Here is a 121,896-nt window from a genome sequence, read left to right as displayed (position 1 = left end):
TGCATTTAAATAAATTTGTATGTGTGCACATGCATGCTGCATGTGTGTTTGTGTGTGCATACGCAGTGTGTGTGTATTTGTGTGTTGTGTGTGTGCGCGCGCGCGCGCATGCGTGTGTGTTTGTGTGTGCATGCACATGTATTTGTGCATGCATGCATGCGTGTCTTGCTGAGCGTGGAGCTGGTTGACTCAGCATGGCAGATCCTTCTGTCACTCAGCACCCACCGAGGCCAGGGTCTCCGGCTCACACCACCCTGCCTTACTTTATGTGGGTGCTGGAACTAAGCAAGTGCTTCACCCTCTGAGCCATCTCCCCAGCCCCCCTACATTGGCATTTATTTTTTCCTTCCTTTCTCTTTTGGTTTTGATTGTTTGATACAAGATGTAGCTATGTAGCCGTGGCCTGTAATCAAGCAACTAATTTTGTTTGCTCGTTATGTGTGTGTGCGTGTGATCACCAGTGTGTCACGACATGCACGTGGAGGTCAGAGGGCAACTTACAGGAGTTGATTTCTCTCCTCTACCAGGTACATCCTGGGGACTGGCTGCGAGGAGGCTGGCTTGGCGAGCCATCTCCACCTTCTTGTCGTGGCCTGTGACCCAGGCTGGCCGCCACCTTGTGGTTCCCCTGCCTTAATTACAGGTGTGTGTCACCACACCGGCTGAGAGAGTGCGGACTGAAGCCGTGCGCTGCAGAATAACAACTTCACTGGATGTTCTTTTTTTGTTGTTGTTTTGGTTTGGTTTTTCGACTTAGCCTTGGCTGTCCTGGACTCGCTTTGTAGACCAGGCTGGCTTTGAACTCACAGAGATCCGCCTGCCTCTGCCTCCCGAGTGCTGGGATTAAAGGCGTGCGCCACCACGCCCGGATCACTGGATGTTCTTATCTGGCCCTCCAGACCCTGTGTACTGGCTCTGAAACCCCCCCAACCCCCGCACGCCCGTGTGTGTGTGTGTGTGTGTGTGTGTGTGTGTGTGTGTGTGTGTATGTGTGTGTGTGTGTGTGTGGATGTATGTGTGTATGTGTGTATGTGTGTGTGTGTGTGTGTGTGTGTGTGTGTATGTGTGTGTGTGTGTGTGTGTGGATGTATGTGTGTATGTGTGTATGTGTGTGTGTGTGTATGTGTGTGTGTGTGTGTATGTGTGTGTATGTGTGTGTATGTGTGTGTGTGTGTGTGTGTGTGTGTGTGTGTCTCCTGAATCACCCAGCTTCCCTTTTCCAGGCTGCAGTTGTGTGCTGGGGGTGGCCCTGGTGGGAGGCTGGAGGGCAGGAAGAGAAAAATGTAGGGGCGTTTGTTCTCAGTCTGCCACACCCAGGTTGGCAGTCTCTTGGGAGCCTCCTAGGGAGGAGGGCAGCCCTTTCAGTGGCCAGCTTCAGGGCACCTACCCATCTTGGTTACTCCTTCACCCTGCCCGTGCCTCTGCAGGCCTGGCAAGTCCTAACCGCTCTTGGATCACTCTGGGCACGTGCGGCTGCTTTATGCCGGTGTCAGCCGGCGCCGCTCTGTAGCGTGTTCCCAGGACAGGAAGGCATGGAAAAGGCGTTTCTTTGCATCGGTAGGCGGCGGGAGCCCAGATTCCCACGCTCGGACTCCAGGCTTGGCTTTCACTGGGATTGAGATGGGCCCTGGATGGGGAACTCCAGAGTCAGGCCTTGTGGAGGAAGGTCTGCAGTAGACGCCATCTGGCTGGGGACTCACTGGAGGTGGTGGGGGAGGGGCTGTGTACTCTATGACCAAATCCCAGGCCTTGGTCTCTCTTATCTCCTATGTTACTGGAACCACAGCTCGTGGCCCCGTCTTCTGGCTGCACCGTGTAGGCGATCACCCAATGTCTGGAATAAATAGATACCTCATTGAAGATGCTTTCTCAGCTCCTGGCTTTCACTGAGCGTGCTTTCCCGTGTGTGGTAAGGGCAGGAGCGAAAGTGCCCTGAACAAGGGAGTGTGAAAGTTCCTGGGGATCCCGAGCACCCTCCCCTGTGGCTGAGAGGCTCCCTGCCGTGGGTGGGGTGCTGGGCCAGGGAGCTGATGGCATGGGGAAGGCATTCTCTGGGAACTCAGTAGGCCTGGACTGGCACCCCACCCATGGGGGTGACCCATCTGGTGGCTGCCACATTGAGTCAGCCCTGGCTGGGTCCCGCCCCATTCCTGGTTTCACCCATCCAGGTCCCAGCCCTCCTGGCTCCTCCCCACTCCTGACCCTGCTGTCACATTGAAAGTAAGGGACAGAAGAGACCCTTAAAAGTGTTAAGCCGGGGCGGGGCCTGGTGGCGCACACCTTTCATCCCAGCACTCAGGAGGCAGAGGCAGGCGGATCGCTGTGAGTTCAAGGCCAGCCTGGTCCTTTGCAAAGTGAGTCCAGGACACTCAGTGCTACACAGAGAAACCCTGTCTCACCAAAACAAAACAAACAAAAAACCAAAAAACAACAAAAACAACGACCCTGTTTGTCATCCGTCTGTTCCCAACCATGACACATGAGTGGGTGGTGGTGGAGTGCTCTTCACCTTTCCAGTTGCAGTAAGAGGGGCTGTGAGGTTCAAGCCAGGCTAGGGTGACACCTGAGGTGGTGACATGAGCCTGTTTACCAGGAGGACCTTGGATTCCAGAGGGTTCTAGACTTTTGTTTGGTGGTGGTGGTTGTTGTTGTTGTTGTTGTTGTTATTATTATTATTATTATTATTATTATTATTATTATTATTATTATTATTGGTTTTTGGAGACAGAGTTTCTCTGTGTAACAGCTCTAGCTGTCCTGGACTCACTTTGTAGACCAGGCTGGCCTCAAACTCACAGCGATCCACCTGCCTCTGCCTCTCAAGTGCTGGGACTTTTTACAACAGCACACGACAGAGCTAGGTCAGGTCTCCAGGGGTTGAGGGGGGATACTGGGGCAGGAAACTTGGGCTCCAGGCTGCCCCCTCTAGCCCACTGTCCTCCCTGGCCTCAGCTCAGCCTGAATGGGCGGCATGGGACGGTCGGGGCGGAGGGCTGCCCGCAGGGGCCGCCTGTGGGCACTTTGCTGTGATTTCTGAACATGTTCACTCTTTGGCTCGAGCTCGACGCTCACATTATCCGAAATTAAAAAGAGGAAAAGAGAATGTAAGTGTGAGATTAACGGCCTTCGTAGCATAGGCCTGTAGTCCCGGCAGCTCCGGAGCTCACTCAACAACCGGGTGGAGGGTTAGCCTTGGCAACACAACTGAGACCCTGTCTCACAGGTGCTAGGGTGGAACACGGTGGTTGAGTGTTTCCTTAGCAGGCATGAGGCTCTGATCCTCAGTACGAACACCTGGCTTCTGGGAATCCTATTTGGCACGCTTGGCAGCATCGTCCAGCCCTCTGCCTGCTTTCCCTTGGGAGATAGGACCATCGGGTGCTGGGAGGCACCCAGTCACTGAGGATGGTCCCTGGGCTAGGCTGGCCTGCTGAGTTGGGGACAGACAGTGGCAACCTCTTTCCTGAGACTTGTTCTATCTGTATTTTAAGCAGGGGCTCATGTGGCCCAGGTCCTCCTGTCTCCACTCTCCCCATTAAAAGCCTGGATAACGAAGCTGGGTGTGGTGGCGCCCCGCCTTTAATCCCAGCACTCAGGAGGCAGAAGCAGGAGGATCGCTGTGAGTTCGAGGCCAGCTTGGTCTACAAAGTGAGTCCAGGACAGCCAAGGCTACACAGAGAGACCTTGCCTGGATAAAGACCTACCATCAGCTCTAAGAGTCTTGGTAAAAATTCTTTTTTTTCTCCCCCCTTGCCTGCCCCCCCCACCCCCGCACAGTTGTTTGTTTGTTTATTTTCTCGAGACAGGGTTTCTCTGTAGACCAGGCTGGCCTCGAACTCACAAAGATCCACCTGCCTCATGCTGGGGTTAAAGGTGTGTGTGTGGGGGGGTGGGGCGCCCTGCCGTGCCCTGCCCCAATTCTTTGTTCCTTTAAGTTTATTTATTTATTCAGTTTACATCCAGAAGCAAAGCAGCCCCCTCCCTCCTCTCTTCCTGCTCCCACCCTCTTTCTCCTTTCCCCCTCCCCTTCTTTTCACAAAAGGGGAGCCTTCCCCCTCCCTGGTCGGTGCAGGTCAGCAGCTGTCCCGCGGCTGGCGGCTGCCTCCACCCCTCCTGGGTCTCTTCCTGCTTCTGTCTCCAGTCCCCTCCTTCTTTTCTCCCAGGGACAAACGCACCCACTCCCGCCCCTCAGGAAATTCGGTGGTGGAGCAGGGAGCAAACGTGACCGAAGAGGGGTGGCAGGGCGGGCGCAACACTAGGAAGCAGACGCCCAGCCTGCGCTGTACAAAACAGAAAGTAGGCAACTTGGCCATGAGTTTGAGGGCTGTACTTGTGAGCAAGGATCCCGGGCGCCGCCCCAGCCTGTCATTTCTAGAGGGCCCCGCTACGGGAACTTGTTTCCGTGGGTGCTGGGGTGCTCTTTTAACTAGAGGAGGTAATGTCCTCCACTATTATTTATTGTAAAGGAAAGACAGAAGGAGCCAAGAGAAATTGGAGATAAATTCCTCCTGGAGAGGGAGCGGCTGAACTGATTCGGAAGTTGGATCTCTTTGTACACAGGAATGCGGGGCGAGAGAAACACACACACACACACACACACACACACACACACACACACACACACACACACACACACACCCCACCCCGCCCACCCCACTGCTTCAGTTCCCCTCCAAGACCAAGCACTTTCTATTGTGCAATGAAAAGGCTTTTCATGTGGAGAGAAATGAATCCTGATTTGCAACGCTAAGGGCTCCAGCGGCGCGTCCAGGCGCAAGACGGTTCTCAGCTGGGCGCGGTTGCCGCAGGGCGACCGTGGCCAAGTTCCCAGTGTGCTCTGTCACGCGTGGGCCGCAGGACAGGCGATCTGGGGATCTCCGAGAGTGGAGAGCCCCGAAGCGCAGCGCGGAGCGGGTGGCCAGCCGTCTAGGGAGCGCGTTAGAGCCCGGGGGTCCTGCGTTGGCGCGCCGTGCGCGTTTGGGGGTTCAGGCGCGCACGCGCGGGGTGTAGTGGAGGCTGAGCCCGGGACGCGGGTGCACGTGGGAGCCGTGGCGGGGGCGGGCCGGGGTGTGGCCTCCCCGCCTCCCGGGCGGGATTTGCATGTGTGTGGCGGCCCCAGACTTCCTGCTCCTTCCCGGCTGCAGGTACGCGCGGGCCCGGCCGGGCTGGGGGGCTGCGAGCGCGCAGAGACGCGGGCACCTCCAGACCCGGGCCACGCCGCGCTTCCTTGCACTCCGGTAGCCACTGGCCCGCCCTGGCCGCCCTGATTGTTCGGGTCGCCCGACTGCGAGGTGGCACACTGCTCCCCTCTCCGCCCAGTGTGCCTCAGTACTTTGCACCAAGCCTGGCAGCTCGCTCCTGGGCGACTTTGCTGCCTCGAGCCCAGGAGGGCCAAAGCAATGAACGAAATGTCCAGCTTTCTTCACATAGGGGACATTGTGTCCCTGTACGCCGAGGGCTCCGTCAATGGCTTTATCAGCACTTTGGGGTAAGTGAGCCTAGGGCAAAGAAGGGGGGCATCCGGCCGCAATACCAGATGCTTGTCTCCCGATGCCCAGATCCCTGCCCCTCGATGGAGGGTTTGGGCACCCCGGTCTCCAGAAGCGAGGAGATTCTGGCCTCCTTCCCTTAGAGAAAGGAAGTGCGCTGTTTGCTCAGGTAGTAGTAGGGCGCTCTGGGGAGTCCCAGGCGGCGTCTGGGCCCGCGAAGCCCGCCACTTCTGGCGCACTCCTTTTCTTTGCGCATGGCGGAGGGGTTTGGACTTGTGCTAGTGGTCCCGGGGTAGCGCAGGTGGCAGGGGCCTGAGTTAAAGAGGGCCTGAGTGTGCTTGGCTAGGATTGGGGGGGTGGGGTGCTAGGGTTGGTTCAGCTTGGAGCCAGGCACTCACCTTTAACGCCCCATCTTGAATATTTGTGAGGGGTAGCATCATCCCGCTCTCCTTGTACCCCATCCCCGCTTTAGTAGGGGTGTTTTCTTTACCCTCCCCGTTCAGGCAGCCCAGGTCTTGGCCAGCTGCCCCCCCCTTTCCCCCGCCTCTCCCCGTCAATTTCCTGTGCAGCTACTCTGGCGCCCCTGGGTCCCTGGTCCCAGGTTTTTTAGAGCACTTTACAAACATTAATTAATTCTGGCTGCCACCCCCCAGGGTCTGGGCTGGATAAGCACGGAATCAATTCCATCCCATGATGGGGCCAGGCCTGTAGCTGGGAGAGAGAGGGTAGGGATCCCTGGATCTTTTTTGGAGAGCCCCTGGGCACCTTGCAGCTGGAGGGGGTGCAAGCCAGGCTCTGTCCTTTTGTCCCAGCAACACTCAGATGCCCAGAGGGTGGGTGACACCTCCCCGGGGGCTTTGGAAGTGTGTCTGGTCTTCTCAGTCTAAGGTTGGCCCTACACTGGCTCTGGATCCTGAGTCCCGCAGGTGGGAGGCTCTTGGGTCCCCTGCTCCCTCCTTACTTGACAGTTGGAATTCTGTGTGCTGTGGGGAGGAGGCTGGGATGGGAGTTCAGCATTCCTCTCGGCTCTCCCAACACACCTCCTGGGTCAGATGTAGATTCCTACACACACCTCCCCGTCAGATTTCCAGAGAGGAGGGGCAGAGCCACATCTGGGCGTCTTTGCAGGCCTGGCTCCGAGCAGTGCCAGGGCCTGTACAGAGCAGGCCCACAGTTGGCACTTCACATACTGTTGTGGGACGGGGTGGGGGTGGGGGGAGGGGAACACCAAAGGTGAGAGGTGCCCCTCCCCCCCAAGCTGTGCATAAATAGTTACTTCTTTTGTTCATGTAAGTGGTTCAGGACTGAGCAGCTTGAGGAGAAACAGAGCCAAGGGCAGGGTCTGAGGTCTCTTTCTCTGCCCCCAGGCAGTCTTCCTCTGCACTCTCTCCCTTTTTAAGAGTTATCCTACGCGTGTATGAATGTGTTGCGTGCACGTATGTCCGTGTACCATGCGGGTGGGTGTTCTTGGCTGTAGAGGCCAGAAGAGGGCATCGGATCCCCTGGGTGGGGCTGGGGGTACAGAAGGGTGTGAGCCACCTTGTGGGTGATGGGTGATAAACCTGCAAGAGAGGCCTTGCCTTCAGCCTCTGCCCCCCTGGCCCAGCGTACTTTCCTGCTCTCAGTCCTTCCTGCCCCAGGAGCTGCTACTTTTAGTCTCCCTGGACCTCAGGGGTGGCTCTCAGGGACATCTGAGGGCTCTTGACTCGCACCCCCCCAGCTGCCTCTTCCCATGCACTCCCTACCCCCCTCCCCCAGAAAAAGACTGAAAATGCCTTCCCAGTTGGCCCCGTGTGAAGGCCTGATCTGCGTTCACCTCACCTTTCCCATACACTCATATCCCAGAAGTTTCAGGAGCGTTTCCTGGAACCTCCCCCTCGTCTCTTTACCTTTGCTCCAGTGTGACTCCGGCCCGCCTGAGCAAACCTGTTCCACCCTGACCTACCCCAAAGTGGCTTCTTCTGAAAGAGCTGAGACCCCAGCTTCCAGGGCACAATTAACGCCCCCCACCCCACCCCGGGACATTTCAAACTGCTCTCTGGTTCGGACCAGGCTGTGTGGGCTCCCTGTAGGCCCAGCTAAGGCTGCAGATGACACTGGGGACACATGAAGAAGGGAGCCAGGCTTCCTGCTTCCCTGGGGCTCAGGGATGAGGAGGAAGGACCAGCAGTGGGCTGTCACCAGTCTCCACCTGCAGCATCTTTTAGGAACTCTGTACATCCTGTGGAGTCTGGTCTGTAATCCCAGCCCTGGGAAGGTGGTGGCAGGAGGATTCATTAAAAAAAAAACAGCCTCTGGTTGCCAGCCTTGGTGGCGCACGCCTTTAATTCCAGCACTCAGGAGGCAGAGGCAGGTGGGTCTCTGTGAGTTCGAGGCCAGCCTGGTCTACAAAGCAAGTCCAGGACAGCCAAGACGACACAGAGAAACCGTGTCTTGAATCCCTTCTGTCCCCCCAACACAAAAAAAGAGAGAAAAGACAGCTTCTGCTTTATAAGGAGTGGAAGGCTAGCCTGGGCTACAAAGAGCCTGTTTTCAAAAAACAAAAACAGCAGACAACAAAAAAGGTCAAATGTGGTAGACCCATAGGCTCTAAGAGACTGCGCGCTCAGTCTGGCTGACCCAGGATCTCCGTGCTTTTGCTTCGTCTTCTGAGGTGCTGAGAGTGTGGCTCTGGTCTCAGGCATGCTGATGGTGTGTTTGTCAGGCAGGCTCCCTCCGAGCTGTACCCTGTCTTCAACACTGCCGTTTAGTTACGTCCTCAGGGCCATAGCTTGGCTGGGAGAGGCCCTCTGCTCCTCTTCCTTAAGCCTGTCTGCCTCCATCCTTAATTCTGGCTCTGCAGCCTTTCCTGGGCCTATCTCTGCCCAGTGTCTGGTATTCATGGCCTGGTGGGCAGAAGGCTGGGCCAGCTGGGGACTGGGGGGGGGATGGGGGGGGCTCTGGTTGAGTAGTGGGTGGGTGCAGCAGCAGATTTGGGTTGTTTGGAGCCTGAGTGCCTGAGGAGACAGCCAATTAAAAACCTCTTGGGTAATTAGAGGTCCCGGGGAAAACTGTATATTAACTGGGATGGGAGGCTGGGAGGGGTCTGGGGAGTGGATCTGGCAGGCTCACACCTGTTCCTGGCAGGGAAGCGTGGCTGTGGCCGCAGCTGGCCTCGCGCCTCACCCAGGTGGAGGCAGCAGAGGCTGGAGCTGCTAATCTGGGAGGAAGGGGGCAGGGTGGGGGTAGGGGGGCAGGTTGGTGTGGCTCCAGGCCAGCAGCTAGGGCAAGCTGGCCACTGGAATGCAGGGTGGACCTGTCAGTCCCATCTGGTCCCCTGGAGATTTTTTAGTCCCCTGCAGTGTAGCTGCAGGCCCCCAGGGACTGAGTTGGGGGTGCAGGTGAATTAAATCTTGAAGAGGTATTTATTTGTGAGAGAGCACTTTTCTGGGAGGGGCGGGTGTCTCAGCACCTCTGGACCTGGGCCACCCCACCATGGGTTAGTCAGCACACAGGGACAAGAGGGCCCCTGCCTTCTCCTGTAGCAGTCTCTGTCCCTCCTCTGCCCTAACCTAACCTATCTTGGGAGGGTGGGGACTGGAGATTGAGACCCTGAGAAGTATGGGGGGGGTGTGGGGAGCCTTAGGTTCCCAGATGAGGATCCCTGGGCCAGGAACCTCACGCGCGTACTCTCTGGGCCCATAGCCGGGTGTCTCTACAACTCTGCCTTCTCAGACAACCCCCTGCCGCCATGCTGCGGTCAAACCCAGGCCTCTGCCAGGTGAATTGCATCTCCAGTGGACCCTGGGCATTCTCTCTTTCTCTTTTTAAAAGAGATTTAACACCACGTGTGGTGGCGCACACCTTTAGTCCCAGGAGTCAGGAGGCAGAGGTGGGCTGATCTTTGAGTTTGAGGCCAGCCTGGTCTATAGACCGAGGTACAGGGCAGCCAGGGCTGCATAGTGAGACCCTGTCTAGGGGGAAAAAAGACTTAATTATGAGTGTGTGGTGTGTGTGTATGTTTGTGGTGCATGTGAGTGCAGGTACATGTGGAGGCCAGAAGAGGGCGCTGGGTCCCCTGGTGCTGGAGTTTATGAGCTGCCCAACATGGGGTGCTGCAAACTGAACTTGGGTCCTTTGCAAGAACACTGCGTACGAACTGTCTTTCCAGCTTCTTCTGGCATGTTCTCTGAGGTGTTCCAGCTGTAGCTGGGGATGTCTTGGATGTAGGGCATCTTTTTTAAAAGTCTATTAGCTAAGGACTTGCCAAAACTAACAAATAACCCAGAAGGTCTGTCATCTGAGCTACGCAGGAGACTGAGACAGGAGGATTGCAAAGTCAAGATCTGTCTGGGCTACAGAGTGAGTTCAAGGGCAACCAAGGTGACTTAGTGATGCTCAAAAGTGAAAACAGTCCAGCAGTGCTGTCACATGCCTTTTAAATTAAAAAAAATTTTTTTGTTGTTGTTTTGTTTTTTAAGACAGGGCTTCTCTGTGTAGCCTTGGCTGTCCTAGACTCACTTTGTAAACCAGGCTGGCCTCAAACTCACAGAGATCTGCCTGCTTCTGCCTCCCAACATGCGCTACCATGCCTGGCCGGCACATGCCTTTAATACTAGCACTTGAGAGGGGAGACAGAGGCGGATCTCTGTGGTCCACTGAGTGAGTTCTAGGACACAGGGCTACACAGAGAAACCCTGCCTCATCTGAGAGAGGGGTGGGGGGACAGAGACGACAGACAGGGACACAGAGACAGACAGACAGACAGACAGACAGACAGAGAGACAGAGACAGCAAGAGCTGGCCATGCAGCTTGGTTGGTGGCAGAGTGCCTGCTGAGTGTGCAGCATCCTTGGTTCAGCTCCAAGGACTGCAGTGTGTGCGTGCCCCAGTCCCATTGCAGATACTCTGCTGACTTTTTTTTTAAAGACTCCTGAAATTACCTTTAGTTTTTAGCTATGTATTTATTGTTATTTCGAAGCCTTGACTGGATCTCATCGCTGAGGAACGTAGCACAGGCGAGAGCCTTCCTGGACTAGACTAGATGGTCTTTTGAGATAGCCTTGCTCTCTAGCCCTGGCCGACTGTAAAATTGTGGTGGTCTTCTTGCCTGGCCTCCCAAGTGTGGGGATCACAGATACCCACCATCTTGCCCAGTTTCCTTAGTGGGTACCCGGGCTTGGGTCCCTAAACAGGCTGTGAAGAAGGCTGTCCGCTTGGCCGTGTGCCAGGCTGTGAGGAAGGCTGTCCGCTTGGCCCGCTGTGTGCCAGGCTGTGAGAAAGCCTATCCACTTGGCCCACTGTGTGCCAGGTAATGTTTCTGCTCTGGTCTGTTGCATCCTGTACAGCTGACTTGGTAACTCGATGGGGCCCTTGGAGCCTTAAAGGAGACCTTGTAATTCCAGGAGGAGGGACGGTCCCTCCAAGCTCCCTGCATTTCCCAGGTGTATTTCAGACCCTCCCTGGCTTATGGTGCCGTCACTGGAAGGAGGTAGCACACTTGTGTTTTTTAGCCCAAGACAGTGGCTTAGCCTTAGCCAGTCCAGTGCTTGTAAACTCAGATTCTGAAAACCTTTTCTTCCTGATTAAAAACAAAAAACAAACAAACAAAACCCCAAACTTGTTCCCTGGAGAAAATGTAAGACAACCCAAACTAGACTTGCTTGCCCGGAATGGTGCTGTGGCTTCTGTGTGCCCTTCCCAGGCCACCAGCCTGTGAGCACACACAAGTGTTCACAGACAGACCAAGCCCAGGCCCCTGTTTGTATCCTGCCTTCTCCCAGGCTGACATGCAGCTGTGGAGACAGACCATCGCCTGGCCCTGTGACTCAATGCCTGCTCCCCTGGTACCTGCCCGCCACCGTCCCGGGCTGTCTATGAACCTGCAGATTTTGCTCTGAGCATCCCGGAGCTCCCATGTTGGGGACACCTGCTCTGGTGTCTGGATGGAGCATCAGAGGGAAGGCCTACTTTCAGCCTATTGGCCGGCTCCTAGCTTCATGCTGGGCTTTCTGTCTGGTGGTGGAGGAAAGACTGTGCCACAGAGGGTCTGACCCACTTTGTGTCACATGTTTATGAGTGCTGCGTGCCTGGTGGGGAGCAAAACTGCCTCCACCCTCTTGGTTGGGTGTGGTGGAGGTCCCATGCAGCAGCGCACGCACGAGAGGGATGTTCCCATGGGGTAGGTGACGAGAGGGGGGTGGCGTAGGGGGTCTGCAGAGCACAGAGCCAGCTCCAGCGTCAGCCTTACGACTCTGGGGGCTCAGGCTGGACCCAGCAACGTGGCCTTGAAGAAGTCTACTTTCGTCAGTTGCCCACACGGCTCTACCCTACATTCTTGACCCGTGTCCCCTCCCTGGCCCGGCCCAATGGGTGGTATCTTGGGTTTGGGGCTGGGGACACTTCAGCTTTCTGCTCTCAGCTTGGGGGCAGGTTTCTGGGTTTAGGTAATCTTGTACACACAGCTGGAGCCTCTGTGTTGATGTCCAGCCCTGTGTTGTGGACTACGCTGACCGGACAGCTGGGGCCCCTCCCCGGGAGTCGGGGCTGGGGATAGGGAGGGACGGAGGCCTGAGGGAGGGAGGGAAGAATCTCTTCTCCTTCATCTGTGGGGGCGGGGCGAGAGGGTGTGTGTGTGTGTGTGTGTGTGTGTGTGTGTGTGTGTGTGTCATCTCTGAGGTCCTGAGCGGCAGGCTGACTAGCCCAGTATCCAGCTGTCCATTGTTGGTAACTGAGCTTCCTAGCTCTCAGGAGCCTGAGGTCACAGAGCAGGGCTATAAATCAGAGGAGGCTGAAGGGCTTGTAGGAAAGGGCTTTGATGGGCAGAAGTGAGGTCGTCTGTTGGCCCCTGACTGGTGAAGGGGGTTGGTTTGGCTGCAACCCCTCCCCCCCCCCCCTTTACTGGGGCTTGTCCTTGAGGTGACGAGGGACTTGCCGTATGACCCCATTTGCACAGAGGCATTTTTAGCTGGCAAGTGGGCAGCACCGAGGGGCAGAGAACACAAATCTCGGCCCAGCTGCTGCAGGTGCTTATTTGATTAGCAAATCTCTTCCCTCGGCTCCTTCAGCCAGCTGGCCGTTGGGCCTTCCTCCAGCCTTTGCGGCAACCAGTGTCCTGGCGTCTATAGGAGACACTCGGTGATGCGGGACAGGAAAAAGGAGAATCAAACCAAATACATGTCGTGGTGATGACAGTGATGAGGCCACCTGTGGTCACAGATCTGTCACTCACAGACCCTGCTATTCCCTTGAGCCTCTCTCACCAGCAGCAGAGGACCGCCTGTGTTTCAGGAAAAGAGACCTATAGCGTGCTCGCCTGGCATGCCTGAAGCCCCGAATCTCATCCTGGGCACCCTATAAACAGGGTGTGGTGGCACACCTGCAGTCCTTGCACTCGCAAGCCAGAGGCAGGAAGATTATGAGTTCTAGGCCAGCCTCAGCTGCCTCGATTGTTTGTGGCCAGTCTGTGCTGCACGAGACCTCCGTTTCAACCAAGCAGACAGCCGAACCCGTCTCCATATGTGTTCAGCTCCAGCCCTCGGGAGGCAGAGGCAGGTGGATTTCTGTGAGTTCCAGGCCAGCCGTGGCTAGATGGTGAGACCATGTCTCAAAAGAAATATTCAAGCTTACGTGCTCCCACAGTGCTGGACCCTGCGGGCGGCACCCCACGTTCTCCGCCCATAGTCCAGTGGCTTCGGTGCGCCTGGGACCTCCGCTTTGGTTCATGGTCCCGCATCGTCGGAACCTGCTCCCTGTTTTACCACCATCTTTCTTTGGGGCTCCATGTCACCCAGTTTCCCAGAGCACCCCAAAGAGGACTGCGGCTTGGGGTGCATGTGCTGGGGTGCCCTCAGCCTTGGTTACTCTGCAAGTGCGGCATCTGTGCATTGCGTCTGAGTGATGGATGGAGGCCAGGAGGACTGAGGTGTGGGCAGCTGAGCTCTCCTGCCCCGTGGTCTCTGCTTCCTCCTTTGTTTTCCTCACCCCCCCCAACCCCCCCACCCCCACCTTGTCTCTCTTTTCCTTTGTCCTTATGGATGTGTCCTTCCTGCGCACACATCGCCTGATCCTGAGCCACAAACCCAGGCCTGCGGGGTGGGTGGGGGAGGGGGTTGGGGGAGGGGGAGGGGGTATGGAAGGGGGTCGGGGAGGGGGGAGCTCAGAGCTGGAACCGTGGCTGCTGGGCCATGTTCAGTCATCTTTGCTTCCCTGATTGGGCGTGGGGCTTACTGTCCCCCTTCTGTCCCCCTAAGCCACCAGCTGTGCTGCTGTTGAATTCTGTACGTCCCATAGATTGCCTGGCCCCTCGGTGCAGACAGGCATAGGTAAAGAAAGGGATGCTTGGCCGGGCGTGGTGGCGCACGCCTCTAATCCCAGCAGAGGCAGAGGCAGGTGGATTGCTGTGAGTTCGAGGCCAGCCTGGTCTACAAAGCAAGTCCAGGACAGCCAAGGTTAACACAGAGAAACCCTTTCTGGGAAAAAAAAAAAAACAACAACAAAAAAACAAAAAACAAAAAAAGATGCTTTTTTTGGCATGCGTGGGGCGGGATGGGATGGGACGGCCTTAGCCAATGAGTCTGGCTTCCTTTTCCAATGGTCAGGTCCTATCAGCAGGTGCAACCCTCGAGGTCTGGAGAGGTCTGCCCAGACCTGCCCCCACCTCTGTAACTTACCCTCCGGTCTCTGAGTGCCTATCGTTGGAGGCGGCCTTCTCTAGGGCCAGCGGCTATGGAGGGCTAGCCCAGTGCCCTGGGCTGAGGTCAGGAGACCTGGGCTGGGGACTGCCACCGCGCCTGCTCTTGTGTGCAGGATCCTGTATTGTTCTTTTCCTTCCAGGGTCCACTGCGGATGGGGAGGGCCCCTCGGGGGCGGCTGAGCTGCTGCTGTAGGCTGAGTCACTGCCCTACTTTATCTAAAGCCCTTCCTTCTCCTTATCTGCTCTGTCAGCGCCAACCCGCCCTGCCGCCTTTCCCATGGCTTCCACCTGCATCTCAAAGTCCACTCTCGACAAATGGACTGCACAGGTCCTGGGACGAAGCCTTCCTCTCTTAGGCCAAGGTGTTGGGGGGGGGCGTTGTCGACCCCTTGAGCACTTCATGGGGAGCCTTCATGGCTTTCTGGAGCAAGCTGTTTCCTCCTGTAGGGCCCTCCTGTCTTGTGCTGTCCGGCTCAGGCCTGTCTGTGCTTCCCAGCAGTTGGAAGGCTAGGCGCAGGAGTGGACACAGGGATCCTGTCCTCTGGGCATTTAGCAGAGAGGGCATAAGCTCACTGAGGCATTGCTGATGAATAAGAGCCTGGCTCTGTGTGTGTGGGGGGGGGGCGCGTGCGCACACATGTACACTGTTATATGTAGGACTAGCTGTGTGACCCTGGCCACCCTGGACGGTGCAAAGAAGAGAGTGAAACACAACTTAAAAGTGTATAAATGACAGAGCTCAGAAGCTGGGTGTGGCGGTGCACACCTGTAATCCCAGCACTCTGGAAAGTAGAGGCAGGAGGATCTCTCTGAGTTCAATCAAGGCCAGCTAAGGCTACACTGGGAAACTCTGTCTCCAAACAAACAAATAACAAACAAACAAACATTGCAGAGCTCAGCACTTCAGAAGGTGGATTTTTCGAGGTGACCTTAAGCAGGGTGCTGTCGGCTGCCAGCTGAGGGTGGAGTGAGTAGTCCAGCTTGGCTGTGGAGGGGAGGCAGGACTGGGTGAGGCTCTTTGAGCAAATGAGAAGAATTAACAATAAGGCCAGGGTGGAGGGCGAGACCCAGACGGAGGGACCCAAGAGGGCACGGAGGCTGCGGAGTCAGCTCGGGTACCGATGCCATGTGTGTTGCCTGTGGCTGGGGTATTCTCTCTCTCACACACAGCTGCCCACCTAGGAGGGGATGGGGTACCACGCCCAGGGATGCAGTACCACCGGGTGGGAGGAACAGGGGTGCCTTGGTGTGTCTCCACCCAGCCTGAGCAGCTGGCCCAGGTCCAGTGTTCTAGCTGGGGCAGGCTGGGGCGAGGCTGCGCTCACCTACCTTCGTGATGGTGGGTGGTTGTGGGTGGCTGGCAGTGGGGAGTTTCGCTTGTGCATGGGTGGGGTGTGTGGGACTGAGGCCCAGCAGGCGATCTGGGGGTACATAGGTGTCACCAAAACTTACCTGTCTGGTGTCTTCAGGCCCGTTTCTGGTCCCCAGTTTCCTGGCAGCCCCCCCTCCACCTCCTCAGGTCAGAGCGCAGCTTGGGGTGCTCAGGAAGAGTGGGAGCGGAGCTTGAGAGATGTGGGGGTACCCTGGAGCCTGTAGATACCGTTTAAACAGAAAGGGCAGTGGTTAAGAGTGTGTGGACTCGGTAGTTGCCACATATACACGGCGCCCCCCCCCACAGAGGCACCTGTTATTACTATTATTTATTTATTGTTTTTTTTTTTTTTTGTTTTGAAACACGGTTTCTCTGTGTAGCCCTGGCTGTCCTGGACGCACTCTGAAGATCAAGCTGGCGTCGAACTCACAGAGATCTGCTGCCTCTGCCACCCTGTTCGCTGGGATTAAAGGCGTGTGTCACTTCTTGGCATTTTTATTACTTTTTAACACTTATTTTTATGTATATGGTGTTTTGCACATGCATGTCCATGTAGTGCTTGCATGCCTGGTGACTGGAGGCCAGGAGAAGGCATTGTGTACCTCAGGACTAGAGTTACAGGTGGCTGGGGGCCACCATGTGGGTGCTGGGAATCAAATCTGGGTCTTCTGGAAGAGCAGCCACTGAGCTATCTCTCTAATAAATGAGTATTTGTTTATTTGTTTGTTTTTTTGAGACAGGGTTTCTCTGTGTAGCCCTGGCTGTCCTGGAATCTCTTTGTAGACCAGGCTGGCCTTGAACTCCCTCCTGAGCGCTGGGATTAAAGGCGTGTACTAAGGTGCTCAGCTTAAAAAAAAAAAAAAAAGAAAGAAAAAGAGGGTAGCAGGACGCCTCTAGGAGGTAATCTCTGGGAAACCCAGGGCTTCTTGCCCCGGGAGCAGCCCTGCAGGTTCCTAACTCTTTTTTATCTCCACACTGTTAGGGGCAGCTGCCCCACGGCTGCCATTGCCCTGTGCCCTTGCGGTACTGGGCTCCTTTTCTTCTTTGCCTGTGTGTGGCTCTGGCCCCTCTCTGAGGGGCTTCCGTGGTCTCCCTGCTCTGTGTGGATGTGGGATTCAGGGGACAGGGACAGAAAGACATCCCTAAATATAGACCAGGCTGACTTGTGCCGGCTGGCTAGGGCAGACGTGTGTGTGTGTGTGTGTGTGTGTGTGTGTGTGTGTGTGTGTGTGTGTGTGCGCGTGTGGGCGCGCGCCTGCAGGAGTGACCTGGACGGCCTCAGGGCACACTGGGCGGGGTCCTGGGTCAAGGTGGGTTTTACTGAGGAAGGGGACTCCAACCTTTCCCTTTCTCCCTTCCCAGAAGGCCTTGTATACTGGCCAAGAGGGTTCTAGCACCCTTGGCAGGGGCTTGTGTAGGTCCTGGTCAGTGTCTCTCCCCTCCCCCTGTCACAATGTCTGTATCCCTCCCTCCTGGCTTTGCTGAGAGCCGGCCAGCTGGTCTGATTCACAGATGTCGTACAGGAAATTCTATGCATTATTCAAGGCCTCCGCGGCTCCCAGGTTCTTGCGCACCTGGTCTGAGAGGCTGGGCCCTGACCTTTGCCGTCCTAAATGCAGACAAAGCCCACTGCTGTGGGACCACGGGGCGGGGCCAAGCACATCTTCCTGTCATTATTCGTCTCGGTGTGTGACTGGGCTTCTCGATGGGGCAGGGACCCTGGCTCTTCTGTTGTCTTCTCTCCACAGCTGGGGGAAGGACTTATTTCATCTACTCAGTATGCGTTCTGTGCGGCCTGCTCTGCAGGTCTGGGCGCAGAGGACGCAGAGGGCAAAGTACACACCCTCCTCCTTAGGGAGGCGCCATCCCACCCGAGGCAGCCAGCGCCAGGTTGGAGCCAGAACAAAGGAAGGCGAGGGCAGCCGCCACGAATCAGTGCACAGATTACATGTTTTTTAAAAAAATTTATAGGGTAGCCTCGGATCATGTAGCCCAGGCTGGCCTTGAGCTTACTGTGTAACCAGGGATGACCTTGAACTCCTGATCCTCCTGCTTCTGCATCCCAAGAAGTGGAGTTGCAAGTGTGCGCCACCAAACCTGGCTGCGGTGCACAGTTTCAAAAGGGTCTCAGGGTGATGGGTGCTTGGAGCTGAGATTTGCAGGAAGTGAGGGTGCCTGGAAGCAAAGGTTCCTAGGAGAGGAAGAGGCGGGGCGAAGGTTCCTAGGAGTTTTGAGGCACCTGTAGGAGGCTGTAGGGGCTGAACCAGAAGTGGGGCCTGGAGCAAGACAGAGACTGAGACACCGCTGCCCACCGAGGCCTCTCGCCACCTCCTCGTTCTAAGCAGAATACCGACCTGATTTGCTTTACTTTTTCTGTCCATTTGAGGTGCTGAGGCTGGGGCCCCGGCCCTCTGTGTGCTAAGCAGGTGCACCCCAAGCCTTGCCTTTCTCTTGTTTTGTAGGGAGCAGGCTGGCTGGGGCGGAGGCCGGGGAGGCAGTTCCTGTAGCTCAGTTGAAAGTGGAAGGCCTTGGACTGGGGCGGTGCCAGAAGTGAGAAAAGGCTAGATTCTGCTTTCTCTCATGGCCGTCTGTGGCAGGCTCTCACATAGTCCGGGCCGACCCGGAACTCAAGTCAGGTCTCGTCATAGAGCGTGGGCTAGCTGTACAGCTGACGCTGGCCAAAGAGAGGACTGCAGGCTTGTCATGGACTGGGATGGGGACCAAGTGGGGGCCACCTGTGGAAGAACAGGGTCCCAGCTGTGCTGACGTCCTTCTGAGGAACAGCCTCTGAGTTGAGAAGAGACATTCCTTGGGACAGGAGTGTCAGAGTTACCACCAGGGAGCTGTGAGTGTGGCCAGGGCACAGATGGAGAGGGAGAGAGTGCTGGAGGCCGGGAGGCCGAGGAGCCCCTGCCTGTCCCCGCTGGAGGCCGGGAGGCCAGGAGGCCGGGAGGCCAAGGAGCCCCTGCCTGTCCCCGCTGGAGGCCGGGAGGCCAGGAGGCCGGGAGGCCAAGGAGCCCCTGCCTGTCCCCGCTGGAGGCCGGGAGGCCAAGGAGCCTCTGCCTGTCCCTGCCTCCGTCCTCTGAAGCTCCCGGCTAGTACTGGGCAGCCTGGCTTCAAAGCCCAGCTCGTGACAGTAACCTTTCCAGGCTCCGGCTCCCCGCTTGTAAAATGGAAATGAGAGTAAAGTGGTTCTAGAAAATTAAATAGTGTGTGCAAACATCAGGCCGCTTTCCTGCTCCCCCAGGCCACCAGCAGGGGAGTCAGTCGACCAACACCATCTGCGTGGAGTTAGTGCCGGATGACACTGGCTGACACCTGCTGACACCGGCTGAGGGCTCCCCCCACCCCACTCTCCCCCACCCCCATCTCTAGGGGACCCTGTAATGGGGCTCATGTTTGGCAGCTGTTGCAGTCGCTCGTAGAACTAACTCAGCAGAACTGTTTACTGTGGCCGCTGGTCAGGAAGTGAGCACGCATGGTCAGTGGAGGAAACCCACTCCCAGGAGGTGCGTGTAGTTCTTTCACCTCCATATGTGCATTGTGTATGTGCAATGCACACACACACACACATCCACACACACACACATACATCCACACACACACACATACATCCACACACACATCCACACACACACACATACATCCACACACACATCCACACACATCCACATCCACACACACACACACACACACATACACACCCACACCCACACACACACATACACACCCACACCTACCTGCACACACATACACACCCACACACAAATCCACACACACATCCACACACCCACACCCACACACACACACATACTCACACATACATACACACACACACACACACACACACACACACGCGCGCGCGCGAGCGCACACACACACACACACGTAAACAAACAAACACGGCTACAGGGGTGACAAGATAGCTCAGAAGGTAATGGCCCCTGCTACCGAGCCTGGTGACGTGAGCTCCATCTTTGGGACCTACAAGGTAGAAGGAGAGAAACAGCCCTGGCAGGTTACCCTCTGGTTTCCGCACCTGTGCAAGCCAGGGCTGTGACCCCCACGTCAGAAAACAAACAAGAGCGCACTTCAGATCAGCCAGTGAGGAGGGGCTCATAAGGCGAGGTGCGGCGTAGGGTGAAGAAGATGCTGTGGCCGGCTGTGGGCCACACCAGCCTCCCGCCACCTGTGCGGTCACTAACAGTCCTTTTCTGTTGGCCCATTCACTGTGTGGCTGATGATATCACTGATTGGCCACCGTCATCCTCCAGACCCCCCTCCCTCACCAGGGACAGGCGAGGAAGCCAGGGCTACAGTTTCCATCTGGAACCCAAGACAGTTTCCCATATACACCCTTAGGGGCTTTCTGAAAGTCATCTCATTAACATAAATGCAGGTGGAGTGGGGGGGGGGATAGGAACGGCTCCCCCTCCCCCATTTCTGTGGTTCTGAAGTTTTGGTGGGGACTCGGGACAGAAGTCCAACATGACAATAAAGATGTCTTACTTTTGCCCCACTCACGAAGGTGTGCGGGTGAGGGGCGGGGCTCTTGCCGGAAGCTGGAATGAAGCTCCTGTGTTGGTTTTTTGAGTACCCTTAAGGACACAGGGCCGCAATGTGCAGATTCCATATGGAGCACACTGGGGGGCCAAATTGGAGGAGATGGAGTCCCAAGGGCTGAAGTAGGGGGGTAGCTGGGGTTGTGGGAACAGGAGAGATGCCCACGGGGCGGGGAAGTGTGCTGCGTGGAGAAGAGGGTGGAGAATGCAGGTGTGCCACCTGGTTTCCGTCAGCTTGAGACCAGCTCTGTGGGAAGACGGCATCTTAACTGAGAAGATGCTCCCAGCATTCTGGCCTTTAGGCAAGGCTGTGTGGCATTTTCTTGACTGGTGATTGTTCATAGACCGTCCAGTCGCCGTGAGTGCTGTCACCCCTGGACAGGCATACAACCCCTGGATTGCGTAAGAAGAAAGTTGACGCCTGGTGTGGTGGCACACGCCTGTAATCCTAGGCAGAGGCAGGCGGATCTCTGTGAGTTCGAGGCCAGCCTGGTCTACAGAGTGAGGCCAGGACAGCCAAGGCTACACAGAGAAACCCTGTCTTGTTGGGAGGCACGCAGAGGCAGGTGGATCTCTGTGAGTTCGAGGCTAGCCTGGTCTACAAAGTTCAGGACAGCCAAGGTTACACAAAGAAACCCTGTCTCAAAAGACAAAACCAAAAATAAATAAATAAACAAATAAATGCTAGGGCCCTGAGAAGTGGGGTCATTTAGGGAGTTGGTTGTGGTTTGTTAGTAGCTGTGGTAAAAGAATAAACCAAAGGAAAGAAATTAGATTATTAAATTCAGGGATTTCCCCAATTTCTCTCTCCCCTGTATCCTTGAATCTCTCATATCTAGTGTTAGGAAGTGAAACCGGGGGATAAAGGATGGAGAAAAAGAACTCCCAGGGTGGCTGGGTATATGAGTAGATGTCTGGATGCGTGGCTGGGGAGATACATGGATGCATGGCTAGGGAGGTGCATGGATGCATGGCTGGGAGGTGCATGGATGCATGGCTGGGGAGGTGCATGGAGGCGTGGCTGGGGAGGTGCATGGAGGCGTGGCTGGGGAGGTGCGTGGAGGCGTGGCTGGGGAGGTGCGTGGAGGCGTGGCTGGGGAGGTGCGTGGATGCACGGCCGGGGAGGTGCGTGGAGGCGTGGCTGGGGAGGTGCGTGGAGGCGTGGCTGGGGAGGTGCGTGGATGCACGGCCGGGGAGGTGCGTGGAGGCGTGGCTGGGGAGGTGCGTGGAGGCGTGGCTGGGGAGGTGCGTGGGGGCGTGGCTGGGGAGGTGCGTGGAGGCGTGGCTGGGGAGGTGCGGGGATGCGTGGCTAGGGAGGTGCGTGGAGGCGTGGCTGGGGAGGTGCGGGGATGCGTGGCTGGGGAGGTGCGTGGATGCGTGGCTGGGGAGGTGCGGGGATGCATGGCTGGGGAGGTGCGGGGATGCGTGGCTGGGGAGGTGCGTGGAGGCGTGGCTGGGGAGGTGCGTGGATGCGTGGCTGGGGAGGTGCGGGGATGCGTGGCTGGGGAGGTGCGGGGATGCATGGCTGGGGGGGTGCGGGGATGCGTGGCTGGGGAGGTGCGGGGATGCGTGGCTGGGGGGGTGCGGGGATGCGTGGCTGGGGAGGTGCGGGGATGCGTGGCTGGGGAGGTGCGGGGATGCGTGGCTGGGGAGGTGCGTGGATGCGTGGCTGGGGAGGTGCGGGGATGCATGGCTGGGGAGGTGCGGGGATGCATGGCTGGGGAGGTGCGGGGATGCATGGCTGGGGAGGTGCGTGGATGCGTGGCTGGGGAGGTGCGGGGATGCATGGCTGGGGAGGTGCGGGGATGCATGGCTGGGGGGGTGCGGGGATGCATGGCTGGGGAGGTGCTTGTAGAGATGATGGATTGGTTGATTCCTGGGTGGATGTACGTGCAGGTGACTACATGGATGGATGGGTAGGTGAGGATGGGCGCGAGGACTGATGCCTCCAGAGACGCAGGATTAAGTCCCCAGCAATGGCTGCAAGAGGACATTTCAGATCGTAGTGTGGGTCCTGGCTGAGTCCAGGAAGCATGAGCTTTATTATCCTGTCTGTCTGTCTCTCTGCCTGTCTGTCTGTCTGAAGTCTCTCATCAGATTTGCTTCTCATTGTCACTTTCTCTGTATCTTACTTGCCTCCAGCCCCGTCTCCATGCGCTAACCCTCCCTCCAGCCCTCTCTCCCTCTGTGGTTCCCACCTTCCATTGCATTTGATTCTTGTCTCCTTCTCTCTGTCCGTCCTGCCCAGGCAGCAGGGTCTCAGGAGTTAACTCTGCATGATGTGAGCTGCAGGTGGCCGAGCTTTAGAGATGATGTCTTTAAATGGCAGTACCAAGACAATGACCATGGCAGGTCCCACGTATGGTAGAAGTTCCAGGGATCGCCCTGGGTACCCCAGAGTTCCCTGCTCCAAGGAGTCTTCTCTCCCCTAACTGGCTGCTCTGTCCCCTAGGCTGGTGGATGACCGCTGTGTGGTGGAGCCTGCAGCTGGGGACCTGGACAACCCCCCGAAGAAGTTCCGAGGTAAGCCCTCCTCACCAGCTGCGAGCATCCTTCTCGGGCTACAGGGCCCTGGACCTGGGTCGGCCTGGGACCACCCTCTGCAGTCTGCGTGGACCTAGGCCATACTGCATTGTCTTGGCATGGCACGTTTCTGCTTTCCTTCCAAGCCACACCCCATTCCCTGGCACCTGGCACACCCACTTCTGGCCAGAGGCCCATGTTCCCCTGAGATCCCTGCTGCTCACAGCACTTTCTTTGTCTGGATCTCTCTCTCTCTCTCTCTCTCTCTCTCTCTCTCTCTCTCTCTCTCGTTCTTTTTTCTTTCTGGAATAAAGCCAGGAAAGATAATCACTCAGGCCTCAAGAAGCCCAAGGAGAGTCCTTCCCTCTGCCTCAGTCTCCCTATGTGTGAGGTGAAGAGACTGAACCTTTTAACTCTATAAATCTGTTTGCCTCTGGCTGTGTGTGTGGGCACGGCTATGTCCTGTGACCTGGTCAAGTGTTGCTGTCCTTGGTGGTGGGCTCCGTGGCCCTGGCAGAGGCAGGGCTGGATGCAGGGGTGGCCTGTCCGTTGTTGGGCCAAGCAGAGGATTACCTACGAGGGCCGAGGCTGACATGCACTAGACAGCTGGAGTCTGGGCGCGGTGGGACTGGGACGCCACCAGGTCTGCAGTGTGGTGGCGGCTGCTCTTTCGGGGGGGGGGGCAGGCAGGCGAGTGGGAGATGCCAGCAACCTAAATGCTGGGCAGGGGTGGGGCTAAGACAGGCCGACTGCATCCATGGCATCCGTGGCCGCTTGCTGCTGGGGGGTCCTGGCCTGCAGAGGGCCTCACATCAGCTCCTCTCCCTTCAAGCCTCCACCATGGACTGCTTGCTGAGTGGGAGGTTTGTCTGAGGGGATGCCGTAGGTTGAGGTGCGCCCTCAGCCGCTGTGTGGGAGTGACCTCAGGCCTGAGCCCTTCTCAGCACCATCAGCCTTCCTCTGCCCCCTCCTCTGGCTCTGTGGCCTCTCACCCCATTTCTACATTGCTCCACACCCCCTTTTCCATCCAACCCATAGTGACTAGCCACCCCTCACCCCTGCCCTGCTTGCTCCCACCTCACACTATACCTCACTCTTCTCAGTGTCAGTCAGCCGTCCTGCCTTTCCTGTGGTTCCCTGACTCCTTGGCCCCAGATCCATCGCTTGAGTCCGGCATGCTCTGTGTTCTGTGTAATCTGCTTCTTCTTTTTCTCTTGCGAACCCTGCGTGAGTTCAGACTTAACCGCGCAGCCAAGATGGTTTTGATCATCTGATGCCTCCAGCTCCCAAGTGCTGATATTTTCACTGCTGTGTGTGTGTACACATGTGCATGCGTGTGTGTGTGTGTGTGTGTGTGTGTGTGTGTGTGTTGGGGGTGGGTGGTCTGAGGACAGCTTCTTCCTGGTCTGGAGATGGAATGCCACTTTCCAGGCTGGCGAGTTGAGCTCTGTCACCTGCTCTCCAGGCCACCATTCCTGTTTGTCATATGTGTCCCTCACCAGAGGGCTGCCTCTGCTGGGGTAGGATGTTAGTCTGGCTTTTGTCTTTCTTGTTTTAGTGGCAACTCTCTGCCTCCTGGCTGTTTGGTTGGGGGTTGGGAGTTGGGGGGGGGGTGGGGGAAGGAAGGAAAAGAGGGAGAGGAAGGTGGGAGGGGGCAGAGGGAAGCAAAGGTCCCCTGGGACCCCTGGCTGCTTCCAGCTCAGGGAGGGGGTTGTGTGGACAGAGATGTGTTCAGTCAGCCTCATGGGGTGACAGGGAGGTGGGTGTGGAAGACGCAGATATGGCCTTGGCTTCCACTGGACAGTTTGAGGCCAATTTTTGACAACAAAAAAGCCACTTAGAAGAACAAATATTCCTTTGACTTCTTGCATTCTTCCCACGCCTTTGTGGTTTCCCAAGGCCTGGGTACAAGGACCCCTGGAGATCCTCGCGGCCTAAGTGGCTCAGCGAAGTGTGACAGGGCCCCGGCCCCGCCTCCTGGAGGCTTTGGGGTACCGGACTCCCTTCCAGGCTCCCCTTGGTCAGGAGCTGTTCTCTGCAGCTTTCCTTCCTGCCTGGCAGGTGCACGTTGGAACATTAGAACTTGGGATGTGACTCAGGACTCCAACATCTTCAGAGTGATTAAAGCTTAGGCGAGCGCCTCCCTCCCGCCTGAGGCCTGCCCTTCATTGTTTCCCATAGCACCTTGGGGCCCTAGTGGCAGACACTGTGAAGTTGTCAGGTTGCCTTCACACTTTGTTCTGGGATCCCCAGGCGTGTGCCCTCCCATATTGGGTTGAGCCCGGCCCATTGCCGAGGTTTCCACAGCCTACTGTCCGTGCCCTTTCAGCCGCCAGCCCCTCTGCCGCCTAGGTCCTCCAGGCTGCACCAGTTAAGGCCCTTGGGCCCTCCGCAGTCTGCTTTGGCTCCCTGTGAGCTGTTTCAGCTCCGTGTCCACCGTTTGCATCACCCCAAGCCTCAGCTTGTTTGGGGAATTTTTTCCAGACTTGGCAAGGCCCTGGGAGGCCCAGTCTGCTAGTGGTGCCCCACGCCAGCCCAGCCCCCTGATGGCTGCTCTTTGCTCTGGGTATTGATGCTGTGGCCTGGGCTTCCTCAGCCCTTTCCCTCCCTCCGTCCTCCCCCTCCCGTGAGGCCTGGGGACACCAGTATGAGAGGACTTGCTTCAGGGGCAGCTCGGGAAGGCCTGAGTGCATACCTTCAGGCTCATACACCTGGACTAGTGGGTCAGGTCAGCTTATTTGCTCAGACTTGTGGGGGGAGGAACATAAGGTGGCCTTCCTCTGCTTACATAGCGGGGTGCCCCTCCCCAGGACGCGACCCCTGCCCTTCCAGAGCGCTCTCCAGCCTCCTTGGAGCTGGTGGCTCGTGCAGTGGTAGTGAGCTTGCTTGGTATGCTGGGAGCCATGGCTCAATCCCCAGGATCGGAAAAACAAACAAACAAACAAACAAACATACTTTGAAGCCAGGTGAGGTGACCTATGTCTATAATTCTAATGGGCCATGGGTTCCACGAGCCTGTCATCCCAGCACTCTGAAGGCAGAAGTAGGCGGATCTCCGATTTCCATGTCTAAGTAGCAAATTCCAGACCAGCTGGAGCTACATAGTGAGACCCAGTCTCAAAAAACAAACAAACAAACAAACGAAACACAAACCAAAAAGGAGAGTGATCAAGGAAGACACTGGAAATTAGCTTCTAGCTGTCACATGGGCGAAAACACACACACGTGAAAACAGATACACCCAGACACCCAGACACACACACAGACACACAGACATACAGACACAGACACACACACAGACACAGAGACATACAGATACACACATACACACACAGACACACATAGACATACACACACAGAGACACACAGACATACAGACACAGACACATACACAGTCACAGAGACATACAGATACACACAGACACACACAGACACACATAGACACACACACACAGAGACACACAGACATACAGACACAGACACATACACAGTCACAGAGACATACAGATACACACAGACACACACAGACACACATAGACACACACACACAGAGACACACAGACATACAGACACAGACACATACACAGTCACAGAGACATACATATAGACATACACACAGACATACAAATACACACACACACACACACACACACACACACATAGACACACATACACAGACGCACAGATATACAGACATACACACAGATACACACAGACATATAGACACATACACAGACACACACAGACACACACACACACACACACACACACACACACACACACACTGCTTCTGTCATACAGGGCCCTGGTTTATAATGCTTGCTGCCAGTCTGGCCTAGGGACAGAGCCAGGGACACAGCGGGCAGTTTTGAGCTGTATTAGAAGGTGCCCTCTGTGCAGACCCCATTGTCTCCCGCCGCTGTCCTGTGAGATTTACCCCTGCCACGTGTGCCTGCAGCCTAATTGCCCTGTGGGACTCCACTGCAGATCCCCTCACTGTCTCGCCTGCTGATGGCTGCTGTGCTCAGTTCCCGTACATGTGCCCCTGGCTCGTGTGCGAGGGTTTCTCTGGCTCCCACGAAGGGATTTGCTGGCTGGGAAGAACGCTCTGCTATCTTGTGAAATGATCTGGACCTTTCCTCTTGGGGCGACCACCTTTGCAGCCCATGGAGTCAGTGCATGGGAGAGGAGCCGCTCACTGCTCACCGCTCACCGCTCACCGCTGGCCTGGACCTTGCAGTCTTCCACCCTCTGCTTCCCTGGTGCTGAGATCCTGTCTGGTTGCCTGGGGTGCCTCAGTTGCTGGGCTCTAGGCATGTGGTTTCTTCACCCCACCAGGAGAGGGCGCACTCCTGCAGCGTGGCTGTGTGGTGCTGTATGCTGTCCATTACAGGCAGCTTGTGGAAGTCAGGTTTCTGTTGACCCCTGGAAGCCTCCACACAGACCCATCTCCAGCACACCGTGCGCAGAGGCTACTTACTGGTGTGTGTGTGTGTGTAGTGGCTACGAGCCTAATCCTTACTGGGCTCTAATTTGTGTTTCAGATCTCTAGTGAGGTTGAGCATTTAAAAGTGTCTGTGTGTGCACGCATCTGGGGAGGCCAGAGGCCAGTACTGGGTGTTTTCCTTCCTCTCCTCCTTGGTTTTTTTTTTTTTTTTTTTTTTTTGAGACAGGGTTTCTCTGTGTAGCTGTGGCTGCCCTGGACTCGCTTTGTAGACCAGGCTGGCCTCGAACTCACAGTGATCCACTTGCCTCTGCTTCCTTGTTTTTTTTGAGACAGGGTTTCTCACTGGCTCTGGGGGGTGATCAGTTTGGCTAGTCTGGCTGGCCAGCACATCTCCAGGGCTCATGCCGTCTCCTCCTCCCCACAGCTGGCATTACAGGCATCTGCTGCTCCGTCCAATGGCCGGTGCTGAGGACTGAACTGGGTCCTCTCACGGTGTGGCAGCGCTTTCTCACTGAGCCATTCCCCAGAGGCCCACAGCTGGATAGCGCTTGCCTGGGTTCAATTCCTAAAAGTTCAGTCTCTATTTTATTATTAGTAGTATTGCCTTATTTACTTAATTTTTTTTGAGACAGTCTCACTGTGTACTCCTCCTGGCTTGCCTGGAACTTTTTACGTACACCAGGTTGGCTTTAACTCAAAGAGATCTACTGGGCATGGTGGCGCACACCTGTTACCCCAGCGCTCGGGGAAGCAGAGGCAGGTTGAGTTCCAGGCCAGCCTGGTTTACAAAGCGAGTCTGGGACAGCCAAGGGCTACAGAGAGGAACCCTGTCTCAAAAAACCAAAAAGACAAAACAAAATAAAACAAACTCACAGAGATCCATGGCCCTCTCTCTGTCTACAAAGTGCTGGATTTGGGGAGTATACCACAGCTAGATTTATTTCTGTCTGTAGGGTTTTTGTTTTTTGTTTGTTTTGGGGTCCGCCTGCGTGTCTGTGCAGTGCGTGTGTGCAGTCCCCATGGAGGCCAGAAGAGGGCGTTGGATCGTCTAGAACTGGAGTTACGGGCGGTCGTGAGCTGCCACGTGGGTGCTAAGGATAGAACTCAGGTCCTCTGCTAGAGCAGCCGGTGCGCTTAGCTGCTGAGCCTTCTCTCCAGCCTCTCTTTTCTTTCATTAATTTTTTGTTGTTGTTGTTGTTCCATTTCTTGGGAAATGGTGTGAATATTAGTGTTTGTAAAATTCCATAGTTTTAATTATTTAAAAGAAGTCACTTAGCTGGGCGGTGGTGGTGGTGGCGCACGCCTTTAATCCCAGCACTCGGGAGGCAGAGGCAGGCGGATCCCTGTGAGTTCAAGGCCAGCCTGGTCTACAAAGTGAGTCCAGGATGGCCAAGGCTACACAGAGAAACCTTGTCTCGAAACTAAAAAAAAAAAAAAGAAAAGAAAAGAAAAAGTCACTTATGTTTTAACTGTGGTAAAATATGCTTAACAACAATAGTTTTCCCTGGCTGGGGCTGGAGAGATGGCTTAGCAGTTAAGAGCTCCGGCTGCTCTTCCAGAGGATTTTGCTTTCCAGCACCCACATTGGGCTGCTCTCTCGGCCTGTAATTTCAGCTTCAGGAACCTGCACCTCTCCTAGCCTCTGTGGACACCTGCCCTCATGCACATATATCTACACACACCATTAAAGGTAAAACACATCTTTTAAAGAAGAAAAGATACACTCTGTGTGTGTGTTTGCACGTGTGCTGAGAGATCTAGGTTGGCTTTGAACTCCCGATCCTTCTGTTTTCACTTCCCAGGTTAGAGGCCCGAGCCGCCGCCAGGCCCCACTGTCTCTTCACCATACATCAAGCATTTAGTTCTGTGGCGTTTGCACGCCACTGCGCAGCCAGTGCCTTGTTAGGCAGCTGTCACCCTCCTCCCTGTTTTGCTTGTAGTGTCCATGACTCTGTCCAGTTGGGAACTTCAGTGTGTCCTTGTGTGTCCTGTGGCGCCTGGCGTGGTGTCCTCAAGGCACATCCATGTTGTGTGTGCGGTGAGGGTCAGGAAATCGATCTCTGCCTGTCTGCCTGTCTGTCTCTGTCTCAGTGTCTTTCTCTCTGTCTGTCTTTGTGTGTGTGTGTGTGTGTGTGTGTGTGTGTGTGCGCGCGCGCGCGCGCGCGCGCGCGCATGTGCGTCTGCATGTTTTGAGACAAGGCCTAGTTCTGTTTCCCTGGCTGGTCTTGAACTCATTGTGTAGCAATCCTCCTGCCTCAGCCTACCAACTGCTCATATCACAACCATGCATCACTGTGCACAGCTTCAGCATTTTCCTGCCTCCCTCCTTCCCTCCCTCCCTCCCTCCCTCCCTCCCTCCCTCCCTCCCTCAGAATGGTATGCTACAAGGAGCAGGCTGGGCAGTAACAGTGCTACCTGCAGCTTTTCCAAGGTGACTTGTTTGGAGGTACCCTCTGGGGTCCCATGAGCTGTTTTTCATCTTTTCATTTCTGCCCTTGAGACAGAATATTATTATATGTACAATGTATATTATTATGTGCACCTGCTCACCAGAAGAGGGCATCAGATCACAATGTAGATGGTTGTGAGCCACCATGTAGTTGCCGGGACTTGAACTCAGGACCTCTGGAAGAGCAGTCAGTGCTCTTAACCTCTGAGCCATCTCTCCAGCCCCAAGCAGAGGCTTTTATCCCGTTGTGAGATGCACTCAGGACACCAGCCCTGTAGTGGCACCTTCCAGTGACAGGAAGAGAACACCACGCTTTCACCCGCACTGCCACTTGGTCCCAATGCTCCGTCCCGTACCCTGCCTGCGCCTCAGCCTGAGCACCCCACTTCCTCAACCCCTGCCAGCTGCTTGTGCCTTTGAAGATCATGCTTTCCCACAGCTTCGCGCACCACGTGTCAGTAGCCTCTGTTTGGAGCCTGCTCAGGTGGATGAGAATTACCTTGTGTGGTGTGCGTCCCGCTCCATCTTGTGTGATGTGCTCCTGCTCCATCTTGTGTGATGTGCTCCCGCTCCATCTTGTGTGATATGCTCCCGCTCCTGTCCTCCTGACAGCGGCTACGCGCCATTGTAAACCTTCCATTTTTATCCTGTAAGCCCAAGATCCCCCAGCTACCCCTCTGTTTAAAGGATTTCTTTGCTTTATTTTGTACGCTTGAATGTGTTTCCCTGCACGTCTGTCTGTGCCCTGTGAGTGTGCCTGATACACATGAGACTCAGAAGAGGGAGTTGCATCCCCTGGAACAAGAGATTCGGATGGTTGTGAGCCACCGTGTGGATGCTGGAAATCAGCACCAGGTCCTCTGCAGGAGCAGCAGTGTTCTTAGCTCTTGAGCCTCTAGCTACCCACTTTAAAAATACTCATTCCAGCCAGGTGTGGAGGTGCACGCCTTTGATCCCAGCACTCAGGGAAGCAGAGGCAGGTGGATGGCTGTGAATTTGAAGCTAGTCTGGTCTACAAAGTGAGTCCAGGACAGCCAGGGGTACACACAGAGAGAGACCTTTTCTCAGGAAAAAAAAATAGTATTCATTCTAAGGCTGAGGAGATGGCTCAGTGGTTAATGGTGCTTGCTGCCTTTGCAGAGACCCAAGTTGAGTCTCCAACACCCATTGCCTGTAAACTCCATCATCAGAGCACTTGGTGCTCCAATTCTTGCCTTCCCAGGCACCCCCACATGTGGCACACACATATATATATATATAAATAAAATAAATACTTAAAAATGCTTATCCCAAACCCCAAGGGCTGAGGATGTGGCTCAGTGGTAGGGTGAGGCCCTGGGCTCCATCCCAGGACTGAGAGACACACATCCCAGGACTGAGAGACGCATCCCAAGACTGAGAGACGCATCCCAAGACTGAGAGACACACATCCCAGGACTGAGAGACACACATCCCAGGACTGAGAGACGCATCCCAAGACTGAGAGACGCATCCCAAGACTGAGAGACACACATCCCAGGACTGAGAGACACATCCCAGGACTGAGAGACACATCCCAAGACTGAGAGACACACATCCCAGGACTGAGAGACGCATCCCAGGACTGAGACACACATCCCAAGACTGAGAGACACACATCCCAGGACTGAGAGACACATCCCAAGACTGAGAGACACACATCCCAGGACTGAGAGACGCATCCCAGGACTGAGACACACATCCCAGGACTGAGAGACACACATCCCAGGACTGAGAGACGCATCCCAGGACTGAGAGACACATCCCAAGACTGAGAGACACACATCCCAGGACTGAGAGACACATCCCAGGACTGAGAGACACATCCCAAGACTGAGAGACACACATCCCAGGACTGAGAGACGCATCCCAAGACTGAGAGACGCATCCCAGGACTGAGAGACACATCCCAGGACTGAGAGACGCATCCCAGGACTGAGAGACGCATCCCAGGACTGAGAGACACATCCCAGGACTGAGAGACGCATCCCAGGACTGAGAGACGCATCCCAGGACTGAGAGACGCATCCCAGGACTGAGAGACACACATCCCAGGAGTGAGAGACACATCCCAGGACTGAGAGACGCATCCCAGGACTGAGAGACACATCCCAGGACTGAGAGACGCATCCCAGGACTGAGAGACACACATCCCAGGACTGAGAGACGCATCCCAGGACTGAGAGACACATCCCAGGACTGAGAGACGCATCCCAGGACTGAGAGACACACATCCCAGGACTGAGAGACATATCCCAGGACTGAGAGACACATCCCAGGACTGAGAGACACATCCCAGGACTGAGAGACGCATCCCAGGACTGAGAGACGCATCCCAGGACTGAGAGACACATCCCAGGACTGAGAGACGCATCCCAGGACTGAGAGACATATCCCAGGACTGAGAGACACATCCCAGGACTGAGAGACGCATCCCAGGACTGAGAGACACATCCCAGGACTGAGAGACACATCCCAGGACTGAGAGACGCATCCCAGGACTGAGAGACATATCCCAGGAGTGAGAGACACATCCCAGTTCTGGGTGTTTATGAACCTGCTGAGACCTGCAGTACCTGGAAGGCTTGAGGTTTATCACCTTGAGATGAGTGCGATGACCTCTGACCTCGGGTGTTTGTCAATCACCTTGGGATGACTGTGATGACCTCGGGTGTTTGTCAATCACCTTAGGATGACTGTCTCCCTTCAGCCCTGAAGTTTGTTGAGAAGGTTCTGGATCCCTCCTGGAGTTCTGACACGGCTGCCTTTGGGCAAAGCCCACTGCACAGTGAAAGACCCTGCTTATGTATCCTCAGAGGCAGAGTGTGGCCAGGGCCCCAGGGAGGGTCTTCAGGGGCATGAGGCTGGATCTGACAAGTTCTGGGAGTTTCCAGGCAGGAAGGTGCCTCACTTCCTGCTCCTCCTCTCTTGGATGTGAAGATGGTTTGTGCGCTCACAGGTTCTGACTCTGTAGTGACATGTAATGTTCCTTTCATGGTGGCCAGCCTTCAGAGTTGGGTAAGGGGCCGGGAGATGGAGCATCAGTCTTGCCGAGGACCAGAGTGGGGCAGCTCGCAACCATCTGTAACTCTGCTGTAGGGGACCTGACAGCCTCTTCTGGCCGCCTCTGACACTCACATGTGTGCCCTGACACATACACACACACACACACACACACACACACACACACACACACACACACACAATTTAATGGAAACTTTAGAAAAATGGGTTGACTAGAGGGTGAGAGCCTGGCAAACAGCAACCCTGACAACAGTGGACCTGGGGATGAGATGGCCTTAGCAGGAGAAGCAGAATTGCAGCTGCATCCTGAGGGCGAAGCAGAGCCCTCACATCTTTGTAGGGCCTCCCTCATGCTGGGGGTGTGATGTGGGCGTGGCACCCCCTTCTCTTTCCTGCAGGACACTTCTCCCCTCAACACCCCATAGGCTGACGGGAGATCTGATCTACTTTAGAGTCCCAGGGCCTGATAGCCAGCTCTGACCTCGAGAGGGACATGGCCTCAGGGAGAACTTGATACAGGAGAAACCTCCTGGTCCTCGTGACTTCCTGTCCCCTGCCCCCACCCCTCACTGCCCTCCAGGCTGGGACTCCTTCCGTGCTGAGATGGCCATGGTGCACAGGACTGCTTTCTCACACCTGCTAGTGTGCACAGCCCATCGGCCCTGGGGGCCGTTCTCCCCGCCCGTCCGTCAAACTTTAGGCTTTTCCACTGAGGCCTCCTTTGGTTAAATAGAAGTCAGGAAGCCATATTTTTGGACGTTGGGCTCACGAAAGTGACAGGTGTTTTGTTTCTTGGTCAAAATGAAAATTTCAGTAGCAGCATGCGTTTCTGGCCTGGAGTGAGGTCCTAGAGGCCAAGAACCTCTGGTAAACCTCCCTAGAGGGGAAAGATGCCTGCCTTCCCCCGCCCCCAAGTGACGCTTTCTCTCCTCACCCTGTTTTCTGAGACCCCACTGACTCAGCAGAATCCGGAGGCTCAGATTCCTTCTCAAGGTTTAATTTTATCCCAGCACTCGGGAGGCAGAGGCAGGCGGATCACTGTGAGTTTGAGGCCAGCCTGGTCTACAAAGCGAGTCTAGGACAGCCAAGGATACACAGAGAGACCCTGTCTCGGAAAAACAAAAAGAAAAAAAAAAAGATTTAATTTTATTTGCGTGTGTGTGTGTGTGTGTGTGTGTGTGTGCTCGCCCACATGTGTGCGCCTTTGCACGTGCACGGAGGCCAGAAAGTGGTGCTATCTGTCCTTTATCACTCCCTGCCCATTCCTTTGAGGCAGAGGCTCTCCCTGTACCCTTCTGTTTCCCCACCCCGCATGGCTGGGGTGACGGGCGTTGGCACGGATGCCCATTTGATACATGGGTGCTGGATCTGCATCTCATGGCTCCTAACTGCTCAGCAAGCGCTCACTCCTGAGTTCTTCGCTGCCCCCCCCCACCAGCCCCCACCAGCCCCCTAGCTGCAGTGTCTCTGCTGTTCCTTTAGCTGTTTCCTGTCCCACGTAGTGGGCAGGAGTCTGGGAGCGGCTGGGAGATTGGGGCTCAGCCCGGGAGCCCTGAGCTCCGAGCTCTGACTGGACCCCGGTCTCACCCCCGCCCCCGCGCCCCTCAGACTGCCTCTTCAAAGTGTGCCCCATGAACCGCTACTCGGCACAGAAGCAATACTGGAAGGCCAAGCAGACAAAGCAGGACAAGGAGAAGATCGCCGATGTGGTGTTGCTCCAGAAACTGCAGGTGCGTGTGCACGAGTGCACGAGTGTGCCCCAGGAGCTGGGTGGGGTGCACGGCTTGGCCTCTGCTCCTCGGGGATAGGGGAGACCTCGCGCATGTGTGAGGGTAAAAGGCTGTGAGTCAGGGCAGGCGGGAACGCAGGCTGTAAACCCTTCCTGCCCGTTAGAAGATGGGCATACCCTGTGCCAGGACACATGACTCAGCCATTAGAGATGAGATGTGCACACAGCTGTGCGCAGACTTAGCAGTGGCGCTTGAGAACCCTGGGCCGAGGCTTAACCCCCCCCCCCCCCCCGCCCTCGCTTTATACACCTGAAACTTGGAGTTCCTAGACAAGATGAGTCTGCCCATACTACGAGGCTGGAGCCGAGGCGGCCCTTAGGTCTCCGGGCCCCCTTGGGTTTCTTGGTCACGTGCACAGGGCCATGGTGCTGGCCCCGGTGAGTGCCACAGGCTCCTTCACATCCTGAGTTTCCTCCCATCAGAGCTCGAGGCTAGCCCCAGTGCTGGCTCAGACAGTGGGAAGCAGGTGTATGCCTCTGAGCCCCCACCCTGCCCCCGCCCCCAGCCCTGAGAGTGTGGGGCTAAAATAGGGGACCCTGTAGCTGTGGCCTGGCTGTGGAGGGAGGGCTGGAGGGGGCTGTCTGAACTCTGGTCTCAGGTGGGGCTGCCCCAGGCTTCTCCCTGGCAGTTAGAGAGGGAGGGGGAGCTGGGGTCGTGGCACCAGGCTCACACCTGAGCCACAGAGTCAGAGCCTCCCATGGTCGCTTTGTGGAGGATCGTGTGGCACACATGGCGCCCCAGCAGCCTCTGTAGCACCGGGGTGGGGGTGGTGCACACACAGGCTTAGGTTGCTGGATGTGCCAGAGGCATGCGGGCTCAGGGTCCCACTGCAAGGTGCCCCCCAGGGCGACTGTCTGGCCACCTGCTGCCTTCTGCATTTGAGGTCTCAGGCCATCGCTTTAGCGGGAGGGATTGCCCCCACCCGTGAAGAGCCCCCAGAGACTGGGGGGGCCAGGGTGAGTGTGTACACGGGGACACCCCCTCTGGAGCAGCTTCTGAGCCCCGTCTCCACCCCGTGCGTCTGCAGCATGCAGCCCAGATGGAGCAGAAACAAAACGACACAGAGAACAAGAAGGTGCATGGTGACGTGGTGAGGTACGGCAGCGTGATCCAGGTGAGGCCCTGGCGCGGAGCACTCCCTGCCGTGCGTGCGTGTGTGTGTGCGTGCGTGCGTGAAGTACGGCAGCGTGATCCAGGTGAGGCCCTGGCGCGGAGCATTCCCTGCCCTGTGCTCGTGCGCGCGTGCCTGTGGTGTGTGCATGTCCAGTGGATGATGTGCTACCACCTTTCCCACTGCGCTTCTGTGCTGCGCCCAGGGGAGTGGTTTTTAGCTCAGGAGCCATGAGCACATGTGCAGCTCAGCTATGATCCCAGAGTGCGGCTTTGCCATTCCTTAAGTGCAAATTCCTTAACTCCCTGTGCCTCATGTACTTCCTTTGTAAGCAAGCCAGTGGCGCTGGACAGATGGCTCAGTGGTCAGGAGCACTTGCTACTTTTCTAGAAACCGAAAGTTAGGTTTCCAGCTGTTTACGTCTGTCTGTAATTCAAGTTCCAACGCCCTCTTCTGGCCTCTGTGGGTACTGCATGCACGTAGCGTATATACGTAGATGAGGGGGAAACCTTTATAAAAATCAGTAAATCGTAAAGCGGTCCAGTGATTGTGCTTGTTAGGTCAGGATTGGTGGAGGCTACGTGGCGGTAACAGCAGACAGGCACTTTCAGAAGCAGAACCGTCCCTTCAATCAGAACCAAAGTCTCCGAGGAAGTGGAGACTGCACATGTGGTGTGGTGTGTGCTTGGGGCTTAAATGGGACCAGAAGAGGATGGCAGATTCTATCTGTACGTCAGTTCCCCTGCCGCCTCAGAGATACCTCTTGGAGATGAGATGATCCTTTAATCAGATGCTTCTGGACCCATAGGCATTATCAATCCACCCAAGGTTTCACCCTTCATTGCCCCCGGGGATCGTTGTAAGGTTCTGAGTGCAACTGGTTTGGCCTGGGGATGTGGAGGCTTAATTGGTAGGGTGCTTGCCTGGTGTACACGAGTCACTGGGCTAAGCCCTGGTACCCCATAAGCTGGGCAGATGGTGCGCGTCTGCAATCCTAGCACTCAGGAAGAGCCGGCAGGGGGCGGCAGAGCCGATGACATGAGCTAAGGCATGCATACTTTGTGTGTCATCCTATGGAGGTGCGGGACGAGCCTGTGCTCACTCGGCCGGTCATCTCCCGCTGAGCTGCACCTTGCCCTGGCATGCAGTGTGGAGACTAGCTGCCTCTCGGTGACAACGTGTGCATGTTTATGGCTGTTTGTGCGTGTCGCTGTGTATCAGCCTTTGACAAGGTGTCTGACGTCCTGGGTGACCGAGGGTCCAGTGTCCTCCTCCCCGAGGGCCTGGCCTCTCAGGCCTGGTGGCCTCACTCCCGCCCCACCCGTGCCTCAGCTTCTGCACATGAAAAGCAACAAGTACCTCACCGTGAACAAGCGGCTGCCTGCCCTGCTGGAGAAAAACGCCATGCGGGTGACGCTGGATGCCACGGGCAACGAGGGCTCCTGGCTCTTCATCCAGCCCTTCTGGAAGCTGCGGAGCAACGGGGACAACGTGAGCGTGAGGCCAGGGCAGGATGGGGCTGGGCGGCGGTGGCGGTGTGGACCGCACTCCAGAGCAGAGGGAGGGGGTCCTGGTGGGGCGGGCCTTCTGTTCCACTTGCTTCACCTCGCCCTGTCTGTCCCCCAAAAGGTGGTCGTGGGGGACAAGGTCATACTGAACCCTGTCAATGCAGGGCAGCCTCTACACGCCAGCAATTATGAGCTTAGTGACAACGCTGGCTGCAAGGAGGTGAGTGGGGTGAGGGGCGTGGCCCGGGCTGAGGGAGGGCCACAGATCCTGGGCTGCGTGTGCACCCCTCTCCCGTGTGTCTCTGCCCCTGGTGGTGCTGCCGGGGATCCTGGGCCTCCGTGTTTTCCCCATCTTACCTCCCACTGTTTGATCTCTGTCTTCACCCCACTGGCCAGTGTCCCAGCTAGGGTCTGGCACCATGGGTGCTGGAAGCCTCCCGAGCCACAGCAGGAGCTGGGCTGCCTTCCCCTTCCCTCTTCCTCTCCTTGATCTTCAGCATTGGCCACTCTTGGCCTGCGTGGTCCCCACAGGTCAACTCTGTCAACTGCAACACCAGCTGGAAGATCAACTTGTTCATGCAGTTCCGGGATCACCAGGAGGAGGTGTTGAAGGGGGTAAGTTCAGAGCCGTTCCCAGCCAGCCCTTTCCTCTTCCTGTCAAGGGACTGCCTTGGCCCTGTGCCCCTTCATCTTTCCTCTGCCCCCTAGGATGCCCCCCCCATGTGTCCCAGCTGTCTCTTTCTGCCTTGGCTTGCCTCATTTTCTTTCCTTGCAAGGGTGCATGGGAGGCCTCTGACCCCATCCTCCTCGCCTTAGGGTGACCAGACCATTTGAGCATCCTTTCCTGTCTCTGGCTTTGACTCTGTGGGCTCCACGTTGTGTCCTGAGCTTTGGCAGGGAAGGGCTGCTCCTGCCTGCTGCCAGGGGGTCAGTGTGCCCACCTGCCCTCAGGGGTCAGTGTCTGCTGTTACCTCAAGGCAGGTAACACTCTGCTCCCTGCTCAGAAGCTGTTCACCTCTCTCTTTCCAGGCTGTGCTTAGACGCCCCGGCTGTCCCCACAAACCTGGCTTGCTCAAATGCTTCCCCACTCCCTGCGCCGTCATATTGTCCAAGCATCAGTCAGGGCCCACTCCATGCGGCCTCCCCAAAACCTCCCTGGGGTGCATTCCAGGCCTGGCTTTGGGCAGCACATATAAAAACAGGCCCTTGGGCTCAACTCTGTGCCATTCCCGCGGCAGCTTCTGGTGAGACCATCACAGTGCTGGGGTTAGATTCTAGGCAAACGAGAGCCAAGGCACCCCCTCTGTGCGCTACAGTGTCCCTGGCTCTGCTGTGGGGACTGATGCATTCTGTGTGGATGCTCGCTCGCTCGCCCAGTTACGCTCTGCCTGACAGGTGTTTAGGGACAGGTTCTGTGCAGGAAGACAGGCAGTGCCATTAGGTGATCACGGGGTGACAGCCGTGCTCTGAGAACCTGTGGAGTGGCAGCTGCAGGGGCAGGAAGTATGAAGTGTGGGCGGGGCCTGGGACTGAGGCAGGGGCTCTCCCACTTGGCCCTGGCTGTGGCTCTTGGCAGGGCACCTCCCTTCTCTGCCGAGGTAGCTAGTGTGCTACTTCATCAAGTCTGTGATAAGGCTCTGCCGGAGTCCGTTGCTCCCACTTTATATAGAAGAGGCAGCTGAGGGTCAGGGCCATTACAGAACTTCTCTGAGCCCCTCAGCTTGTAAGAAAAGGGCAGGGCCAGGATTCAGGCTCAGTTTTTCTAAGGCGTGGAGGTGAACGAGCCATGGCTGCTACCTTCCAGCCACCGCAGAGAGCAAAGAAATGGTGGGTTGGGGTGATTTCCAGTGACTGGACAGAAGGGGCTAGGGAGGGGCTGGGAGGCTGAGAAGGGGGCGGGGCGACCTTCCTGCCTTCCTGGGCATGGCCATTAGGGGTGTTTGGCAGTATAGGTAAGGGAGGGAGGTGCCAGGCGGGTTACGATATGGAAAGCCGAGGCAGTGGGTTCTCACAGCACCTGGCTGCCCTGTGGCCTTAGGGGGTTGTCCTGCAGGGCGCATCTGAGGGACTGGGCTTTGCACAGGGTCCCTGGCCCTGAAGGCACGACTCTGAACGCCTGTCTCCATCCTCCTAACCCCGCCCCCAGGGAGACGTGGTGCGGCTGTTCCACGCAGAGCAGGAGAAGTTCCTGACCTGTGACGAGTACAAGGGCAAGCTCCAGGTGTTCCTGCGAACCACGCTGCGCCAGTCCGCCACCTCAGCCACCAGCTCCAACGCGCTCTGGGAGGTGGAGGTCAGAGCCCCACACTCTGGACTTCCCGCCCCCTCCCACTGAGGATGGAACATCTGGTCCCTCTAGCAAAGCAGTCAGGGAGGACCTGGGCACTTTGGTCCCCACAGGCGCCCCCCCCCCAGGGTCCGGGCTTCCAGTTTAGTTGCCATCCTCTGTACCTCACCTTTGCGTGCCCCCAGGTGGTCCACCACGACCCCTGCCGAGGAGGAGCAGGACACTGGAACGGTCTGTACCGCTTCAAACACCTGGCCACAGGCAACTATCTGGCTGCCGAGGTGAGTTAGGTGTGGAGAGTTGATGGCATCTGTGTGTGCTGGGGACACAGGTAGCAATGTGCGTGCTTGCTCACGCATGGGCTTATGAAGATGGGGGCCACGCAGGGCCCCTGTACAGCTCTCCCGGGAGTCATGTGGACTTGGGGCCTGGGGTAGGCACCTTGCGGGGAGTGCCTTCTGGATATGATCCTGTGTTTGGTGGGGTGTGCCCTGCTAGCTTAGTGCTCAGTAACCACCCCTCACCTGTACCCCTGTTCAGGAAAACCCCAGCTACAAAGGTGATGCCTCAGATCCCAAAGCGGCGGCGCTGGTGAGGAGCTGAGGAAGGCTCTGGGTTTGGGGGGGTTAGGGGAGGGGTGGGGGTCACGGTGTGGGGACAAGAGGGGAGGCCAGGGGACCTGGGAAGTAGGTGGGATGGAGGGAAAAGGTCGCTCTCGTGTGTGGGCCTGAACGGAGGATGGGGTCTTGCCTGAGCTGGGACTCTCTCCTCAGGGGGCCCAGAGCCGCACAGGCCGCAGGAACGCAGGCGAGAAGATCAAATACCGTCTGGTGGCTGTGCCACACGGCAATGACATCGCCTCTCTCTTTGAGCTGGACCCCACCACCCTGCAGAAAACCGACTCCTTTGTGCCCCGGTGGGTGTGTGCCATCGGCCCGAGGCATTTGTGTCTGGGGTTCCTTGGACCTGCAGTTCTGAGATCTGCTCGCCGCTGCCCTGTGCAGGAGCAGCCCCGTTTGCTGCACCCAGATCTGCTCTGTGCTCAGTCACACAGTGTTGCTTCTCAGCCTCTTGGCCCAGTCCAGCCAGGTGCTCAACATAAGGTGTCTGTAGCCAGGTAGCCTGGAGACCCGCACGCTGGCTGGGGAGGTCTGGCTCCAGGGGCCCAACCAACCCTGAGAATATAGGATGTCACATCCAGATGTTTCCTGAGGGTGGGGCTGCAGCTCGGTTGGTAGAGTGCTTCTAGTTATGAGTGACCCAGGGAGGCGGCCCATGCCTGTAATTCCAGCTCACAGGAGACGGAGGCAGGAGGTCAGGGTTACCCTCCACTACACAGTGACCTTGAAGCCAGGTGGGGCTCCAGGGGACCTCTCTTTAAGAATAAAGAAATGGCTGGGCGTGGTGGCGCATGCCTGTAATCCCAGCACTCGGGAGGCAGAGGCAGGTGGATCCCTGTGGGTTCGAGGCCACCGTGGTCTACAAAGCGAGTCCAGGACGGCCAAGGCTAGACAGAGAAACCCTGTCTCAGACAAAACAAAAGGAAGGAAGGAAAGGAAAGGTTCCAGGGTTGCGAAGGTGACTCTGCAAACAAGGCATTTTCCGTCCACGTGTGGGGACCGGAGTCTGGATGTTGAGAGCTCCAGGGTGGGAGTTAACCCTGCCTCCAGCAGGAGGGGGCTCTCCACGGCCAGCAGGGCTGGCTAGACGCTGCGGCATGTTGGATTCCTCCTCAACAAGAGACCCTGCCTCTCTATAAAAGGTGGAGGGTGATGGAGGAAGCGCCCCGATGCCGGCCTCCAGACGCGAGTGCACACATGCACTCAGACCTGTGTACACTTGTGTACACATGGGAACATGCGATTCGGTGTCCTCCAGGCCTCCGTGTTTTCTGGCCACGAGCCCCCAAGTGGCTGCCTCTACTACCCTGATTCAGTCTGTCATCTGTAGAGTGGGGGGTGTCAAATGTCAGCCACCAGGATTTCTGGGAATTCATGGACGACCTGGCGGCCCCTTGTCTCCTACCTGAGGCTCTTGGGGTTAGGCTTAGGCTTTGTCCAGGTGAATTTCTCGCCCCATGTTCACCGGCAAGCATTGGTTTCAGGGTGCACCGAGGCCTGTGTGCCCGAGAGCGCAGCAGCAGACGATGGTGTTAGGGAGCGGAGAGCGACTGCGGTCTGTGTCACCCTCGCTCACCGGCTGTGTCACCTCACCTAGGAACTCCTACGTGCGGCTACGGCACCTGTGTACCAACACGTGGATCCAGAGTACCAACGCCCCCATCGACGTGGAGGAAGAGCGGCCCATCCGGCTCATGGTACGGGGTCGGGGATGGGGCTTGTGCGTGGGCTGGGTCCCGGGCTGGGGCTTGTCCTGGGCTTCCTGCTGACCTTTGTCTCTACAGCTGGGCACGTGCCCCACCAAGGAGGACAAGGAGGCCTTCGCCATCGTGTCGGTGCCCGTGTCTGAGATCCGTGACCTGGACTTTGCCAATGATGCCAGCTCCATGCTGGCCAGTGCTGTGGAGAAACTCAACGAAGGTTTCATCAGCCAGAATGACCGCAGGTGCGGAGTGAGGAGGGTGGGGGAGGGGGGCAGATGGCTGAGTTTCTCTCTAGGGTCACAGAGACCAGGTAGACAGGGTGGGACTGGGGCAACCAGGGAACCTGGCTGACTTTGTACCCCTGAAGTCGGGAGCCATCTCCTGTGGGTCTGATGGTTCTCCTGTGGGTCTGACGGCTCTCCTGTGGGTCTGACGGCTCTCCTGTGGGTCTGACGGCTCTCCTGTGGGTCTGACGGCTCTCCTGTGGGTCTGACGGTTCTCCTGTGGGTCTGATGGTTCTCCTGTGGGTCTGACGGCTCTCCTGTGGGTCTGATGGCTCTCCTGTGGGTCTGACAGCTCTCCTGTGGGTCTGATGGTTCTCCTGTGGGTCTGACGGCTCTCCTGTGGGTCTGACGGCTCTCCTGTGGGTCTGACGGCTCTCTTGTGGGTCTGACGGCGCTCCTGTGGGTCTGACGGCTCGCCTGTGGGTCTGACGGCGCTCCTGTGGGTCTGACGGCTCGCCTGTGGGTCTGACGGCTCTCCTGTGGGTCTGACGGCTCGCCTGTGGGTCTGACGGCTCTCCTGTGGGTCTGACGGCTCGCCTGTGGGTCTGACGGCTCGCCTGTGGGTCTGACGGCTCTCCTGTGGGTCTGATGGCTCTCCTGTGGGTCTGATGGTTCTCCTGTGGGTCTGACGGCTCGCCTGTGGGTCTGACGGCTCTCCTATGGGTCTGACGGCTCTCCTGTGGGTCTGACGGCTCTCCTGTGGGTCTGACGGCTTGCCTGTGGGTCTGACGGCTCTCCTGTGGGTCTGATGGCTCTCCTGTGGGTCTGATGGTTTTCCTGTGGGTCTTATGGCTCTCCTGTGGGTCTGATGGTTTTCCTGTGGGTCTTATGGCTCTCCTGTGGGTCTGATGGCTCTCCTGTGGGTCTGATGGCTCTCCTGTGGGTCTGATGGTTCTCCTGTGGGTCTGATGGCTCTCCTGTGGGTCTGATGGCTCTCCTGTGGGTCTGATGGCTCTCCTGTGGGTCTGATGGTTCTCCTGTGGGTCTGATGGTTCTCCTGTGGGTCTGATGGTTCTCCTGTGGGTCTGATGGCTCTCCTGTGGGTCTGATGGCTCTCCTGTGGGTCTGATGGCTCTCCTGTGGGTCTGATGGCTCTCCTGTGGGTCTGATGGCTCTCCTGTGGGTCTGATGGCTCTCCTGTGGGTCTGATGGTTCTCCTGTGGGTCTGACGGCTCGCCTGTGGGTCTGACGGCTCTCCTGTGGGTCTCTGCTTACACCATCCCAGAAGTAAGCCTTACAGAGCCACTGGGGCTCAGGGTCTTAGGAGATTGACTGCTCAGGGTCACATGGCTGTGACTTGTAGAACTGGGGCATAATGCAGACCCCTTCACACCAAGCAGTGCCCCAACCCACCTGCCCAGCAGCTCTCTCTCAGGCTGCAGTGTCCTGAGCTTTGCTGTCTTGGGGCAGCTTGGAGTCCCAGGATTTAGGATGCATGGTGGGAGGGGACTAATGCTGGGCCTGGTGGCGGGCTGGTGTGTGACTGTTGCCGCGTGGGTACACGCTGGCTGTGCCCACGGGAGCGGCCACTCAGCACAGCACGCTTGCTTCTGGTGTTGTTCTTGGCCAGGTTCGTCATCCAGCTGCTGGAGGACCTGGTGTTTTTTGTCAGCGACGTTCCCAACAACGGGCAGAACGTCCTGGACGTCATGGTCACTAAGCCCAACCGAGAGCGGCAGAAGCTGATGCGGGAGCAGAACATCCTTAAGCAGGTGTGTGCTCTGCAGGGGCTCGTGGCTCTCCAGTGGGGCTCATAGCTCTTCATGGGCTTGTGGCTCTGCAGGAGCTCCTGGTTCTCCTGTGGGTCTCACAGCTCTCCTGTGGGTCTGATGGCTCTCCTGTGGATCTGATGGTTCTCCTGTGGGTCTCACAGCTCTCCTGTGGGTCTGATGGCTCTCCTGTGGGTCTGATGGTTCTCCTGTGGGTCTGATGGTTCTCCTGTGGTTCTCCTGTGGGTCTCACAAGTCTCCAGTGGGTCTCACGACTCTCCTGTGGGTCTGATGGTTCTCCTGTGGATCTGATGGTTCTCCTGTGGGTCTCACAGCTCTCCTGTGGGTCTGATGGCTCTCCTGTGGATCTGATGGTTCTCCTGTGGGTCTCACAGCTCTCCTGTGGGTCTGATGGCTCTCCTGTGGGTCTGATGGTTCTCCTGTGGGTCTGATGGTTCTCCTGTGGTTCTCCTGTGGGTCTCACAAATCTCCAGTGGGTCTCACGACTCTCCTGTGGGTCTGATGGTTCTCCTGTGGGGCTCACGGCTCTCCTGTGGGGCTCAGGGACAGTGGATGGGAGTGTGGCTCAGCAGGAGAGTACCTTTCTGGATAACGCCTGGGGCCGAGGCTAGGTTAGGACACCTGCCTAGGCTACATCAGTGAGGACTGGGAGCATGCCTAGAATTTTCCAGTGTGGGCTCAGGGTTTGGATCAGCGTAGAGCCTTGCCTAGATCCACCAATGAGGAGGTAGGAATTGGGCTCAATGGAATCTTCCCAGTGAGGAGCCAAGATGTAGACTGGCTTTAGCGTATTCCAGGCGAGGGCCTCGGTGTCATCCCTAGCACTGGGGGGAGGGGTGTGTATCTAAGCCACCTGACAGGCATCCCCTCATTTGATCTCTTCCTGCAGGAGGACTGTTGTTCTCATTGTGCTGATGAGAACACAGAAGCCCTCAGAGGCTCTCGTCTGCTGGGCGGGGCATCTCTGGGCCGGAGTCAGTCAGGGTTGGGGCTCCTTGGATGAGGGGTACAGGCAGAATGGGAGAGTCCCTCTCACTCTCTACACCCCTCAGATCTTTGGCATCCTGAAGGCCCCGTTCTGTGACAAGGGGGGCGAAGGTCCGTTGGTGCGGCTGGAGGAACTGTCGGACCAGAAGAACGCCCCCTACCAGTACATGTTCCGCCTCTGCTACCGGGTGCTGCGGCATTCTCAGGAGGACTACCGCAAGAACCAGGTGGGCACGGGCTGGCCGGCATGTGCCCTGCCTTCCCTCAGCAGGGCACAGGAGGGCACAGGTGGAGGGCCTGGTTTCCGGCTTGCATGGCTGGCTGGGTGCTAACCCTGGTAGCTTGCCCTGGCCTCTGCTGTAGCTGTCCTAAAATATTTCACCCTTCTCATCTTTTGGTTTATTGAGACGGTGTCTCATATGTGGACCTGGCTGGCCTGGACCTCACTATGTAGACACAGAGGTACGCCCGCCTCTAGCTCCCGAGTGCTGGGAATAAAGATTAGGCTGCCTACTAGTCTGTTCTTCACTTCTGAGCAAGTTATCACGGTTTATTTTGTACCATTCAGCCAGTCTTTCTAGGCAGGTGAGGCCCTGGTAGGAGACACATCACAGCTCAGAAACCATGTTGAGTAAAGCCTGCTCTGGCTGTTGAGCCTACATCGCCTCCTGAAATGGGCTTTCCGAGGCCGCTTTCTCTCTCCAGTGTAGAGGCACCGCACCCGGGACCACATGATAACTGGACACAGGACGGAAGCCTGGCCTCCCAGCCTTACCTGTGCCCTTTCCTTTGGCCTAGACCCTGTCTAGGGCACCAGAGTTATAACGAGATTTTTAGAAGAAACACTTAGCTCTGGCAGTTTGAACAAGCTAGATTTAGCCTGGTAATGGTCAAAGCAGAAAGGGAGAGCAAGAGGGAGAAGGAGAGGGAGACATACACCCACCCACACAGAGACCCAGACAGAGAGAGAGACACACACACACACATACATATACAGACACATACATACATACATACAGACAGACAGACAAACAGACACACACACACAGAGACAGAGAGACACAGACAGACGGACAGACAGACAGACAGACAGACACACACACACACACACACACACACACACACACAGTAAAGCCAGGTGTGGTGGCACATACCTTTAATCCCAGCACTCGGGAGGTAGAAGCAGGAGGATCACTGTGAGTTCGAGGCCAGCCTGGTCTACAAAGTGAGTCCAGGACAGCCAGGGTTACACAGAGAAACTCTGTCTTGAAAAACCAAAAAAAAAAAAAAAAAAAAAAAAAAAAAAGGAAAGAAAGACAGATAACGGGGTTCAGTCCCCAAGTCTGTCTTTAGGTACCAACTTGAGCTCTAGGTTTAAAAAGAGGAGGGATTGGGACGAGGAGCCAGGTCTGAAGCATCTTTGTGTCTCAGCCCAGGTCCTACGAAAGATTACAAGTCAATCTGGTCCAGGGGGTGGGTAGCCTTCGCTACCCTTGTCTTGGGGGTGTCCTGTCCTGTCGGCCACTGTCACTTGGGGACCTTTTCAGTCCTGTTGCAAAGATGAGTCAGTCCTGGTGCTCCCGGCTGCAGGATGACTCCAGAGGCAAGCAGGAGTGTGAGCCACAGCAGAGGGTGCAGGCTGGCTCGGGATGTGGGTACAGGCTGGCTCGGGATGCGGCTCAGCTGGTAGGTGCTTGCCTAGCATACGCGCACCTCCTGGGCGTGCTGTGCAAACCGGCAGGATGGGAGACGCTTGTAAGCGCAGCGCTCTGAGAGTGTGGAAGGGGGACCGGACGTCATCCCAGCTCCACAGGACACACTCCAGGACCGAGGCAGCGGCTCTGGGCTGTCACCCTGATCGGTTGGCACGGCTCCCTGGCTGCTTCGGAGGCGCGCCAGAGCAGCCTCGGTCCTTGCCCATGATCCCCATGACACCCCCCTCCACCGTCCCCCCCCCCCCCCCAGGAGCACATAGCCAAGCAGTTTGGGATGATGCAGTCACAGATTGGCTATGACATCCTGGCTGAGGACACCATCACTGCCCTGCTGCACAACAACCGGAAGCTGCTGGAGAAGCACATCACCAAGACGGAGGTGGAGACCTTCGTCAGCCTCGTGCGCAAGAACAGAGAGCCCAGGTGTGCCACGCGCCCCGCCTGCCTTCCTGGTGTCTCCCAGCCTGCCCGGTGCCTCCCCGCCTGCCCCGCCTGCCCGGTGCTGCCCGGTGCCATGCCTGCCTGCCCAGTGTCTCCTTCCTCTGCGGTTTTTGTTGTTGTCGTTTGTTCATTTGTTTGGCTTGGTTTTTGTTCGTTGTTGTCATTTTGAGACAGGGTTTCTCTGTGTAGACCAGGCTGGCCCCTGCCTCCCCAGTGATGAGACTGAAGGCGTGCGCTACCCGCGCCCGGCCTCTGATGCTGGTTGTTAACTGCTTCCAGTGCAGGGGCGCAGGGCGGGACGGCAGTGGTGGGGGCACACTCTCAAATTGGCTTAGCGTAGCCATAATAGATACAAGTTCCCATATAGATATACACCCCCCCCCCCCCCGAAACCCTTCTGGTAACTGAGTCAGTGCCTGCCTGAACCATTTGTTAAATATTTTGTCCCAGGGAAGAGCCATGGCGGGCCCCCTGGACACAGGAAGGAGGGGGGGGGATTAAGCTTCTGGCCCCCCAGGGCAGCTTCTGAGTGTGTAGCTGACCCTGTTGACCCACCCAGGTTCCTGGACTACCTCTCCGACCTGTGCGTGTCCAACCACATCGCCATCCCTGTCACCCAAGAGCTTATTTGCAAGTGTGTGCTGGACCCCAAGAACAGTGACATCCTTATCCAGACTGAGTGAGTGGCAGCCCCACCCCCAGAGCCTCACTGGGGTTCAGGCTAGCGCCTGCACCCTTGTAGTGCCCGGCACTGGGGGTGGGGCGGGGTGGGTGGAGGGTCTGGATACTGAGGGGAGAGTGAGCCATGGCTGGTTTGAACCCCACACAGAGACAGCGCAGAAACCTGGACTCTGCTCCACCCACCTGGGGTTATACATAGTGAGAGCCTGTCTCAAAAAAATAAAAATAAACAAGGGGCCTCAGGGCTGGGGGGGGGGTGACCAGGGCTGGGAGGGTCCAGCGGCGTGCGCCCCCTGACAGTACTGTTGACTGCAGGCTGCGGCCCGTGAAGGAGATGGCTCAGTCCCACGAGTACCTCAGCATCGAGTACTCGGAAGAGGAGGTGTGGCTCACGTGGACCGACAGGAACAGGGAACAGCAGGAGAAGAGCGTGAGGCAGCTGGCGCAGGAGGCGAGGGCCGGCAACGCTCACGACGAGAACGTGCTCAGTTACTACAGGTGCCTGGCGCTGCGTCCTACCCCACCCCTTCCAGACAGTTCCAGTGCTGTCAGGGGCCTCTGGTCTGTGCCTTGTCCTTGCTTCCTGGTCCTGCACAAAGTCTTTTCCCACACAGGAATGGTCCTGAGGGTCAGGCTCAACACAGTGACCAGGCCTTTAAAAAACCTGCATAGCCCTGTCTCTGACAGGTCTCCTATGTCTTCACTTATCTGTTTATTTTGTTGTTTATTTTTTTATCGTGTGTGCATGCGTGCATCTTCCACGGGTCCCAGGGTGACAGTGTACTTCCTAGGGGTTGAATTAGTTCAGCAGGTTTGGCAGCAAGCACCCTTTACCAGCTGAGCCATTTGACTGGCTCTGCTTTTTTTGTTATTTTGGTTCTTTTCTGTGTGGTTGTTTTACCTGCACATATCTGTGCACTGTGTGCATGCCTGGTGCCTGAGGAGGCCAGGAGAGGGCACTGGATCCCCTGGGCCTGGAGATCTGGGTGTAAAAGCCATCACATGAGATGCTGGGAATTGAACCTGGGTCCTCTTAACCACCGAGCCATCTCTCTAGTTTCTTCTTTTTTTGAGATAAGGTCTCATTATGTAGAGCAGGCTGCCCCCTAACTCCTGGCGGTGCCCGTCTCTGCATGAGTCATTACACCTGGCCTGTTTGTTTTGTTTTTGTTTTTGATGTTTTTTTTTTTTAAGATTTATTTATTATGTATACAGTGTTCTGCCTGCTTGTACCCCTGCAGGGCAGAAGAGGGCGCCAGATCTCTTTATAGATGGTTGTGAGCCACCATGTGGTTGCTGCTGGGAATTGAACTCAGGACCTTTGGAAGATCAGATGGTGCTCTTAGCCTCTGAGCCATCTCTCCAGCCTTTTTTGTTTTGTTTTTTTTAAAGACGGGGTTTCTCTGTGTAGCCTTGGCTGTCCTGGACTTGCTCTGTAGACCAGGCTGGCCTCAAATTCACATAGATTCACCTGCCTCTGCCTCCTGAGTGCTGGGATTAAAGGCGTGCGCCACCACCACCTGGCTTTTTGTTTTGTTTCGTTTTTTGGCTTTTTTGTTTTTGAGACAGTGTCTCTCTTTAGTCCAGGCTAGTCTTGAACTCTAAGTGATCCTCCTGTCTCATCCTTCTGAGGGCTAGGATTATAGGTATGAGCCATCACACCTGGCCCAGACATGTCTTAACCTGGTTGTACACAAGGCTCTTGTTAACTACAAGCTGTGCCCCCCGGGCACTGCTGGGATATTGTCACCACATCACTCACACCTCATAGCAACCATGGGAAGCAGGTAGCGCCCGTGCCCTGTAAAGTTGGGGAGCTTGCCTGGTGTTTCAGTGTTGAGCCACAGCTCCTACATGGGGGGCCTGGCTCCAGGACCCTGAGAGGTAGTGAGCTGTGCCGAGGAGGGAGAGGCATGACGTCACTCAGAGGGCGGCGGGTTCTTCCCACTCTCCCAGGCTCCTCCCCCCGGCCCCCCCCCCCCCCCCCCCCCGCTTCCTATAGGGACCCGTTGAAAATCCCTGCCCTCCCTTATCAGGAGGGGACATGTCCTCCCTGCCACGTGTTGGTGTGCAGTCCTCACCAGGGCAGAGCCTGCTGCCCTTGCCCCAGCTGCAGCCTCTGATCCGCTGCCTCCCGCAGGTACCAGCTGAAGCTGTTTGCCCGCATGTGCCTGGACCGCCAATACCTGGCCATCGACGAGATCTCCAAGCAGCTGGGCGTGGACCTGCTCTTCCTGTGCATGGCGGATGAGATGTTGCCCTTTGACCTCCGCGCCTCCTTCTGTCACCTGATGCTGCACGTGCACGTGGACCGTGACCCCCAGGAGCTGGTGACGCCCGTCAAGTTTGCACGCCTCTGGACGGAGATCCCCACCGCCATCACCATCAAGGAGTGAGAGTCCGGAGGGTGGGGGGAGGCATGGTGGAGTGGGGTGGGGTGGGGCAGGGTGGGGGGGACCCTCATGCCTCTTGCTCCCACATCTAGCTATGATTCCAATCTCAACGCCTCCCGAGATGACAAGAAAAACAAGTTTGCCAGCACCATGGAGTTCGTGGAAGACTACCTCAACAATGTGGTCAGCGAAGCTGTGCCCTTCGCCAACGAGGAGAAGAACAAACTCACGTTTGAGGTGGGCTGTGCGTGCTTCGGGGGAGGGTAGTGCCCCCCACCCCCCATCCACCCACTCACCCCAACAGACAGCTTCCCCAGGGTTCAGTGAGCAGAAGAGAGCTGCTTGTCTGAGTCCACTCAACCCTCCTGGGAATTCCTTCAGACACCCCTTTATTCTGGTTTTCTCTGTCCTGCTCGGACCCCAGCAGAGCCACACTCTCCCCCGTGAACAAAAGCCACACCTCCGCACGTGTTGGTCCTGCGGCTGAAAAACCAAGTCCCGCACATCAGCCACACCCCCACTGCCGCTCCCCCGCCGTCCCCGCCCCCAGCCGCACACCTCTGTGCTGATTGGTCTCTTCCCACCACGTGCCTCACTTGGCCCCGCCCCCTCCACAGGTGGTCAGCCTGGCGCACAATCTCATCTACTTCGGCTTCTACAGCTTCAGTGAGCTGCTTCGGCTGACGCGCACGCTGCTCGGCATCATTGACTGTGTCCAGGCACCCCCGGCCATGCTGCAGGCCTATGAGGAGCCTGGTGGTGAGGCTCCGCCCCTCCTCAGTCCCTTCCTGGCACACCCAGTGCTGCCTGCGTTGCTGCTCCATCCTGGGTATCCCAGCTGCTCTGATGCTCTGCTGGGTCTGGCTTGGCCTTGAGATGAATAGGACAAGACCCCCCGGCCAGCTGGGAGTATGTCACCCCGTCTCCTGCCCTTCCTGACACCCGACAACACATGCTCATCTAAACTGTGCTGGGGCCTGGCCCCTGATTCCAGCCTTGCCGCACAGTGTCCCCTCAGTCCCTCATACTTTGAGAGGCTGCCAGCTTCCCACAGAGAATACACTCATCTCTTCACACCTCCTGCTTGCTTCTGCCTTGGCCCTGCCCATTGTTTTCCCAGACTCCGCATAAAGCGCCCCGTCCCTTCCCCTTCCCCCGTAGCAATTGCCCCATGGCAGTCAGCAACCGGGAGCCTTGATGTGCATCCCCTGGTGACCCTTCTGTGACCCACAGGCAAGAACGTGCGGAGGTCCATCCAGGGCGTGGGGCACATGATGTCCACTATGGTGCTGAGCCGCAAGCAGTCCGTCTTTGGTGCCTCCAGCCTGCCTGCCGGAGCCGGTGTCCCCGAACAGATGGACAGAAGCAAGTTTGAGGATAATGAAGATGTTGTGGTGATGGAAACCAAGCTGAAGATCCTGGAAATCCTACAGGTGCTGGGCAGGTGGGTGGGAGGTCCCGGGGAGGGGGTGGGGAGCCCCCGGTGCTCAGAGCCGCTGGGCATCACCAGGTTAGTTAGCTCAGACCTTTGGTCCTCAAGGTCTGACATTACTTGGGGACTCCAGCCCCACACAGACATGCTGCTTCCTGGAGAGGGACTCATGGGGTCCCAAAGAGGGACGAGGCCCTCGTAACTAGAGGGCATGGGCGTGACAGAGTGACCACCATGGGCAAGCTGGAGGTGGGACTTAATGTGACAGTAGAGGCAGTCATGGGTGTCCTCCAAACCCTGTGTCTTTGCACCTCAGTGTTCCCTCCCAGAGAGGGCGTTGGCACAGGACCTGGAAGGACAGGTTGGCCTGCTGACCTGGGGAATCTCTAAGCATCTCCTGTCACTGTCTGTCCTGGGGTGTGTGTGGGGACAGCAGCAGATGGGGGCTCACTGCTTTATGCTGAAAGGAGGCTCCAGCCCCCATCACTGGGCCAGGGGCTGGGGAGAGAGAGGACTGGCTGTTCTGTTTCGATGCCTCAGAGCATCCTGAGTGGTGGGGTGCTAGAGCCCATTCGGGGTCCCCTCACCCCCTTAGAACAGCATCATCTCTGTCTGTGTAGTTTATTCTCAACGTGCGCCTGGACTACCGCATCTCCTACCTGCTGTCCGTCTTCAAGAAGGAATTTGTGGAGGTGTTTCCGATGCAGGACAGCGGGGCGGACGGCACGGCCCCCGCCTTCGATTCCACCAGTGAGCTCCCATTCTTCCCACTGTCTCCTGCCACCACTCTGCTGTCCCAACCCATCCTTTCCACCCCCGAAATGCATTTCCGTTGTCCCTTTGGTTGCAGGGCAGGGGACCCTTCCTAAGTGGGGAATCGGGCCCATAGGGTGTGCAGTGACAGGGCCTGGCTTCCTGAGCTGGTGAGGTCTCTGCTCTCAGTCTGGAAGCTCTGTTCCCTCACAGTGGAGACCGGCTGCACGGGCGCCTGGGGCTGGCTTGGGCATCCTCCTGTGCCCGAGTTTCTGGCTACCGGCATCTCTGTCACTCTCGCTTCCCACAGCTGCCAACATGAATCTGGACCGCATCGGGGAGCAGGCAGAGGCCATGTTTGGAGTAGGGTGAGGCTGGGCTTGAGGTGGGCTCAGGGTTGGGGGGCAAGCTGTCACCACAAGGCTTGCACCCCCTCTTTGGACAACCTGGGCTTCCTGAGGCTGAGGGCTGGCCGTTCCCTCCACTGTGTCCCCCAGAAGACCCTCCTCAGCTCTGTGCACCGAGCTTCCCTGGCTTGCCCATTCCCCTCACGGGACAGGGTAAACCCAGGCCCTGGGCAATCTGGTCATTTCCTCACCCTCACATGGGGCAGCTGTGTGTCCGTTCAGCAGAGCTCAGGGCAGCTGGCTGGGCAGCCATTCCCCTGCCTCACAGCAGGTGGAGAAGGGAGGAGGCTGCAGCACGTGTCCCCCCCCCCCCCCATCCTGGAGTGAGAGAGTCAGTCAGAGCCCCTGCCATCGGGTGCCCAGCCCGCCTTGGTATCCAGCACACCAGCGGGGCTGATCTCATTGTGAATTCATAGCAGGAGCTGGCGATGTAGTTCAGTTAGCAGAAATCTATCTAGCATTCATGAGGCCTGGGCTCAACCCCCGGAACCTCACAAGCCAGGCGTGGCGTTGACACCCGAAACCCAGGCACTCAGCATGGTCAGAGCTCAAGGGCACCTGGCCTAGTGAGATCCTGTCTCGGAAAACAAGCCAGAACAGAGTAGAGCTGAATAGATTCGTAAAACAAAGCCCCCACAAATTTACAAGGGAAACAGTGCGTTAAAATAGTTATCAAAATACCGAAGAAAACACATCGGAAGCACTACACGCGGCTCTGTGTTAGCGCATTAGGTGGCAGCTGCACTGTGGGTGTGATTAGCACGGAGACTCCAGCTAGTGGTGAGACTAAATGGCATTTCGCAGTTCCATTAACAAGTCTAGGGTGATGTGCAGGGGACTGTGGTTTATTACTGGCGACTCCCCCCCAGGCCTGGCTGGTATTCTCTCTCACTGAAGGAAGAAGTGTCTTCTCACCCTCTCAGCGTGGGGGTGGGGTGGGGTGGGGGCTGTGGACCCCACACAACGGCTTCCTGCACCAGGGGCTTGGTTGAGGGTTAGCCTGAGGCCTCCCAGGAGACCGAGGATCCCTTGAGGCCACCCGGGGGTGGGGGTGGGGCAGGGGTTCTCTGCTTTGAGCCTCGGGTGTGGTTCTGCTGTGGCTGCCACGGTGGCAGGACGCGCCACGCCCTCGCTCACTGGCTCCCACTCGTGGCCGTGGCCGCCTTTGCCGGCAGGAAGACCAGCAGCATGCTGGAGGTGGATGACGAGGGTGGCCGCATGTTCCTGCGCGTGCTGCTACACCTGACCATGCACGACTACGCGCCTCTCGTCTCTGGCGCCCTGCAGCTTCTCTTCAAGCATTTCAGCCAGCGCCAGGAGGCCATGCACACCTTCAAGCAGGTGAGCAGGCTGCCAGCTGGGCCCTGGGCCTGCACCTGCTTGGAGCCCAGGGGAACATGGGTTCCAGTTGCTCTTGGCGTGACAGGGATGTTGGGCCTCACGTCAGGGCTTTCAGCTTGGTTCAAAGCCTTCAGGGGAGGATCCGTCTCGGTCTCCCGTGGTACCTCCTGGCCTGACTCATTTCTTATGCCGTGGACGGCTCTTGAGAGAGGGTGGTTCCGCGCACCTTTGTTCACCGTTCCATAGCAAGTCTGGCTTGCAGGCTTCTCTCACTGAGCTGCCTGGCATCTATCGCTGTGCCATCAAGTCTCCTTGACAGCCTCCCGTGAGTCGCCTGCTGATGGAGGCTGGCATTTAGCAAGCACTCATGATGTATTTGTCGTTGACACTAGCTTGTGTTGGTTGCCCAGCTCCCTGAGCATGCAACGCCACTTACAGCCCCACGTGAACAGGAGGGCGAGGCCCAGTGGGAGGGAGGAGGGAGTCCGGGGCTCAGTGACCCTACAGTGATCCTCTGCCTGTTTGAGTGGGCCAGTGACGGGCCACAGTGGTGTGTGACCTGAGCGTGCGTGCCTGTAGCCAGGTGACGCGTCAGCTCTGGGCAGGGTACAGGGAGGGCTTCCTGGAGGAAGGAGCTGTAGACACTGAGCAGATTGAGGCGGGGGTAACACTTGGGTGGAGGCTCTGGTCTCAGGAGGGCACTGGAGCTCCCCGCGTGGCTGCAGATCTGGGGGTGCGTGCCTCCGCGAGCCCGGCCCCGCCCTCCCCGTGCAGGTCCAGTTGCTGATCTCAGCCCAGGATGTTGAAAACTACAAGGTGATCAAGTCAGAACTGGACCGACTGCGCACGATGGTTGAGAAGTCGGAGCTGTGGGTGGACAAGAAAGGCAGCGTCAAGGGCGAGGAGGGGGAGGCGGGCGCCTCCAAGGACAAGAAGGAGGTAAGCCGGCTTTCCAGGAGCCAACCGGGGTATCCCAAAATGAGGGGCCCGGATGACTCTGCTCTCTGCGTCCTCAGCGGCCCTCGGACGAAGAGGGATTTCTGCAGCCACATGGAGAAAAGAGCAGCGAGAACTACCAGATTGTCAAGGGCGTGAGTGGCAGGGCTGTGGGCCGGTGGGTTAGGGGTTCAGATGGGGCTCCCACTGGCCTGGCCTCTCCCAGCTCCGCCCTCTGGGCCCTGCAGCCAGGCATCTCCCAGATTCTGGCGCGTCCCAAACAGCCCCATTGAGGCCCCGGCAGAGTTATTTTAAAGCTAAAGGAAGTTAATGGGATGCGCTTTATGGGCGGGATGGGATTTTGGTCCTTTGTCGGGTTGCCCGGGTAGCCTGATTCAGCCGCAGCGGCTTTCCTTCTGTCGCTGAGGTAGATGGGTGTGGCTGCAGCCGGCCAGGCAGAGGGGACCCTGAGGAGAAGGCACAAGGTTCCCATTGGTCCCCCCTCTCCCCTGCAGATCCTGGAGAGGCTGAACAAGATGTGTGGGGTTGGGGAGCAGATGAGGAAGAAGCAGCAGAGGTTGCTGAAGAACATGGACGCCCACAAGGTCATGCTGGACCTGCTGCAGATCCCTTACGACAAGGTGACCCCGCTTCCGGCCCGGCCTGCGCTGTACAGCAGCCCTTGCCAGCCTAAGCCTCACCTTTCACCCACCTACACCCACCTGCTCTTTTGAGTCTACCTTGGTTGCACCCCAACCTTTGACACCCCCCCAACCTTTGACCCCCCTCACCCCCAACTTTTGCCTCCCCATCAACCTCTGACCCTCCATCTCTTGGTGTAGTTTGCTTTTGCTGTAATTGTAATTCTCATTCCCTCCCTCCCTCCCTCCCTCCCTCCCTCTCCCTCCCCCTCCCCCCTCTGTCTCTCTCTCTCTGGTGCTGGGCATTGAACCCAGAGCCCTGCTCATGCAAGGCAAACAAACGTTGTTCCACTGAGCTACACAGCCTCCGCCTCCGTGACCCCAGCTCCTTCCCCTCCTCTGGGCTGACCCAGCCTATCGGCTCCATCCACCGGTCCTCAATCTGTGGGTCACGACCCCTCTGGGGTCACCAAAGAGCATCGGAAAACACAGATATTTACATTACATTTCATAACTAGTAAAAATTACAGTTACAAAGTAGCAACAAAATAATTTTTATGGTTGGGGGTCACCACAACATGAGGGACTGTATTAAAGGGTCTCAGCACAAGGAAAAGTCCAGATCCTAGACCTTGGACCCTGAGCTCCTTATCCCAATGGACCTGTGACACCCTGTCCTTCCCACCCCCTCCCCTCATCCTGGTCTCAGCCTCTCTCTACCTTTGACCCTGAGCCCCTCGCCTTGGCTGACCTTTATTTATTTTTCGAATATTTGTGTACGTCTGCACATGCTCAGAGTCATAGGACGTCCGAGTCCCTGGAGATGGAATGTGTAGGTTGCGAGCCTCCTGGTCTGGGTGCCGGAGTGGAACGTGGCTCCTCTGTGTGCTGGGAATTGCCTCAGGCCCCTTGGCTGATTTTTTTTTTCCGAGACAGGGTTTCTCTGTGTAGCCTTTTCTGTCCTGGACTCTATTTGTAGACCAGGCTGGCCTTGAACTCACAGCGATCTGCCTGCCTCTGCCTCCCTAGTGCTGGGATTACAGATGTGCGCCACCTGGCTGATTTTTTAAAACTTTTTAAATTTGTGCGTGTGTGTACACCCCATCCCTGTCCCCACTGGTGGCCACTTCCTGCCACCCCGAGCCTGCCCCTCCCTGGTGGCCTAGCAGCCTCCCTTTGCACACAGGGCGACAACAAGATGCTGGAGATCCTGCGCTACACACACCAGTTCCTACAGAAGTTCTGCGCTGGGAACCCTGGCAACCAGGCCCTGCTGCACAAACACTTGCAACTCTTCCTCACGCCCGGGGTGAGGCGCATGCGCAGGGGTCCTGATAGACCTCCCCACTCTCTGATTGGCTCCGCCCTTCTCTGATGCCCCTCCCCTGCCCATCACAGCTCCTGGAGGCAGAGACCATGCAGCACATTTTCCTCAACAACTACCAGCTATGCTCGGAGATCAGCGAGCCCGTGCTGCAGCACTTTGTACACCTGCTGGCCACCCACGGGCGCCATGTGCAGTACCTGGACTTCCTGCACACCGTCATTAAGGCCGAGGGCAAGTACGTGAAGAAGTGCCAGGACATGATCATGACGGAGGTGAGGGCCGCCTGGGCCGCGGGGAGCTGGCGTGGACCCCAGGGCCCAGAGCGAACGTGGGGAGGGAGGGCGGAAATCAGTAGAACTCAGGGTGCTGGTTGGGGCCAGGAACCCGAGCTTCAGGCCTGGGACATCATAATAACACACAAACATGCACTCTGCAAAACGCAGAGATCGGGAGCATCCCAACCCGGGAGCATCCCAACCTGGGAGGTCTGTCCCTGAGAGCATCTCAAGGCAGGCTAGGAGCGGGCAGGGACAGAGGCGGTGATGTCAGAGTGAGAGAGGTCGAGCCTGCCTGGGGTCAGTGCACAAGCTGGAGGCTGAGGACATTGGGTGGCATTCCAGATCCAGGGTCAAGGTCTCTGATGGAAGAAGGCTGGACACATCCGCCAAGGAACCCCAAAAGTCAGGCAGGAAGCCAGGCACGATGGCTTACACCTGTGACCCCATTACTTAGCAGGCTGGTGTAGAAGGACCAAGAATTCAGAGTCAGGCAGGAGAGATGGCTCTATAGTTAAGAGCACTGGCTGGTCTTCCAGAGGACCAGGGTTCAATTCCCAGCACTGGCTCATAACTATCTGTACCTCGAGGGTCCAGGGATCTGATGCCCTCTTCTGGCTTCTGTGGGTACTGCATACAGACACACATGTAGGCAAAACACTCACACACATAAAATAAAAACCAACAATTGAAAAAAAGAGTTCAAGGATATCCTCAGCTATATAGTGATTTCAAGGCTAGCCTGGGCTACGTGAAACCCTGTTTCAGAAGCTCCAAAACTTTGAGCATGAGTATAAGGTCATAGCTGGGGTCATGGTTTCAGCTTGCCCTGACAAGCACTGGACAGAGGTGACGCCTGGATGAGGGTTGGATGAGGCCCTGATTCTGGCTTGCTTCCCATCACAGCTGACCAACGCAGGTGACGATGTGGTGGTATTCTACAATGACAAGGCCTCTCTGGCCCATCTGCTGGAAATGATGAAGGCAGCCCGAGACGGCGTGGAGGACCACAGCCCCCTCATGTATCACATCTCCCTGGTGGACCTGCTGGCTGCCTGTGCGGAGGGCAAGAACGTGTACACGGAGATAAAGTGCACATCCCTGCTGCCGCTGGAGGATGTGGTGTCCGTGGTGACCCACGAGGATTGCATCACAGAGGTGCGCAGCTCGGGCTGGGAGAAGGGCACGGAGCAGGAGCGGGATGGCCGGTAGCCACGTGGGGGGGGAATGTGGGGTAGCCACGTGGGGGGGATGTGGGGTAGCCACGTGGGGGGGATGTGGGGTAGCCAGGTGGGGAGGGAATGTGGGGTAGCCACGTGGGGGGGGAATGTGGGGTAGCCACGTGGGGGGAATGTGGGGTAGCCACGTGGGGAGGGATGTGGGGTAGCCACGTGGGGGGGATGTGGGGTAGCCACGTGGGGGGGGATGTGGGGTAGCCACGTGGGGGGGATGTGGGGTAGCCACGTGGGGGGGAATGTGGGGTAGCCACGTGGGGGGAATGTGGGGTAGCCACGTGGGGGGAATGTGGGGTAGCCACGTGGGGGGATGTGGGGTAGCCACGTGGGGGGAATGTGGGGTAGCCACGTGGGGGGGATGTGGGGTAGCCACGTTTTGGCATTGGCAGAGGCACAGGACCGTGAGGAGGGTGGCAGGGGTTAAGAGGGGGGAGCCTGGGCAGGCCCTGCTGACATTGCCTCTGCACGCGCCGCCCAGGTTAAAATGGCGTACGTGAACTTCGTGAACCACTGCTACGTGGACACGGAGGTAGAGATGAAGGAGATCTACACCAGCAACCACATCTGGACGCTCTTCGAGAACTTCACCCTGGACATGGCTCTGGTCTGTCCCGGGGGCCAGGGGTGGGCTCTTCGGGTGGAGGGACGACCTGTAGATCGCCCCGTCTGATTCTCTCCCTCCTTAGGTCTGCAACAAGCGGGAGAAGCGCCTGGCGGACCCCACCCTAGAGAAGTACGTGCTCACCGTGGTGCTGGACACCATCAGCGCCTTCTTCAGCTCCCCGTTCTCAGAGAACAGCACGTCGCTGCAGGTGAGCAGCCCCGAGGTCAAGCACGGCCACTCCAGCCGGCTCTCGAGTGCAGAAGAGCACGGCTTGCATGAGCACAGGAAGGTGCAACAAAATGCAGTGTGCAGTGCGTTAGTCATCTGCTGTGTAATAAACAGCCCCTGATGGGGGTCAGGCACTACCGTGGGGATGCTACAAAGTAACTGACAAGAGACAGTTTAAGGATTTTCTGACAGGGCTCAGGAACACAGGTGGCTGGCTGCACTTTAGTCAGGAAGCAAAGAATGCTGGCTCTCAGTTCACTTCCGCCCTTTTTTATTCTTGCTGGGGCTCCAACATATGTTAGCATGGATCTTCCATCTTTCTGGAAATATCCTCACAGACACACTCCACACTGATTTAGGCCCCATGGGATTGACAAGATTAACACAGGAAACCCACAGTCGGTATAGCGGATGTGCAGGCCCTGGGGTGGTGAGGTGGGTGTGGCTCCTGCCAGGGCAGCAGAGCCACGAGTACCCGCAGGACTGCAGGGCTTGCAGAGTCCTTGTACTACCCACAGGGGCTGGGCGGGGCCCTATGACTCATTGTCATCAGCATGGGGGCCTGATCTGAGTTGCTGAGAGCCACAGCTGAGATACTTCTCAGCCTTAATTACAGTCTCAGGTCTCCTTGAGGACGGCCTGAGGCACTGCCTAAATTACAAACACAGAAGATGGAGGGGAAACTGACGGAAGTGGCACCCATGGGTGCAAGGGCCAGTGCTGGAACCAGGCTAACTCTGAGAAGAGTAAATAGGTTAGGTACATAGGGTGTGGTGCACACCTTTAATCCCAGCACTCAGAGGCAGAGGGAGGCAGATCTGCAAGTTCGAGGCCAGCCTGGTCTATACAGTGAGTTCCAGGACAGTTAGAGCTACAGTGAGATTGTGAGGCCCCATCTTAAAACAGACAAACAAAGAGAAAAAAAGTTAAGTCCAGGAAGGGTGAGTTGTTTTGATAAACATTTGAGACAAGGAGACTCTGAAATTTTTTATCTGTGGCTGGGTATGTTGGTACATTCCTTTAATCTAAGCACGGAGGCAGAGGCAGGTGGATCTCTGTGAGTTCAAGGTGGTCAGCCTGTCTCAAAAAAAAAAAAAAAAATCCCCCTAGCCTCAGACTGGCTGTAGGGTGGGATAAATTTGAGTCTGTAATAGACCTTTTAAACATACTGTCATTGTATGCGCATGTGTAGCGTGTGTGACAGTGAGCCTGTGGAGGTTAGGACACAATGTTGTTGGGGCCAAGTTATTTGTCTACCCTTCCCCGTGTCTGGAAATCAAACCGAGATTACCAGGTTTGTGAGACACATGCCTTTACCTGTGAAGCTAGCTCACGGGCCCAAAGTCTACCTTACCTTTCATTATTTTTTGTTTGGTTTTAAATTGTACTTTATTATTTGTCTTTTGAACCTGGGTCACACTCTGTGGCTCTGGCTGGCCTTGAACTTGGAACCCACAGAGATCTGCCGGCCTCCGTCTTCCATGTTTACCTTTTATTTTTTAAAGTGTGTGATCTGTGTCTGTGTCTGTGTGTCTGTCTGTGCAGGTGTGTGAGTGCCTGAGGAGGCAGGAAGAGGGCGTTGGGTCTCCTGGAGTTGAAGCACGCATCGGGCATGGGCACTAGGGACCGGGCTTGGGCCGTCAGAGCAAGAGCTCTCAGCCTCCGAGCCAGACTTCGGGCTTTTGAACCATGCAGACACAGCACCTTTCCTCACAGTCACTCTAAAGGAAGGAAAAGGTGGTCGGCATGGCTCTGAGCCCAGGCCGTGCACAGGCAGGGGGTGATGTTCACTGCTACAACTGATGACTTTCCATCTGGACCAAAGGCATAGCGTGGTAGTGAGGGCCTCGGGCCCGGGCCCCCTGGCACCCCTGGCTGGGGTGGCTGAGCTGCCTCTGGGTTCTCTGTCTCCTGCAGACGCACCAGACAATTGTGGTGCAGCTGCTGCAGTCCACCACGCGACTGCTTGAGTGTCCCTGGCTGCAGCAGCAGCACAAGGGCTCGGTGGAGGCCTGTGTGCGCACGCTCGCCATGGTGGGTGAGTACCCATGCTGGACCTTCCCGGAGCCCCCTGCTGGCAACAGCAGGCCCACAACTACCACCTTAACCTCGAGCTCCAATGTCTCTCGGGGTGGCCTGTCCTTCCTGCTGCCTGTCCAGTTTTGCTAACTGTGTGTGCGAGCCATCCGGGCAGTAGGGGGTGCTGCAGGAACTGGGCAGAACTCCCAGCAGGGGCACAGGTGGCACCGGTCCCTGCCCCTCCTGTGGCACCCTGAGCGTGGCCCAGCCGTCCGTACCAGCCTCCCCTCTCTTGCAGCCAAGAGCCGGGCCATCTTGCTGCCCATGGATCTTGATGCCCACATGAGTGCCCTGCTGAGCAGTGGGGGCTGCTGCGCAGCCATAGCCCAGCGCAGCGCGGCCAACTACAAGACGGCCACAAGGACCTTCCCGAGGGCCATCCCCACCGCCAACCAGTGGGACTACAAGAACATCATTGAGAAGCTGCAGGTGGGCACGGGTGCCTGGCCCCTAGGAAGGGCGGGCTGTTTGTGGGGCGGGGCGTGGTCACACCTGGTCGTCTTGGGCCAGGTGGTGATCCTGCTCTCCCCCCTAGGACATCATCACGGCCCTTGAAGAGCGGCTGAAGCCTCTGGTGCAGGCTGAGCTCTCGGTGCTGGTGGACATGCTGCACTGGCCTGAGCTCCTCTTTCTGGAGGGCAGTGAGGCCTACCAGCGCTGTGAGAGTGGGGGCTTCCTGTCCAAGTAAGCAGGGAGCGAGGGCTGTGGTGACCTGGGTCTGGGCAGGGCACCCAGTGGCAGAGACCAGAAGGCTGGGGCTACATGGAGGCAGGTGGCCCCTTAAGCCTCTGCCTCCTCTGCCCCAGGCTCATCCGTCACACCAAGGGCCTCATGGAGTCAGAGGAGAAGCTGTGCGTGAAGGTGCTGCGCACGCTGCAGCAGATGCTACTGAAGAAGAACAAGTATGGGGAGCGGGTGAGTATCAGGACCCCCCTCCCCCCCCAGGCCCCGGCAGGCTCGGGACACAGCGCCATGGTCACCAAAAGCCTCGCCTTGCCCTTCCAGGGCAACCAGCTGCGGAAGATGCTGCTGCAGAATTACCTCCAGAGCCGCAAGTCCGGCCCCCGGGGCGAGCTCGCTGACCCCGCAGGCTCCGGTCAGTGCTGCGGCCCCACTGTCTGCTCCGCCCCATGGCGCTGGCTCTTGCCTCCAACCACAGTCTCATATGAGCTTCTCCCCAAGGCCTGGACCAGGACTGGTCGGCCATCGCAGCCACGCAGTGCCGGCTGGACAAGGAGGGGGCCACCAAGTTGGTGTGTGATCTCATCACCAGCACCAAGAACGAGAAGATCTTCCAGGAGAGCATCGGCCTGGCCATCCGCCTGCTGGACGGGGGCAACACGGAGATCCAGGTGCGGGGCTTGGGACGGGGTGCCTCCACCTTTGATGGTGCTGCCTGCTTCGGAGGAGCTGTGGTGCTGAGGCTGCAGGCTTGGGTGCTGGGAGCGACCCAGGGGTGATTCCACCTTCCGTGTCTGTGGCCCCTTGCCTGGGCCTGCGCTGTACCCTCTGTCCAGTCCCCCTAGGTCTACCATTCTGGAATTGCTCAGGCCTCCCTCCCCACCCCTACCCCAGTCCTCCTCAGCTTTAGAGCCCAGGCCTGATTATTGCAAAGCCCCAACTCCTCCAACCCACCCTCCCTCCGTCCCTCCCTCCCTCCTTCCTTCACATTTTCCATTCAGCACTGAACACCAGTCTGTGTCACAGGCAATGTATGATGCAGGCACCAAGATTCAGGAAGAAGAGCAGAACCTGTGCTCTCTTGATACCTGTGTTTTGGAAGGGACATAGGCAGTGTAGACACGCTGTGGAGGGCAGATGCAAGACAGATGTGGAGAACAGAGCATATAAATTAAAGGGAGCGATGGCCTGGGCCTAGTGTGAAGGAGCAATAAATGTGTTTTTTGTTTAGATCACAAATGGGGGATGAGAAAAAGACTTAAGAGAGAGTAGGTGATGTTTATCCCCTTAGAAGTTGAACCACCATGTGGGGGAGATTGGTTGTTAACCAGCTGAAAAACGTCCTTGAACAAATGCTGAGAGGAGGTATAAATGTGAGCCAAAAACAAGAGGCGGGGCCTTTGGAGACTTGAGATAGTTATGGCTGTTCATGGCTCCGCTTTGAGATGCTGCTAGAGAGAACCGCTCAAGGGAAGTATTCTGGGCTCTGGCTGAGGTTCCAGCAGAAGAAATCCTGCTGATTACACCAGGAGAATCATTCTTCGGAACTGATATCCTTCTGGTTTTATTGTTGTATTTTTTAATATTCTTTTCGTATTGTTTAGGTTGGTGAGGTTATAAGTGAGGTACTCTTGGTTAACAAGTTCGTAATAAATATATTTGTTAAGAAAATTGAGCCTACACTTGTGGCTTGGGCTTGCCATTTCAGACACTCAGGATGCTAAGGCAGGGGCATTCCAAGTTCAAAGCTTCCCTGGGTACTGTCACTTAACCCTGTCTGGGAAGCAGAAGCAGGTAGATCTCTGTGAGTTGGAGGCCAGCCTGGTCTACAAAGCAAGTCCAGGACAGCCAGGGCTATGTAGAGACACTGTCTCAAAACAAAAACAAGGAAAAAAAGCAAGAAGCGGGTGGTCTAGTGCCATGGTGCTTGCCTGCCATTCACAAGGCTTCATCCCCAGCATGGACGGGGTTGACAAATGGCAGTGGCAATCTTAGGGGACAGTGATGCAGACCTGGGGTGGAGCTGTGTGGGAAGAGTGCAGGGCTGGAGGGGTGCTGGGGTTTTACAACAGGCTTTCCGGTGGCTTCGCAGCACTGAGTGTCTGAGGCTTCGCCCTGCAGGGAGATGGAGCTGCTGAAGGCTTCATGCAGTGTGGACGGGCAAGACCTAGGCTTCTGAAGGACCCTTCTGGCTGCAGTGTGGAGCAGCTACTGGGGCTAGTGGCCAGAGGGGCCTGGGGACCACCCCAGCACTGTGGCCCTGCCAGGCTGGCCTCGAAAGTGCACCCCAAGCCTCCGTCTCAGTGGGCACCTCTGTCTCCCAGACTTCCTCTGCATAGAATGCTGTGGTCCTCAAACTCATAAGTAGCCGAGGATGACCTTGAGTTCCTGATCTTCCTGCTGCTGCCGTCTCCTAGGGGTGCCCGGCTTCAGGTCAGGGCTCCTGAGGCCTCACCAAGGCCACCCAGAGCCAGGACAGTTCTGAGGCTGCTCTCTTCCCCCAACCCATCTCCAGAAATCTTTCTACAACCTGATGACGAGCGACAGGAAGTCTGAGCGCTTCTTCAGGGTGCTGCATGACCGCATGAAGCGTGCCCAGCAGGAGACCAAGTCCACAGTTGCGGTCAACATGAGCGACCTGGGCAGCCAGCCTCGAGAGGACCGTGAGCCGGCAGACCCTACCACCAAAGGTCGAGCTCCAGGCAGACATGGGGTGTGGGATCCTAGGACAAGACGCGCAGGGCACGGGGGGAGCCTTAAGCTTACCAAGTCTTGCCCCCACAGGCCGCGTGGCCTCCTTCTCCATGCCCAGCTCCTCCCGCTATTCTTTGGGCCCCAGCTTGCCCCGAGGGCACGAGATGGGTGAGCGTGTGCAGAGCAGTGAGATGGGCACCTCTGTGCTCATCATGCGGCCCATCCTGCGCTTCCTGCAGCTGCTGTGTGAGAACCACAACCGGGACCTGCAGGTGAGTGCCTTGCCCATGCCTGCCTGGCCCCACTGGCCTGCCACTGGGCACAGCCACAGGGCCTGCTGTGCCACGCCCACCCTGCCTGTGCTCCACAGAACTTCCTGCGCTGTCAGAACAACAAGACCAACTACAACCTGGTGTGTGAGACCCTGCAGTTCCTGGACATCATGTGTGGAAGCACCACGGGGGGCCTGGGGCTGCTGGGACTCTACATCAACGAGGACAATGTGGGCCTGGTCATCCAGACCCTGGAGACCCTCACGGAGTACTGCCAGGGCCCCTGTCACGAGAACCAGGTGAGCAGCCTCAGGGTGGCACTGTACTCATGGAGGAGCTGAGGGCGTGGCGGTGGGGCTGCACGGCTGCCATGCCTCTGATGGGTCTGGCCCTCGCACCTCTCACTGCCTCCTGTCAGACCTGCATCGTCACTCATGAATCCAACGGCATCGATATCATCACGGCGCTGATCCTCAATGACATCAGCCCGCTCTGCAAGTACCGCATGGATCTGGTGCTGCAGCTCAAGGTGGGGCCCGTGGTGGGCGCGTGGCATGCATAGCACTGTTGTGCTGTATGTGATGGGACCTCTTTTGCGTGTATGCATTTGGTGACATGTGCAGGTTGCATTGGCTACACGTGGGAACAGACATCTCACGCTTCTTGGGTTCCCCTGAGGAGGACTTCCTCTGTGTGTGTGTTGCAGGGGTCGGGGGATGTCTGGGGGGGGGTGTTGAGCATGTTTGCTCTGGGTGGGTGAGGCTGGCCCATAGGGGTTCACACACTGGGTGCTTCTCAAAATGAGGAGGAGGCTTCAGGGTCATAGTGGGGCCCTCAGGCTTGGCTTGCTTCCTGCCCCCTCCACCCAGGACAATGCCTCCAAGCTGCTCCTGGCTCTGATGGAGAGTCGGCATGACAGTGAGAATGCAGAACGCATCCTCATCAGCCTGAGGCCTCAGGAGCTGGTGAGGACTGGCTGGCAGCGGAGGAGAAGGGATTTAGCAGGTGGTGCAAGAGATGGGGGTCAGGGCCCTAGGAGTGGGCATAACAGCAAGTGCTCTGTCGTTCCTGCTCCACCCCCCAGGTGGATGTGATCAAGAAGGCTTACCTGCAGGAGGAGGAGCGGGAGAACTCTGAGGTGAGCCCACGTGAAGTGGGCCACAACATCTACATCCTGGCGCTGCAGGTACCAAGCCCCACCCGTGGCCCTGCCCCTCTGTGGCCCCGCCCCCCAACGCAGTGCCCATAGCTGTCCTGTCCTGCCTTCTGCAGCTCTCCAGGCACAACAAACAGCTGCAACATCTGCTAAAGCCAGTGAAGCGCATCCAGGAGGAGGAGGCTGAAGGCATCTCGTCCATGGTACAGCAGGGGTGAGGGTTTGAGGTTGGAGTGGGGCTTGATGCTGGGCCCTGGCTTTGTGGAGTGGATGGACTGGTGTCTGTGGAGGAACAGAGCTCTGCCCTGAGGAAGAGAATGGGGATTCAGTGAGAAGTGTGATGAGCAAGGAGCAGGCTAGAGACCCAGAGAGCTGCTGCCATCTGGAGCCAGCCTGGAACCCAGTGAGCATGGTCCTGAGAGCCAGGCTAGAGCTGGGGTGGGGCTTGCAGTTGGCCTCAGGCAGGTATAGTAACCCTGGCATAGATGTGAAAGCAAAGCCTCCTTGGAATTGGAGCAGGTCTGGAATATGCTAGCAGGACCCTAGGCAGGGCTGAGCAGGGGACCCCACTCCTCTGTTCTGGTTGGGCGAGCTGAGGGGTCACCCCGGGTCAGCACTGTGGATGGCTGCAGGGCTGACCCAGTGCCCTGGCCCCTAGCTCAGCCTCAACAACAAGCAGCTGTCGCAGATGCTCAAGTCCTCGCCGCCTTCCCAGGAGGAGGAGGAAGACCCCCTGGCCTACTACGAGAATCACACCTCACAGATTGAGGTGGGGCAGGGGGGGTACCGGGTGTGAGCTGGGAGCGGTGAGGGCCTCTGCCCGGCGTCACCTGGTGTCACCCGACCGGTCAGATTGTGCGGCAAGACCGGAGCATGGAGCAGATCGTGTTCCCCGTGCCTGGCATCTGCCAGTTCCTCACGGAGGAGACGAAGCACCGGCTCTTCACCAGCACGGAGCAGGACGAGCAGGGCAGCAAAGTGAGCGACTTCTTCCACCAGTCCTCCTTCCTGCACAACGAGATGGAGTGGCAGCGCCGGCTGCGCAGTGAGGACCAGGGGCCCCCACCGTCCTGGGGCTCCCCCACCGTCCTGGGGCTCCCCCGGGCAGGCAGAGGGGTCTCGCCAGGACCCTCACGCTCCACCGTCTCCTCAGGCATGCCGCTCATCTACTGGTTCTCCCGCCGCATGACGCTGTGGGGCAGCATCTCCTTCAACCTGGCTGTGTTCATCAACATCATCATCGCCTTCTTCTACCCCTACGTGGAGGGTGCGTCCACAGGTGAGGCTGCCGCTCCTCCCCTGCGTAATGGGGAGGCACACCCCCAGTTGTCCTGTAGCGCCCCTGCATGTTATGGAGGGGCAAGTGTAGGTCAAGGGACACACAGCCTTTTTGGCCTCCTGGGAGATGGCGTGTGTGTGTGTGTGTGTGTGTGTGTGTGTGTGTGTGTGTGTGTGTGTGTACACAGATGAGTCAGACACTCCAGATGTTTGCAAGCGCTGGCAGGGTGCAGCAGGCACATCAGGTCCTTGACTCCTGGGAAAGGGGGATTCTGGGACTCACACTAGGGCCATGAGGGCTTGAGTAGCCCGCTCATGCCTGCCCACTGCTCCCAGGCGTGCTGGGCTCCCCACTCATCTCGCTGCTCTTCTGGATCCTCATCTGCTTCTCCATCGCGGCGCTGTTCACCAAGCGCTACAGTGTCCGTCCCCTCATTGTGGCTCTCATCCTTCGGTCCATCTACTACCTGGGCATTGGGCCCACGCTCAACATCCTGGGCGCCCTCAATGTGAGTGCCGCCCTGCTCACCCCATCATCCCTACCGCTCGTGGTCCCTGCTCTTTGTGGGCCAGAGGATGGCCTGTTCTGGGCTTCTCCCACGGCAGCTGAGGCAGCCAGGACACAGACAGGGACTAGGCACTTGACATCAGCAGCCTTGAGCGCGGGGTGCTGGTCGTACACTGCCCACAGGCCAGCGCACAGGTGGACATCCAAGACCTGCTTTATGATTTCCTAACGAGTGTTGTGAGGCTGGGGGCTTCTGAGTTCCAGGAACTCAGACAGGTCCGTGACCTTGTGCCTCCTGGATGAGACAGACCGGTACCACTCATGCCTCTGGGCTGGGCTGGGCTTGGCTGAGGGTCACTGAAAGACGGGGTGCAAACCCCTATTCTCTGTCTTCTATACCTAGCTGACCAACAAGATCGTGTTTGTGGTGAGTTTTGTGGGCAACCGTGGCACCTTCATCCGTGGCTATAAGGCCATGGTCATGGACATGGAGTTCCTGTACCACGTGGGCTACATCCTGACGAGCGTCCTGGGCCTCTTCGCTCATGAGCTCTTCTACAGCATCCTGGTGAGCCTGGGGTCGGGCTGGGACCGAGGGGGGCGTCCATCTGTCCCCGTCTGGCACAGAGGAGGGATGGATCCTGGACTCAGCCAGACCAGGCATTCGTCGTCCACGTGTAACACGCATGTTACACATGCCTTTGCCTCACGACAACTCCGTGTCCTCCAAGCACAGAGTGACGGGAGCCGATGTGTGAAATGCTGAGAGCGCGTTCCTGGGGAGCTGCCTCACAGTTGCTGCCCTCCCTCAGCTATTGTTCTTAAACATCATCTGTATCACCTGTAGGCCTGGCTAGCCATCAATCAAGACACAGACACTTGTTATATTTTAAAATAGCCTTAGTTGGGGGCTGGAGAGATGGCTCAGAGGTTAAGAGCACCAACTGCTCTTCCAAAGGTCATGAGTTCAATTCCCAGCAACCACATGGTGGCTCACAACCATCTATAATGAGATCTGGTGTCCTCTTCTGGCTTGCAGGCAGGATATTGTATACATAATAAAGAAATCTTAAAAAAAAAATAAATAAAAAATAAATAAAATAGCCTTAGTTAACCTGGGGCAGGGCAGACATCAATCCTCTAAACTACCTCCCACAGTGGGGCAGGCATAGGATCCCTGCCTCCATCCCACGCCACCTGCTTCCAATAACTTCTATCAAGTTAGCTCCCATCCATAACCCCAAATACTTGCTCATGTTCTTCATCTGGGCCGGATTCTCCATCCACGCCGGCCATGTGCTTCTCCTCCAGCTAAGCCATGGTGGACTTCCTCTCTTCCCTTCAGGTCTGTTTTTCTCTCCTCCTGGAAGTCTTTTCTTTTTCCTAGAATTTCTCCCTCTCGCCTAGCCCCACCTATCTCCTGCCCAGGTGGGATGGCATTTTTTTTTTAAGCAAAAGGTGGGTCAGACAGACAGCAAGCTGTAATTAGCATCAAAATACCTCAGACCATCCCCCAACACCTGGAGCACCCTCACCCCTCGCCCTGGTCCTGGGACCCTCCCAGCTGGCTCCGCTCCCCAGCACTGACCCCAGGGCACAGCCCGTGGGCGTCAGGGGCCTGGCTCACCCAGGTGCTGTCCCTGCAGCTCTTTGACCTCATCTACCGAGAGGAGACGCTGTTTAATGTCATTAAGAGTGTGACTAGAAATGGCCGCTCCATCCTGCTGACAGCCCTCCTGGCTCTCATCCTTGTCTACCTCTTCTCCATCGTGGGCTTCCTCTTCCTCAAGGATGACTTCATCGTGGAGGTGGACCGGCTGCCTGGGAATCACTCCAGAGGTCTTGGGGATTTCCTCTCTGGGGTGGGTGTACGGGATGACTGGGCATGCTTATTCCTCCAGGCTTCCTGCCTTCTTCCTGTTGGGTTTTGGGGAGGTCTAGCCTACACCAACCTGCATCTCTATGCATGATCTAGCTCACTGCAATCAGGATAAGGCACAGCTTTGAAAGACTCTGGCTTGAGCTGAACCCCTTGCACACCCGCCATTCACACAGACCTTGGTGTTTATGGGGACTGCCTGGGTGCCAGCCCCTCCTGTCCGTAGTATGACCCAGCAGAGCCAGGGGAGGCCTCCTGGGGACATGAGTCTCAGGACAGACTAGAGAGGAGCTACACTCAGGCCGATAGTGTGACCTCCTTGTGACCTTGCTGCTGTTATCTGCAGCCAGCACCCTGGGGATGCCGCATGGAGGTGCCACATTTGTGGGCACGTGTAGCGGTGACAAGATAGACTGTGTCTCAGAGGTCTCAGTGCCTGAGATCCTAGAAGGTAAGGCTGTGGTATGTGCAGGGGCGGGGCGGGGCGGGGCAGGATGGGCAGCCCCGGGTGTGAACATACTGACCACCCACAGAGGACGAGCAGGCAGACAGCACAGAGCGGGCCTGCGACACTCTACTTATGTGCATTGTCACCGTCATGAACCATGGACTGCGGAATGGTGGTGGTGTGGGCGACATCCTCCGCAAGCCCTCCAAAGATGTGAGCATCCCCGCCCTGTCCTCCAGCGAGGCTCCCTCCACACAGCTCATCCAGCCCATTTGTGCGAACGCTCCCTGCCTCCCCGTCCGGAGCTATCGGCTTCCCACCCCGGCCCACTAGGGCTCACTGTAGATGCTACAAGGGACACCATGGCAACAACCAGTCTTGGCTCTGAGGCTTGGGAAAGTGTGAGCCATGGAGCGGCACTGGCTTCCTCAGCCCAGAGTCGGGTCAGAGCGGAGCCTCAGGACTTGGCTTGGGCAGCCAGCGGCCCTGTGCCCATCAACTCCTAGTTGTTTAGAAGTCATCTCTGGCTGGACAAAGGCTCTGGAGTATGTGAGGCGCACACAGCTGCTCTTTCCTTTAACCAGGACATCCCACACATGACAAGCTTCTAAGGGCTTCCTCCTGGCTAGCCGTTCCCAGGTGTCGGCTAAGGGGCTTCTTTCTAGCTGACAAGACTGGGTCACTGCCCTCCCCAGGCTTCTCTCTCAGGGCTTGCGTTCCCCACTGAGCTCTGCCCTGCGGTGCCCCTCGCTCTGCAGGAATCCCTCTTCCCCGCCCGGGTGGTGTATGACCTCCTCTTCTTCTTCATCGTCATCATCATCGTGCTGAACCTCATCTTTGGGGTGATCATCGACACCTTCGCCGACCTGCGCAGCGAGAAGCAGAAGAAAGAGGAGATCCTCAAGACCACATGCTTCATCTGTGGTGAGGCCCACTTCCTCACTGGGCTGCGTCCTGCTGCATGGCGCCCCAGTCCCACCCTTGCTGACCTGGTCTGCCCTGTCACCACTGGGCTGGGGCAGCCCCCAGCTGCTCTGCAGGAGGGCCGCACCTGGGCAGGGTGGTGTCCCCACTGTGCAGCAGTGGGATCTTGACTAGGGTGGCGCAGACTGCCCAGGGGGAGCGGTTGGGAGTGGTCCCTGGGGTGGCCCTCAGTAGGCAACAGATGGCTCTGCTGCCGCCCTCTGCCCCAGGTCTGGAGAGGGACAAGTTTGACAACAAGACGGTGTCTTTCGAGGAGCACATCAAGCTGGAGCACAACATGTGGAATTACCTGTACTTTATCGTGCTGGTCCGCGTCAAGAACAAGACGGACTACACGGGCCCCGAGAGCTACGTAGCTCAGATGATCAAGGTGAGAGCGTACACACACGCCCGGCCCGGCCATGCCGGGAGGAGACAGCACATCTGCTGGCCTTGGCCTGAGGGCTGCCAGCTGCAGACGCCTGCTAGCCAGCCAGGGAGCGAGGAGCAGCTGGGGCCAGCCTTCGGCCGTGCAGAGAGCCCTGCAGTTTGAGGAAGCAGACTTGCAGCGGCCCAGGAGGAGGATGTGGTACCGAGGCTCCAGGGTCCGGCAGTGCTGAGGATGGAGTGGGGAGACCCCACTGAGAGGTGGTGGCCCCTGCAGGGCCTCTTTCAGAGGCACGGCAAGGGAGGGAGGATGGCTTCTTAAAGTCAGCATTGTTCCAATCAGAGAACGCCTGGAAATGCTTAGAAATACCAGGCTTAGAGGAATTAAACATAATCCTTCCAATTTCCACAGTCAAGGCGGCAGTGAACAGTGTTGGCTCGAGAGGTTTGTCTGTTGGTCTGAGAACTCACAGCTTCCAACGGGCAACCAGAAAACCGCTTGGCTGGTGCTCCTCCTTCCTGCTTCTTCCTCTATCCCAGGAAACTGGCTTTCCTTCTTTGGCATGCGTCAAGATGCTAGCCGTACCAGGCTGCCAGCTGTTTAACTCCTCTTCCCTGGGCACAGGGCATGCACGTCTGCAGTGACACGAAGGAGGAAGCACGCCTGGGCCTTGGCCTTCCTGCGCCCTGGCTGAGGCAGGGAGTGAGCAGATGGCAGCCGCCTGCAGAGGGCCTGCAGCGGTGGAAGAAGCCCATCCCTGGCTTTCTCCTGCCTGCCTGCCTGCCTGGGAGCACCCAAGCCAGTTCGGATTTCCCCAGGGCACACGCCTGCTAGCCACTGATCCTCACCCCACACTGTGTTCCAGAACAAGAACCTGGACTGGTTCCCGCGGATGCGCGCCATGTCCCTGGTGAGCAGTGAGGGAGAGGGCGAGCAGAACGAGCTCCGCAGCCTGCAGGAGAAGCTCGGCTCCACCATGAAGCTGGTGTCGCACCTCACAGCCCAGCTCAGCGAGCTCAAGGAGCAGGTGTGTCCCCAACCCCAGGGCCCCAAGCCTCTGCCCCAGGCCGGGCAGGAGCCGGCAGAGTCACTGGGAATCCCGGTCCAGGTGTGGGGTGTCTCACCTGTGGTCCAGGCGTGGGGCTTCCCACCTGTAGTCCTTCCTGCAGCAGCCAGGCAGGGCCCCCGAGGGTGCACTGTGGTGGGAACTTCCTCACACACTGCAGCTCCACAGCCCCTCTAGTACATGCTGCAGTCTCGGGCTTGACATGCTAGCTGAGGACACCTGGGGGCTGAGGCTGGCCATCTGCCAGTGCTGCAGTGCAGCTGGGCCCTTTGGGGAAGATGCAGACTTGTGCAGTGCTGTGCAGAAGGGAGCTAGGCTACCTGACAAGACTTGTTTAACTCAGATGACAGAGCAGCGGAAACGGAGGCAACGGCTGGGCTTCGTGGATGTTCAGAACTGCATGAGCCGCTGAACCCTCCCCCCCAGGAGATCCAGTGCCAACAGCACTGCCTGTCCTGCAGGTCAGGTGGCCACCCTGTCACTACCTATGCTGCCAAGCCCCTCCCCAAACCCGGCTCTGGCCAGCAGGAATGCTTCAGAGCACAGGCCTTCCTAATACCTTGAAGAGACTCAGTTTACCTTTGTGCCTTAGAGGATGCTAGATCCTCTAGACTGCTGTCCCTGGAAGCAGTAACTGACACCCCTCAGTGGCCCTCACAGGTGGTTACAAGTGGGCTGCCTCATCTCCAAGCACTACACTGTGGCTGTCCCAGCCAGCCTGCCTGCCTTCCCTCCTGCCTCAGGAAGGTGGTGGCCTGCTGTTCTTAGCTACTTAGGGCTTTGATATTCCCACCCTGCTGTGCCTGCACAGCTCCCAGTGCCTGCGCCTGCTGGGACCTTGTGCTGTCCCCAGCAGCCTGATACTCAGGTGGACAGCTTTGTGCCCAGGACTTGCATATCCCCAGGCTTTGTAGGCAAGAGTCACAAGCCCAGGGACAAGGACTGAGCCCTGTGAACATGGCATTTGACAGCTCGCCTCTTCTTTTTGGTTTAATGTTTTACATGTCCTGGGAACTAATGTGTTAATTGCCTTAAATAAATTAATAGACTCCAAGCTGACAAATGGGGCTGTGCTTCTGCTTCCTGCACAGAGGCCACCACCCTGCTGGCCTGGCTACCCTCAGGCTCAGGGTGCTAAGGCCACCTACTGTACCCCAACACCTACCAGGCTGTGGTTACGTGACAGGCTACACTGGGATCCAGCCCTTGGCCTTCGACCCTTGGGCCACCTGCAGAACATCCAAGTAGGATGTGAGCCCTGAACACAGGTGAGAGTCCAAGCAGTTATGGTAAGGTGGCCTGTGTGTCTTGTAGCTCTCACAGCGCCACACCTAGCTACGGCTTGGCTACAGCTTTGCTGTCCCTCAGGTCACCTGGGTTAAGGGACTGGAGCTGTCTTCTGAGTCAGAGGGCCAAGTAGGATGCTTCACGCCTTGGCTTCCCCTCCCCGTCACTGTTTGCCACAGGATGCCCACTGACCTGGCGTTTCCCCAGCTGCTCTAAGATGACAGGGAGGCTGAGAACCCTCACTAGGGTTGCAGACCTCAGGCTGGGAGAGACCTACATTCCCTCTGCTCAGGACGCCCTGGCCCTGTATGTTATACAATATCCCTGCTTGGGCTAATACACCCCGAGCAGCCAGGGGCACTCTGGTGGGCAGATGAGCGAGATCCAAACCAAGATGGAGGGAGAGATGGGCAGTTTTATTGATGAGCATCAGAAGATCAGGTACGTGGGCGGGACAAGACCCGAGCCCAAGCTTTATGCTTCTCCTCTGGCCTTGTGGGTGCAAATTTCTCCTGTAGTTTCTTCCACATGCTCTTATTCATCTCTTGAAACTCTTCCAAAGTATCTGCACAGGGAGAGAGAACAGGCTGATGTCTTCTTGCCCTGGACCATGAAGATGGCTCATAGGGCTGTCCCCGGAAGTGCATGCTGATTTTCATGTGCACCAGGCACTGGGTTTGTTCTGTGCAAAGCAGCTCTCACGGGTTCTACGGAAACACTGGTGGTGGTGACGGCATGTGTGCACGAGGGTTAAATGACTGCCTCCTCAGCACCACGGACGTGCACTTCCTGCATGGAAACCACCCTGACTTTCTTTCCAACCTGATTGTGCCCTCCTAAGCACTACCAAGGCATGCTTCCCACCCACACAACAGACTGTGTGTGTGTGTGTGTGTGTTTCATTTTGGTTTTTGAGACAGGGTTTCTCTGTGTAGCCTTGGTTGGCCTGGAACTCAGAGATCCACCTGTCTCTGCCTCCTGAGTCCTGGGACTACAGGCATGTGCCACGGGGCCCTGCTTTTTGTTTGTACACAACTTTCTTAAGCTGGCCCACCCTAGTGTCTGGTCAGCTGCAGGCAGCAGGTAGGAGGAAACAAGGCCCTGGCTCTGAAAGCCATCAAATGAGGGGCTGTCAGACTCTGCAGGGTGGGTTCCTGCAGGCTGGAGGGAGGGGGATGCTCCCTCCCCAGGAAATCCCTGAACCCTTTCTATCTTAAATTTAACTGTAAAAACCAGGACAAGACCACAAACCATCCAAGCTGTGTTTCTGTCCTTGCTCTGGACAGAAAGATCACACCTTCACAATGGTGTGTGTGTAAATGCACGAGTTCAGAGAGCCAAACACATGAGAGAGGTGGTGGTGGGGGGCACACCTTTAATCCCAGCACTCAGGAGGCAGACAAAGGTATAGATCTCTGTGAGTTCGAGACCAGCCTGTCTACACAGTGAGTTCTAGGACAGCCAAAGCTAAACAGAGAAACCCTGACTCGCCCCACCCTGACCCCTGCACACAGGCAATAATATAAGCAGTTCTTCCTGAGCTGAGAGTCTGGGCTGGGTGGTTTTCTTTGGGGTGGTCCTGTATCAGCATTCTGGCCTCTAGTGACCAAGGCCAGCATGGCTCACACCTCACCAACTGTGACAGCCACAAATGTCTGCAGACACAGCCACATGTTCATGGGGCACAGAGCATCTAGCAGAGAGCCAGTAGTCTGGGACCTCATTTTGTAATCTCTAGACATTAAACTCACACACTATCACAACACCATTTAGCTGAATTTTAACCACAGCACTGGCCTGAACTACTATTTACGAGCAATGGCTCCACACTAGCCTGGAGCACTCACTGTGTGACAGCCACCAGCACAGCCTCCCACCCAGGCACTGTCACAAAGTGACACTGGGATGACTGCCCTCCTATAGACTCTCAGGCCCCATAGGCCAAGGCGGCCACACAGCAGGCCTGGCTGTTCTACATGGGGTGCAGGTCCTTGTTTGGGTGTCACTGGCTCCACACAATTGCAACAAAAACGCAAGGTCTGCTGTGCACACTGTTAGAGTTTCCTGGTCTAATTAGTCCTGAGGTCTGATGGAAGGGGACCCATGCATGCTAAGTTCACTCTCAGATCCCTCACAAAGACACTCTGTAACTACTGGGGATGCCACCATCAGGGGTGTAGGAGACAGCACCACAGAGAGAAGCCTGGCCACAGGTAAACACTTGCTCTCCCGAGAGTCAGCACAGACACAGCAGATGACACTACCAGGTTCCCATCTGCTAAGAAGGAAAAGAATTCTAGAAGGTCAAATTGCCATTGCCAAGAGGAAGGAGAAATTTCTAGAGTACTAGACAGCCAGTGTTTCAGGGCCATGCCCTCCTAGAAAAGGTTAGCCTATTTTTATACATACAATATCCTTGGCAATAAAAATAGCAGTTTTCCAGTACCTGCCACTCTGACCCTGTCCCCACCCTGGCCAGCCCCTTTCAGTGACAATAGAAATGGGGAAGTAAGGAGGGGCTGGCTGGCAGGGGCTTCCTTCCTACCAGCCGGGTTCTAGTCAGGACTCCCAAGCAGACCTCGACAGCCTCATGTCAAACCTGCAGACCATACCTCCTGGGACAGGCGGCTCCCAGGCGGGTATCCATGCCCGTACTCATTTACTGAATGGCTTTTTGTTGTAATTAAAAGCCTCACTGTTTACAAAGCCCCCTTAGGACCATAAAAATAAAATATTTTTCCTTCCATCCTGATCCAATGACTTCCATTTGGCTAATGTATAGTCCCTTGTCCCTTGTTCCCAGCCAGCAGCCTTTAGTTAAAAGTACTAAAGATATTTTCTCTCCTAAATAATGCCTTTGACCTTTTCCGTGTTCTGTGGCTCAAGCATAAGAGCCTGCAGCTTCACAATCTCCCCTGGCTACTCAAAGTTCCCATCACACAAAGCTGTCTTCTTAGGCAATCCTTAGTCTCTTAGGCTGAGCGAACCAGCCAGGGCAGTCACGCCTCCATACCTGTGGACAGGATCAGCTTGTACTCTTCCACGGACAGGCCACTAAAACTGGTGTCTCTGGGTCGTGGGTACTGGCATGGGGCAGGAGAAAAGGACACATTAGTTCTGTAGAACAGAGGCCTTGCTCTGGCTGCAGCGAGTGCCACCTGGAGGCCAGGACTGTGGAGAATTTAGGCAGGCCCAGGCCTTCTAAGCAGCTCCCAGGCGGTGCCCACGGCACTGCTCAGGGCACACTCAGCTGGCGTTTGGAAGGAGCCCCTTCTGCACACAGGCTCTTTCGTTTGTCCGTGTCTATCTGTGGAGCTACTGAACATATTTTTTTGAATCTGGGAAAACCCCACTGCATGAAATTTGACAGCAATCATGTCAAAGCTGAGAAGGAGCACAGTCAGATGTGACAGGACTGTCCTAGTACTCCATCTTTATCAGCTTGTGACATGAGCTCCATCTCTGAGTGGGAAAAATGAACAGGAGCATGGCTTTTACTCAGAGGACCTTCAAAAGCCTCTGCCAGGCACCATTACTGGCTTAGCTGAAAGTACTGGCTACGTTTGAAAGTTGCACACAAGATTCTTTACAAACACTGTATAATCAGCTCACCCGTTCAGACTGGTCCTCCCATCAGAGGCCGGGGTACAAAAGCCTGCGCCCACTCACCTTGTGTTTGTAGTAGTTTGAATGCAGTCGTGCTAAGCTTTCGTACATCTGATCACAGGCCTCAGGTTCTGCAATCTGAAAGACAGCATGCCCCCGGGAAGTGAGCGGAGGAGGCCGCCCCACGCTGCACCCCACACTGCACCTAGACCTGAGGGAGGGCTGCGCGTAATAATGCATTCACAGAGGAGGGCACTGGTGTCCCAGGCCTGTGGGAAGCAAACCTCCCTGCAGCTCCCACTAGGAAAAGTCACCTTTGTGGATGAAAAGCCCCACCCCACCCGCCCCCGACCTGCAAGATCCCTGAGCCCTCAACAAATAAACAAGTGTTCAGCAGCTCTTTGCACCTTGGGAACCACTATGCCAGCTGTGGGTTGCAAAGCACATGCTGGGGGCAGTGTGGGCCCCAAGGACTCAGAAGCTCAAGTGATGGCAAGGGAATAAAGGCCCTGTGGGTGGGTGGACGGGACCCTGTAAATGAGGGGAGGACACAGGGTGTGGCCATGGAGGCTGCAGAGCACCTGGGTCTGCCTCAGGCCCAGGGGGATGAGAAAGCCTGCAAGGAGAGAAACAAAGCTTTGTGAAATGAGATCAGTATGAAGTGGATTAAATATTCCTTTATGAAAGACCAACGATAACAACAGCAAATGAACAAACGAAGCGTCCAGCACTTTCATCTCTAAAGGAGAAAGCCAGCCAGGGTGCAGGGCAGTGTGAAGGCAGCCTGGGCTGCACGGAGAGCTCCAGCAGACCCTGCCTTGTAGAGGAGACACTGAAGGCCACGTTGGAAAACATGGTAACGTGAGCAGGACCAAGACTGACTCCAGTGTGTGCAGGCAGGCAGGAGTCCCAGAGCACACAGACAGACTGGAGGGAAGCTAGGAGGAGACACCACGTGCCCACCGCTGAGGGAAGGCAGGCCCTGCTGGGCATTCAGGGAGGACAGGTTTCCTGCCTTCCAGACTGTGTATCTGTAGCCCTCCCTTTCGCCTGCCGTTGCCGTGGGTCTATGCACCTCATTACACTTCTCTGCCAAGAACGCTGAAGCTCCCAGAACAAAACTCTCTTTTGTAGTTTTCCCAGAATACAGATGACAGCTTTCCCCCTGACTTAAACTCTTTCTTGAAGAGTGCGCATATAAACAAGTCAGGGGTCAGGCGCTGGTTTCAGTGAGGCGGGCTTGCGGCCTGGTGTCACGTGAGGGCCCGGCTCTCAGAAGACCCAGCTCAGACCTGCTTTCCTTTCTGCAACCCTTGCTCAAGGTCAGCAGGGGCTACCCATGATGCAACCAAAGGAGAGGGGGGCTGTGGGCTGAGAGTAGGGTGAACTCAGGAACAAAGACATTAGGTATAGGGTACACAACAGAGGGAGCAATGTGGGCTGGCATCTCCCTGACAGGGCAGCAGCCATGCTCCCCAGGGATGGAGCTTTTGGCACACTGCTGCAGCTGCTGCTTTGGGGTGGGGAAATGCCAGCGGCCTCTAGGTAGTCCTGGCTGTCCTGCAACTCACTCTTCAGACCAAGCCAGCACTGAAGTCAGAGCTGCGCTGGCCCTGCCTCCTGGATGCCAGGACTAAAGGTGTGCTATCATGTCTGCCGGCTCACAAGAGCCACTCAGAACACAGAAGCAATCAGCACACAACCCCAAGTTCTGGGCCCAAGCATAGAATAAATTTGTCTCAAGTCAGACGACATGGCTCAGAGGTGCATGCTCATAACTGCAATGCAGGCACATGGAGCACATGGACCCTTGGGCTTGCTGGCTGGCCTGCCTCATCTACAGGGCAGACACCAGAAACTGTCCTCTGACCTTTGCATGTGTTCGTGTAACCGTGCATGCACACAGCCCCACAAATGCAGCAGCACACTCACAGATAGCAGTCACACAACATCTAAATACCAGCAGAAAAGGTCATTTCTTTTGCTGTATGCTCCACAGCCTGCACAAGGCATCTGCCTGCATGGCCTTGGTGTAAGCAGGGGCCTCGCAGAGAGCAAGGGCCTCCGTGGCTGCTGGGACAGTGAGGTCAGCTGCCCGGGTGGGATCCTGGCATCACTGTTCACCAGCTACAAGATACTGGGTAAATCACTGACTCTTTACCCATTTGCTTAAAGAAAACTGTCAAGTTTGCATTGCTCTTGTGATCTGATTATTTATAAAGCCTTTCACCCCATAATTTGGGCATGTGCTTTCCAAGATCCAAGATGTTTTCTCATGTGACCATTCAGGACCCAATGCTGATATAATGCCATTATCTAATAGCCCGTGCCCAGTTGGCATAAGGTTAGTGTGTAACTCAAATGCTGATTTCTGTACAGCACCCCATATCTGGTTGGAAGCCTTGTTCTGAGAATCTCCTATCTCAATGGTGTATAAACTCTGCTCCCCAATTGTCCCTTTGTACGCCAATAAAGCAGCTTACAGCCAATCATTGAGCAGGGAAGAGAAAGAAGGCTGGACTTCCTGCAGCGAGGGGAGGAGGGGCTAGAAGAGGAAGCCTGCATTCAGCCTCAGGCAGAGCTGCAGGAAGATGATGAAGATTCAGCTCAAAGAAAGAACTAAAGAGCAAGGAACTTGGGGATTGTAGCAAAGATGGAGTCATGGTAACACAGAGGGTTAAGAACAGACTTAAACTACTCAAGATTGTGTTGTGAAGCTTATTTTTAAACAAATATAAAAGTCTCAATTATTTGTATGATAGCTGGGTTAAGAAAGAAACTAAGAGAAACAAACACTGTTTATAAACATAACATCAGCAGTGTCCACAGTCCTGGCCACTGTCTGGGGAAACCCTCACAAGGCAGGGGACCATGCACTGTGGCGCACTGCCCTCTGCTGTGACCGCCTTCCATCCTGGGCCTCAGCCCGCCTCTCTCTTTCATATACTGACACTCTGTATGCTCACCAGTGAACTGACTTTAAAAGAAGAGATACTAGTAGCCCCCACCTCTAGGGTGCTAAGATTTTGAAGGAGGTGACACGGCTGCTCCTGAACTTCAGGGATTACCGGTGCAGTGCTGGGCCTACCTCACAATACACACGGAGAGATAGCCTGCTCAGGTCAGTACAAAGTGCACCAGGCTGTGTAGTGTGCTGTGGCCCATGCAGGGGCATCAGGGAAGATTGGAGAAATGTTCCAGCAGAGACCAGGAACACAGGCAGGAAGGACCACGAAGTGCGTCTGAGTGACCAACCATGTGGTGGGAGGTGACTAGGGATGGGAGCAGGACAGTGAGAGCCACGGAGGCCTTCCAGGCCAAACTGGACCTGCCCTGGACACCTCTGGCAGCCACTAAGCAGCATTCCATGGCCAAGCATGGATGCTCACCTGCACCTACGCCTTTCGTCACCCTAGTGCCCAGCAGGGACAGCGTACACTGCAGCCAGACCTGAGCCCTGGCAGTCCCCCTGCAGAGACTGCCCTGCCTGTTACTGTACCCCAACAACCAGAGCCTCATCCTGCTCCCCACTCTATCACCTCTGATGGTGGCAGCACAGACAGCATAAGCACAGAGGACATGGCCACCCTTATAACTGTACAAGACCTGGGTGCAAAACTGAGCTGACCCCAGGAACATCAGCTTCCTCAATGCTCAAGGAGTTTTGTGGCTAGGGACGGTGGCACAGGTCTGTAATCTCAGAACTCAGGAGGTGGGAGAATGGTGAGTTCAAGGCCCGCCTGGGGGGGTCTAGATAGTTAACACAATGCAAACTCACCTGTCATCTGGTTTCCTACTAGGTCAGGTGTTTACAGAGGCTGTAAAGCTGCCCAGAGGTGACGGGATTTGCAAAAATGCCAGTATCTAGTCTTATTTCCTAAGGAGAGAGAATGCAAGCAACACGGCCCATTCCAAGATCCGTGTTGCATCTGACTCTACTCAGCAATTAAAAAGCTGCCAATGGGATCCCTGTCTTGTCCCCAAGGCCTCGTCCTGTACGTACGCACAGCTGACACTCCATTCACAGACTAGCACAGACGCTCGGGACCTGGGACACCCAGCCTCTCATGAGATGTCCTACGGGTTTTAGGAGAGACTCCTACACACAAAGCTTTAAATTACCTGGATTCTGCATTTGCACCTAACGAGATTATGGACATTACAGGATGTGGACGTTATGAAAAATCCAATGCTGCTCCCAAAGCGCAAGTGAAGTGGAGGCTCCGAGTCAAGCGCCCTTTGCAGCTCTGTCTCGTTCCTCCGCATTTCCCTGCTCAGCCGTCAGTAAATTTCTCTTTACCATATTAAACTTTTATACATACAAATCTACATCAGTGCCGCAGGCACTCATTTCGATTTTCAAAATTGAATTTTGGGTGGTGACAGCAATTCGTACAGCAGCCCTACTCCAGTCACACAAGGGGAACACAGGCACACTGGGAGGGTGCTGCAGACCGCTCTGCTAATTAAGGTGGGCCTGCATCTGCTCCAGGAGGCTCTAGGAAGAGGTTTAATGACTCCATAAAGAACTTGTGGTATGACCCATGCTTTCTTGGAGCACACTCCCGTCAGTGCAACTGGACATCCATTTCTTGAGCACCTACTATGGAGAGGGCAGACTGTGAGGGACATGAAGGGGAAGCCAGCAGCATTCAAGCTGAGGGGAAAGAGATCTGTGCATTGAAAACCAACCATGCCTCGAGCTGTGTGGAACTGAGTGGCAGTCAGGGAATGGCAGCACTGCAGAGCTGAATAGGGCAGGTGTGGGAGGAAGGATGGAGTGTCACAGGGCAAAGAGCAGACAGTCCCTAATGCTAAGCCTGAGTAACAGGGGACAGATAGGCGGTGGGTGGGAGTGTTGTGAGGCTGCGGGATAAGCCATTTCAGGAGGAAGAGCTTCGACAGCTGTGTTCAGGCTTTGGTGTGTGGAGTACAGTGGCCCAAAGATTAAGAAAAGAAAGACTTAAGCTCTAAAGGCAAAGCAAGGGCCTTCGAGTGCAGGCTGCTGGGCCTGGGATCCTGTCGGGTGGTGACAGGCAAGGCTGGGAAGCCAGGCTGGACCAGGCACGAGGGCTGGCAGGCACCTCAAGCTCAGAGCTGAGGAAGGGGTGACTGTTGAAAGCAACCATTCATCCCTTTGAGATGAACAGCACACTTTTACACACGAATGTGTGTGTACACACACACACACACACACACACACACACACACACTGGTGCGCACCAACAGTTTCCTGCCCCACTCAGATCTGTCGACCCACAATGTTGCTCACTGTCTGTCTGGAGACCCCCCTCCTCACAGCCCATTTCTGTAGAGCCTTCAAAATACAAAGAGCACACGCAGTCCTCAACCCACGTCCCCAAAGCCCGAGTCAGTGGCTGATACACCTAAACCCCTGAGATGCTAAGGCTCAGGCCTCGCCTGGAGGACGACACGCCTTGGGTGCATTCCTCTGAGGATAGGCCAGCCCTGAAACTTACTAAAAACCCAGCAAATCTTGACATCTTTCTCCTTTGCCCATCATCTAACCTGCCGTAAGAAAGACGTAACTGCTGCAGGCCCCACCTGGCCAGCAGCACCCCACACCCTTCCCAGAGTGGCCTGAGCCAGCTAGGCTGGCCTGGCCTGGCAGAGCTTTCAGAAAGCCGCAGGCACCTGAACTCATCAGAAGACCTGCTCTTGGCCTGCAATTAAGTCAGTGAGACAGCTGTTTGCCCCTCCTCCACGCTGAGACTCTTTGTGCAGCTCTCGGTGCTGCAGGGAATGAGAGCTCTAAGAAAACTGCTCAGCGGGGACAAGACCCAGAGCCTCGGGCTTCTGCAGGGACCAGCAGGAAAGGGGGTAAAGCTGTGTCCTGTGTTCTGCCGCCCCCCCCCCCCATCCTGGTGGGCAAGTTTTGGTGGCTTGTGGAGGCAGAAGGCTCCGTGCTCAGGTGTGTGGTCTGAATCCTTAGTTGGCCTTTCTGCCCTGGTGCCCCACAAGGACCACCTTTCTTCCTGCTGCACTGTGGAGGCAGTGATTAGGGCCCGAGGGGTTTAATTCTTTGCCCCAACTGCTGTGACCCAAAAGGGGATCGGTGAATGGGAGGAAGAGAGGGACTTGAGGCTCACAGAAGAAACTCACCAGGAGGTCTCTCAAGGGGCTGGACAACAGGGGACATGATGACATCTGGGCCAGCAGACCTGTGCACAATGGCTGGGCTTTTATGTGTCTCTTACTGTCAAGGGACCTGAGTCAAGGTTTTTACTTTTCTGATTTGATTTCCTGTCTGTAAAAATCAGGACTTCACTTGGTGGCACACAGAGTAACATCAGATGACACGTGCCAAGTGCTCAACGTGCCTCTTATGGTCCTTGTTAGCTATAGGAAGCCAAGAGGCCAGGGGGACACTAGGCTCAGCAAGCCTGCTCAACACAGCAGCCTCCACCCCCAGTTCCACTTTCTGGACAAGCGGCAGAAAGGTGGGGAACACAGTGATCAGTCACCCCCGTGGTCTCATCCTGCTTTCTGCTGTCGGTTTAATGAAGCGTCTCTCAGAACCACCTTTCTTTCCCAAGGTCTTTTATAAGTGATCTGGGGGTGGCAGTGGGAGTGACTCACTGCTCCCCATCCCAGCCAAGGACTGTTCCCTCCAAAAATTATCACAAAGATTTACTAAGCCCAGGCAGGCTCAATTTCAAGTGACATCAGGATGAGCTATGACAGAGGTCCTGAGTAATGTACCCGTTGCCACCAGGATGCCCTAGTTCACTCTGCCCAGAACACATCCATCAGCTGTGACGGAACCACTGGTGATGCCGACTTGCATCTGCAGCTATGACTCAAGACTGTGTGGGCCTCAGCTGACAAAGGGCAACAACTCCCGAAGAGAAAGCTCTCCCCTCCTTGCCGGCTGTCAGTCTCTCTTCCTCGGGCTTCTGGCTGCCTCACTCTAGGCTACTTGGGGCTGTGGTTGTGTCTGTGTCAGCAGTGCCTGGGCCTCGAGATCTGTATGATATAGGTCAGTGAGGACCACTAAACAGAATGAGGGGACCTGGTGTATAGAGTGATCCCCCCTTCCCCCTGCCACCCCGAAGTCCCAGGCCAGACCTGCCATCCGTTACAAACAACAATCTAGTCAAGAGGCAGCCACCGCTGCGCGCATTCGCAGGGTGGGCTGTGCAGCGGGGCTAGAATGGGCCGCACTGCCTCCATGTTGCAGCTTGGCAGGCTGTGGTGCAGTTGCACAGGTCACCAGCTTGGCCAGCAGGGGTCTCACTCGGCAGCCCTGACCTCTTGCCTAAGCCCCATGCTCGAAGAACTAACCTCCTGCCTGCTTGACATTTCATTTCCCCTTGCAAGTCGGGTCTGCTTGGCACCTTAAATTTAAAGCGTGTGACATCACACGTGCGAGGTTCTGCCCACACCCCACCTGCTCCTGTCTAGCCTTTCCTATGTGACACCCAGCTGCTCAAACCAAAAAAGGAAAGGGGGGAAATCTAGGCGCTGTCCTTGGCTCCTCTCCTTTCCCCACACCCAGGCCGTCCACGCTATTAACGTGACTTGCACACTACGACTGTTTCCAGTTACTTCCGTCTCCTGCGCTGCCCCCTTTATTTTCCACCACCAGCACCCCTCTCTTCCAGGGCTACCGCAGCGGGCTTCTCCGTAGCCTCCTTGTTTCTCCTGCCCTCTGTAATCCACTTGCCACAGAACCAGAGTAACCGCTTAAAATTAGGGCACATCAGCCCCCCGATTAAACGTGGCTTTTCACTGGCCTAATGGTGGGTAAGATCTGGCTCCCAGTGAGGGTCTTTAAGACTGAACGGGGCGGGCTGGAGGGGCGGCTGGGGCAGTTACAAGGAACCCAGGTTCGATTCACGGTACCCACGTAACCTAAGTTCCAGGGGATCCAACGCCCTCTTCTGGCCCCCGTGGGCACTGCGCTAACACGGCGGGCAAGCATACATGTAGGCAAAACACCCAAACACATTAAAAAATAAATAAAAAATAAAAAACTGTATGGTGCCAGGCTCCTGACTTCCTCCAGCTTCCAATCTTAGCTGCGGACACGTTCGCAACGCTTCATTCAGGCTTGATTTCTGTTCCTGGGGCTAGCCCTCATCTCACTCACGGCTGTCTCCCGGGCGTTCGTGACACACGGCCGCGCTCGGTAACGGAACCCACGCCAGAGTGAGGGGAGAAGACCAGAGTGGAAGACCCAAACCTGTTGTCCGAGTGTCACGGGTGGGCGGGGGCGGAAAACGGAACCGCCTGGCTGGAGCCCGGGGAGGATTAAGTTTGGCTCACAAACACATTAACAACGTAAAGGGAAGAAACAGCCCCGCCCTATAGCCTGACTCCTGAGCGGCATCTGGGCCCCAGGGGCGCCCCAGTGGCCTCTGCACCGCGCAGACGAGGAGGGGCACAGAAGGCGTCGCGCCCCGCAGCTAACCGGAACGCGGGTACCTCGCACACGTGCAGCCTGTCAGCGAGGCCGACGCATGCGCAGACCGCCCCCCCGCCCTCGCCGGCCCTCGCTCCGACGTCCCCGACCTCTTCCCCTCCGGTCACCTGGGTGTTCTCTCCCTCCCGAAAGGCCTGTGCTACCCGCTGCCGCAGGTAAGCGCCCAAGTCCCGGCCCCGTTTGGTCTCGTCCACTGGCCATTCCTCACAGAGCTTAAGGAAACGACGGTAGCGGAGAGCGGCCATCTTGGGCCCCGCTTGCCCCGCCCCCGGGGGAGGAGTCAAGGCCGCGGAGGGCGCGTGCGCACTAAGGCGCGCGAGGGCCCCTCCGGCGGACATGCGCAGTTTCTCCGACGGCCTGCTACCTCCAGGCAGCGGCGCTGCTCACCTGTGAGTGCGAGGAGCCCTGAGCTCTCAAGAGTCTTCGTCCAGCTCCCACGGGCACAGCAGACGCGGTGTGAACCCCGGGGACAGCTCTGCTTTTCGTTTTCAATGACTCCGCTAACTCGAGACTAAAAAAGCTTCCCCCGAGACCTTGCTGTTTTACATAAGCAAAACATTTGCTTGTAAATACAGGTTGTTATCGGACGAAGATGCTTGAACTTGGTCTCTGGCAGGCACAGGCGCGCGCGCACGCACACACACACACACACACACACACAACACACACACACAGACACACGCAACACACACACACACAGACACACGCAACACACACACACACAGACACACACAGATGCCCCAGTCCCACACTTATTGCCCTGTACTTATCTTTACCACGTGAACCTCTGTTACAGTAATTCAACAGCCATCAAGATTTATTTGTTTGTTTTTCGTATATGAGTGCTCTGTCTCCATGTACCCCTGCAGGCCAGAAGAGGGCATCAGATCCCCGTGTAGATGGTTGTGAGCAACCATGTGGTTGCTGGGAATTGAACGTGGGACCTCTGGAAAAGCAACCCAGTGCTCTTAACCGTTGAGCGATCTCTCCAGCCCCAGTCTGAAATTTTATTTTAAATTTATGTGTGCTTTCTTTATATGTATGAATGTTTACCTGCATATACCTGCTCATATCTGTGCACCACGTCGATGTGTGTGGGATCTAGGAATGGAACCTGATCCTCTGCAACAACAGGTGCTCTTAATAGCTGAGCTGTTTGTTTCTCCATCCCCAAGGATGAATATTTTCACTGTGGTAAAATACAACATAAAATATACCACCTTTTAATTTTTCTTTTTTATGTGTATGAATGTGTGTTTGTGTGTGTGTGTGCGCGCAAACCCAGGCACAAACCCCAGTGTCAGGCCCCGTGGAACTGGAGTCACAGGCAGTTGTGAGCCACCATGTGGGTACTGGAAACCAAGCCAGGGACCTCTGCAAGAACAGCAAGTGTCCTTAGCCACTGCGTCATCTCTTCAGTCCCAAATGTACCATCTTAAGCAACGGGGTGATTGCTACATGGTCCAGGTTGGCCTTGAATTTGAGATCCTCCAACCTCTGCCTCCCAGGGTTATAGGCATATACACCACCAGTAAAGTGCCTTTACCTGTGAGCCATCTTACAGGCCGGCCGACCCCCTTCCTCATATACCTCTATATGTATCTATGTGTGTGTATATATATATACACACACACACATACATACATATGTAGTTTTTCTTTTGAGACAGGATTTATCTGTGTAGCCTGTCTGTCTAGGAACTCACACTGTAGACCAGGCTGACCTTAAATTCACAGAGATCCGCCTGCCTCTGCCTCCCTAGTGCTGGGATTAAAATGTGCGCTACCACCGCCTGGCTACTCTTCATATTATTAACAGGGGATTTTACTTTTTTTTTCTCAACAAGTGAATGAATGAACGAATGAACAAAGCCACATTCCAACCTAGGTCTGTCTGACCCGAAAGCTTGTGAACCTTCACAACCGGGGAACAAACCTCTTGGCAGGGAGGGGCGGTGGGCGGGCCTGTTGCTGCCGTCTGGTCCAGCCCTGGCTGTGTAGTCGGTAGAGGAGACTTACAGAAGGAAGGAGGCGGACAGGCGAGGACTTCCCTGACACCCTGACGCCCTTCTCAGCCTCTCACTGCACTTGCTTCTCAAGTGGAAGGAAAAACCATTCACTGCCACCGAGTTATTACCTTACTGTCTAAGACACACGGGGTCTCGACATCCCTGGAGTGGGCCTTTGAGGTTTCCAGCCCAGCCCCTCTGGGCCTGGAACTGGGGAGTAAACACACCTCAGGAAAGCCATCGAACTTTGGCTAACAAGAGAGCTAAAGTGAAGTCAGGCGTGGCAGCGCACGCCTTTAATCCCAGCTCTCAGGAGGCAGAGGCAGGTGGATCGCTGTGAGTTTGAGGCCAGCCTGGTCTACAAAGTGAGTCCAGGACAGCCAAGGCTAACACAGAGAGACCCTGTCTCGAAAACCCATTAAAAAAAAAAAAGAAAGAAAGAAAAAAAGAAAGCTAAGGTGAGGCTGAGATGGGGCTTGGAACTTGAGGGGGTTATTGGGGAGTTTTCCTGGGGGCCCACGCCCACTGAGTATGTCACCTTGGCATGCCCCCCTCCCTCCCCACCCCCCACCCCCTCCACCCGTGCCAAGATTCCCTATCATTAACCCTGGAGCTGTGGGAAACTGTTCCGGGTTTAAACCACCCACTGATCTGCTCAGATTAAACCCCTCCCTCTGCCTCTCCCGCCTCCCGCCCAAGGCCCGCCTCCTACCGCTGCCAAGCCGCCCCCCCCCCCCCCCCCGATCTTCCTCTCCATTTCCCTCGACGGCTGGGTAATATTTCTTTCTCTGTGTTCACAGCGCTGCCTAACACCGCCAGGCTCCGCTCACGGTGGGGAAAATGAGGAGGGTGTTACTGGGTAACTTTGTCTAGAGAAGGCCAGAGATCACACGCTAGGACTGAGGGCGTGGCTAGGCAATGTAGGGAACCACTTTTTTCTAAAGATTTATTTAGTTATTATTATATGTACAGTGTTCTGCCTGCATGTACCCCTGCAGGCTGGAAGAGGGCATCAGATCACATCACAGATGGTTGTGAGCCACCATGTGGTTGCTGGGAATTGAACTCAGGACCTTTGGAAGAGCAGGCGGCACTCTTAACCACTGAGCCATCTCTCTAGCCCGGAACCACCCTTTTCTTTTCTTCCATGTTTTTATTTTGACTTTATTAATTTCTTCTTATTTTATCAGTGAGCTGTTTTGGCTGTGAATATATTTGTGCATCACGTGTGTGTCTGATGCATCTGATCTCTAGAAGAGAGTTATAGATGGTTGTGAGCTGCCATGTGAGTGCTGTGTGTGTGTGTGTGTGTGTGTGTGTGTGTGTGTGTGTGTGTGTGTTTGAGACAGAGTCTCTTTGTATAGCACTGGATGTCCTTGGGACTCACAGAGACCCACCTGCTTTTGCCTCCTGAGGGCTGGGATTAAAGTCGTGCGCCACCATGTCTGGCTCCATCTCTTCAGTCCCTATGTATTTGCTATACACAACCCAGATTCAAATAAATAAATAAGCCGGGCAGTGGTGGCGCACGCCTTTAATCCCAGCACTTGGGAGGCAGAGGCAGGCAAGTGGAGGCTAGCCTGGTCTACAGAGGGAATCCAGGACAGCCAAGGCTACACAGAGAGACGCTGTCTCAAAAAACAAAAAAAAATTTAAAAAGTAAATAAATGGGTGGAGGCTGGCGAGAGAGCTCAGTAGGTAGAGGTGCTTTGCCACCAAACTTGATGACCCACGTGGTGGAGAAGAGAGAACTGACTTCTTTCTACACACTGGCTAGAGCACGGCTCGGCTCCTGCTGCCTAATGACCGAGTGAGTTTCATCCCTGGAGCCCCCAGGGTAGGTGACCTGTGCCCCTCACGTCTCTACCCACACACGGAGAAGCAGAGTGAATGAATACATAAATACATAAAATTTTATTTCTGCGACAGGATCTAACTATTTATCCCTAGCTTGCTGATACTCACTAAATACATCAGGCTACCTCTGCCTCCTGAGTGCTGGGATTAAAGGCACATGCCACCATGCCCAGCTAAATATAATAGACTTTTTTTTTTTCTGAGACAGGGTTTCTCTGTGTATTTCTGGCTGTCCTGGACTTGCTTTGTAGACCAGGCTGGCCTTGAACTCACAGAGATCTGCCCACTTCCACCTCTGAGTGCTGAGATTAAAGGCATGGGCCACCACACCTGCCAATAGACTTTTTTTTTTAAAGTGATCAAGGACTTAAAAATAGTAACAGGCCAGGTGATAGTGGCATACACATTTCATCTTGGCACTTGGGAGGCAGAAGCAGGCAGATTTCTGAGTTCAAGGCCAGCCTGGTCTACAAAGGAAGTCCACGACAGCCAGAAATACACAAAGAAATCCTGTCTTGAAAAACCAACCAACCAACCAAACAAACAAAAACAGAAAACAGAAAAAGGAAGTCCAAGCCGGGCCTAGTCCGTCTCTTCCTGCTGCCTATAGACCCAAATGTGGATCTCTCAGCTCTTTCTCCAGCACCATGTTTGCCTGTGTGCCTCCATGATCCCTCCCATGCTGATAATGGGTTCAAGTGCCACTACTATCCCCTTTATTCAGGGGTAGAAACTGAGGCACAGAGAGGCTAAGATTGGCCAGGGGTACCAGCTGGGAAGGAACACAGTCCAAACTTGAGCCCATCCATCTTTGCAGCGGTGCCCCTGTAAGCCACAGGCGTGGTCCGTGCACGTGGCAGGCCTTAACCTGCACAGGCGTGGAGCGGGCTCATAGAGATCACATTCCAAGATGCCCAGGTCCTCCTGACCTTGCCTTACCTAGGGCCCTTCCCCTTCCCCTCTGTAGGTGGTTTGAACCAGATTCCGGGCTCAGGAGCTTGTCAATCACCCAGCGCCATTCTGGGCACATTAATGGGCACTGCCTGGAGCGCAGCTCAGCGGCCCCAGCCTCATGGGGAGTTGATGACCATTTTAACACCCACCTGCTGGCTGTCACTCATTTCACAGCCAAATGCAGCCTCCTGGCTCAGTGGAAAGCCCCACTGGGGCCCCTCCTCCCCAGCCTTTTGGAATGGGTATTTGGGGAACCCTAATCGCTCTTTATAGAAACCAGGCATTAGCCAGGGAGGGGAGCTGTGAAGGGGAGCGTTGCTTCCGACTTCAAGTTATAATGATTCCGGTAATCTAGACATCGAATTGCACATTTAAATCGTGTGAAAGTAAAAATATCGTTTTGTAATGCTGGTGTTAATAATGTAAACATTAAAGGGGAATTAAATGCTTAGCTGCAATTTCCTCTTTCAGCCTAACCCACTGCAGGAAAGGATCGGCTCCAACACAAAGATGTGCTCCCCAGATCCTGCGCAGACATCACAATAGTCGCCTCAAGTCCCCCAAGGAAAATGTGGTTGACAGTGGGTGGACGTCTTTAAACACACTTTGGTGGTCCAGGTAGGTTGGAGAGGCTGGGCATCTAAACTCTGCCAACCTATCTCACCGTCTGCCCAGGGATCTACTGCCCTCAGCTGCCCCCCCCACCCCCTCCCCACCCCCCACAGCGCTGCTGCTCCATCCAAAGCAGCAGTTCCATCAGCTGTCCCCTTTTGCCTCACAGGACAGGCCACTGTCTGACTTCCTGTGTCGGCCTGGCACACAGTAAGCAGTCCTTCCCTGGGGCTGTAACTGCCCTGGCATGAGTGAGTGCAGGTGTCCCCACCAGGAGAGCAGAGCCGTAGGGTCCCTGAGCTGCAGCTGCAGGGAGCTGGGACCCCTGGATACGGTGCTAGGACTCGAACTCAGGTCCTCTGCATGAGCACCACACACCTGCTCTGCACTGCTAAGCTTCTGGGACGAGTTATTCTAGAGTGACACTCTGCCCCTCCCTTAGGCAGTCAGACGGTTCAGATAATCTACCCTAAGAAACGGAATTCCACCCCCACCCCCCCGCCACGTCCCCCCCCCACAGAGTCTGAAGCTGGGATGTTACTCAGAGGGGGAGTGTGTATCTCCCTGAAAGGGGTTTCACACAGCGCTGACAGCTTGTCAGATCACCTTGTAGGAGAGACTGGAGCTCAGACAATGAAGGGTCAGTGATGGGCAGGACCACACCGTGGCCGTGACTGCTTGGGTGCACACTCTTTTTGTTCGCTGTCCAAACTTAAACTTCGTGTCAGGAGCCCAGAGGTGGGGCCCACTGGACCTCTTTATTTGTTCTTCTTCCCAATGTGGTTGTTTTAAATAAATCTCCTTTTCCTGCTTTTCGCTGTCTTGTGTCTGTTTAATTGGCCTGTTGAGGGGGGTAGGGGACAGAGTGTAAGGATGTAGGGGCTACCAGGGCCCTGGCTGTGCCCCCCAACAGCTCTGGTAAAGAAGAAGGTGGAGTAGGTGGGTCTGCATCTCCTGGCCCACTGTTTCCGCCCCATAGGATGCTGGGACAGCTTAGGCACTGAGGAAGGGGCTGGAGGCGCAGGGCAGCCGGGAGGAGGCTGGGGTCTGGCTGCAGCCAGCATCCAGGCAGCGCATGCATCCTGCACCCCCAGACCATCATCCCTTCAGCCTCCCTCTCCCACCTAAGCACTCTCCCCTGAGCTCTCCCTCCCCTCTCAGCGCTCCCTCCCTCCCTTCATCTACTTTCTGCTTTATGTTTCTGGCCACTGAGGACGGAGATTTAAATCAAAAGAAAGAAGTTTAGATCATTCTGAAGAGCGGCTGATGAGCTGTCTCGCCTGGACATTCCTCTCATTAGACTGCAGCCTGCTCCTCCCTGAGTAGCCTAGGAGCCTCTGCAGCAGCCGCCGCCAGGGAGAGTGATGAGGCTGCCAGGGCACTGCCCAGAGGCCCGGACGCTTGCTGATGACATTGCATGAAAAAGCTCTAATAACGTTCCACTCCTCAGCCTCCTCTTTAATCACCCTGGGGACGCCAGAGAGCTGGGGCTAGGGGGCGGCCGGGGGGGGGGGGCGGGCAGGGGGGGCTGGCTGTCTCTGAGGCTGCTCTGGACGGAGGGGAAAAGGCCAGGTCAGAAGCACCTTGTTCAACGAGTTGAGGTGACTTTGGTTTGTTCTTTGTGGCAAAGTTTAATTCTCCATGTTAATCAGCCATGCCTGCTTACAAGAGGTCATGTCCAGAGTGCCAGGCACTGAGTCCTCACCTGGGTTTCCAAGACTCCTGCCTCTTCCTACCAGCCAGCTGCAAACAATCCCTCCCTAATTGCCCATGCCCTCAGGCTCTGAGGGGATGCTGGATAAATATGCTAGGGAAAGGTAGCTGCAGGCAGGGGGAATATGCCACCATCCAAGCTGGGTTAACACTTTTCCTTGTGGCTGCTTGGGGGTCACCCACCTTCCCGACTATAACTGCTCACCTGAGCTGTGTAAATAAGCCCGATACACGCTTCCGTTGCCTAGGCTGAACTCAGGTGGGATCCTGCGTTGGTTTGTAGTACGGACCCCACAAGGAAGGGCAGCTGGCTATGCCTCCCGGGGCGGGTGTCTATCCCTGCACTGGTTTTCTATGTCACCTGTTGTTGGGACTACGTTAGGGGCTCACAGATGACCCAGGTGAGAGGCCCTAAACATGTCTACCAGTGCGTGAGGCCTCGTCAGATCCCGCAGCAGAAGTTCTGCAGGCCCCTGCCTTCCGCTCAAGCCTGCATGCCCTGCTCCATCTCCAGCCTCACGTCAGGTATCTTATCGACGTGATGGTGATGGAGAGAGATGCTATTGTAAAGACGGGCTAGGCTCTCATCAAATCCATTTCTTCCTTGGATAATCTTTCTCATAAATAGAAATGTATTGCTCATAATTCTAAAGGCTGGAAGTCTTAAGATCAAAGTGCTATCTGCTTCTGTCTGGGAAGCCATTTCTTCATAAATGATGCAATGTACCCTCACAGGAAGGAGGGGGGGCGAGCAAGCCCCTCCCCCAGCCTGGCCTCCAACTCACTGGGTAGCCAAGGACGACCTAAAATTTCTGATCCTCCTACCCTTCCCCTCCAAATGCTGAAATTGTAGGCATACTGAGAGCCTTTGTGTGTGTGTGTGTGTGTGTGTGTGTGTGCACCTGTTTCGTGTTTGTGCACTGTGTGTGCGTGTGTGTTTGTGTGCGCATGCGCACGCACACGGAGTCTGCGTGGTGCACAATGAGAGCAAAGGGAACCACTGTGGAGTCCGTTCCCTCCTCCAGCTTTATGCAGGTTCTGGGGATTGAACTCAGGTCCCCAGGCTTGCTCAGCAAGCACCTCTACCCACTGAGCCGTCCCACGTGCCCCAGTTTTAGACGTTTAAAGGGGCACTAATCATTTACTAAAGGCCCCTCCCTTTGAGCACCATTGCACTGGGGATCGAGTTTGGAGAGTGAATCTGGGGAGAAGGCACTCAGACCAAAGCAACCATTGAAAGAACATAAATAAGGAATGAAAAAGCAGGGTTCACAGGCCAGAGAAGAGGAGGAGGAGGAGGAGGGGGGGGGGAAGGGAAGAACAAAGGAAAAGTACAAGTTGGAAAACCCTGATGGAGAAGTCAGGGGCCGAGCCTGTGAATCACTCTCTCCTGCCCGGCTTATGTCAGGCCCTTGGCATCTGGGCAGGGCCTCATGACTAGTTTCTTGCCCGTGGGGTGTGGGTGTGTCCGAGTGTCCTTCCTCTTGCTGCCTCACTTGCACCTGTCAGCAGCGGCTGTCTGGGCTGCACGTGGAAGGCTCAGCACCTCAGGCTAGGAGCAGCCTGGGTCTGGGTGCCCGCGCAGAGGCTCTCCGCTGGCCGGCCCCAGCTGGACAGTTACCCTGCTGACTGGAATTGTGTATCACAATGTACTGACTAGAACCTGTGTGTTTCTCAACTCAGAGAGGAGAGAGCATCTGTGTGGGGAAGAGGGAGCCAGCTTTGGGCTCGTAGGCTCTCAGGTACTAGGTCTTCTCTCGCGCTTCTCAGTGCTCTCAGTAAGTCTGGGCTTTGCTCCCCCATCTCATCAACCTGAATGGAATACCCACCCTGCTCACCACCTTTTATTTTTATTTTTTTAAGAGTTAATATACTTTTTTATATTTTATTAATTTATTCATATTCACCACCTTTTAGACCCCACTCTAGGCACATAGTAGCTGCTGCCTCTGGGGCCGTGCCCTAAAGGGACTGTGCCCTGAAGGGAGGCCCTCACTGCTCCTCCACAACTCCTGGTAACATCTGAACTGATGGCCTTGTGTCTCTATGGGGTCTCAGCTGTCCTGTGACCTCATTGAGTTCTCAGTGATGCCAAGTGACATCCACACTTCCTTGTTTTGGTTTCTAAAACCAAACCCAATTTTGCTCCTTTTCCTTTTTCAATCATAGACCATTTTGCTGGCTCTGTCTTCCTTTTCTTTCTTTCTTTGAAAGACTCACTAGGTAGCCCAGGCTGGCTTGACTTCAGCGATCCACCTGCCCCTGCCACCCCTGTGCTGGGATGTACCACCGCGCTGCACCCAACTAAACAAAAGTTTTTTGTTGTCCACACTACTCTTTCCCTTCCATCAGAGTAGATTTTGAAAAGATTTTTTTTGTTTTTTTGTTTTTGTTTTTCGAGACAGGGTTTCTCTGTGTTAGCCTTGGCTGTCCTGGACTCACTTTGTGGACCAGGCTGGCCTCACACTCACATCGATCCACCTGGCTCTGCCTCCTGTGTGCTGGGATTAAGGCGTGCGCCACCACGCCCGGCTAAGATTATACTTATTAGATGCCTTAATTCTGTGCTGTAGGGCCTGCCTGGGCTACCTAGTGAGTCTGTCTCAAAGAAAGAAAGAAAAGGACGTGGATTTTAAAGCAGGTTAGCCTTCTGAATTACGCTTTGGCCAAGGCAGTGGTGTCATGCAGTAACTATGTTAACGAGGCCTCAATTCTGTGCTCTAGAGGTTTCAAATGCAAGGCCCCTTCCTCCCTGGTCCTGCTTGCCGACACATGCTCCCCCATCTCATGTTTGCCATGCAATTTTGGTTTTTGTTTTTATTTTTTTCTTCCTGAGACAGGGTCTCATGTAGCCCAGGCCAGCCTGAAGCTCACTCTGTAGAAAAGATGACCTTGAACTTCCCATCCTCCTGCCTCCGTCTCCCCAGCGCTGGGATTACAAGCAACTACCACCACCAGCAGCTGCTGCTGCGGAGTGCAGACCTGGGGGTGGAACTCAACGGCTTGGAATCCTCGCAAGCAGGCTACAAACTGAGCTGTACTCTCAGCCCTGCCCGGGCACATATTTTATTAGTCTCACTGCTACCAAGTTTCCTGAGGGATCACGAAAAACTGGTGAGCTGTTTCTCATAAATTGGAAGTACTGGACAGCACCCCAACCAGAATAAACAAACAGAAAGGATATTAAGGCTCACCAGTAATCACTGGTGACCTCAGCGATTTTATTAACAAATTTATTTCCCTAATTGGGGAACAGCCTAGCACCGGGCTCCGGGGCATTGTTTCAGTGTTGCAGAGGGAGGAATTTATTAGATCTGTTTGCTCTGGTTTCTTATTTATTCGTGCCCACTCCTCTTGTAAACATCATCCTGGCGTTCCTGGTCTTCCAACTCCCCCTACCCACACCCAAAAGAATAAATAAACAGAAATGGAAAATACAGTCAAAACGCGATGGCCTCCACCGGGAGCTGCTTTTCCAGGTCAGGGTCATCACGTGATCACAGTGTGGAAGACTTGTTAGTTCCGTTAAGCCCCAAGAAGTCTGTGGGGGACCCTTCCCCTCACATGCCAGGGTGGGGACCAGAGTCGGCCTGGGCCTATCCTCGTCCACGCATTCGTTTACTATTGTTGTTGTTCTTATTTCGTGACTCTGGGGTTTGGTCTCATGTCAGGCAACGCTCATGTCTCTCCTACTGAGCCACACCCCACAGCTCCCCGCAAAAGGGTTCGCTTACTCCCGTCCCACCCACAGCTCCTCATATGACGTGGGAGGCACTGGCCCACAGCTGTCTGCCTGCGGGGTGGCCAATCCACGGAAGCAGAGTTTTCTTCAAGGCTTCCTCCAGGCGGCTTTTCTCCCTCGTGGCTGTGGAGGGCTGCAGCAGGGCAACAGAAGTGTTCTGGAATGCGGGCACCCTGCAGCACTGCAGAGCTGCCCTCCGACCCAGGCTCCACCCTCCCTCCCGTGCACCTGACAACACAACGGTGCCACACTGCGGAAGCTGCACTGCGGAAGATGCTGTTGGGGGGCGGGGGTAGGGGAGGGTGACTGTCTGCAGAGCAGATTTCTGTAGCGACCGTCTACATCGCCTGCTACATGTAGAGATGGCTTTTGAAGGTAGATGCGGTTATTCCAAGACACCTACAGGGGAATCTAGACTACCCTAGCTTGGGTCCCTTTGCGAAATTCTGTAGCCCAGAAAAATCCCAGAAAGTTCCCAGAAGCTTCATTCTCCCTCTTGGATATCTCTCAGAATCCCGATGAGGTTTTCCAGGCCAAAAATATAGCCAGGATCTGGTCCCTCGTAGGTGATGTGCTCGTTCCAGGAGCCTTTGTATGTCGTGTGCGCGAAGTCAATCATCCGTACATCGACTTTGGCAGGGTCGCCGGAAGTGCCGCCGGAAGTGCCCCCTCGGGCTGTCTGGGGAGCCTTCTGAGGAGGCTCCTGCCCATCATAGATTATGAGGAGCGAGCTGGAGTAGAAGCGGTAAGAACTCTGGCTCCTGATGACGGTGAGCAGCGCCTGCAGCCTGTGCAGGATGGGTTCCAGGAGCTCCGAGCGGAAGCGGGTTCCGTCATGGAGGAACTGAGAAAGGGCTTGCCGGAATCCGTCCACAGAGAGTTTCCTTCCGTAGTACTTATCTTTGCAGAGAAAGCTCTTCTTATCGGTTTGATAAACCTTACATTGGAAAAGAGAGAGAAAATATGAAGGACTGTAAACGTAAAAAAAAGAAAAAGAAAAAGAAAAAAGGAAAAAAAGAAAAAGAAAAGCGCCCTGGGGGCTGGGGACGTGGCTTGGTTGATAGAGAGCTGGCCTAGCAAGATCAAATCTCTGTGTTCAATCCCCAGTACTGTGTAAACTAGGCACGATGGTACAAGCCTGTAAAACCAGCACATGAAAGGCAGAGGCAGGAGACTCAGAAGTTCAAGGTCATCCTCAGCTACATAGTGAGTTCAAAGCCAGCCTGGGCTACATGAGCCCTTATCGCAAAACAAAAACAAATTGAAATTGCTCGTGCTATAACGGTAGCATTACAAGCTCTCGTAATATATGAAGTGATTTCCAGGCGACTTGGGGAAGAGCGGTCAAGATGTGTAGATGGTCCCCCGTCATACCCCAGTGCAGCATATACGTTTTACAGTATCCTCTTTGCAGGTCTAGTGCCAACCCAAGGCTCAAAGATCCTTCGCCCGCAGAGGTGACCCTCAGCGCACTGCTCTGAGGTTTGGATCGCCTCCCCTGTGAATTTCCGATGTCAACTTCCAAGTCGTGATTTAAATCTTGGCTTCCGGCCGTCTTCAGGCCAGATATTAGCAGCCCCGAGCTGGAAAGCTGCAGCAGGAATCTGAAATCAGGCCGATGGACTTGGAGAGCCAGTTCCATTAACTTCTCCCTCAACAAAGTTACTGAGACTTTTCTCACAGATTTTGAGCATTCAGGGATGGCTCTTCCAGACAGTCAAGGTGAAATGTCCGGAGGTAAAGAGAACAGCTAGAGCAGATGTGGGTGGGGCCTGCAGGCAGCCAGTAGAGCTACTGGGATCCTTGGAAGCAGAGAGGACCACAGTCTCCCTGTGCAGTAAACGGTTCTTTTCTTTGCAGTGTTTTGGCCATTAGAAGGGATCAGATTGAGCAGAGATGCTGATGGGGACACCACGGTGGCCACATCCAGTCCACTCAGACAGCTCAGGGGCCACAGACGCTGAGTCAAAGCCTGCAACTACCACAGCCAGGAGGCACCTGGCACACGTGGACAGGGCCGCCTGTACCCGGCTAACCGTGTTTGAGGCCTGTCTTGCTTTCCGATTACATTGTTGTTTGTTTGTTTCATTTTCCATCAGAAAGATTGGATAAGCTTTTGGAGGGTTGGAGATGGGCTTGAATTAGCCTTCGTAAACACTCCAGGCATCGTGTGCTAGATAAATCAGATCACTTGCACAAGGTTGGAGGTCCGCAGAGAGGTCCCTTTCGCCCCACAAATCATCCCACTCTGTTCTCTCGAGGATTGCATTCCGAGCCTTCCCAGGGACATCTGTGCAATGAATTTATGGACTCAAATGTTCAGCTTCAAGGGGTGGCAGTTTCAATTAAGGGAAGCTATAACATTTAGCGTCAAAGCAGAGTCTGGTTCTGTAGTGGGTAGACAGGCTGTGGGGGGATGGGCTGGATTCCTGCCTGTCTCCCTGCAGCCCTGCCATAGCCTCTCCAGAGCAGCAGTAGGGAGGTGTGGGACCCCAGGCAGTAAGGGGACAAGCCACCCCTGGGGCTGGGTTTAGTGGTTTCTGACCTTCCCCTGTGGTTAACCCAAGAGGCAGCAAAAAGAAGCAGAAAGGCTGACTATAGAAGGGAGAATAGCCGGGCGGTGATGGCGCACGCCTTTAATCCCAGCACTCGGGAGGCAGAGGCAGGCGGATCTCTGTGAGTTCGAGGCCAGCCTGGTCTACAAAGTAAGTCCAGGACAGTCAAGGCTACACAGAGAAACGCTGTCTTCAAAAACAAGGAGGAGGAGGAGGAGGAGGAGGAAGAAGAACATTGCTAGCGAGGATTCAACGGAATAGTTTGCTGTCCCACACCTGAGGGGACAGGGCTCAGCTCCATCGCGTATGTGGTGGGTAAGGAAGCCGCTGGGTGTGTTTTCTCAGCTCTCTTCCACAGCCTGCCCCCACATCGTCATTAAAAGTCGCCCCCCCCCCAACATGGGGAAGATCACTGCACAAAGTTTTAGCTGCCCTGAAAGGGTGACATTGAGTTTTTGGCTATCTCTCCTCAGTGGTGCTCTGTAAAAATACTGCGTGAGGGTTGGGAGTACGGTGCAGTGGTAGTGCGCTGACCTCCGCTGCCTGCGCGACAGAACACAGCAAAACTAACATGGCTGCCTGCAGTCTCAACACTCAAGAGGTGGAAGCAGGTGACCAGGAGTTCAAGGTCAGCTTTGGCTACATAAAGGGTTTGAAGTCAATCTGGGATGTTTGAAATCCTGTTTCAAAATAAAGCAAAACACCAAGCACTAGCACCTAGTATTTCACCACCAGCACCTAGCATTTCACCAGCAGCACCAGCAGTACCTAGCATTTCACCAGCAGCACCAGCAGTACCTAGCATTTCACCAGCAGCACCAGCAGTACCTAGCATTTCACCAGCAGCACCAGCAGTACCTAGCATTTCAAACCAGAGGACAGATTTCCTTGCTTACTTGAAAAGTACCCTTCAGCCTCCCCTGTTGCGTCCTTAAGCCGTACGGGGGAGGGAGGGTACGGGTGGCAGGCATCCCGACCTGCCATGACGGCTGCCTCTGGCCCTCTGCACCTACCTGCATGCCGCAGATGCGCACGCCCAGGCAAGCTGAGGTGCTCTGTGCACACTTCCTCATGTGCCGGACCTTCTTCTCCTCCGACGCGTCATCCCCATGTTGCCGGGTCCCCATCTTCAGATCCAAGATGCAGGGATGCCTGTACTGTGACACCACGTTTTCCAGCAGCAAGAACCCTGATGGGGCTGAGTCAAGGAAAGCTGGGGGGGGGGGTCATCAGTCGGAGCCCCTGCGGTGGCCTGAACCTTCCCTGCTCATTCTCCTGTTTCCTGCCTTACCCATGAGCCTGGCTATTAAGAATGCGAGATCTTCACTGGCAGTCTGCTTTAATAAGTCCATTTATTTAGTGGGAGTTTATGAGAACCTTTTCCCATTTTGCTCTGAGGTTGGAATTTAAATGCCGGCATGAAATTCCTGGCAGGCCGTGCCCAATTTACATTTTTACGGCGGAAAATCATAGGGCTGAGACCTCCAGCCGCCGAATGGGCTGGCACCTTCTGGGACAAGGGGTAGACGTTTGCCTTGGAGAAAAGTTGCAGGAATATATTAATTTCAACGGAGTAATTATCCTTCAAAAGCTTCTTAGGGATTAGGGCGGCAGATGTGTCACAGTAAATACTGTAAAAACAGCCCCACGTTTTGCAGGGCGCAGGGGTCTTAAGCTCCATGGCGGTGTGCCGGGGGAGGGATAGGGAAGGTCTGTGTCTCTTAGGGTTTCTCCACAGCTCCTGGGCTGCAGGCAAACTCCGAAGAGAAGAGATGTTGGAATGGGGGTGGCGGCGCAGAGAGACTCCCTCTTGCCCCTACCAGTGCTAGGAGGGCATTTTCCTCCTTCGCCCCCCCCCTCCCCAGCAACCCAGCCCCATCTGTATACCCTGAATTGCCAGAGATAATGCATGCCAGGGTTTGGCTGAGCCACCAGCTGGACATCCTTAATCTCTCACTCTGAGTTTTCTTTGGAAGACAATCTGATTTCTTCTGGCCCCTGGGCTTGTGAGTTCATACCCCCCCCCCGTGTGTGTGTGTGTGTGTGTGTGTGTGTGTGTGTGTGTGCTCCCTCTGTCTGTCCATCTGCTTCTGCCTCTCTGGCCTCCTCTGCTCACACCTGCCCTAGGGATTGTGTGCAGGTACAAGAGTGGCAAGGATACGGTGCCGCTTGTCCTCTGGGTACTCAGAGCACAGGCGGGTCAGGTGGGCTTGGTGACAGTGCAGGCCCCAGGGGTTAAAGCTCTTCTTCTCCACCTGGCTCCCATCGGCACTTTCCGCCAGCTGGGAGGCCTGGGTGCTGAGGTGGCAGTCGGACCTCGGGAACACCTTGGCTGTACTGTGGGTGAGAGACCCATGTGAAGACAGCCAGGGCAGGGGTGGCCAGGGGTAAGAAGGATGCCGTTTGGGCTCTTTGGCATGGCTCTGACAAAGACTGCTCATAGGACTCCCTTACCACGCCACCAGAGACACCACAGGGTCCTGAGCGCCTCCTGACCACACTGGGTCCCTGACACGAGGTCACGCCAGGCCCAGGTCCTCTCAGGGCTTTTCTTGGGTGTGCTGCCTCATAGGGCTGGCGAGGTGATAAGGAAAAGGGATGGCGACCCCACAGGGAACCTCCAGACTGGGGGTCTGGGTTCATGTCCCGGCACGCAGTTATATCCCTGAGACCTTGCAGAGTGTGGCCCCCTCTACATCTTGGCCCCAGCTGTGCTGAGACACCAAAGAGCCTAATTAGATGTGTGGCTCCTGTCACTGTATCAGCTCCTGCCCCAGGGATCTGGGAGAGGTTAGCTGGCGTTATCAGAGGCTCCCAGGCTCTCTCTGAGGTCCTTAGGTCCCCGGGGGCGAGGGCAGGGGGCCTCTTCTATCTCCTGGGACTCAACTCTCCTTGTTGCTTACCCACAGTCGGCTAAAGGCTGACTTCCTAGAGAAATTAGGCACACTTCCTCCCCGTAAACTAATCTAAGGTTTCCGTCGATATACCATTCCCCTAGAGACCTGCATGGTCTCAGTGAAGCAGCTATTTAATTAAGCAAGTAGGTACCAGGTACTTGCTCCGGAGCACACGCCCTGACTGTGTGTCATCTAGAACACGTGTCTACCCTCACCCAGGAAAGGATGAAAGAGACAATCCACGCTCACCCCCTTTCTTTGGGATGTTGTTCTTCTGGACCAAGCCTTATGTGAATTTCTCGTTTTCTTGACAACAACCCTCACGTGGAACGCTTGGCCTTGGGCACAGTGTAGCATCTGCTCAGGGACAAACACGCAGCCTTCTGTCACCCACGCAGGGGTCCTCACCTCTCTTTGAGTGAGTGTGCCAGCTGGGCCAGGGGACTGGGGCTACTGTCACTGCCAGCGGTCTGCTGAAGTGTCTGCCAGAGAGCTACCGCTCTGGGCTCTGGGGAGACTTGGAATGGCTCCGCGTTCTCCTTCAGTGGGTTGGCAACCAGGCCGAGATGTCCTCTGCTGTCTCTCCGGAGACGCACCGTGATGGTACCTGCAGGGCACAGGAGGGAGGGAACGGCACACCGGGTCATGGGGTGAAATAAGTGTCCCTGGGCATCCTAGCTTCTCTCTCAAGGAAGAGTCAGGATTTGATCCTGGTCCTGAATATGTCCCCAGTCCCTACCCTGGGGCTCCCAGAAAGGGGCCTTGGGGCGACCTAGGATTGTGGCTACATCTCACTTCTCACACTTTGCTACATTGTTCTAGAATTGGATTCCTGCCCACTCTGTGGCCATCCTGGGATATCTCAGAGCTCGTCCTCTATTAAGGCATCCCCCCTCGGGCCTCCCCCCTTCGGCCTCCCTGATCCCTTGCCTCCAGGGTGGACAGTTAAGGGAAGCCTGGCCCATGCCCTTCCCATCCATCTTGACCTCCCCAGCCACCTCTTCTCCCCCTCATCCATCCTGAGGCAGCCGCTGGCCTCGCGACTCGGCCCTTCATCAGACAGTCCCTTCTTCTGCCTTTCTCATGGGTACTCAGCCATCATCTTTGGCTGGATTTACCAACATACGACTATTTGAATATATGTAGATCTTACTAGAGCACTGGTTCTCAACCTGTGGGTCAGGACCCTTTTGGGGTCGCATAGCTGACATCCTGCATTTCAGATACATTACGGCTCAGAGCAGTAGCAGCATTAGTTATGAAGTAGCAATGAGTTAATTTTATGGTTGGGTCACCACAACATGAACTGTATTAAAGGGCCGCAGCGTTAGGAAGGTTGAGAACCTCTGGGCTAGAGTCTTCCTGGTTTCCCTCGTGTGTGGTGCCTCTTGCCTCCGTAGGGGGTAATCAAGGCCGGCCAATCACAGGCTGCCTCCGCAGTGGGTAATCAAGGCCGGCCAATCACGGGCTGTGTAGGGCGGGACCTCCCCGAAGCTGAACTAACAGGCGCTTTGTATCCTCCTTGGATATTTTAGCAGGCCATAGAACTATCTGTGATGGGCAGTTAGCGTTGCACGGTCTCCTTGTGGAGTCCTTGTCACAGTGGAGGAGCCTGGCCTCCCTCTGTGGGGCTTGGCAACCAGTGGTACCCGGCTATGCCGTAATTCCACGCCACCGGCTTAGCCTCGTGCTCTTTGAGAACAGAGCGTCAGGTGGCCCCGACCTTACCCACTTCTCGGCCTCTCCATATGCTTGTTACTGAGGGGTTGGCCCTGGCCTGTGCCCTGATGCCTTCCCGCACTCTGCTTCCCAGTGGCATGGCCAGTGGGGCCCTGGGGGTGGCGGGGAGGCCACATGTCTGTTGGTGGGTCAGGTGCTGCTTTGTTCCAATAGGGTCTCTTTCCCTCCTTCCTGCTCTGTAGGGGCTACAGTTTTCAGTGCACCCTCAAGCCTGCGTGAATGTCTGCAAACAGTCCCTTGCAAGACACTCTGTCTCTCTCCCTCCCTCCATCTGTCTTTGTCTCTGTCTGTCTGTCTCTCTCTCTCATGGTTTGTTTCCTACTGTCCAAGATGGAGAGGAGGAGGTGGGCTGTGTATTGTCTTCCCAGGCCCCTTGGTTGCCTCCCTCCCCCCAGCATGACTGGCTATTTGGCTTGGTGGGGAGAGAGGGGTTGGGGGAGGGGGTACAGGGTTGGGGGGGAGGGTGGCAGGGTGACGGGGAGGCTGCCCCTGGGGCTGTCAGTGAGGACCTGCATTCTCAGGGCTGCCCTGCTATTCGGCCAGAGCTGACTATAGCTAGCCCAGTGGAGTCCCTGGGCAAGTTCGGTCATCTCAGATTCCTAATGGCCCAATTCTGCAACCGGGGAGGGACATTGAGTTCTATCAAGACTCCTGAAAAATCTGTTTCCCTTCTGCCCCTCCCAGGCCCCCACAACTGGACGACACCAGTAGTTAAAAATGCTCTTGGTGTTTGCGTCGTCTGACACCAGTGCTCACCCCGAACCATGCCAGGCTTGCTTGTTTGCTCTGCACCGTAGAGTGGCCGGCTCAGGACATTTCCTCATCTACCTACTGTGTGCAGTCCAGGACTGGCCCGTTCACTTCTCACATGTGACTTCTAAATTCCAGCACATCCATAAGGCTGTTTGTGGTGCATTAGGGCTTGGGGAATCTGAGCCAAGGTCACCTAATGCGTGGGCACTGACGAAGGGACGTGCCACAGCACATTTCCCAGAATTCCATGGAAAAGTCTGACACAGTCAGGCTGTGTTTACCCACACATGCACTGGGGACACTCCCAGTGTGTTCCCAGAAGCACTGGCTCTGGCTGTTCTGTCCTGTGGAGGGGTCAGAGAAGCCACGAGTCAAGCCCTCAGGAGAACACAGAGGGCTGGGCATAGACTTTGCGTTGCCAGCCCCACGTCCTAGGGCAGGAGGTTGCCATGGCTCATCTAGGGAAGAGAACCTTCCAGATCCCAATGTGAGGCCTCTGTGACAAAGGGCGAGCGCTGGCGGCCCTGTGTCTGTCCTGGAGGGAGATTGTGCCCTTCTAGCTTGTGGGTGGGTCCAGGAAGCTCCACTAGCCAAAAGCAATGTCCTTTGTGGTCTTTTAAAGGTCATACTCCTATCTGGCAGCCCATGGCCTTTTCTACTTGAGGGCCTATGGTGACATGCCTGCCAGAAAACACAGTTCTTGGCAGCTCGTGCCCAGGAGGCCTCCCCTGCAGAGACATGAAGTATGACCTTCCCCACTGCTCCTGGCTTCATTCTTGTCTGACCTCATCGGTTCCGAGTGTGGGCATAAATGCCGGGAGTGGAGGTTCAAATAGCCCACAACTAATACACCCCAAAAGCCATCTCCACTTTCACACTGTCAGGGCCTCCCCAGCAGCTCGGCGTCCCTGCCACTCAGTCTCTCAGCCCACGGTGGGGCTCATTGCCCTGGTGACCTCCCTCGCTCCTCTCTCAGCCAGCTGGGGCTCAGACAGCCCTTCCCCAGAGCTGACCTGTCTTTGACTGAGGGGAAGGGTGATACTGTGTCTTTGGGGCTTAGACCCTGGAGGCATGAGATCTGCTGCTGCTGAGGCCCTCCCGGCAGCCTCAGGGCCCGCCACAGACCTTCCCACGCACAGCAGCCCGAGACTCTGCCAGCTGGGCAGACAGAGTGCTTACTGCCACCATTGGCATGCCCGGAGCATCTCAGCAATTTTGGTTTGACCAAACAGCTTCCTGAGCCTTGGCAGATATTGTGTCATGTGTTTATTTTTAAGCTTGTGAGAACGCTCACTGCCGCCATCTGTAATATGAATCTGGCCAAACTCTGCGCCGACCGAGCCTGAGGGCCTGTCCTCATTCACCCAAGGCCGACTGACAGGCGAGGGCCACGGACCCAACATGGCAATGCTGGGAATCCAGCTAAGGTCTAGAGCGAGCTACAGGTCCACAGCACTGCCCTTTGGAATGCTACTCTAGCCAAAATCCTCCCTGATGCCATTGCGGGGGACGACGTAAGGCTGAGCTCCGAGCTACATAGCAGCCACGCCAGAGCGTCTCTGAGGATGCTCCTATGCAGGAGCAGAAGGTTGTCAGTCCTGGTGACAGGGTGTTTTGCCTGAGTGCTTCTGAGAGAGACTGTCTTCCTCCCTTCCGGGGCTAGATGACCCCTGAAGTCAATGCTCTAGGTAGCTGAGTGGGATGGTTGAATGGGTCCATGAACCCACTGAGCTGGCCATCGGGCCTTCAAATCCTGGCCCCACAGCCTCAGGCAAGCTGGTGTTCCTCAGCTGTGTCTCTGGGGTTAGGAAGGCGCCAGGCTCTGAGAGCCGTGAGGCTGATGTAAACCGGGGCTCAGAGCAAGCACGAGGGACCAGCTATCACTTCTTACTGGTTAAAACCCATCACCTCCATTACTGGTTGTCCAAGAAAGACCCCAAGGAGAGCCCTGCTGTGCTCTCCGCCTTCGCTAGCATCTCCTCACCTTGTCTGGATTGTGCTTCGGCCAGAGAGAGAGAGAGAGACTGCTTCATCAAAGGCTGGCTTTGGGGTGCCACCAAACCCTCTCTTAGGCCGGCTGGTAGTCATCTGTTATCTCAGGGAGTCAGGAAGTTCCTCGCTCCAGCTACCCGCTGCCCCCCTGCCACTGGGTTTAGAAATGCCATCTGTAAGACGTCCCAGAGGCAAGGCTGACCTAGACCCTGTGGCATGGGTCATCCATCCAGTTAGCCACAACCTCTGGCTCGAGGTGCAGGCAGCACTGAGTGCTAGAGGGCCTGTCTGACCTACAACTTTTCTGCCTCATGAAGCTGTGAGTGAAATGTATCCAGGAAAGAAAAAAAATCCTTTGATTTTCCAGTTTTGATCTTCTCCTGGACTACTGTTACATGACACAGGCCTCTCCGGGCCCCAGGCAGAGGCTGCGCTCCTGGTCCATTCCATGGCATACCACGTGCTAAGCTAGGGTGTGAGGCTGACCCTATTAAAAGCATTTTTTATTTATGAGATTTTTTTTAAACTTACAATGATCTGTGGCTGTGGCCCATTTCTAAGAAGGGAGCATCTGTAATTGGAGTTAGCACAGCCCCAAGAGGCATCCCCTGATAGGAGAGGTCTGTCTGGATAGGTGTCCAGTGCCTGAGGGTGCCCTGTCACCCCCAGCTGACTACGGGCCTGTGTAGACAGGGCAGAGTCAGGATGATGTGGGGGTCTCCTAGAGATCTGAACAGCCTCTCCCCTTTCCCTGAGGCAGTCCCCCACAGTCTTTCTCAGCTCTAGAGCTGTGCCGAGCAAGCGTGAAATGCGTCTGGCAGGAGTCCACCTCGTGTGCGAGGACCTGCCACCCTTTGCTATGTTGAGCTCAGTTACAGAAGGACAGACATTAATTCCAGTGGGTGCTCTGACAAGATAAAGCGATGACCCGCACCCAGCCAGGCAGTGTTGGCCTGTGTCCTTGGAAGACTGTTGGGGGAAGGCTGGGGCAGGCAAGATGGGGCCCCAAAGCAGGCCCACTGTCCTGTCTCCCAGGATGAGAGAGTGAACCGTCTCATCCCAGAGACCCAGTGTGAAACAATGCTCAGAAGTCACACGGGGGCCGTGGTCTGGTCATGCCTCCCAGGCCTTCTCATTCAGGCCCACGAACAACGTGACACCTGAGCCAGCCTCCTCCTGACCCTGGGTTTTGATTGACAGGCCTGGACTGGATTCCAGGACAGGCCTTCCCAGCTGTCCCCGTCACTGAACACAACAGGTCTCTTCATTTTCTGAGCCTTGAACTCGCTGCATAGCCAAGGATGACCTGCCCTTCTGGTCCTCCTGCCTCTACCTCCTGAGAGAGTAGTACCGGCATGCGGCACCAGGCTGCAGTTTGTGTACTGCTGGGGATGCAGAGCAGAGCTTCATGCACACTAGGCAGGCGCTCTTCCGAGGGCCAAGGCACATCGCTAGCCCCCCACAGTGGGCTTCTGATGGCCTTATTTGGGTATCATAATTGCTATCCCTGCAGAGCCTTTGGCAACAGGGCCTCAACCATGAAAAACTAAGATTCTTTGGAGAGGGCCTATCCTTTGGGGGCCCACTCAGCTCTGGTCTCTTGCAGTCAACCCATAGCCTTTGGTGTGGACCAAACTCTTCCCTGTGGATCTGGGCAGGGGTATCAAATGAGAAAGCCAACACGCTCAGCCCTTCTACTGAGCCCTGTCCTCCCATAACCGCCTTGTGGGCACCTGCCACCCAGCGGGGACACACACTGCCCGTGATGCAGTCTCCCGAGCCGCGTACACCGGGAGGCAACCTGGCTCTTGCCCTGCTCGTATGGAGTAGGAACTCTGGACTCCTAACCAAGTCGTGACCCAGACTGCCCATGTCCTGTCTGTCCCGAGTCTCCAGAGGGAGGTCGCGGAGGCCTCACTTGGTCCTATGCGTAGCCACAGTCACCCTCATAACACTCCCAAAACACAGAGAGAAGATCCCGTCAGGACCCAGCAGGACCGGGCTTCGCTTGACGCCATTCCCACGTCATCAGTGTGGAGAAGCTTGACCTATCTCCAAAGCCATTAACACTCAGGATATGGAGGCTTGGGGAAGGAAATTCAGAGTCACACCGGCACAGGGACACTGGCTGCCGGGAAGACGGCTGTCTCCATGCAGCCCTCACACCCTCTGCCCTGTGGCAGCAGCTGTGACTGCAGCTTGAGCCTTCCCCCTCCCCCACTCACCTTTGTACTGTGGCGTGAAACATCTCATGGCCAGCGGCAGGGACTCATAGAATTTCTGTTCCTGGGAGACGAGGGGCTTGCACACTGTGTGCGTGTCATACTGCAGCACACTCAGGTGGCCACCAACCTGGTGCAGGAAGGGCTCCAGCTGCACACCTACCCGGGCTTTCGCCTTGCCTTCGCTGTGTCTCACCACCATGGCACCGCCAAGTCCTCTCAAGGAAGGCAAGAGACAGAAGCTGTGGGCCCCACCAGGAGCGCTGTCCGTGGTCCCTGGCTTCCTCTCTTGGCCTTCCCTGCTGTCTGAGCACAGGCAATTCCTGGCAGCCCGCTTCTCTGAGGGGGGAAAGAAAGAGACAAGGAAAACAGAAGTTATATGAAGAAGGGAAGGTGTTCTGTGTGTGTGTGTGTGTGTGTGTGTGTGTGTGTGTGTGTGTGTGTGTGTGTGTGTGTGTGTGTGCTGCCCATGGGCCCTAAAACAAGACAGTACATAGTGTGAATTGTTTCTCAAATAATCTTATTATAAGTAACTGGCCATCGTCAGCTTAGGAGAGAGAGGGAGACTTTAAATAAACATCCTGCACCTTCTGAACTTAAATATTAAAAGCTTTAAAACTATTAAACAACCTACACAAACGTGAGTTTCTAGGTTTGGTCCTGGCTTCTCTTGCCATGTTGCCTTTCCTCTTCTGGAATCATCCATCTCTACCCAGGAAGAAGCGAGCCGAGCTCCTGGGTGCCCGCTGTCTGAGAAGGTTGTTTTATTTTTGTAGAGCAGAGCTATGCTTCAGCGGGTGTGTGTGTGTGTGTGTGAGTGTGAGAGAGACTATCACATACAACTGCCGTGTGACCTTGGGCAGGTTCCCGAAGCGTCCAGACCTGTTTCTCTATGCAGTAGACCAGGATGGAGAGACATGACAGAATTAAGACAAGGGCAGAGAAAGCTCCCTGAGCGCCACCATCTCCTCTGGGCTCCCTAAGGCGGGCTTGCCATACTGAGAAGAAACCCCCGCAAACTCTGGAGAAGCAGTTGCTAAAGTCAGCCTCACTTTGTCTCGGAAGACTGTCAAGGACGTGGGAAAGGAGGCGCTTCTGTGGGAAGTTTGTCTCATGTGAGAGGACATCCCCACAGCAGGACCTTCACCGCAAGTTATTAATACCTCTCCCTCTGCTGGACTCCTGGCTCCGGTGCGGCTGGGGAGCACTGGGCATCATTAAGCCTCTAACTGACCTTCACTCAGGGCCCTGGGCATGGCTGGCTCTGCACACAGTGCCTAGCACTTTGTTCACCTCAGCTTAGAGAGGCTCTGCCGAGTGCCTGGACCACCAGCATGCCGCGGCATGGACAGTCCCTGTCCCCACCCTGGGCCCCCTTACCAGGTCCTTTAGGCCACAGAATGTACCTGTTGGAGGGGGAAGGGATACAGGCTCTGCATAGGATCCATGCATTTGCCTAGAATATTGGGGTGGCTGGTGAGGCACTGGGGGAGACCGCCTGAAGAGGATGAGAACACAGGGGCTCTCCCCGAATCTCTATGCTGAGGTGGAAAGCAGCCACTGATGTGTGTGTGGTGGGGAGGATGGGGTGTCGGGGTGGGGGTGGGGGTGGGGGTGGGGGTGGGGGTGGTGACATTCATGGCCCTGGAGAATCTGGGGATATGCATGGATAAGGGAAGGGGGTCCAGATCACATTGGCCAAGGTAGTTCAGCCCCCCCATAACTTGCATGGTGGCCTGTGGAGAGCCACCTGTCCCCAAGCAGTGGCACTTGTGGTAACTAGTCTGTAAAGTTTATTTATAGCCACTCCTGGAAGGAGGCTAGGCTCCTGTCTGGCCCTGGCCACCCTAGGGCCAGCCCCACGCTTGCCAGGCATGGCCAGTTCAAGCCAGCACACACTGCCTCGTCCCACACCGTCACTAATACTGCCACACACGTAACCTTTGCTATATGTCACGCAAGATTTTGAGCAATTCTTTTCCTTTTTGCTTATTTTTGAAGACAGGATTTTTCTGTGTAGCCTTGAGTGTCCTGTATTGTTTTGAAATGACATGTATGATCAGTAGGGCCCGGGTAAGCAATCAATTAAAGACACAGACACTTGTTATATTTTAAAATGGCCTTAGTTAACCTGGGGCAGGGCAGATATCAATCCTCTAAACTACCTCCCATAGTGGGCCAGGCAATGGGATCCGTATCTCAATCCCATGCCATCTGCTTCTAATAACTTTTATCAAGTTACCTCCCATCCATAATCCCAAATACTTGCTAATGTTTTTCATCTGGCCTGGATTCTCCATCCACACTGGCCATGTGCTTTTCCTCCAGCTAACCCATGGCAGCCTTCCTCTCTTCACTTCAGGTCTCCTTCTCCTTTCTCGTCGCAGTCCTTTCTTCTTCCCAGAATTCCCCTCTCTCTCTCCTAGCCCCACCTATCTCTTCTGTTCTGCCCAGGTGGGATGGCTTTTTTTTTTTTTTTAAGCAAAAGGTTGGTCAGACAGCAAGCAGTAATTAACATAGAAATACATCAGATTATCCCAACAGTCCTGGCCTTGAACTCACAGAGATCCGCCTGCCTCAGTCTTCCTGAGTGCTGGGATTACAGGCATGCACCACCGGTACCTGGCTCCTTTTGAATACTTTAGATGGCTTGTTTAAGCCTTAAAGCTACCTTGCAAGGTAATTGGTGCCACCAGCACACTTTTCAGTGGAGGCAACTGAGGCACAGAGAGGTCAGGAAGCTTTTCTGTGTGCACCAGCTCGCACGAGAAGAGCAGAGAGTTGAGCCCAGCAGCTCCCCGCTTGCTGGAAAGCCAGGGTTATTACTGTCAGATGTCCTTTGTCTACTTTAAGTCAGGAAACTGAGCCCCAAAGAGGCTGGTACTTGGCCAGAGTCACCTGTAAGAAACAGGTGGTTCTGGGACAAATGTTACTGTCCCTCAATCCTAGACAGTTCCTCACTGGGTGAATGTGCCTATCCTGCCAGTGGGGGTGGTGTGGAGGGAGGAGGGAGGACCACTCCTTTACCTCTGTAGAATCTGTCAGAGGACAAGCAAGGGCTGTGGAAAGCTTCCTGGCCAGGCTGCCAGCACCATTTGAGGGGTGTGTCTCTGTTAGCAGTGACTCTCCTGCCTCAGCCTGCTGCTTCTCCCTTCCTGTCCTCTCAGAGGAGAGATGCTCAGGTCTGACTATGCCTTCTCCAGGAACACTCCGGAGCTAAGCCTCAGCCTTGAGTCTGGGGTTGAGGGTCATGACCCAGTGCCTGCTGAGTGGTCAGCCTTTAACAACCCTGGGCTTAGCCAGGCGTGGTGGTGCACACCTATAATCCCAGCACTCGGGAGGCAGAGACAGGTGAATCGCTGTGAGTTCGAGGCCAGCCTGGTCTACAAAGCGAGTCCAGAACAGCCAAGGCTACACAGAGAAACCCTGTCTTGAAAAACAAAAAACAAAAAACCAGAAGAACCTTGGGCTTGACAGCTGGGTAAACTGAGCAATTGCTCTTGCAGGCCTTAGGTTTTAGGTCAGGTAGCCTCTGAGCGTCTTTCTGACCCTCGGCTGTGCAGCCTGTAGTTCTGAGGTAGTTAGAGAGAATGGCAGGAGGGCGGGGATCAGTTGCGAAGTGGGCTGTGCCCTTCAGAGTGGGGCTTTGGGTTTCTTTACTGACCTTGAGTTCCTGAGGGCTCTGAGGTGTTGTTTCCTTTTGCTCCCTTTGTATATGGCCTGCAACCCTGTGGGTCTGAGGTGGAGGTGGCTTCCATCCTCCTGGGCTTCTCCTGGAAGTCCCAGATCGAGAGCTCTAGCTGCCTGCCTTATATGCAGGCCCATAGCTTTTCTTCCTTCCTGTGGGTCAGGAGCCTCAGATCTGTCACCTCCACCTCAGCTCACTGAGGCTGAGGATGAGCTGGTAACCGCAAGGGGTTTTCCTGCCCACTGCCACGGCCTTGTCACGAGGCTCAGAGGACAGAGCACGCAAGAGTCCTCCTCGAGGGCACCTGTGCATGGATGACTCTGCAGATGCCTGAGTCAGCTGGGGTTCTAGAAGACAAGTGAGGCTCCTGCCTGAGGGGACACCCCCATTCTGACACGCAGGAGACTCTCAGCCCACCCCTCTTCCTCAAGGTCCACAGTCCGCCTCATTCCTAAGCCTTCCTTTTCTCCTGAGACTTTGGGGGGGGGCGGTTAGAGAGGCAATGACACAAAAGCTGACAAGAGTTGTGGAGCCCCCCCCCCCCAGCAAGAAGGGCCTCAGCAAACAGCTCTCCCTTGCTGCCCCCGCTCCCTCCTGCTCCATGGCTGGGTCATGTCCTTAATGAAGCAGCAGTGGGCCTTACTCCAGCAGCCTGGGGCTAACTTGAGCCTCTGGGGTGTAGCTGCGGGCGGGCAGTGATTAAGGCCATTGGCTGGCCACACCAGGACAAGCCCTTCCCTGCAGCGCTATGAGGTCAGCGTGGCAGCCAGTCTGCCACTCCTGGGTTGGGGAACACGGCCTGTACCGAAAAGAGGGTATTGACAACAGGGCTCCACCAGCAGTGAGGATTCCCAGGACCCCCCAAGACCCGCCATAGTAGGCCACCCTCATATCATCTGGGTGGATCCAGGGGAGCCTGGCCAGTTCCCAAGATTGCATAAGCACTGTAACTCATTGCACTAATCCAGTGCACAAATTCATTTTAAAGGCATTTATTGGATTCCTAGAGGTTTCGTCATCGTTTCCCCCCCCCGCCCCCCCCCCTCAATCAACAGATACAAACAGTCTAATGAGCGCTGCGTGGTTACTGGTAGGGGAAACCTATGCTGAGAGATGAGTCCTCTGGGCTGGATTCGGGGTGTAGCTCAGCAGTGACGGAGCAAGAACATAAGATCCCCACAGACTTGGGTTCAAGGTCTCTCACGAGGAAACCTGAAACAAGGAGGCTGTCGGAAAAGCCCAAGGGTGACGGCCGCGACTGGGAAGTGTGGCTATGAGTCGGGTTCTCCATGCGCGCGCCTTGGAATATCACAAGGAGTCCTAGTTACTTGTGTAGATAACATGGGTCACTAATAACAAGGGTCCTATGGAAGGGCTGGGGGACTTCTGCATTGGGCTGAGGTTGAGGGGCCTAAGAAGTGACCAGGAGGAGGGGAGAAGTTGGCTCAGCCTCGGGGAGCTTGACGAAAAGGCAGAAGACAGGGTAGGAGGGGGCAGGGATGGGTGGCTGGAGGGTTGGGGTGCTGTGCTGAGTGGACACTGGAGGTGGCTGGAGAGGGGGGACCCCAGCCTTGCCTGCTAGGGGCGTGGCTCAGTGAGGCACCCACTGCAGAACCATGAGCACCTACTTGAGATGCGAGCACCCACGGACAGAACAGACACGCGGCAGTGGTGCGTGCAGTCACCCCAGCCCCAGGGAGGAGGGAAGCCGCCAGCACTCAGGGGGCAGAGGCAGGCAGATCTCTGAGTTCAAGGCCAGCCTGGCCTAAAGAGTGGCTTCTAGGTCAGCCGGGGCTGGAGAGAGACCCTGTCTCAAAATGAAGAAGTCGGGGCTGGAAGGGTAGCACGGTCATGGGGACGTGTTGCTCTTGTAGAGAACCGGGGTTCAGTTCCCCGCACCCACAACGGTGGCTCACAGAGGATCTCATCTTTTCTGAACTCTGAACTCAGGCACATATAGCACGCACATACAACACTCTTCATTCTCATAGTTTTGGGGGAGTTTTCAGGACACAGTCATAATTTTAAAAAATAAAAAATAAAGCCGGAGTGGTGGTGCACACCTTTAATCCCAGGACTCGGGAGGCAGAGGCAGGCGGATTGGTGTGAATTCAAGGCCAGCCTGGTCCACAAAGCGAGTTCAGGGCAGCCAAGGCTACACAGAGAAACCCTGTCTTAAAAAAACCAAAAATAAATAAATAAATAAAATTAAAGTAAAAATAAGGTGGAGGGGTAACTGAGGAAGACAACTGACATAAACTTCTGACCGCCACGTGCGCCCACGCACACAAGCTCATTGGGCCTCTGTTCAGCCTGGGAAGGGACAGTCCCCACTTAAATTAGAGAGCAACGGAAGCCTTCAGAGAGGGCACATCCTGAGAAACCTCAGGTGCGTGGGGGAAGGGCATTCTGGGAAGGACATTATTAGGAAAGAGACTGCAGCAGGGCACAGCAGGCCACACAATTCAAAAGCCGAGTGGTTTATGGTTTGCCCTCTCGTCTCCAAAGCTCTCACATACATTTCACAGGCCTCTCTGCGCCAGCGTTTCAGGACAAGTACCATTCAACGCGCTTGTGATGCCTGAGGGAGCATCTTTTTAATCTATTAGAGATGAGAGGACCCGAAACCCATTTAAAACCGCTTAGGTGGTAATGGGCAGGGGAGCTTCAGAGTTCCCCACGTGGCTGAGGGCAGTGCATTATCCCGGCCCATCCAGTCTGGGAAGGCGGAGAGAGGCTTATGTTTCCAGAAGGAATTAATGGCGTTTGCAAGTCCATTCTAAAACAACTCAGGAGCCCTAGGCCTGCCTGCTCTCCTGCCTGGCTCCCCGGGTGGGTGGGATCAATACAGAGTGAGCTCTGAGGGGACTGCACACACCACCTTCCCAGCTGGGGTTGAAATGTGTGTCTTTAGAGAACATTTATTTCCCAGAAAGGCAGGCGTTCCGGGCTCTTGGGGCCACACTCCATATCCCTCCTCAGCCCGGAAACTTATTTCCACACCAATTTCATTTTCTGAGAGGGGATTTCCCCCTCTTCCCCTCTTAACATTTAAAATCTCCCGACATCCCTTCAGCTTGAGAACCAAATACAATTTTAATACCATGGTTATTAGCTCGGAAGCCCTTCAGCCACTGACAAATGCTCTGCGTGGCTCGTGCAGTGTTCTGAGCTTACTGCTGAGGCAGGAGACCACATGGGGAAGGCTGACTGGAGGAGAGCACCACCCTAGAAGGGCTGCTCTGTAGAGGCAAGGCTGGGATGCTGTCCCTCACTGGCTCCCTTCCCAGGAGGCTTTGCTGCCTCGTGGCCTCCAAGCTGCACCCAGGGCCTTGGACCTGTGAACAAGACTCCCAGCAGCCCCCAGCCCCTTCCCCACGCCCGGTGCCTTTCTCTACATAGCAAGACTGGTTCCTGCATTATCCCGGCCTGTGTGCTGGGGACATGGATTTGCCAGTGGCTAGCACGGCATTGTATGGAGGAGACAGCAATAGTTTCCCTTCCGCTGTTGTTTATTTGGGTTTGTTTGTTTTTTTGTTTTTGTTTTGAGGTAAGGTCTCTGGCCCCAGGCTGGCTTTGAACTCATGATCTTCCTGCTTTGGGGACAAGTGCCAGTCAATGTCTTTGTGATACCCAAGGGAGCATCTTTTTGATCTGTTAGAGATGGAAGGGCCCGAAACCCATTTAAAGCCACATAAGTAATGGTGGTGGTGGTGGTGGTGGTGCTGCGGGGGGGGGAGCTCAGAGTTCTGGGACTACATGGGTATGCCACCATGCTCAATTATTGCAGTGCTAGATACTGGGTCCCAGGCTTTGTAAATACCAGACAAACCCTCTACCAGTCAAATCATGTTTTCCAATCTCCAGCAACAGTTTTAAAGGTCAGAGCACAAGAATTAGGGGGAATGTGTATATGCATGCACACGTGTGTATGCACGGGCACGTGTGTGTTTGCATGTATGTGCTGCATGTGTGGGGTAGGCCTGTTCCATCCCACCAGAGCCCCATGCACTGTCTGTCTCTGACGCGAATCTCTTAGGGAGACTTGCAAGCACACCCTCCCCCGGCAGAGGGCAGCAGCACACACGCCGATGCCAGGAATGCCCAGAGAGATTAACGTTTGTCTGAAAACTAAAGCCAGCAACCCCTCCGACATCCAACAACAGTGGGCATATTCTTGGGACGCCCTGGGTTTGTTCAGACCCACCCCCAAGTGCGTAGCCCGCAGTGGAAGGTCTCCTGCCCCTTAGGGAATGTCTTTAGAAAGCCCTGAAGTCTTCAAAGAGTCTATTCTGTGCCCTCTTAGGGCCTCTGCTGCTTTACCAGAGACAGGGGCCCACAGAGCCTGAGAAATGGCTATATGCATGCACGTGGGTGCATTGCCCCTGGGCAACGCAGGCCAACGCAGCACCCATGCAGCCCCCCGCTCCGCGCTCCCACCGCCCCCCGCCCCCCAGCCTGCCGCTTCCTTTCCTAACAGCCAACGTTCATAAAGTTTATTGCTGTTCCCGGCGGCTGCCAGCGAACAAGACAGCAACCATAAGGATGTTTGCCTGGGATGGATTTATTCAAGTGCCTGCGCAGAGCGGGAGGGGCTGCTGCTGGCCCCAGGATCCAGCCAAGCAGGGGACAGGGGGCAGGAGGCACAGGGGAGGGTCTCTTAGGTTCCTGATGGAGAGTGGGGAGGGGCTATATGCAGGGAACCCCCACAAGGGAGACTCTTGCCTCAGACTCCCCAGCTGTACCAAGAACGGTCAGTCAGTCTGCCCTAGCCACGTCTTTTCTGTCCCGTGAGCCAACAGCGAGTGCCTTCAGATCAGCGGTGTGTGATGGGAGAACCAGAGGGTGCATGGCTTCTGCTGACCCAGAGGGATCCTAAGGGCGGCATCAGCTCTGGGTCGAACAGAGCTTTAGTTAGGTAAAGAGCCTGGTCCAGACGCAGATGTGCAGTACGTCGGTGGGATCCTGAACCCAGGGTTCTGTCAGAATCTAGTGAGGTGTGCTGTGACGGAAGGAGTCTGTGCCTCTCACAAATGGCTTCATAGAGTCCTTACGTCTTAATTGTAGTTTGCGAGTGTGGCAAGCTTCAGAGGGAGTGTGCAGAGCCAGGCGCGGGCTGCACAAGCATGTCTGGCAGCTTGGCAGCGTCCTCTCCATTTTCCCACAGGGCCTTTCATGAGGAAAAATGAAGAAACTGGCAGCTTAAAGATTACAGCTGAGCTAGGCATGGCAGTGCACACCTGTGGTCCCCGACCTTGGGGACTGGGGCCAGAGCATCTGGAATTCAAGGCTAGACTTAGCTAAGTGGCAAGTTCAAGGCCAGCCTGGCTTACGTGACACTATTTCAAAGTGGTGGGACTGGGTCCCTCTCCCATAACTTTATGTATGATCCCGAGCTCATAGGGCTGGCTCAGGGTTAGGTATTGGGGTCACTGAAGAGCCTGCAAGAGTGGGGGCTGCAAGGGTCGGGGCTCCAAGAACCTGCCACTATCTAGGGCAGCAAGATCACCAACCTTGGTGGCGATTGGCTCTGTCTCCCATGAGTGCCTTTCAGCGGTGCCTTACCTCCGCCACCTACCCTTCTCCTGGGTGGCCCTGTACCCAGGCCCCAAGACACTGTGCACAGGTACTGATGTCACCCAACCCCAATGCCCCATCCAGGAAGAAGGGTGGGGCCAATGAGACAGGACATGCCGATCCCTGGCTCACATGCTTATGGGACTTTCCCTGGATGCCTGCCCCGGGTGGGGAGTGGGGGGGGGAGGAAAGTGGCTGGCTCCAGCCCTTCACCCGTAGCCCACAGCAACCTCCGCAGACCTGGCGTGCCCATGTGTGGGCCAGGGGCAGCACATTAGTGCACCCTGAAAGAGGGAGACAGGAAGAAACGGAAGAGCAACATGTGTTCACATTTGTAAATTACTGTCTCATCCTGCCCATCCCTGTGCGAGCACACACACACACACACATACATGTATGCACACACAGGCGAGTACCAAGCCACAGGGCCCTCCAACATGCCTATATCCCCCGGTGATCCCAGTCAGCCTGTCGGAGGCTGCCTCCTAATGGGAACTGGGCAGTGGCCTCGCCACCCTCTGTCCGTCCCCCTGGCACCATCAGGGGCTCAGCAAGATGGTTTTTCCCCATCCTTCATCAGGGCAGCACTCACCAGAGCCTCCTTCTGGGGTGTCGGGGAGTGTGCAGTAGGGGTGCTTGTCTCTCAGTGCTCTCCTCTGTCTGCAGCCTGGGGGAAGGCCTGGCCCAGCTCAGCACTCTCCGAGGGCCCAGGCGGAGCTTCCTGCCCAGAACTAGGCTATCAGTGGCCTGGGTAAGGGAGGCCACCTGATCTTCAGGGGCTGGAGTGCCCAGCTGTCAGTGCTCTGGAGCAGGGCCAGGAGTCTGGGAGGGAGGAGAAAAAGGAGCGAGGAAAGAAGAGGAGGGGGAACTAGGAAGGGGGGAGGGTTAGGGAGGAGGAGGGAGGGGAGGAATTCCACTCAGCTGTGTTGAAGCATGACTGACTGCACCAGGCGCTAACTGCTGCAACGTCCCTCACCACTTACTTATCTTTTAAATTACCTGAATATAAGCGTATGTATGTATGTATGTATGTATGTTTGTATGTATGTATGCATGTATATGCAAACATATCTGTCTGCATGTGTATGTGCACTCGCACACACGCACGTGCACACACATGCCATATCACACCTGTGGAGGTCAGAGGATAGCTCGTAGGTAGTGGTTCTCTCCTCTGTGTGGGGGATTGAAGTCCAGCGTCGGCCTGGCGGCACGAACCCTTACCCACTGGGCCATCTCACTGGCCCTTTATTTATTTATTTGTTGCTGGGGTAGAACCCGGTGTCTCATACACTGAGTGCTTGCAGACCTACTGAGTGCCTGCAGACCTACTGAGTGCACCCCACCTTCTCTGTTTTATCCCTGGTTCAGAATGAAGGACAAGGCTGGGCTAGGCCATTCCCACACCCAGGCCATCCCCGACAAGCGCTGTTGGAGCGCCCCGCCCCCTGCCCTCCGTGCTACCACAGAACAGAGGGCGGGCGGCTCACCCAAACGGAGGGAGCTGAGGTCAGACCTAAGAAATGAGCCTCTGACAACGGGGGAAGAGGAGTGGCCACCATGGCTGCAGCTGAGGGAAGAGCGAAGGCCTAACCAGGGCAGGGTGGTCAGCAGGGGGAAGCCAAGGGGACCAGGAGTGACGGGAACCGGGCAGACGCAGACCTCAGGCCCCAGCAGGGAAGCCAGCCTGGGGCAGCAGGCACTGGTTGACTCTGCTTTGAAGGGAGCACGCTGGGAGAGCAGATCAGAGCCAGAGGCCACGGGCCTCCCAGGGGGCCTTCCAGTGCTGCCGGGAGGGATGGTGGGAGAGAAGCCAGCTGAGGGGGTGTGGTGAGGTGATTACCTGGCCAGGGAGATGAGGTGTGGGGGTAAAGGACAGACATCAAGTCTAGGTGGCCCTGGATCAGTCTTTGCGTCTGTCCTCTGGGTTGCTCAAGCTGTGCCCCTCTCAAGGCCTGGCTTGTGGAAGATAACAGTCTGATGCATGGCGGGCCATGAAGGCCCAAGTGTGCAGAGAAGCTGCAGCAGCGGAGGGCACCCCTCCCTCCCTCCTACCACTTCCCACTGACCTCCTTTCCCGCCTCCACACAGGTCCTCGGCTGGGGGGGGGGCGCTCCCCACAGCAGGCAGGACAGCTCCGGCCCCACCACACAAGTTCCCTGGGTGTCCTGAATCAACCCTGGCTGCGTGTGGGATGGGGCAAATTAGGGGGCTGATCTGAAAGTAAAATGGTTGCATGCTGATCTCGGCCTAGCCTTTATCCCTAGCACTTAAAGAAACAAACCAACCAAGGTGCAATTGATTCCAGAATGCCAGCCTGCTCGCGTTTTCCAGGGAAGGGAGCCGGCTGGAGCTGAGCCACACCCGCTCGCTGCACAGCTCCATCCTGGTTTCTTCAGCCTCCCTACCTCCTCTCCCACCTCGGCTGCTCTCTGGGAACCACAGAGCCACACAGGGCTGAGCAGTCCCTCGAGGTAGGAGGCTTCCCAGCCAAGGCAGTGAGTGGCTAAGCTTGGATTCGAACCCAGGTCTTGAGGAGGGCCACCACCTGCTTCCTGTTATTGTTATAAAGAGCCAGGTCCTACCTGTCCTCTTCCTCATCTAATTAACACTGCCGGGTCCTACTGTGCCACCGAGCAACACAGCTATTACGGAACACCAGAGCCGGCTGTGGGAGCTTTACTGTTACGTAATCAAGTAGGACACTTTATTTCTGTCCTTGGCCCTGGCAGCCTCTCTCCGTGCCATTTTTTCCAAAGCCCGGCCTCACTTCTGAGATGTCTTTGTTCAGCCTCTCCCCAGGACCTCTCTGTCCCGCCAGAGTCCCCTCCCCCAGCTGGCCCCAGGTCTTCTGTTCCAGGACTGATATCAGCTCTGGCCAGCACCGCGCTGTCTCCTGGGAACCTCAGGAGGGCAGACGATGCCACCTTCAGTGGTTCTGGGGCTTACACTTTCCGGCTGTTTGCAAAACCATCCATTTAAGGCACAGGGACTGGGCTGGTCCCTCTGGGGGCAGGCTGGACTTTCCCTGCTGTCACCTTCCCTAGCCCTTCACCCCTCATTAAACCCCAAATTGATACACCGGTACCTGGCCCACCCATCTCCTGCTTCTCCGCATGACCTCATTTGCCTCAAGACATCCACAGCCACCCCCACCCTGTTCTCAGAATAAGGTACCAACCCTCCTGCTGTGCCCAGCCCTGTGTTCCTCAGTGGCACCTCTCCCCTGCTCCCAGTGGCCTTCCCTCACTCCTCTGCCTCACTCCCTTCCCTCATCCAGTAGATCCCAGTTTGAGAACCACGCTGGAAAAGCCTCTCCTCCTGACATACCCCTGTCTCTCTTGGTGACTTAGGCCAGCCTGTGTACGGTGGCTCCCTGCCTGTCTCTTCTCCTTCAGGACTGGCCCTGGCCTGCGGCGTGGTGCTGCAGCTGTCTTGTTATCTTGTGGGCGTTTCCTGAGCGAGTGAGGGAGTGAGTGACTCTGTGGACCTGCTCTGGGGTCTGGCTTCTCGATGTCCTGCCTGCAGAGTGGGAGAGTGTGTTTTGGCTTCTGATAATTCAGGCCCCAGACCATGGCCCTGAGGTGTCCCTGCACACTGGCTGTCCCTTCCCTGTTACCATGACCCAGTGTTCCAGCTCTTGGACACCAACAATATCAGTGTCCAGGATGTGTCATCACCCTGCTGACCTGCAGGAGTTCCAGTGACGCCCGCCTCTAGCCATGTGTGGTGACGCAGGCCTGCAATCCCAGCACTTGGGAGGCGGAGGCAGGAGCGTCAGACTCCAAGGTCATCCTCGGCTACATAATTTCAGGCCAGCCTGGGATATAGGAGACCTGGTATCAAAG

General features: G+C 55.9%; 3 protein-coding genes and 1 long non-coding RNA gene across 7 annotated transcripts; 2 read left to right on the top strand and 2 right to left on the bottom strand.

The window, feature by feature from the left end:
* The first annotated feature begins 4,875 nt into the window (after nt 1-4,875).
* Nucleotides 4,876-73,453, top strand: ITPR3 (inositol 1,4,5-trisphosphate receptor type 3). Its single transcript, XM_084753705.1, has 58 exons — nt 4,876-5,488; nt 22,550-22,620; nt 34,167-34,288; nt 35,376-35,462; nt 36,792-36,950; nt 37,089-37,187; nt 37,499-37,582; nt 39,114-39,260; nt 39,440-39,535; nt 39,795-39,845; nt 40,028-40,170; nt 41,472-41,571; nt 41,659-41,819; nt 43,432-43,573; nt 44,644-44,805; nt 46,544-46,716; nt 47,294-47,413; nt 47,731-47,913; nt 49,556-49,807; nt 49,901-50,045; nt 50,426-50,567; nt 51,042-51,241; nt 51,861-51,990; nt 52,304-52,361; nt 53,576-53,741; nt 54,516-54,680; nt 54,758-54,832; nt 55,193-55,318; nt 56,505-56,627; nt 56,717-56,917; nt 57,827-58,078; nt 58,634-58,759; nt 58,842-58,967; nt 60,905-61,025; nt 61,305-61,495; nt 61,602-61,750; nt 61,873-61,981; nt 62,072-62,162; nt 62,249-62,418; nt 64,263-64,437; nt 64,532-64,713; nt 64,812-65,012; nt 65,132-65,242; nt 65,583-65,678; nt 65,798-65,899; nt 65,986-66,072; nt 66,528-66,638; nt 66,722-66,914; nt 67,023-67,148; nt 67,484-67,656; nt 68,059-68,223; nt 69,302-69,494; nt 69,881-69,985; nt 70,068-70,195; nt 70,741-70,906; nt 71,176-71,336; nt 72,199-72,360; nt 72,743-73,453. Exons 1-58 carry the CDS (start codon nt 5,400-5,402, stop codon nt 72,809-72,811), a joined length of 8,013 nt encoding a protein of 2,670 aa, XP_084609831.1. The 5' UTR covers nt 4,876-5,399; the 3' UTR covers nt 72,812-73,453.
* Nucleotides 73,454-74,081: 628 nt separating this feature from the next.
* Nucleotides 74,082-86,029, bottom strand: UQCC2 (ubiquinol-cytochrome c reductase complex assembly factor 2). The gene is made up of 4 exons (XM_084753706.1): nt 85,846-86,029; nt 77,356-77,430; nt 76,700-76,769; nt 74,082-74,251 (listed from the first exon to the last, which is right to left on the bottom strand). The coding sequence occupies exons 1-4, from the start codon at nt 85,981-85,983 to the stop codon at nt 74,124-74,126; spliced, it is 411 nt and encodes a 136-aa protein (XP_084609832.1). The 5' UTR covers nt 85,984-86,029; the 3' UTR covers nt 74,082-74,123.
* Nucleotides 86,030-86,063: 34 nt separating this feature from the next.
* On the top strand, nt 86,064-91,981 carry LOC311581463. Its single transcript, XR_014773778.1, has 2 exons — nt 86,064-86,192; nt 91,029-91,981. It is a non-coding gene; the product is annotated as an uncharacterized lncRNA (long non-coding RNA).
* A 3,908-nt stretch (nt 91,982-95,889) lies between these two features.
* Nucleotides 95,890-120,662, bottom strand: IP6K3 (inositol hexakisphosphate kinase 3). 4 transcript variants are annotated; one of them, XM_084755090.1, is made up of 7 exons: nt 120,634-120,650; nt 118,641-118,916; nt 108,787-109,122; nt 102,485-102,683; nt 101,341-101,516; nt 100,193-100,368; nt 95,890-97,561 (listed from the first exon to the last, which is right to left on the bottom strand). In XM_084755090.1, the coding sequence occupies exons 3-7, from the start codon at nt 108,983-108,985 to the stop codon at nt 97,109-97,111; spliced, it is 1,203 nt and encodes a 400-aa protein (XP_084611216.1). In that variant the 5' UTR covers nt 108,986-109,122; nt 118,641-118,916; nt 120,634-120,650; the 3' UTR covers nt 95,890-97,108. The 4 variants fall into 4 exon arrangements, with proteins under 4 accessions (XP_084611216.1, XP_084611215.1, XP_084611217.1 ...); XM_084755089.1 differs by lacking the exon at nt 118,641-118,916 and having other exon boundaries at nt 120,634-120,662; XM_084755091.1 differs by lacking the exons at nt 118,641-118,916; nt 120,634-120,650 and adding an exon at nt 112,448-112,497.
* Between the last annotated feature and the right edge of the window lie 1,234 nt (nt 120,663-121,896).

This window comes from Acomys minous (assembly GCF_964271855.1).
Source record: "Acomys minous genome assembly, chromosome: 13".
Lineage (NCBI taxonomy): Eukaryota > Metazoa > Chordata > Mammalia > Rodentia > Muridae > Acomys > Acomys minous.
The sequence above is the reverse complement of the archived record's forward strand: the minus strand, read 5'-3'. Positions and strand labels throughout refer to the sequence as shown.

Coding starts and splice junctions, on each gene's coding strand:
- ITPR3 (XM_084753705.1), top strand. CDS start 5,400: ATGAACGAAATGTCCAGCTTTCTTCACATAGGGGACATTGTGTCCCTG. Junction 61,496..61,601: donor ACATCATTGAGAAGCTGCAG/GTGGGCACGGGT, acceptor TCTCCCCCCTAG/GACATCATCACGGCCCTTGA. Junction 70,196..70,740: donor TCCGCAAGCCCTCCAAAGAT/GTGAGCATCCCC, acceptor CTCGCTCTGCAG/GAATCCCTCTTCCCCGCCCG.
- UQCC2 (XM_084753706.1), bottom strand. CDS start 85,983: ATGGCCGCTCTCCGCTACCGTCGTTTCCTTAAGCTCTGTGAGGAATGG. Junction 76,770..77,355: donor CAAACTACTACAAACACAAG/GTGAGTGGGCGC, acceptor GCCCCATGCCAG/TACCCACGACCCAGAGACAC. Junction 74,252..76,699: donor CAAGCTGATCCTGTCCACAG/GTATGGAGGCGT, acceptor CTCCCTGTGCAG/ATACTTTGGAAGAGTTTCAA.
- IP6K3 (XM_084755089.1), bottom strand. Junction 100,369..101,340: donor CCCAGAGGACAAGCGGCACC/GTATCCTTGCCA, acceptor CAGCCCCATCAG/GGTTCTTGCTGCTGGAAAAC. Junction 97,562..100,192: donor TGCGCATCTGCGGCATGCAG/GTAGGTGCAGAG, acceptor TTCCAATGTAAG/GTTTATCAAACCGATAAGAA.